The sequence below is a fragment of the Phallusia mammillata genome, chromosome 4 (genome assembly GCF_965637545.1).
Source record: "Phallusia mammillata chromosome 4, kaPhaMamm4.hap1.1, whole genome shotgun sequence".
NCBI classification, from domain to species: domain Eukaryota; kingdom Metazoa; phylum Chordata; class Ascidiacea; order Phlebobranchia; family Ascidiidae; genus Phallusia; species Phallusia mammillata.
In genome coordinates this window covers 9,274,734-9,407,607 of record NC_137255.1, presented here as the reverse complement: position 1 = coordinate 9,407,607, position 132,874 = coordinate 9,274,734, and the positions used below count along the sequence as shown (strand labels likewise).

The 132,874-nt window shown below is 36.4% G+C and overlaps 10 protein-coding genes and 1 pseudogene across 14 annotated transcripts; 5 read left to right on the top strand and 6 right to left on the bottom strand.

Annotated features, from left to right (window-relative positions):
* Positions 1 to 2,131: 2,131 nt before the first annotated feature.
* LOC145223424 (scavenger receptor cysteine-rich domain-containing protein DMBT1-like) lies at positions 2,132 to 3,652 on the bottom strand. The gene has a single exon (XM_080089851.1). It carries the CDS (start codon positions 3,650 to 3,652, stop codon positions 2,132 to 2,134), a length of 1,521 nt encoding a protein of 506 aa, XP_079945977.1.
* An 11,151-nt stretch (positions 3,653 to 14,803) lies between these two features.
* LOC145223423 (CUB domain-containing protein 2-like) lies at positions 14,804 to 15,985 on the bottom strand. Its single transcript, XM_080089850.1, has one exon. It carries the CDS (start codon positions 15,983 to 15,985, stop codon positions 14,804 to 14,806), a length of 1,182 nt encoding a protein of 393 aa, XP_079945976.1.
* A 16,872-nt stretch (positions 15,986 to 32,857) lies between these two features.
* LOC145224228 (protein unc-93 homolog A-like) lies at positions 32,858 to 37,920 on the top strand. The gene is made up of 9 exons (XM_080090679.1): positions 32,858 to 33,084; positions 33,268 to 33,417; positions 34,586 to 34,767; positions 34,871 to 35,177; positions 35,955 to 36,127; positions 36,353 to 36,517; positions 36,692 to 36,926; positions 37,313 to 37,480; positions 37,729 to 37,920. Exons 1-9 carry the CDS (start codon positions 32,925 to 32,927, stop codon positions 37,800 to 37,802), a joined length of 1,614 nt encoding a protein of 537 aa, XP_079946805.1. The 5' UTR covers positions 32,858 to 32,924; the 3' UTR covers positions 37,803 to 37,920.
* Positions 37,921 to 43,517: 5,597 nt separating this feature from the next.
* Positions 43,518 to 46,195, bottom strand: LOC145223422 (scavenger receptor cysteine-rich domain-containing protein DMBT1-like; annotated as a pseudogene).
* A 2,075-nt stretch (positions 46,196 to 48,270) lies between these two features.
* On the bottom strand, positions 48,271 to 57,121 carry LOC145223841 (CUB and zona pellucida-like domain-containing protein 1). 2 transcript variants are annotated; one of them, XM_080090239.1, is made up of 14 exons: positions 56,950 to 57,121; positions 56,168 to 56,343; positions 53,237 to 53,393; positions 52,056 to 52,240; positions 51,785 to 51,968; positions 51,688 to 51,727; positions 51,048 to 51,213; positions 50,811 to 50,974; positions 49,796 to 49,967; positions 49,657 to 49,724; positions 49,407 to 49,590; positions 49,210 to 49,341; positions 49,037 to 49,142; positions 48,271 to 48,532 (listed from the first exon to the last, which is right to left on the bottom strand). In XM_080090239.1, exons 1-14 carry the CDS (start codon positions 57,008 to 57,010, stop codon positions 48,417 to 48,419), a joined length of 1,911 nt encoding a protein of 636 aa, XP_079946365.1. In that variant the 5' UTR covers positions 57,011 to 57,121; the 3' UTR covers positions 48,271 to 48,416. The 2 variants fall into 2 exon arrangements, with proteins under 2 accessions (XP_079946365.1, XP_079946366.1); XM_080090240.1 differs by lacking the exon at positions 56,950 to 57,121 and adding an exon at positions 56,833 to 56,943.
* A 1,838-nt stretch (positions 57,122 to 58,959) lies between these two features.
* LOC145223351 (phosphatidylinositol 4-kinase type 2-alpha-like) lies at positions 58,960 to 73,904 on the top strand. The gene is made up of 13 exons (XM_080089765.1): positions 58,960 to 59,033; positions 59,496 to 59,615; positions 61,066 to 61,151; positions 61,989 to 62,051; positions 62,354 to 62,575; positions 62,978 to 63,168; positions 66,754 to 66,907; positions 67,227 to 67,427; positions 67,721 to 67,852; positions 68,959 to 69,112; positions 69,748 to 69,918; positions 70,741 to 70,874; positions 72,197 to 73,904. The coding sequence occupies exons 2-13, from the start codon at positions 59,549 to 59,551 to the stop codon at positions 72,431 to 72,433; spliced, it is 1,812 nt and encodes a 603-aa protein (XP_079945891.1). The 5' UTR covers positions 58,960 to 59,033; positions 59,496 to 59,548; the 3' UTR covers positions 72,434 to 73,904.
* Positions 73,905 to 74,457: 553 nt separating this feature from the next.
* On the bottom strand, positions 74,458 to 81,094 carry LOC145224658 (phospholipase DDHD1-like). Its single transcript, XM_080091198.1, has 12 exons — positions 80,775 to 81,094; positions 80,273 to 80,440; positions 79,829 to 80,035; positions 79,371 to 79,517; positions 79,019 to 79,140; positions 78,687 to 78,840; positions 78,235 to 78,390; positions 78,064 to 78,168; positions 77,835 to 77,980; positions 77,309 to 77,402; positions 76,835 to 76,998; positions 74,458 to 76,384 (listed from the first exon to the last, which is right to left on the bottom strand). The coding sequence occupies exons 1-12, from the start codon at positions 80,943 to 80,945 to the stop codon at positions 76,087 to 76,089; spliced, it is 1,932 nt and encodes a 643-aa protein (XP_079947324.1). The 5' UTR covers positions 80,946 to 81,094; the 3' UTR covers positions 74,458 to 76,086.
* Positions 81,095 to 81,941: 847 nt separating this feature from the next.
* On the top strand, positions 81,942 to 84,634 carry LOC145222213 (beta-galactosidase-1-like protein 2). Its single transcript, XM_080088280.1, has one exon. It carries the CDS (start codon positions 81,995 to 81,997, stop codon positions 83,966 to 83,968), a length of 1,974 nt encoding a protein of 657 aa, XP_079944406.1. The 5' UTR covers positions 81,942 to 81,994; the 3' UTR covers positions 83,969 to 84,634.
* A 24-nt stretch (positions 84,635 to 84,658) lies between these two features.
* LOC145222215 (protein-lysine N-trimethyltransferase SMYD5-like) lies at positions 84,659 to 91,210 on the top strand. Of its 2 annotated transcripts, XM_080088282.1 has the most exons (10): positions 84,659 to 84,723; positions 84,815 to 84,922; positions 85,162 to 85,302; positions 85,840 to 85,893; positions 86,144 to 86,278; positions 86,547 to 86,652; positions 87,027 to 87,266; positions 87,514 to 87,625; positions 88,370 to 88,480; positions 90,976 to 91,210. In XM_080088282.1, exons 1-10 carry the CDS (start codon positions 84,676 to 84,678, stop codon positions 91,079 to 91,081), a joined length of 1,161 nt encoding a protein of 386 aa, XP_079944408.1. In that variant the 5' UTR covers positions 84,659 to 84,675; the 3' UTR covers positions 91,082 to 91,210. The 2 variants fall into 2 exon arrangements, with proteins under 2 accessions (XP_079944408.1, XP_079944409.1); XM_080088283.1 differs by lacking the exons at positions 88,370 to 88,480; positions 90,976 to 91,210 and adding an exon at positions 88,121 to 88,335.
* A 325-nt stretch (positions 91,211 to 91,535) lies between these two features.
* LOC145222214 (bystin-like) lies at positions 91,536 to 97,869 on the top strand. Its single transcript, XM_080088281.1, has 10 exons — positions 91,536 to 91,789; positions 93,254 to 93,388; positions 94,508 to 94,688; positions 94,768 to 94,910; positions 95,252 to 95,332; positions 96,054 to 96,179; positions 96,266 to 96,411; positions 96,469 to 96,580; positions 96,896 to 96,984; positions 97,705 to 97,869. Exons 1-10 carry the CDS (start codon positions 91,637 to 91,639, stop codon positions 97,850 to 97,852), a joined length of 1,314 nt encoding a protein of 437 aa, XP_079944407.1. The 5' UTR covers positions 91,536 to 91,636; the 3' UTR covers positions 97,853 to 97,869.
* Positions 97,870 to 98,344: 475 nt separating this feature from the next.
* Positions 98,345 to 127,001, bottom strand: LOC145222211 (orphan steroid hormone receptor 2-like). 3 transcript variants are annotated; one of them, XM_080088279.1, is made up of 17 exons: positions 126,864 to 127,001; positions 116,423 to 116,513; positions 115,619 to 115,724; positions 115,291 to 115,412; positions 113,317 to 113,437; positions 111,860 to 112,068; positions 108,991 to 109,183; positions 106,024 to 106,203; positions 105,454 to 105,580; positions 104,308 to 104,341; positions 103,830 to 103,969; positions 103,158 to 103,260; positions 102,409 to 102,566; positions 101,601 to 101,740; positions 100,934 to 101,071; positions 100,569 to 100,674; positions 98,345 to 100,031 (listed from the first exon to the last, which is right to left on the bottom strand). In XM_080088279.1, exons 2-17 carry the CDS (start codon positions 116,510 to 116,512, stop codon positions 99,662 to 99,664), a joined length of 2,337 nt encoding a protein of 778 aa, XP_079944405.1. In that variant the 5' UTR covers position 116,513; positions 126,864 to 127,001; the 3' UTR covers positions 98,345 to 99,661. The 3 variants fall into 3 exon arrangements, with proteins under 3 accessions (XP_079944405.1, XP_079944404.1, XP_079944403.1); XM_080088278.1 differs by lacking the exon at positions 126,864 to 127,001 and adding an exon at positions 117,779 to 117,925; XM_080088277.1 differs by lacking the exon at positions 126,864 to 127,001 and adding an exon at positions 117,650 to 117,770.
* Positions 127,002 to 132,874: the final 5,873 nt, after the last annotated feature.

Below are 132,874 nucleotides of genomic sequence, written 5' to 3'. Positions count from 1 at the left end.
ACCTTTAATTCTCAGGACATTTTTTGTCATAAAGGTTTTTAGGCACGAATGTAGACAGACAAAAAATGCACCTCCAGGTAGTCAATGTGACCCAAAACCGCCTTTTTGATTTACGGTTCGGGTCGGATGATGTGAAATTCGCAGTTTTGTTTGCTAAAGGTAGCGGTGTGGTGAAAAGTTATAATTAAGTTTACTTGATGTAAGTTCCGACAATAAGTTTACTTGATTAATTTAATCAATCATTGACGTGTTGAACGATTCAGATACCTTTGAAGACGATTTTAGGTCTTAAGACAGGGGGTCCAAAGTGCGGCCCGTGGCGGCATTTCTCGTGGCCCGCGGTTGTTGGTCCAAATTGTTTAGCGTATGATGGCCCGCCGTAGTTTGGATTAAGTTTTTGGGTTGTGGCGACTTGCGACTTTACGCAAAAGCTTTCTATAAAACGTTATTTGTCCGCAAAAAAAGTATACATGCTGTTAACACAACAAAATTCATAAATTTCCGTAAATTTTTTTGTGTTTCAATTCATCGGGTAAAAACTTCGCAAAAACAACGTTGGCCCGTCTTCACCTGATGAAAATTGGTCCCCATTAAAAAAAAGTTCGGACACCCCTGTCTTAAGACGAAAACCCGATTTTAAGTGATTTATAACCTTTTTGTAGTTAAAATTAGCTAATCATTTTAGGACACTAAACATTACTTGCGGAAGAAAGAAACAAAACGATTTTTACCGCCCCCTAAACACCATGTAAAATTAGTGTTTCTTCTGACCCGCACCCTTTTTGCACCATATGAAAAAGTATAATATGTTGATGATAATTAAGCTAATTAAATTTATGAATCGCGATGTGACTTCATTGAACATGTTTGTAATCGGTGCCTTTCGTGGGACAAACAAACGCGTTTGTGTTGGGTATTGCAATGTATAGTATATTAATGGATAAATGATTTTGCGATGACAAAGCAGGCTCATTAAAAGCGAAACAAAATTGTGTATCGACCCTCAATGTGATAAATTGTCGTAAAAAGCAAAACTTTGATGTCTCTTAGCGGGCAAAACTTTCTTTTTGTACCCCATGGTCGATGCTTTGGTTGCAAAATATTTGCCACCTTGTACGACATTGTTTTGCAGAAGTCGTTGTTTGCAGAAAGTTCATGCGGGTCGTGTTTGTCAAGACATCGTTAAGTCGTGCAGAGTCAACACAGAGCCGTATCTACTGCGACCCTTTCTCGTAAAAATATCGGCTGTTCCGGTAATAAATTTGGCGCCAAAATATTTTCCAAGCATGGGATTGATCATGTACACGTGCAGAAATCGTATCGAACGACGCATCCTTCATACCGTTTGTAAACACGCTGTATGCGAATTCCTTTCGAGCATTTGTAAACCCAGTTAATGAATTTATAGATGCGTGAACAAAGGCGCTATTTCAGCGTAGTTTGCAACATCTTACTCAGGAACATAACTTTGCAGATAAATCAGCTTAAACTTTATTGTCGCGATGTAGCCGTCTTACAAATACTAACACTACACATCACCTTCTCACGGTGTTTTATCAGTAAAGAGCCTCAGCAAACAAGGCGGTGAGATTAATCGACTTTTTATTATCGATGCAGTGATTTTGTCGATAGCGATAATCACATAACAACAGTAAAAAAATTCAACCATTTCTGTTTCGGCAGCTTGTTAAAGGGAAAAAAAGTTTACAACGTTTTGTTGATAAAACCATCGCGCAAAACAAAGTTTTTGGTTAGTGAGCTTTTCAACAGTATGGTTTAACGGGCACGTGTGACATTGTGACAACAATGTAAATCAAATGGGGTAAATCGAATTTATTCTCCCAAATAAATGTGAATCTTTCACTTATCGATGTTTACATTAAAACAATTTAAATTTACCCTTTTTGGTTAAATTTGAAACTGAATAAAACCGCTAAGAGAAATGATCAAAACATCTCAAATAAATTTCGATTACACATCGTAATTACACACTTTATGTAAAGAAAAGTGGCAACAAAAATTCTCAACGAAACACAGACTACAACAATATGGCAGTGATGCTTACGCTACAATTAAAACAAACATTTTATACAGGAAATTAACTCACACATTATTGTTTGTTTAGCCGAATTTATGTCAACAAAATGTAGTTTGTCTCAAAGCCTTTTTTGTTAGAAGCCTGGCTATCGGTGGTGAACTGAAACCACAAGTTGTACCCATAGTACGTATATGAGTAACCAGAATTCGCATTACCGAAAAAGACTTGAACTACTTCCTTGCTGTTATAAAGTTTCAAACTATCCGAATAATAATCGGTGTCAAAATCATTAAATTTAAGATTCATTGCACTATACGTTTGATCAAAAATCCAGCATTCAATCATGTTGTTGGGGTAATAGTCAGGATAATTATTGGAAGTGATTGTGCCATTGACACTGGAAAGGTAATGTGTCAGAGTACAGTTGTTTTGCAATTCGGATTCCACAATGATACGGTTGCTTGTCGCTGAATACTCAAGTTCAAAACCAATACCGGTTTTCCATGCGTTAAACAAGACCAACATTTTAGGACCACTAGAATAAATCGGAGACTCATATATAGTTTCCTGAAAACTTGCGATCCTCGGATATCTCAAAGACGGTCCATCATAGATATTAAGGTTGGCATTTTTCAAGTTAAAGTAAATTATATTGAGCATAATGTATTGGTCGTCGGGGCTTTGTATTATCCAACTGCACTCCATATTACTGTAGTAAGGGTAGGGGTAGTTGGGTGAAGTAAGAATAGCTGATCCAGAATGTATGTCAAGAGTTTCGCCAAAGGGACAGGCCGGCAGTTGTGGAACGGCTTTCACAAGAAACAAAAATCCTCTTTCTACGAGAGTTTTATCTGTGATAAACTTCACTTTTGCTTGTCCCGAGCGAAGAAATACTTTGCCATAAAAGGGGCTATGACCATCAATATAGTTCCAAAAGTAGGTTGCATTCCAGCCGTCGTAAAAACTGACGCTATCATAGTTGTTAAAATGTGCATCGTTAATTTGTATCTCAATACCATATCCAGCATATTTCGTGTCAATATACCATGTGCAGGTTGAATTGTTGTTATACAGGCTTGGATAGTTAGGCGAGGTTATATAACTGTATGTATATGGGTCGACAGAGAGATATAGTCCTGAAGTGCATGTAATATCGGGGTTGTTCGCAGATGGGTCGTTATAACTGGGAGAAGTCTGGTTTGAACTTTGTACAGCCCTGTATACAATTCGAAATCCTCTGGAAGTCATGTAATAATCAGTAACAAACGTAACAAACATATTTGGTGTTGTTGAGTAAATAAAGGAACCGGATTCGTGTTTGTAGTCAATTTGAGCAAAATATTGGGAAGGACCATCATAGAAAACTAAAAAGTCAAAGGTTGGCTCAACGCCAAAATCAGCAATGTAAATTTCCACCACAGAACCCGGATAAACTGAAGTAATGCTCCAGGTGCAATAAAGGGCGTCGTAGTAGTTCTCTGGATAGTTCATCGATGTAATACTTTGATAGTTTGAATCAGCATCCAAATATTGAGTCCCGTTGCATCTGGCATTTCCCAACGTTGCAAGAGTTGTCAGTAGAATAAGTACAGTAACAACTTTGACACAAGCCATCGTCAATTGATAGCAAAAAGCAGTTTTCCGATTAAAATATTGTCTGCAAATATTCCAAACAAAACATACTGAAGTTATTTTTGTTGTTTATCTAAGTTTGCTCGAATTTAGGTAAAGATTTGCTCGGCGAAAGCAATTGGTCTCTCTTTTACTGCTTTCATTCTGGTGAGTCGTAAATTTCTCATTTTAAAAACCTATTCTTAAAAATTTTTTTGCTTTTTCGTGGAGCAAGAATTTCCCTGGAACTACATACTGTTCTCGCCGTTGAGTAGCTAATAATATTTCGTTTTTTCGACACGGATTTTGGTCCGATACAATTTTTGCGCAGTTTTTCACAACCACCAGACAATGTTTAAATGTGCTTGACGTTAGCTGTAGAATTTTATACCTGCGTTAACCCTAAATACGGTCAGTAGCTTCAAGAGAACTGGCCGACAATAATCACTTCATTATCAAACCTTGAGTAACTACTTGACAAACAGTTTTCGTCTGATGCCCAACCACGATGTGAACACACACTACTTATACACATCGGTAAACAGGTATACGTGATTATGGGCATGCTGCATTCCGTAGCACGTGTCAAGCTACCACATCCGACAACAATGGGGGACGCCGGCAAGTGAAAAACAAGTGCAAAGTCTTGCAAGATAATAACTCGCAATAACACCTTGCTTGTTACATCTTTTTGCCCTTAAATTACAACTTGTTCTGCAATCTATTGCACTGTGTGACATAACAATTGACAGCCAGTTTTTTGCGATAACGCAACATGGTTTAGTTCTTTAAGTTATTAACTTCCGTGGAGCACGGTACTACGTCGGTTAATTGTTTCAAAAGCCGTATATTATCGTGAAAACGATGGTTATTGGTGAGTCGATTTGTAAATATGTATTTACGACTCCTAAAAGTTAATTACTTAAAAAGTGGAATATAATAGATTTGGATTCAACTGCAATAACCTTAACTTTTGACCAAGCTGTTCAGGTTGCGTTTTGTTCACGCAGTGTCCGTATGTTGTATCCTGCGTAAAGCGTGACTTAATTATGCACTTTACTGTGGCGCTACTTACTTACATCAGCCGCACATTTAGCTAAATGGAGTTAGTAGATTTTTCGTATACTGTCGCCCAACATAGCTTTGGGAAAGGTAAGGACTGTGTGTTGACGTCATAATAGCGTATTGTTGTCTTATACTTCATTACACGTTCAGGTGTGTGACAGTAATTGCTTCGAGTCGAGTACCCGTGTTGTTTATTTTTTTCCGTTTACCACTCCGGTTGGTAAGATTTGTGTTGCATATTTTTATTTAGAATGGAGTATGAAACGCAATGCCTTTTTGTAGAAACCGTTTCCTTTCGTTGTACATCTGATCTGTTCCCTGATTTCGTGTCCTAATAAGTTACATAACAAAAACTTTCACAGGATCAGGTCCTTTTCATAGCGTATTGATAGCTTTCTAGACGTAAAAAATAGCCTTAATTTCACCAACTAGCCTTTAATTCATATTGATAAGTTGTTTTGCATGAATGTAGGCACAATGCATTAAAAAAACAGCACAGACAACAGTTCAAACGTAAACCTTTCAGTCGCTCAGAAAAATAATTGTGAGAACAATCGTAGATTAGAAAATTCTGGACGTTAAGAGTGTTTCTAAAAATTTATTTCGGACACAGATTTTATGCCAAAAATCTATACGTCTGGTAACCTTATGCGAGTTGAGTTTATAAATATACAGTTATTTATTTCGATTGGTCAATTTACCAGACAAATGCGAACGTGTTCACACTTAACGCCATACATGGTACACAGCATTCCCCGGTAAGTATATCTACGATATTAAGTTTAATCGTGGGCAAACAAATCAATATGCGATGTCAGCAGATTTCGCATAAGTGAAGCTACATTATGGAGAAAATACATTTTTACTGATAGAGTTTTGTATTTTGTTGTAAACTTAGCAATGCAGCAACGATAAATAAAATTTGCGCTCTAGAGTATAATTACACACACAAAACAACTGAAAGCACATTTCAGTGTTTTTTCTCATTTGAAACAAACGTTGTTTTACAACCTTTAAGGAAGGTCACATCCGATGATTACCGCTTACTGGACAAATTGCATCGTTTTTTTTGTTGTGTTGCAGCAACGCTGATTAGAGTTTCAAGAATATTAAAGTTAAAAATTAAAACCAGCAACTTATTATTGTTGCTTTAAAGCTAAAATAAATTGCAGTTAATTGGTGAAAAGAGCAGTTTGGTTTCTTTTGTGTTGGGAAAGATGTGACTATTGTTAGAAAGGGTCTTAAAAATGCTTCGCACCATTGCATTGTTTCCCTTATCAATCCCTGCTACGTTAACGTTGGCTATGCAATTAACCGTGTCATAGTTGTACTCTAGTTCCAAATCAACATTATCAAAATCAAGCCTATAAATCATCATTCTTTCTTAAGCAATATATGAAACTTTTTGTTACTGATGTATTCCTCAAAGGGAATAAGTTACCCCACAAGTCTTAATGTAGCCCTCTGGTTAAAAACCTCTGACATAAACAATGACTGACGAAAAATTCTCAAATAAATTGGGATCACAAATCGTAATTGCTCTCATTGCGAGAAGAAAGCGACAATTGTTTAAAAACAGACAAAGCTAATGAATTTGGCAGTAATGCATACAATTCAAATTAACATATTGCGCACAAAATTAACAACCTTCAAGCTTATTCGGTTGTGCTTTGGTCGAATTTATGTCAACAAAACATAGTTGATCTCAAAACCTTTGTTGTACGAAGTTTGGTTGTCAGTGGTGAATTGAAGCCACAAGTTGTACCCATAGTACGTATACGGGTAACTGGGACGCACCCAACCGAAGAAGACTTCAGTTTCTTGCTTGCTGTTGTAAAGTTTCAAGCGATCCGAATAATATTCGGTGTCAAAATCTTTAAATATAAGCTCCAATGCGTTGTGCTTTAGACCGAAAATCCAACATTCAATCATGTTGTTGGGGTAATAGTCAGGATAATTACTTGAAGTAATTGTGCCGTTGGTGTTGGAAAGGTGGTGTATCAGAGTACAGTTGTTCTGTGATTCATGTTCGTCATTTGTGCGATTATTTATCGTTGAGTACTGAAGTTTAAAACCGATTCCGGTATTCCATGATTTAAATTTAAACAACATTATAGAACCGCTAGAATAAATCGGAGTGTGATATAAAGTTTCATAGAAATTGGCGATCCATGGGTATTTAATAGTAGGCCCGTCGTATATATAAAGATAAGCCTGGTTTAAATCGAAGTAAAGTATGTTTACCATAATGTATAGATCGCTGGGGCTTTGTACTGTCCAACTACAGTCCATATTGCTGTAGTAAGGGTAAGGGTAGTTGGGTGAAGTAAGAATAGATGAACCAGAATGTATGTCCAGAGTTTCACCATATGGACAGGCAGGAAGTTGAGGAACCGCTTTCACAAGAAACAAAAATCCCTTTTCTCTGAGAGATTTATCGGAGATAAACGTCACTTTTGCTTGTCCGGAATTAATAAAAAGTTTGCCATAAAAGGAGTTATACCCATCGAAATAACCCCAGTAGTAGGGGGTGTTCCAATCGGAGTAAAAAATGACCCGATCAAATTGGTTAAAACGTGCATCGTTAACGTCTATCTCAATACTGTATCCAGCATATTTTGTCTCAATATACCATGTGCAGGTTGAGTTGTTGTCATACAAGCTTGGATAGTTAGGCGAGGTTATATAATTGTAGGTATAAGGGTCGACAGAGAGATATAGCCCTGAAGGGCATGCAATATCGGGGTTGTTGGCAGACGGATCGTTATAACTGGGAGAAGTCTGGTTTGAACTCTGTACTCCCCTATACATGATTCGAAACCCTTTATGAGTTTTACTGTAATCAGTAACAAAAGTAACAAACATATTTGATGTTGTTGAGTAAATAAATGATCCGGTTTGGTGTTTGTAGTCAATTTGTGCGTAATATTGGGAAGGACCATCATAGAATAATAAGAAGTCGTAGTTTGGCTCGATGGCATAATCAGCAATGAAAACTTCCACCACAGAATCTGAGTACACGGAAGTAATGCTCCAGGTGCAATAAAGAGCGTCGTAGTAACTTCCTGGATAGTTCAGCGATGTAATGCTTTGATAGTTTGAATCAGCATCCAAATGTTGAGTCCCGTTGCATCTTGGAAACGGAATAAGTTTGTACCGAAAATTAAAACCTCTTTTCGTCACTGATGAATCTGTATGTAAGCGGATATCAACATAGTAAGTCGCATTGATTGGTTTCTTTGAAAACTTTGAACCAGTCAAGTTGGCCATCAAACCACTTCTATTCGATATTGACACATAATCATGGCCGCTTTCTAAATCGAGATCAAGAACTTCAATTGATACAAAAAAGCGTGGGTAACTGAGATATATATACCACCAGCAAGAAATATCGTTATAATACTGGCCAGGGTAGTTTGGTGATGAAAGATAGTAGTACTTTCCTGGCAATGGGTCCAAAGATTTGCCATATTCAGAACAGTTTCCATTGTTTACTGGATAAGGAGTTGACTCATCAGTAACTACACCAGAAGTTGTTGTTGCCACATGTGGGTTTTCTGCTTTATAACCAGTTACACCCACTGAAGTTATTACCCTAAATCCAGTATTCGATTCGGAACAATCAGAAGTAAAATGCAACATCATACTACTGCTGGTGGACTGGTACGTCAACATGTTCTGATTGGCCAAAGAACCAGATAAAATAACAATTGCTGGATCGGTCATAGAGTTGCCGTCATAGATGGTGAGTCGGTCGCAGCATTCCTCGATGTCGATATCGACGATATTGAGTTGAACCACTTTATCGTAAGGCACACGAACCAACCAAGCGATGTCAGCAGAGTTCGGGTAGGGTTGAGGATACTTGGGAGAAAATATCTCACCCACCAAATTCTTAACAGTGGAACCATAAAGATCAAGAAGCACATAAGCTCTGTTCTGTATCTTCACACCGGAGTCGATCCTGTCTTTCACGGTTTCTTTGTACTCGATGTTAAAGATGACTTCTTTGTTGCCCTTGATGTGGATATTTTTTTCAGTTGGGAGTTGCAAGTCATTTAGGTCTAAAAACGCATGAAGTTACAACTCGAAAGAAGGTTATGTGGCAAAACACAATGTTTGTTTAAACTCAAATATCAACCCGGCTCGAATAAATATCAGTCCGGCTACTACCTACACCCATGGCCACCCATGTTCCTGTATGAGTATGACGCACTTTTATGTCTAGTGATAGCATCCAACCCACCCTAAAAGGTCGAAACCATTATTTCAGCTAAGCCTCAAAGAATGTTTTTTTTACCAATTTTTCTAAATTCGTTTATGATGCCCATGGTTCCTTTTAAAATAAACAGTACAAACTCAAAAAATATATTGTGCAGAAACAGGTTTTGGAAAAACAACGTATATTAATACAAGTACTTGGTCGTTGTATTTAAAAACTTAAGCACGATTCCCAATGTTCAATTTACCTGTTAAACGTTTAGGAAAAAGCATTGCACCACATGGTCGCCCTTTTTCGCTTTGTCGATTATCTCCTGCGCTTCCATGCGATCAGTTTTTCTTCCTGTGTACGCAACTCCGTCTGTGTGCATTGTAAACGACGTCATCTCTGCGTAGTCAGGAAGGTAAGTGTGAAATCCGACGTCATCAGCTATGTCACCGAAGTTTTTAATAGTGACCTTCAGATTTTGAAGGCCATTGAATGCTGGTGCGGGAATTGGCCAAGTGACATTTGCCTAGATCCAAATAAGAAACAAAATCTGTGAAAGGCCATTTCCCAAAATATTTTATTGAATTTACCTTTTCGTATACTGGTCTAGGAAGAAGTCCAACTACAAATGATTGGTCTTTATTCACAGCATATCCCAACGGTGCAAGAATTGTCAGAAAAATGAGCAAAGTATCAGTTTTGTTACAAGCCATCGTATGTCGATAGTAAAAAGCAGTTTTGCAATTAAAATTGTCTGCAAAAAATCCAAATTTCTAAGGACGAAGAACGCTCTACAGTTATTTTTTCTTACATTTTTTTTAAACTATAGTCAATACTTCTAAGTCGATAAGGCAAAGGGTCTTAAAAGTTTATCTTTGATACTGTCCTCAGTCATGTCCTTAGCCAGCATTATTCCGTTTCTTTTCACACGTTATTATTTGGTTAGCTACAAGCAAATATTTTTTTTAATATTCTTAACTTTCTCGGCAATAATATAGGCTATACCTAATTGAACTCTTTATACCTTCAACATCGTAAAAGCGAGCTAGCCGGTGATAATCACTTCCTTATCAAACTTTAAGTAACTGCTTCGCAAACAGTTTCGATCCCAACCACGATATGAACACACACTACTTATACACATGGGTAAACAGGTATACGTGATAATGGGCATGCTGCATTCTATAACACGTGGCAAGTTACCACAATGAGACAACAATTGGGGGAAATATTTTCTTCATGTTGACTTAAAAACAAGCACAGGTGGCTAGGTAATATGCCACAAAAACAACTTTAATTACGTACTTTCCAATAAATAGTAAAACGATGATTTCAGACCGCTACTTCATACAAACATTGTTGTCGTTTCTTTTAAAAATGAATCAATGTTTGAATAAAATATAAAACTCAAACAGTTTTGTAGTTTTTAAATATGTGCCACAACAATATGGCACAAAACAAAATGAAATGTTTTTTAATGAATAACATGTTGTATGATTTAACAAATTTGTCGTTCAACTGGTGTAAGGATGTCCTTTGTTATTGTGTAATTATTTTTCATCGTATCCCGCTGTTCTTGCGCTTTTTCGCTTGTTGCTCGCAGTACATCATTCATTGCTCGGATGAAGCTCTACTGATCTGGTGGGCGAAACGTTAGCAAAAATACAAGTTCTTGATAAAAACAACTAGTATTTTGTTTAGCATTACACCAGTTGAAGGACAAATGTGCTAAATATGCAACCTGGTGGACAAAAAGCTTGTTCAGTATTTTCTATGTTGTATGATATCAGCATGTTGCCGTTCACGAACACTACAGTAGTTTCTTGTGCCTTCACAGTACTTTCTTGTAAAAATAAATAAATATTTGTCAATAAGACAACACAAAACTGATTGTCGTTATTAAGAAATATGTGCACCAGTAGTCTTTAAATCAGGGGTGGGGAACCTACTTACTACTGCGGGCCGCATGAATTGCACAATTTTCGGGCGGGCCAAATATATTTTTATTTTCAAATTCCGTGTTATAATACCCTAATAAGCACACAAGTGGTTTTATATTTCATCCTCCAGATTTGATTTTTTCTTTGCTGTTACATGTTCGCAACAAACAAGGTATATATATATACAGGTTTATCACTTATTTCGACTAAAAATAAGAGTTTGTCCATTCTTTCTGGAATAACCTAGCTCCATTATACCAATCTGTCTTTTTTCCAAGAATATATTTAAAATAACAATATAAGGATCCACGCTAATAGCTCTAAACCAGGGGTTCTTAAACTTTTTCGGTCGCGCCCCACTTTACACTAATTATTTATTTATTCTCACGCCCCCCCCTAAAAAACGTTAGCACTAATGATGCTTGTCTTGTTTTTCGGAAACAACATACATGGTAGGTCCGCTTTAAGCTACTGTCAAGTTAGTTCCGAACGTTGGAAAAAGCCACTTCAACACTGATAAGTTGCGAAAAAGTAGGCTTTTGCGAACACAGAGACACGTTGCCAGTATTCTTTTAAACTACGCATATGTTGCCCAGAAATTGTTGATTCACTCAAAGTCAGGGCAATCTCTAATGCGAAATTGCGAACAAATAAAGAATGTACAGCCGACTATATAGTACAGGGGTCACCAAACTACGGCCCGCGAGGTCATTTCATCCGGCTCGCGACCCAATTTTTGGTTTGCCAAATCGTATTGATAGCTTTGTTACTGTCAAAACTTAATCTACTCCTTACGAAAGTTTACTGTTACGACATGTAAAATTAATATTACCGACTCTCAAAAGGATTGCAACGCCCAGGATTGATCCAAACCCAGTTTATTACGTCACAGACAAAACAAAAAGTGTTAATTGTGCGCAAACAATTGCCTTATTGTGTCACTTATGACGTAATATACAAGCATTCCTTGTAAGATGAGACTAACTATACAATTTAACAGATTTTAAATGGGGTTTTAAAAAGACCATATCTTGGCGCCCATATAAAAATCGCCTCATGGGCTAAGTTTGAGAAGACGGCACAAGGGCATGTAAACTATGCGGCGGCCCGCAGTGGAAAAAGTTTGGTTAATACAACTGGACATCCATGTCAGAGTATTGAAGCGTTTATACTTTAAACAATAAGTTCGAAATCAGCGCCGACATAATTCCAATGCATTAATTTACAATTGTTTGCAAGTGAAAACTTTGATGCCAGATTGTGCTGCGCCCCCCTTGCGAACCCTTCACGCCCCCCTAGGGGGGCGCGCCCCCCAGTTTAAGAACCCCTGCTCTAAACTCAATTTAAAAAAACACCACATGGCAAATGATTTGTTACTGCAAGGAGAGGCAATCGAGTGACTGTTACGTCACAAATAAGGCAAGTGGTTGAAAGTGTGGCAATTTTTATAAGTTTGGCGTCATAATGTGAATGGGGAGATTACCAGAAGTGTCGAAGTCATTTCAAGGAAATATTTGTACATAAACATTTTATTGTTTATTTTATGCTATGTTGTATACTGTACTATAACAAAATTATGACGGGGGCCGCATTAAAAAGGCAAGCGGGCCGCAGGTTCCCCACCCCTGCTTTAAATCTAAACGTGTTTATATGTGCACGGTTAGTATACCACCACCAAAAAGAGATTTATTTAGCATCTGATAACACGGCGCTATCTAGCAGTATACATGGAGTCAATTTACTGTTTAATATACGCAATATAACCATAATCATCTATTTCAGGGGCGGGCAACTTCTCCAGTCGGCGGGCCTGATATGGCAAAATGAAGTACTTGGCGGGCCGGATTCCTGAATCGATACATTAATCGTGTATTTATCCAGTGATTTAAAACGGATTTTTGACCACCTAAACCAAATACATTCAAGAACATCACAAATACAATACAGTCCAAACAATCTAACTGATATAATATAAAATTATCCACCACAGTAAATTTAATGCATACACCACAGACTTGCTGAAACACTAACTAGCTACACGGCTACATGTGTTGAAACAAAGGAAACCGTGAAAGCAGGCCACACGCATGGTTGGCAGTTATGCCGTAACAATGGACTTATGGTCCAATGGCAACAACGGCGGGAAAGTTTTTTTACTATTGGGGAGCGTTACTGTCCGTTACAACTACAATTTGACGCAGTAAGCATATAGGGGGAATTGCGGCAGACTGTGGCCGCGGGCCACATTATCATGTAAGACCTGAAACTGTCTGCGGGCCGCTCAAAATCCCGTCGCGGGCCGGATCTGCCCGCGGGCCGTTTGTTGCCCGTCCCTGATCTAATTCGTTTTGTTTAGTTTGTCAGGGAACGCAGTTTCGTTTTCTTATAAGTTAATAAACGAATCCGGTCAATTATTTTAAGCTTATCTTTCGAGATGCAAAAATCACCAAATTATCTTTCAATGTATGCTGAATAGTTGTTTTGCATGTAAGTGGCATATCGCACATCAAAACAACACAGATAACAGTTAAAACGTAAAGCTTTGAGTCCCCCAGAAACAGAATTGTGAGAACTACTTTAGTTTAGGCTACTTGACGCTAATTTCGGACATTCCCAGTGTTTGTTGTTTTCAAATTATTTCCGGACACGGATTTTACGTCAAAATTCCGGACATGTCCGGTAAATTCCGGACGTCTTATAACTAGGGCAAGTTTTTGTTGCACTAAAAACGTGAGAAAGTTGCACTTAATTTCAACAAAAGTTGCAGTAAAAAGTTGCATTTATGCACAAGTTGCTTTTATGCATACTTCTTGGAGTTAAAATGACTAGCGGGCCGCAGGTTGGACAATCCCTGCCTTAGACTGTCATCTTACCAGATATCAAGGTTATCGCTTCTTACTTGCAAAATAACGAATGCACTTTTATATAACGCTTTATGCTTGGCTGGGGTTGTTGAACTTCTAGCTTGCAAGCCAACTGTTGCGTCATAGATAACATTGAGATGCAGCTAATCCATCACATAGCTCTTTGTTATGCAAATCAAAGAGAATAGAAGCATACTAGAAATAGTTTTATAGCATGTTTTTTAAATCACTCAAATCACTCCTTTACATTTTGCGCAATACTTGATAAAAGTTGCAGTAAAAAGTTGCACGAAAAATAGAAAAAGTTGCAAAAAGTTGCAACATAAAATTCCTACAAACAGCTTATAACATCATACTACATAAATTCTGAGTATTTAGGAAGCTGCCGGAAGCTGTAAAAAAAAGTTGCAAAAGTTGCAAAAACTTGCCCTACTTATAACCTTAAGCTAACCCCAAACCCAAATAACCCTAGCCGCCAGTTTTTGTATATTATAATGGGGCATTTGGCCTCGCTGCGTACGCCACCTATCGAAAATTAGCTCAATGTGCGACTGCCGTGAGGTATGGTGTTAGAAGATTTTCCTAAATGTACAAAATAAATGACGAACATAAAGTAAATTAACGTTATACAAGTAAGTGGAGAAAATATTTAGTTTAACTTTATCGTGGCCAAACAATCCCTATGTGATGTCAGAACAGTTTCAATAGGGTTAAGTTGGCTCAGCTAGGAGAATTAATTTTGTTTCGTGAGTATGTTAAATATTCCTACCTCAGTAAGAAAGACAAGTGCAAATTGCAGTATTAAATACAGAACAACAAAATCAGAACCGTTCTTTTTTAGGAAATCAACTATTTTAGAATCAAACAAAACAGAATGCATATTTCAACGTTAATTTTATTAAATACCACTATTGTTACACCAACTTATAACCAAACGCAAAATTTTAAGTAAAGATTGACATGTTTATGGTAATTCACACACAAACCCCTAATTTAACCAACAACACCAAATAATTGCACACACTGTTAAAATAATGAAAATGGATCAATTAAAATGTTTACAAGTAAATTTATTTCATGGCTGTACACTGCGATACATTAACTGAAAGCCTTTGTGAGATACGGAATCATCGGTAAAAAATACAATAAACATGTCAGTTGATGTCGAACTAACGTACGAACTTGTTTGGGGTTGAAATTGAATTTTCGGGTAATTTGAAGTTGGGCCGTCGAAAAATTCGAGGTAGTCACAACATTTTTCAATATCAAAATCAGCAACATAAAGTTCAATTATATAACCATAAAATACAGAGTGAATGCTCCATGTGGTACATAGGGCATTTGGATAGTTGTTGGGGTAATTTATCGATGTTAGGTTGTTATAGTTTGCATAATATGAATACAAATATTCAGTTTGATTGCATACTGGGGACAAAAATACTTCATACGTAAAGTTGAAGCCTTTATTCGTTACAGAATTGTCAGTTTTGAAGTTAACACCCATGTATCCCATTGCAGAAAATTCTTTGGTTTCGAGAGTATTTCCGTAAAGGGTTGCAATACGTTCATTTTGGTTATACAGGTAAACTGAGTCATAGTACTGTAGTTCGAAATCAAGAATATGCAAAGCAATAAACTGTTGGGTTAAAGAAACTGCGTATATATGCCACCAGCAATCAATATTATTGTAATACTGGTATGGATAATTGGGAGAGGACAAAAAATAATGACTTCCCATGTCTGGATACAAATGTTCAAAATCGCACGTTTCAACTGGTCCAACTTGATAGGTGAGGTTAAATCCTCTAGCTGTCCCAGACTCGTCAGTGACAAAGTTAACAGAAATGTAACCTGTTCCAATGAATTGTTTGTTTGTTGAAACTGACCCAGACAGAGTGGTAATTTCACCAGTATCGTTATACAGTGAAACACTATCCCATTTATTTTCCGTTTCAAAATCAACAACTTGTAAAGTAATCAGTTCTTGGGGTGAAGAAGAATAAATAAACCACAAACAACTAAGATCGTTGCTATATTGCTCAGGGTAGTTTGGAGAAGTCAAGTAATAATGATGACCTTTTTGCGCTTCCAAAGTTTGATAACCACATACTTGATTGTCAGTCAAAGAAGTTGTGTCCGTAATTGGATTGGGACTGACTGATTTAACAACTAAAGCTCCGTGGTAGGGAACTGCATTTCCTAAGTTGACAATGGTCCAAAGCAAAAGCATTGAAGCAAGAATGTTGAAATGGAGCATTCTGGATTGTCGTTGATAACAGCAGATTTAAAATTTGAGTCTAAGCCGAGTAAATCATAGGTTTAAAAATATAGTTTTAGCCCAAATATACATTCGCAACATTTACGTTGTAATTTCCTTTCCTTGTGCTTGCACAGGGATTTTTTCTTTCCTTGTGCTTGCACATTAAGTTAGACATTGTCCTGCTGTACGTTATTATTTCAACCTAGTTTCTATATGTTGTTAAGGTTGAACCCCCATTGTCAATCAGTCGCTTTTCATTGTACTTTTTGCTTCGATTATTTTTTTAACAGATTGTCTTAAAGGTTTAGTGCGGTTAGTTAATTAGTCTTTTCTTTCCCATCATTTGCTAAGTGCTGACTTTGCCTCGAGGTGATAAAGATAGGCTATAGCCTACACCCAACAAGCAGACATAATGTCGTGGGAACAAGACATCTTGACGACCTGAACGTTTGTCAATTTCTCCCAATCCAACGACGGATGGTAAAACGTATTTTTAGAAATCTTTCATAATAGCGTAGATGTGACACAGAGGTTAAAAAGCTTTTAAATCGATAACTCACATTCATAAACATAAGTTCGCACAAACGATTTGGTAAGCATAAAAACAATCTCAAACACAAATGTCTTGGAATTAGCATCCTGTGCCCAGTTTCGCAAGCACAACTTGGTAGATGCAACGGACTGTCAGAATTTATGTAAAGTTAGTGGATAATAGTGAAACAAAATTGGAACCAAACGTTTTGGTCTACTAGGATTTAAGACATATGATCGATGGACACCAGCGTGTAGCTGTCGTAAGGACAGTGTATCTAAAAATAACATATTACCAACAGCATTCGCACTGTTGGAACAGGTAAGCAACTTCTTCCCCTTTTGGATGGTTGGGAGTGGTAAATATTTACCCTGTACAGAATAACATCCTGCTTCTTGACAACAGTACAGAAATACACGCTGTACTTCTCTTGAGATTAATGCAGGGTCACATATACGCTTTAGGCAAACTATATAGGGTGTAGCCTACGTGCTTAGCTTGGACATTTCAACACAAAATGAAGGAAAATTTGCTTCTTTAGTTGACATTTCCGCATTTTCACTTTTAGGTTTTAAAAAATATTTTTACTTTTGCGGACATCCAATTGGATGTTATAACGGTCCATGGAATGCTTTAAGAAGCTTCGGTAACTCCAAAAACACAAAAGATGTTTAAAATTTGAAAAAAAAATATTGAAACACAAAATTTGAAATGCAAAATTTAAATCTGATTTGTGCAAAACATGTGGCTAAATGTAAAAAAACAGCCCCTATCTTCGAAAACTTACACCCCGAAACTAGGCCATCGCTAAACTAAATATTTTTATCTCAGATGATCATGCTAAAGCACTGGTCCTTTAAGCCAAATGTTCGTTCTCACGCCATCAAAATATTTACCTTTGATAAAAACGTCAAGCGGTCTGTGCTGTATATTAGGGTTGCTTTTTAGGTCTGTTGTGGTATCCACATACGTAATTCAAGGCCGCAGACGCGCAAAGACGTTGTGACAAAATAAGAATTTTTGCTGAAACTTATAACATTGTCAAAACTATTCTTTACGTGAAGGAACAGCGACATTTGTAGCTGGTATTCGTTTATTTTCAGTTCAAGTTGGGTTTGTTACAAAAACTATTAAAATGCTACATTATATTTGTTTGTGATTTTTTTAGTGAACAAGACAACAATGTTTTGTTTAAAATATTCCTTTATAGTGCTACTGCTTTTAGTTTTATTAAAATTTGGCGATGGAGCAAACCAAGATGAAGCTTTCGTTATTGGCCTTCTTCCCTCTCCAGTGTACAAAAAGGTTGGGCAATCTATAGCCTATATTCTGTTTTTATTTCTAATTTTCGGCACGTGACTTTTTTATTCTTATAAAAAAATAACAATTTAAATGTAAATTAAAATCAACAGTATACTATAAATGCAGTTCCGTGTAGAAAATAAAAAATATAAAAACCTAGACAGGACTCTTTGAGGAATGACTGAGCATTGGGTGGTGGCATTATTAAATAGACATTTAAAACATTTCTTAATACCGCTATGAATCTAAGTTTAATTAAAGGCTTAAACTTTTTCCATCAGTAGAAGAAAATGTTCCCCAAAATAATCTAATATTGGCCTATGTCCACGTTTAACATACCTAATTTCTAAGAAATGACCTTGTTTTTTGACTTGAGTCCTTATTTTGTTTCATTTCAAACAATTACCTGTCAAATTCCTGCTACAAGTGAAAGTAAACCTAGACTTGAGGTGCTGTGAGAGGCACGGACACGGGGTATTTGTTTCAAACAAGGAGTTGCGGGAACAGATTGTTTCTGGCAAAAAATATAGCATGTGATATGTCATGGTTCGTAAAAATGCAATGATTTGTTCAAAAGCGTTTGTTTCGTTTCGTAAGAAAATTTCATCTCTTAATTGGTTGTCCTTGTTTTGGGGTCCATGTCGATGGCAACTCTGCCTATAGCGCATACACAGGTAGAGTAGCCCAGCTCTAGTATAGGGAAATATTTTTTGTAATAGAGCAAAAGCATATAAAATAGTAACGCAAGTGATTTGCATTACCAGGCGAACGTCATGTGGCCATTACCTCCTCCAAAATTCAACGACCTTCAGAATTTGAAGGTCACCATCAAAAACTTCGGCGACACTGCTGATGATGTAAGATTTCAAACCTTTCTCCCCGATTACGCTGAAATGACGTCATTTATTATGCACACGCAAGGAGTCGCGTACGAGGGAAGAAAAACCGACCACAAGGAGGCTCAAAAGGTGCTTGATAAAGCTAGAAATGGAGATCATGTGGCTGCTGTTCATTCACCAGAACCTTTGCAAGGTAAATATTACTTTCGTTTCAAGCTCAGCTCTTTAATGTAAAATTGTAATACACTCACTCGCCACCCATAATAAAAACATTCACAAGTCTAAAGTCTTTCACCATTTTATTCATGATATATATAGGCTAACTATGTTTCGCCTACATTTTTTGCACGTTCGGTATTTAGTAACAAACACCGCTTAAGAATAGTACACAACGTTAAAACTAAAGCAGTAATCAAGCTGTGTGCCGTGAGAGATTTCCAAGTATGCGCCGCAAAATACTCCCTATTTTAAATTGCAAACATACCTGGTGTTTTAGGACTTTATGAAAAAATACTGTTGCACATTACAAAGCTCATATTTTGGTTATTGGTAATGCATCTTTTGCCATCAGCATCTTTTGCCATCACAATAAAGTTGAAAAGTGCCATTTTTGAACAACTTTTGTTATGTTTACCTGCGAAGTGTGCCACGTTTTTAGTTTTTTTTAATGCGCTGCATGCTTAAAAAGTTTCAGCTTAAAAAGTTTCAGAATCACTGGCGTAAACAAACGGTTTAGAAAAAATATACGTGGTTCGAATATGTATAACTTATCATAAACAAATAGTGGATCACTTGAGACTTACCAAAGTGTCTTTTATTGTACGCAACTGTTGTCCTAAGTATATATCTGGTGACTCTTGATTAAACAATGCAGGCCTACTGCATACAGTTATACCTGTCTTTCAATTGAAGCACAAACCAAAATTTTCCCCTTTTACAAAAAAACAAAACAAAACAACCATTATCTATAATATTTTGCAGATATGTACGATTTGCATCTTCAAACTGCAAAGAACACGGCCCACATTAAAGGCAACAAAGAGGTCACCTTCAACATCGAGTACAAGGAAACCGTGCAAGACATGATCGACTCAGGTGTGAAGATACAAAACAAAGCCCAGGTGCTTTTCGATCTTTATGGTTCCACTGTTCAGAATTTGGTGGGTGAAATATTTTCTCCCAACTATCCTCAACCCTACCCGAACTCTGCTGACATCGCGTGGCTGGTTCGTGTGCCTGAAGATAAAGTGGTTCAACTCAATATCGTCGATATCGACATCGAGGAATGCTGCGACCGACTCACCATCTATGACGGTAATTCGTTTGACGGTCAAGTGATTGCCATTTTATCTGGTACATTAACCAATCAGAACAATTTGACCATGTACCAGTCCACCGGAAGTAGTATGTCTTTGCATCTGACTTCTGATTGTTCAGAATCAAAAACTGGATTTAGAGCAACTACAACAGTTGGTGTGATTGCCTCGACAACAGCAAAACCTCTACCGAGTGAAACAACTGCTGGTGTAATTGCAAGCACAACCGAATTTGTTAACGTTACTTTTAAAACCACAACCCAAAATATCGTTACAACACCTATTGTCAATTCAACTTGCAGCTACAATGAAAGAGTGACAACCGAACTGGGCACAGTTTACTATCTCACATCGCCTAATTATCCTAATGACTACTACAATAACGCAAACTGTTCGTGGAATATATGGGTGCCTGATACTCGAGTACAGTCCCTTTCCTTAAAAATTTTGGACCTAGATTTGGAAAACGGCTATGATTATATTCTATTCTACGACAATTCAGATCTCGTAGCAAACATTACGGGCAATACTTATCCTAAAGAAATTATATATTTCACTTATTTATCGATATACTTTGTTAGTGACAGTTCTGTTGCCCGACGTGGCTTTAATATCCAATACGAACCTGTTTTAAACCCGAGCTGCAACGGGACTAAATACTTGGATGCCAAAACTTTTTACAACAATATAACTTCCTTTGATTACCCTTACCACTACGTAAACAATATGTACTGCACTTGGACCATTCATTCATCATATGTTGGACAAGTAATAGAGGTATACCTTGCTGATTTCAGTGTTGACATATGCTGCGACTTCCTGGTCTTTTTCGACGGTCCTTCCTTTTATCAAAAACAAATACCTTATGCATTGGAAATTGGCTCTCATGTGTACTCCACGGGATCTGACATGCTGATACGGTTTACATCAGATTTATCACATACATATCGTGGATTCCAGCTTATATACAGAAGTGTGAACAGCACCAACCAAACTGTTCCCAGTTACGAAGACCATATTAATAACAACTCCACTGCAGCATGTACTTCTGGATTGTATCTCACAGTCGATGCTTATAACTATACCTACATATCCTCGCCTAATTATCCAAGTTTCTACGAGAATCAGATGCAATGCAATTGGTATGTGTCGACTACGTTACCAGGTTATGGCGTAGAGCTGCAAGTGAATGATGCCAGACTTGCCAAATACGATAATGTGTATTTCTATGACGGATGGGATTCGTCTGAAATCTTGGGTTTTATAGAGCGAAGTGTAAACTACCCGAGTAAATATATAAGCAGCACATCACAAATGCAACTGGAATTCCGTTCGGACTATTCTGAAGTTAGCAATGGTTTTCTGTTCCTCCTAAAAGCGGCTCCAACCCACCAAGCCTGCACTGACACTGATGGTAAAACGCTTGACATATATTCGGGTTCTGCCAATTTTACTTCGCCAAACTACCCACAGCGCTACTATAGCAATATTGTCTGCAGCTGGACCATTAACAGCCATAACGGCTACCATGTCATGCTTGTGGTACTTGACTTAGAGTTGTCAGATGATGATTACATTGACGTGTACGCAGGACCCAACAACTACTATCCTTTCCTTTCAAGATTTACCAATGACGATTATGAATCGCCACTGTACTCACGTTATTCTATGTTTATAAACTTTCACGCTCACAGTAACTTTCCCAACATAGGTTTTCAATTTCAGTATTCTGCAACTGAAGATTACCCTACGCCGCCTTACGACCATAACTGTTCACTGATCCATAACATAAACATCACTGCAAACGGCACTATTACGTCACACAATTATCCCGAAGATTATTCGAATAACTTTAACGAATGTTGGTTCTTTGATGGGGATTACAATGACATAGTGCTAGATTTTAATGACTTTTCTACTCAACAGAGTTCCGACATTTTGACTTTATATTCGGGTGACAAAGTTAAGGAAGAATTCTCTGGTACTTTTCCATCGGGTCGTTATTTTCAGCGTGTTGGTTACGACCTTTGGTTAAGATTTTCAACCAGTAGTGGTATTACTGATAAAGGTTTCAATGCGAACTATTATTTGAGTGTATCGGTGCATGGAAGTCCTTTCCCATAATAACTGCAAATGCCTATTGCAGAGGAGAGCCCGCGGGCCGCATGAGGCCCTTTCCCATTTTTTGTGCGCCCCTTCATTTACTTCCAGCTATTTTCGCCAATTAAGGCTATTTGAGTGTTCATCATGTTGGAACTTTTGCACTTTAATTTCCCTGTTTAAAGTGCGATGTAAACCATAGGGTACACCACTACACTAATGCGGATATTTCATGTCGGCTTGCAGCTTACTTGTGATTTTCTAGTAAGAGCTGAAAATTTGAATTAGTGTTTTTTTTATGTGCGGCCCTCATGTATTCATTACATTTTCCTAACTGGCCCCTGTTGAAAAGGTTGCCCACCCCTGGCCTAATGGGTTCGGGTGCTATACAATTGTACGGTGGTAATTGTAACTGTGTTTGCTAATTGTCTTGGTGCTTGGTGTCAGTTGTTTCACAGTTTTCCGGTTTGCTATTTCTCAATGACCACGTATTTTTTAACGGTGCTGCATACAAAAGGCGTCAAAAAAATAAAATAAAATAAATCCTGGTGTTTTGTTTTAATGCCTCAAAGAGCGAAAAGAGCAAGCGCAATCTAAGCAAAACATGTATCTTATGTAAGACTCTAACATGATTTTGGTAAAATTCCTGAACCATGGGTGATAAAAAGCTCACAACCACTTGAAACCGTAATTGTACACTATTAACACCTTGTACCATTGTTTAATTTTAACCGTTTGGTACCGGCGCATGAATTTGTTACACGGAACCAAAAGCTACCGAAATTTTCATAATTGTAAATGCACCCATACTAAAATATTTGTAGCAGAGTGGTAAGTGGGTCTGAAATTGGGAAACCCCTAAAAGATTTGTTCTTTGAACCGTAATCGCCTCTAATTTATGTTTTAAACGTTTAAAACCATCCTTATTTTGTATAAAACCGGTTTAATGACATGCATTTTTAGATACCTTAGATCAGTGGTTCTTAACCTGTGGGTAATTACCCCCAAAGGGGTAATTTGGCATTTTAAAAGGGGTAACATAGATTTTCTGTTATAGTTATCATTAGATTCTTGGTTATCATTATTGCAACCAGCAAACATTTTGTAATGAGGGTAAAATGTATTCAAAATAATTCAATAAAAATTCAATCTTAATAGATTTATCGGCGTCCTGCCACATTTTCAAAATAAAAAAGAAGTAACTTCTATGGCAATCGTTTCTAATAAGGGGTAATTGATATCCATCAAAACATTTTCTGGGTAACAACAGAAAAAAGGTTAAGAACCACTGCCTTAGATACAGGAGTTGTGCATCATTGACAAATAGCGAGTGAAATTTTTAAACGCTTTAAATACAAGCTGGACATAAAGTAAAGTCAACCTCATTGTGACCCATTTGTATTCATTACATTTTAGTGCTAGTCGAATCTAGGTGATAAGTAAAGTTGAAAACACAGCTTGTCACGAAACCATCAGTTACAAAGTTAATTCGCATGTAACCAATTGCTAAAAATTGTTTGTTGGTAAAATTTGATCCAGTTAGAGTGTCAATGAGATTAGTTTGGTTGTACAGATAAACTTTGTCAAAGTTGGTTTCTAAATCGAAATCAAGTACTTGCAATGTGATGAAATGATCGAACGATAAAAATATATAGTTAATTGCTGACCTAAACGTTTTTTCCGAATGCATGGCAGCAACGTGATCACCGTTGTTTTCTTGACGAGCAACTTTTGCGCCTCCTTGTGGTTGTTTTTCTTCCCTTGTGCGCAACTTCTTCGGTGTGCATTGTAAATGACGTCCTCTCTGCGTAGTCGGGAACGTCATCAGCTGTGTCACCATTGTTCATGATAGTAACTTTCAGATTTTGAACGTCATTGAATGCAGGTGGTGGAATAGGCCACGTTACATTTGCCTAAAACATAAGTAAAATATATTTGCCCCAAATGTATGGATTTCAACCGATAATCAATAAAAGACTAAATAAACCGTAATCAATTCCAAAGTGCTTTAAACCCTGAATTTTTTTCGATCATTTGAGCTCCTTAAACCAGTGGTTCTTAACCGGTGTTCGATCGAACCCCAGGGGTTCGGCAACGCCGAAACAGGGGTTCGACGAAGGTCTTTTTGAAGTAAAATACAAATACTCGTTTTCGTCAAACTTTAGGGTCTATAGTCGCTAAAAAATGGCATTTCTATTTGCCGAATATCAAAACGCTGGAAGGTTGCACTAACACAGGGGTGCACAATAACGTGCGGCCGTACGGTCGCAACCCGCGCAGTGTCGAGTTTGTGCGGCCGTGAACATGTTTATTAAAATATATATGTACTGGCGGCAGTGACGTAAATAAAACTTTTTTGCTAAATAAAGTTTTTTAAACTGCTCTAAATAGTTTTTGTGGTGCTAAAAAGAGTATTACCAGCCTAATAATCATATGCTTCATACTTCAGGCCTATTGTGTGCAAACAATACGAACAAAACAGATACCACAAGCATAACAATATAGATTATGACATCATAAACACATACGACTGATCTCCACGCTCAATCTGTGCACCGAGCTAAAAATTAATCTGGGCTTTTCGGGCGCTATTAGATGGTATATATATGATATAAACCAAGTATTTCAAAACGAAAAAGCAGGTACATGTCGGTCGTTGGTGAAACAAGAATCTGGGAATTCCTGCACTAATGTTTTATTTTCTTTTTATGCGAAAACTTATTACTTCATCTTTTTCATGTTTGTGTCCAGATGCTAAAATGCAATTCTTTATTTTGGTAAAAACTAAAAATTCCTGGAATTAAAGCAATCCTGAAACAAGTTGCTTGTATTATTATGTCAAATTCAACAAAATAACTAACGAGCTGTTGGCACTACATTTGAACAAAAACTAATTACGACCCACCAAACAATTAAAACCTAGGATGTAACTTTGGGGTTCGACCAAAGGCCGAAGAATATCGTAGGGGTTCGGCTGTTATAAAAAGGTTAAGAACCACTGCCTTAAACGGTCCTTAACGCGCTTTTTTCACGGGGTTCGACCCAGGACAATCCAGAGGACGAATCCCAATCAGGGTTTTTATGTCTGTATATAGGTGAGTCGCGCCGGACCATTCGGCTTTACTTTGTGCTCAAACTCCAAGGAACCAAGAGCGAAAATGACTCTTTTATTGAGAGAATATAGACAGATGGTGGCGCTCGAGGTACGGCAGCAAGATGAGGACAAAGCGGTCTCTGCAAACATGAACTAATTTAGTAAAGACAAGAAAATATTCAGCAACTTTGACTCTTCCATTGTTTATCGAATATAGAATACTGACGTTTCTATGTGCAGTTTATGCAACAGGTGGTGGCGTTGATGAGCTTTAAAAGATCGTCCTAAGTTTGTCAAGCATTCTGATGTTAACTACACGGAGATGTCACTTGTATCCTGACAGAGGTCTTCTCTTATACACTTGCACCACCAAGATCGATTTAGATACACAAGAGCTTCTTCATACTTTTCCAGGCCAGTTAAACAAGAACCTATTCCAAGACATGCAAAACTGATCAATCAACGTGAAGGCTTCGTCTGGCTTTCAATAGATCATCAGGTACTCTTTTTCCTTCAATAAACTTTCTTACACGACAAAAACTTAGACCATAATGTATCATTAACTCATAATACTCATCACCAACTGCATCGTTTTAAGAATTACCTTTGACTTCATTGTAAGCCAGTTTCATATATTTCAAGGCTCTCTTATGGCGCCATAGTTTTTTTTATAACAGTCGCCAATACCGATGTTAATCTGCAGTTTTGTAACAGAATTTGCAAGTTAAAAAAAACTGATAAAAATCCACTGCTTTGTGATATTTCAGGGTTTTTTTCCTTGAATCCACCAAACAACATTAGTATGTTTCGTTAATTTATTTTTTTATTTTAAAGTGATAACCGTTTTAAAGATTCTGAGCCTGGTTGATAAGTTCGGTGATCCAAAGTTTTTTCTCTGTCATTGTTTGTCTTCCTTAAGGATTCTTACTAGCTTGAGGAGCAAGCCCATCGGGAGATACTCCACATGGAGTCTAGGGATCATAAAATCAATCTTCTTCTGGTACCAATAGATTGTTAAGGCATGGAATAGCTAAAAATCGTAATATTGTCTCCTCTAACCTGAAAAGATTATTTGATTTTAAAGTAGGTTATTACTTGTTGGAAGTTCCAATGCCTTCTTAAAAGACAATGCTTTCAAAGTCAGAATATGTTCTTTCTTTTTTGGCTAATGAGCCCATTCCTACTATAGCAAACCTGCAAGGTGGTTTTCCTAAATATCAATTGTATTCTTTGCAATGTGTTGCATAATTTTGGTATACGTTTTACTAATGTAATCCTGCATTTTCCTGATATGTCAGACCAGGGGTGGGGAAGATTTATCGACACTCGTTTAGGCCGCACAGACTATTGGCCAGGCCAAAGACAGTGTGTTCAAACTTTTTGACTTACAGACTGGTCGATGTGCTATTGAACTAACGGTCCAAGCTAAATAAAATTCTTCACTACATTTCCACCCTCACTACAACATTCGGGATTTTATTAATGTAGAAACTCGCTTGTTTACCAATATTAATCTATACGAGCAGCTTGTGACATCACAGACGAGTTTAAGACATTCGATTATACGCAAACAATTGTTCTTTGCGACACATGTAAGATTGTAGAACCTGGGTCTCTTGGCAGACCTACGGAAATCGCTTTGTGTACCAGTACGCAACCTTTGTGTACCAGTACGCAAAAAACAGCTGCCCTAGAACCAATCAAATAGTAATGTGGAATAAAGGTAAAAAAATACGTTTCTGTCTAGTTTTTTGTGCCTGGTGCAGTGTGTATTATAAACATCCTAAATTGTATTTTGACATCGAAGGCCGCACCTACTGAACTAAAAGGCCGCATGCGGCCTCTAGGCCGCAGGTTCCCCACCCCTGTGTTGGACTTTTCTTATTCTTGTCAATTTTGGTCCCTTAAGATTATCGTTAATTGGCTTTAACTTTACGATTTTACATTGCGTTGTTTTATCTTGTTTAAAGGCGTTTGCGAGATTTAAAAGTGCAGACACAGTGGGTCAAGATATTTTCTAATGTCAATGACATTGTCGGGTAGACGAAATGCAGTGAATGTCATTAAAGCAACACTTTGAATGAGACTTATCTTGTCTGGACTCTTTTCTTTGTACACTAGTCCCAGCTGCTGCAACGCTGATTCCTTGGGATCGATTTCTATTTCATTGGTGTTTGTTTCTTTAGCTCGTTTACTAAAACCGTTTCATCAAGTATTTGTTGTAAACTAAAATCTGTTACGCAACCAAGATTTTAGATATTTACTAATAAAACTGCTGTAAATTTTCTTGGAGATTGTATACTGTTTGTTTTCCTCAAAGTCAAAGTAAAAATGTTTAGCAATTAAAAGCTGTTATCGTCTCATTTCACTGACTGTTCTTTTTTAGCTGTGCCGCTGTATATAAGCTTATACAGCTATAGCATCAAAGCCTTTCCATACAATGTCTGCTTAAATCTCCTTGCCCAGTAATAATTGAACTTCAGCAAAACTGTTATTGTAACCATTAGTGCAAAAACAATGTGCAAAACAAGGCTAATTCACCTTGTCAAAACTACCCACTGGATGCTTGGTTTGTTTGGTTTCAACGAACTGACAGAAGCAGCAGCTGCAGCTGTTGAACCACACTATTTATTTGCTATCGCTGCGACAAAACATATTGTGTATTTGACAATCCTCAAGTCTAACAAGTTCGACTCATAAAAATAGTAATTATATTTCACTTTGTTGTGTTTTATTTTCTGTATCTTTCATTGTTGTTTTGTTTTGTGATTTTTATAGAAACTAAAATGCCATTTAGGCAAAATGTATATATATGTTCCAGGATATGGAATATTTTCCTTCTTAAATATGGAAATGTTCATTTGGGTAAAACTTTACAAACCATACACACCTTCAAGCTAGATTCTGATTCATACTTGACATTATAATTTCTAAAATTGTGCACTATGTCAAGTGTCAACATTACTTTGCAGTGGAAAACATTTAGGACATAAACAAAACTGCAAACACAGTTTTATAAGCAACCAAAATGCGCTAAAGGAATTTGACGTTGAACCATTCACACAGAACAAACAAATCCCTTTAAATAGGCACTGTACGGAAAAATGGGTTGCTTAAATCCTTGTTGTAGCAAGTTTGAATAGTTAAAGTTTGAATAGTAAGGGTAGTGTATGCATATTCGTCATATAACAACTTTACATCGATAAACTACCCTGTAGCAAGTTTGAATAGTAAATTCGCTACTTTCGATGAAGCCAGAAGCAGATTTCAGTCCGAAACTCGAGGTAACCGTCAGCATAAACGGCAAAGCTTGTCTGTTAGAGATTGACACAGCAACAAGCGGAAATTTTATTTCTGTAAATTTATGGAAGAAAATTGGGAAACCGAGTTTGAAGGAAACCAATCAGCGTTTCAACTCTGCAACGGAACATCTTGTGCCGATACTGGGCGCATTCGAAGTCAAATACAGGATAACCACATGTAGTCTTACGATGTTTGTCTTCGAAATGCCGCATTTAAACCTACTTGGTCGATGCGGAATCGAGGCGTTGTGCATATCGTTGGACAAGTTACTTTATCGTACCGACGATAGAGTAAACGTAGTATCTAACGCCAGCAACCAAGCAGACGCACCATTACAACATGCTTGCAAACCAATTGGTGAGGAGGATGAATTCGACAGGGAGGAAAGGGCACATGACACCGACACTGTTTGTGCAATTAGCAACCCACCGATTCGGCGTTACTCCGAAAGGAAAGTGGAAAAGATCCAACCTTATCCAAAGTCATGCGTTTTACGAGAGAAGGTTGGCCATCTACTATTGCATACAACGATCCAGTTGCAAAGTTTTGCAAGGTTGTGGATTCGTTGAGTACCAGTTATGGGTGTCTACTGTATGGTTCACGGTTGGTTATACCAGAATCACTTCGTTCTGCTGTTCTCCAGATCCTTCATCAAGGACATTTTGGGATTCAACGAATGAAGAAACTGGCAAGAACTGCAGTCTATTGGCCAAATGTCGATGACGACATTACTGTTCTTTGCCACAAGTGCCAGACTTGTGCTGAACATCAAAACGCTCCACCAAAGGCACCTGTACATCCGTGGATGATGCCGGAAAAGCCATGGAGTCGCTTACACATCGATCACGCAGTTAACTTTCTGGGAAGTAACTGGCTTGTGATCATAGATGCTCACTCAAAATACCCCTGTATACATCAAACGCAATCTATGTCATCGAGAACAACTATGGAGTTGTTGGAACAAGATTTTGCCCATTTCGGTTACCCTCATACTATTGTTTCCGATAATGCGCAAGCTTTTTATGTCTGCCGAATTTCAAGACTTCTGTAAACAAAGGGGCATCGTTCATCTGACCGGAGGTCCCTACCTTTCCTGCTACAAATGGCGCTGCAGAACGATTAGTGCAAACTTTCAAAAAGGCACTTAAGAAGTCTTCTAAACCTCCTAAAGAAGCGTTACAAGAGTTTCTACTGCAATACAGGCGTATTCCAAACGCCAGTGGATTTTCCCCAAGTGAACTACTTAACGGCAGACAAATTCGGGCGAAAATAGATACTCTGTTGCCTTCGCCAGCACACCTGATGCAACGTAAGCAGGTACAAGGAACACGAAAACCCGTGAACATCACTAACTTCTTTCAACATTGAAGACCCATGTTACGCTTTGTATCTTGGTCTAAGACGTACCGAGGATGCTCGCTGGGTTCCTGCCACCATTATCAAACGGTGTGGCAGTCGTACCTTTCATGTTAAAGTTCTTCCACGTGGTCCAATTTGGAGACGCCATATCGACCACCTACGCGTTCGATACGCGTCCGACGAGGATTTGGAACCTGGAGCGGAAGAAAGTATTCCGCAGGCTCCTACTGCTATTGCAGATTCAGACATGCCACTGAATCGTAGCTCTCCTTCATTCGGCCCCGACAATCCACGACGAACGAAGGGATCGCGTAAACCTCCCGAGCGATTTCACTTCTAATCAGTGCCGGATTAACCATTAGGCAAAGTAGGCACGTGCCTACAGCCCAGTCAAAAATCCAGGCCACTTCAAAATCTGTAGAAACTTAATCATGTTTTCACAATAATTACTTGTTAAACTAATATGTATTTACTATAATAGTTTTTTCCAGATGAATTAAACGTTGCAAAAATCGTTAAAAAAATACGAATTGAAACATGTTGCCACCTTTTTGATGTTTTTAAAAATTCGCATTTCTGTTGAGTGACGCAACGAAACAAATCAATCTAAACATGGATGATTTTGTTAACTGGGTATGACTTAGAGCAGGGGCGGGCAACATACGGCCCGCAGACAGTTTCAGGTCTTATATGATAATGTGGCCCGCGGCCACAGTCTGCCGCAAGACCCCATTACTTGCTTACTGCGTCAAATTATAGTTATAAATAACGGACAGTGACGCTCCCCAATAGCAAAAAACTTTCCCGCCGTTGTTGCCATTGCACCATACGTCCTCTGTTACGACATAACTGCCAACCATGTATGGCCTGCTTTCACGGTTTCCTTTGTTTCCACACGTGTAGCCTAGTTAGTGTTTCAGCAGTATCTAAGTCTGTGGTGTATGCATTAAATTTGCTGTGGTGAATATTTTTATGTTATATCAGTCTAATTTTTTAGTTGGCAACCCTGATTTTCGGGCCACTTACAAAATGTGCCTACAGGCCAGCAGACCCTTAATCCGGCACTGATTATGAATCGCAAAAAGTTTGGGTATAGCAATCGATATCTTTTGGGTTACTTGTTTCTGCAGAAAGAAAAGATGTTGCATTTTTTGAAATCTTATTATATTTTGGATGCAATTACCCCTAAAATAGAAATCTTATCCATCTGTTTGCAATGTTTCAAAAATTAAATTTTCGTATTATTGCAACGCTTAGAAAAAAAGTTAGCTAATGTAATGGCAACCTAAGTGTGTGCCACTTGTTTTAAAGACTGATAATTTCATAATTCGCAGTCCAAACCACAGCCTTTTAAAAGTTGTGCCGAACCGATGTTACATTCGCTAATGAGTCTCGTTTATGCTGGCAGACTAAACCAGAGGTGCACAACCTGCGGCCGCAGGGACGTGTTTATGCGGCCGTTAACATGTATGCTACAACATATTTCCCGGCGGCCGTGACTAATCGCTAATTCAGCTCAATCTGTGCATTAAGTTAGAATTTAATTTTGGCGTTTTAGACGCCATGGGGTAATATATCTACGAGATAAACCCATTTTTACTTCAGTGTTTTTTGTAAACAAAAACAAGAAGACACTTGGCTGCCGTTGGTGAAAAAAATATCTACGATGCAGCCGTCATAACGCAAAGCTTGTACACCCCTGGACTACACCAATCCGAGTCAGAAAATATTTGCACAGGTGTCTTGTCATTTTAGTTCGTTTATCTGTTCTCTCTTAAGTAAGTGAGCAACCGAAACGGAATGTAAGAATGACTTCTGGTAACACAACGAATGTGTGTTTTGTACAGACTGCAAAATATTAGGCGTTATAACTGTTGCAGACTTGGACAACTAGATTTTTTTTCGTTTGTTTTTAAATTAGATTAGAATTAAAGTTAGAACCACACAGTTTTAACAAATTAGATAAGAATTAGAATAACCATTTTCTCAAAAGCTAGAAATTTAACTAGAATTAGATTAAAGCAAGCTATAAGCAACCAACTTTATTTCAAATTTGAACTCCGAGCTTTGCAATTCGACATCGCTAAAACGCGTTATACATACGGACCTGATGTGGTTGTCGGGGAGCAATCGTACTCACCTTTCGCCATTTACACAGCTAGTATACTTTCGTTTTTCGCATCTCTGTATTTTCATAGAATACTGGTTTACATAATTCAATGATACTAAGTTAGTATTTCCTTTTACAACCAGACTGGAAAATGGGGCAACAGCCCACGAGGCAGTGCTTAACAGCTGTTTGTCACTGTGCCAAATATATTTGAAAAACATTTATCAGTGATGCGTTTGGTCTTGGGCGCATGGTTTGTGCGCTCTGGATACGAACGCATATTAGTATCACATGCCCAAAAATGCTCTTGGTCAGACTAGGGTTTTAGGTAAAACTGTAAATTAGATTAGAATTAGCATTACCGCCATCTAATTTGCCGAATTACAGTCAACTAGAATTATTTAGTTTTCCACGTCTGAACTGTTGCTCATTATTGTGATTGATTCATGTATCAGTCGCTCGAAAAGCAGTTAACCAATCAACATATTGTACGATAACGGCAAGCATAAAGTTCAAAGAGCGACATTGTATCTGATTTGAAAGGAAATACTGTATGTACCAGAGCCCGCTCAATAATTAAACATACTTGTGACTTTTTGGCAAAGTTGTTTAGTTAGTTTGGCTTGGGTTGCGTTGCAAAAACGGTGGATATTATACTAAGTAGATTAGAAAATAATATATATATATATATATATCTAGTTTCAAAAGTCGCGCGCGCACATTATGTTGTTTTTGTCCAGTCGATTGTTTAGTGCTGTGCTTTTTAATCTTATTTGATACCGTGCCTCACAAAACTGGTAAAAGGTGACCATGCATCCCACTGGAATCGCGACCGCATGCTTTAAATTGATCTGAATATTTTATACATAGAGCACGCGCAATATTTTTCAACTCGGACGAATATAACTTATTTTTATCTCTTCCTGTTTGCAGCGGAACGAATTGTTTTTTTAGTTACAATCTTACACTGTAACCCACGACATGCAAAAGACAGACGTCATCGCAAAGAAGAAATCTAGGCTGGAGAAAAGACGCATCAAGAGAACTTACTTGTTGTTATGTTTTGGAGTTGTGTTGGTATTTAGCGGTTACAGTGCAATGCTTATGCTGCAGTCCAGTTTGAATATTGTTGGTGGATTGGGTAAGTATCCCAAGGCAATTGCTTTGAATGTTTATTAAGGTGCAGTTCACTCCAGTCAATCTTATTCAAACAAATGAATTTTATGTTTTTTGGTAAATAACTATTATTAATGAATGCTTTTCATTATTAATAAGTTATGCAATATAATCTTCTACAACAAAACAATCGCTTTTTCCATTTCAGGATCAAAAATTACAGCTGTAAGTTATGGATTTTCGATCTTCTTCAGCTTGTTTGCCGTCCCAATTTGCATTCGACTTCTTGGGCCCAAGAAATCCCTTATTACAAGCGAAGCTGCTTATGTCTTCTATGTTCTTTTGAACATGTACCCAAGTTGGTATTTTTTGTGCACATTGGTATTTGTGTTAAGAAGTAATTAGGTATAAAATAAAACTTTGATTTTGATCTAAAAATCGTTATTATGCAGTACAAATCTTGCAAAAATATTTTCCCTTTCTTATAACTATAAAACTACGATATTGGGCTAATGTTTGTTTGGGAGTATAGGCCTTGCTTTTTTAGCTTGATAAAACATAACAGTAAAGAAAGAAATGACAACGAATGGTTAACATTTAAAACATATTTGACAATTTCTTATTTGTTCAAACTTAAAACGTAAAAGTGCAGCTTTTAGAAAACGTTTAATAATTATCAACAATTGGATGTAAAACACGTTATTTCGCTAACGTGTAACGCAAAGCATTCGGTCTGTGCAATGTGCTAAACAAGGTACCGCAGTATAAAGAACATAAACACCATTTTGAAAGGTCTAGGACAGTGGTTCCCAACCAGGGGGGCCACGAGCTGTGTTCCAGGGGGCCACGGACGTATATTCACAAGAAACACCCACTAAAAGTCATTTTCACTTTAACTTTATTCCCGAATTTAATCGACTATTTCACATACTATTTGTTTATAGTGAGGTTTATCACTCTCATTTACTATATTAGGCCTGTTTAAGGCCATAAACAATACCGCATTCCAACGCGATATTGTTATCTACATTTTAAGGGGGCCACAGGTCCTACATGGTAACTTGAAGGGGGCCACGAGGCCAAAAAGTTACTTTGAGGGGGCCATGGTCCACGAAAGGTTGGGAACCACTGGTCTAGGAAGTTTAACCCTTTACGCTTAAATACAGGATGTAGCGCATGCTGGAATAATATATCCCATTCATAGACAAAGAATAAGTACGTCCTGGTGGCAAGGGAAGTGGGCACCACAAAAGCTTTTCATAGTCAAAAGTTCAGTGATGTTTTATGCAGTATATACGACAAATGTTTCCATCCATTTTATACTGCATCGCCTTATTTAAATTCAAAAATGCAAAAAAAAAAACAATTTTCAGTTTAACACTTGCTTTCTTCGCTCAAAGTCTTGTGGGCCTGAAAGCAGCTGCATGATGCGTGACTCATTGTTGTTGTTGTAAAATAACGTAAAATAAATTTAACTGAAATGCAAGTGCCTAAAGTTGGATGCAATATCATTGCTTTTCTTGCAGAGGAATGGAGCCTTATGATTGCTGCGGTTGTAGTCGCTTGGGCAGAGGCAACTTTTTGGGTTGCGCTGGGCCTGCTTTTTATCTACTACGGACAAAAGTATCAAAAGTATTCTAAGAAAAGCGTGGAAACCTGTGTTCGTGAGTTCAGTGGAACACTGTTTGGACTTCACATTTTAAACCAGGTATTAAATGATAAAGTTGTTTAAAAACTTCGTCATAAACGTAAATAAACGGCTACTTTTAAGTGGTTTGCAGTTAAACAAATTGTAAAGTTATTATTTTTAGGTCTTTGGAAACATTTTAGGTTTTATCATTCTTCACTTTTTCAAATTCCCTATGGGAGACGCTCCTCCTAACAATTTACCAGCAAATATGACCACAATGTCAGTAGCAGGCGCTACAACCTCTGTGGAGATGACCACTGTTATGGTACCTTTCACACATGAAATAACAGTAAAGTCTTACGGACACTGCGGAGCTAATGACTGTCAAGATGCCGCGACGACCCTTGATAACATTGAACAATATGTTCCATCAACCTTTATTGCTGTGTATGTGATGTTGGCAACGTTTGCAGTGATTATGATATCAGGTAAAACAGGAGTTAAAGACTACGGTTATTAAATATAGCGTATATGTCGCCATTGTGCGTCCCGACCAGGCCCCGTGCACGAGAGAGGGTGCAGCTCGTGCCCATAACAGTTGACCATAACAGTTCGAAACAACACATGTACATACTGATGCTTAGTATATAGGGCTTAGCTTCTCTGTATCAGTGCAAATAGGAGATAGGTCGGGAAAGGGGCATCTAGACATTGCTAAAGGCTTGAAAGAGGCCCGGGGAATGTCTCGCACCAGCATATTGCTTTTCTCTCCAGGGCCCGGGTCCCAACGACGTATATTTGCAGATACGAAATTTGCGTTAGTTTGCAAATAGACATGCACATAAACAACAGGTATTAGTGTTTACAAAAATATTTTGTTGTTGGTCAGAAGTCTTGTGAACTTTTATATACACGATTATCTCAGACAACATGTTGTTATCAGACATTTACATAGGCCCCATTAAAACCTGCACATGCATTAGTAGGCCTACCTTACGTCCACCTTTTCAGCCAAATACATCTTCAGCTTATTATTTAACGAATACAGGTTTTACATTTTTGAAAATGCAAGCTTATTTTAGTGTTCTGATGTGATAAACGTTGAACTTTATCCTAACTATCGACTAATTTCTGAAGCTTCTATTTTTGGCGGGGCTTAAAGTATTTTTTCATGTTCTTTTAAACAACGTGTCATCCTTTTTGGGAATGGAAATATGGTAGGCCTGCACACTAGTATTATTATTTTATTGTGCATATTTTTATAGGTATGACGATTCATATTTGTTTTTTTCCTGAATTCTCACTGCATGAAAATTCTAAGACGAAGAAAATTGATGAAAATTTGGATGTCGAGGATATATTACACAGTCATGAAAATTCGAGGAATAATGATAAAAACACAGATTGTGATGAAACAGTCACAAAACCAAATCTCAATGTAGGCTATATCACAAATAACACACACACACAGTAAAAGCACCAATATGTATTGCTTCTAGCAGTATGAAGTGTAAAAATACCGTGTTTTTTACACTTTGCCTTCATGATGACAAGAGTGATTTATAAAACAAATATTCTCTGCACACAAGCTCACTTAAACATTTGATTTTGATCCAGCTACATTTCAAGTCCCTCCAGTGTTTCTTATATATTTACGTTTTAGATTTGTACTGACACAGCAATCGCTCTAAAGGATATTTTAAAGCAAGCAAAGGATTGGAGGCAAATTCTGATGTATCCAGCCAATCTTTACAACGGTTTTATTATTGGATTTTTATACTCTGAGGCAACAAGGGCTTATGCTTCTTGTGTAAAGGGTGTGAGCCAGGTTTGATAATGTTCTATTTACTTTGTTCTCTCTAGAGTAGACAAAGTCTAAACAAGCAATCGGTATCACACAACTTACAATATCTTGATTATTTACTATGTAATTCTCATGCAACCATTCTAGTGAACAACGGCATAAAACCACCCAATTTCGACCCCATTGATTTGTATATAGGTCGGAATTTGTGCCATAATCGCAGCACTTAACAGCTCTATAGGGAATTTTGTTGGGAGTCGAGTAATGGGCAAGTACGGTATGAGACCTGTGTTGTGTTTCGCTGTCCTACTTGACCTTCTCATGTATGTACTGTGTCTATTGTGGATTCCAACCAAAGAAACCTCTTGGATTGTGCATTTGATTTTTGTGTGGCTTGGTTTGGACCAAGCACTTTGGAACCTACTAGTTACAAGTAAGTTATAAATGTTTCAAAACAATTATCTTATTATTTAATCAAAAACGGAGTTGTGTCAATTATTATTCAAAAACAACTGAGTCATCTTTTTATTCAAACGTTTCGAACAAAACTAGTGACATCATCAGTAAAATATTCCACATGACAAGCCGCACAAAGCGTTTTAAGACATATAAAGGAGACAATATAAGTAAAAGGCCAATGAACTACATCGCTAAAAAAATCTTTTTTACTTTACACCCCTTTATTTATTTTTGTTCTCTGTGACGTAGCTCTAGGCCGTGTGAACCCAATTGTGTTAATCATATGTATAATTTGCTGCTTTACAAATAGAATTTAGCGAGTAGAATACATCCTTTCAATTAAGAATGTTAAAATTGCAGACTTTTACGCCGAGTCGTTTGCTGACAAACATGAACTCTGCTTCACCATGTTGTGCTGTTGGTTTTCAGCTGGTTTTGCGATTCAGTATGGATGGAGCACTGCACTGTGCGTGCGTGAAAAAATCTACATACAGATTCCAATCTTGATACTTGGGGCTGTGTGCCTTTGTAAGTTAGTTTTTTCAACTTTACGAAGTCTGCAGAATACACAGGCTGTTTTCAATTTGATTGTTATTTTTTGAAATAAATAGTAAGAAAAACTGCAAAATAAACGTTTAGGAATTTTACTTTTAGCTATATAACTGCGTTGGCAGATGTAAAAGTTAGCTGCGGACACATTATTAAAAACAATTTCAATTAACACCTTTTTAAAAGAAAAACCTTTCTGAAATTAACTCTTTACTATGTTTTAACAGTTATCCTCCGATACAAATTGAAACAAAGAAAAAAAAATCAACGACATGAAACTGGGTCCAATTTGATGTGTTGATGCAGTCCAGTTTAGTAAATGGCACCCAGGCTGTTTTGGCAGTAATCAACCTCAATTCATTGCACATCATTTTTGTTCTGCTTTTTTAAGCTTTTGCAATAAATTTGCTGCTGCTGTATAAAATAGAAGACAGAAAATGAGTACAAAAAAGGCAAATAAAGGACCCACGTCCAAATTATAGCTCACTAAAGTAAATTAAATTTGGATATGCGGATGCCTGAGTGATGTTTACACCACACGTTGTATACTCACGGATATCCCAATATATGGACAATGGTTTGGCTACTTGACAACAGACACTGCTGTGCATTAAATGAACGCTTGAGCAGAGGTGCACAAATGGCGTTTGCGGATATTAATTTATGCGTAAATGCGGATTGTATGTGAAAATGAATCAATTGACGTCAGTAAATTGAGTAAACATATCTTTAATACAGATTTAAAGGTTTTTATGGGGGTTGCCTAAATGTTTATTATATTCCCAGTAAATATATGCGTCCGGCTGTTAGACGTTTTGTGTGCTCAATATGTGGCAAACTATATAACTTATCCAACAATGTAGATGCTGCTGTCATAAACACTTAAGAACAATCGACAAGAATTCCAGTTGAGCTTGTGAATACACTTGGACATTAATCTGTACTTTCGTCACAAGGAGATAAAATACAACCGGGTTTTCAAACTGCTAATTTTGAAACAATCGAGTGCAAGTGGCTGTTAGAGAAAACCTTCAAAATGGTTGTGATGACAACTATATACTGGCGTCATTTAATTAACAATTACCTTCACTCTAATGCACGATGTTGTGTTGTCGACGATACACGGTTAATTGTGTATGATTAGGACACTAGGTTGTGCTAGTGGTCCCGCAAAAATCTGGGTGGTTTGAATCGCGTACCGATCAACAAAAATTCATAAATCAAGCCCACAAATGATAAGCTGTAGGCGTGCACACTGTTTCGACGTACAAGGTTTCAAAATTAGGTAAATTTATGACAGAAAGACGAACAAGTGTAAAGTCAGGTCAGAGACTACCAAGCAGAGACTGCACACTGTGATTTTTATTAAGATCCGTTCCGCTTGAACGCGACCAGTAAGATTGCGGCGTTTACAATGCAAAAAGGATAGGAAAAAGTTGTGTTGTCTTCTGTTTTTTCGTGTTTACGTGAAGCGTAGGCTTTTGAAATAAATTTTATTGATTGGTACATCAACTTGACTACTTCTGAAAACATATTGAAGAAAGAAACTTTCCGAAGGCGGAAAAAAAACGACACAGGTGGCGATTGAATGTACGAAATTTGCTAACAAATTATTGGATGTGCATGTATGACAAAAAATGAACCATTGCCAACATCTATAGATTATATTTGCGAAAAGAGATGTAATACGAATTGCTGGGAGTTACAAATGTTCTCAAAAGAATGTAACTAAATTTTTAAATCTGTCATGTATAAATAAAGACTATGCTATGCCCAACACATTTAAACTGCAATTAATTTTATCACATCGCCTTTTGTTCAGTTACTTTTTTTTAAATATCAATTCAAGCAGCTCAAACTAACCAACCTCATAGGTGTTGATTCCAGATATATTATTTTGATGATTCAGGATGAAACTGGAAACAGCATATGTTCTCAAAGTAATGGCACAAAATTTTAAAATCAGTCATCATCAAATAAAGACTTAGTCTCTGGTCAGGCCCAAATCAAAAGTGTTTCAAATTGAGTTGAGTTGAGTTTATTTCGCTTGTTGGCACAACAGCACTAAAACAATTACCAAGCCGGAAATAGCTGCGCAACTATAAAACGGTATAGAGCGCAAAACAGTTAAGAGGTACAATTGGTGGATATGATGGCTAAACGCACTACAGCTACACCTTATTTAAAGCAAAACCCGGACCCGGCTCGAACCCGAACAAAACCCGAGCCAGAACCCAGCCAAAAAGATCGAAACAACTTATTTTCCACACGACGAACATTTTGTGCGTTATACCAGCAAATAAAAATTCTTACCTCGTCCATTTAAAGTCAAAAACATGAAATGTGCACATTTTTGAGCAGCTCTCATATTTAGATGCTCATGCCTGAAAAAAATTAATGGCACAAAAAATACTGCGAGCAAGTTTTTTCTGCTGCACAGTTCGGCGGGACACACGGTTTCCGAATGATGTGCACATTCTCTTATAATTATAAGACGCAACTGCTGACAATTTTCCGATCAACATTAATTGTGCTACAAAGTAAGTGTAAAGATGTAGAAACGGTTTTTTTTAAATAACATTATTTTAGAACACATCTTTTTTGGTTAACACAAAAGCATAAACATTATTACCTTGCAGTAGTCGTTTTCAGCTAACCCACCGGAAATAAATTCAGCAAAAACACCAGTTGCAATTGGTTTGTTGTAAATGATGTTCCACTGCCATGTGTCACAATAGTGGTTTATAAGGACTAAGTTATTCAGGTCATTTTGGCGAAAGGGCTCAAGATATGACGATGCCGACAAACCTGCAAAAAAACATACGTTTATCCTTTTCGACAAGAAGAAGAAGACGGTCAAAAGTTTTGTATTTTGAAAACAGTATAGATATTTGAATCGATTTATTTTGACTTGTTTTTTTGTACACGCATAGTCCCTTAGAATTACTAAACTTTAGACAATTTTTCCCATTTTTCGTTCCGGTACTTCAGCCGAAAAATAGTTTTATTTCGTTTCGGTATAACAAGGCGTTCCGTTAAACGACACTGTCCATTTTTACGACAAACACATCGTTACTTTGGAGCACTATATACGGATCTGTTCATAAGTTTAATGGTGAAAATAACGGCCCAAATAGACGTAGATTGTGAAAAGAGGTACCAAACTGTACTGCAAAACATGAGCAAAGGTTGCGAACTAGAACAAAAACATATCGTTTTTTGGTAATAAATTAAAACGCCAATAAATTGAATTTATAGCGACCCCAGAGAAAGTTTAGGCGACCCCACTTGGGGTCGCGACCCACAGGTTGAAGACCACTGCAGTAAAGTGTACGCAACCGGGAATTTAGGCTAACCTGAGATTCTCTCTTGTCTATGTTGACTGATTCTGTGTCTAGTAAGTATGTTTTCTAACACAGTGTTTATGCAAAAACAACTATTGCTCTCTGAAACAAACAAAGAATAATATTGGTGACTGTTACAGTGATAATTTGCTTGTATGTGCTTCCTTTCCTTGTATTTGGTTGACGCCAGTGATCTAACTTAATTTACTGTGACGTAACAAGGCGCCTGCCGTGACGAGTGGGGAAATCTTTATCGTAACAATGCTTATGATCATTGGTAATGAAATCTTCACTGCGGACCACGTTTTACAGTTTGTTTCTGTGCTGGGAGCAGAATGTTTTGTAGTTGGGATTTGTGGTTGAAATAATTTAGTTTGGAAATATTTATGTGCTAACATTACAGTGTATTATGTGCAGCTAATATAGCATTAATGCTAAAAGAAACTTTTAAAGTGATGAAACGTCTTAGTTTTTCAAAGTGTCTGTAATTTAGACCTGGACTTCTAACAAATTGGCGCATAATTTGTTTGTTTTTTATTCTATAAGATTAATGTCGGGTTTGTGTGTGAATTAAGGGATAATGACTTGTTACTGTCACGTGTGTCTTTGCGCGAGTTGACCGGCCATTTTGTGTGTATATTACCAGCCGATTGTGACGCTTTTGTTTTCTCTTTTGCAGTGAACCAATGCTGTTGTACAGAACGGAGGAATGGACTCGTCAGGTAAACAGTACTGAGTTTAAATCAAATTAGGTAACCCTAGTAGTGTAATGGTCGGTGCAAATTCGGACTGTATAAATTTTAAAATAAATTACCTTTCAGACGTTGTTTACTGAACAAACCCATACCAAATTCCCAAGATTTTTATTTATTTTACGCCACATGGTTTTAATACAAAACACAAAATCGATATGGAACAATAAACAAGGGTGGTCGTCGCACCCCCAGCGCACAATATGATAGACATGTACACGTCAATAAACAAGGGTTACAGTCATAGGCGCCGAGTGGGCGGTGGCGGGGTGGCGCCGCCACCTTCGGTTTGAAAAGCACGGTGGCGGCCACCGTGGATATTTAGATTTGTTTGTAGCGGTATCGTACGAAAAATCATAAAATCTGGAAACATTTTTGCTTTTAAACAAGCGTTCTAGCGAAAAAGCAACAAAACGTGCCGAAACTGCAACCTGTTTCGGTTAGTGTCTTGTTTATACGACAAACACACAATTGTTGGCATTGAATGTATGGCCATTATTGTGGACAGTTCGATTGTACTGTAATAAATAGTTATTTTGGTGATACGAGAGCAACAACTTGACGAAACGTTTCCTAAACGTTGCTAAACCAATAATAACGCTAAAGCAAAGTATTTCAAATGAATTTTATTTAAAAAAAATTTGACGAACGTTGCATTCTATTTTCTAGTTGGAGCTCGTGTGGTTGTACGCATTGGTGACGTCATAATTTACGTCCGCCACCTTGCATTTTTGTAAAACTCGGCGCCTATGGTTACAGTGATCAAAAAGGTAGTTTTCGCTTCACGTAAGGCACAACACACTTTAATTAAATGACTTGGAGACACATGCTGACAATAGTTTTTAAATTTCACAAAATATATCAGTTATATGTGCCCTAACAAATGCGTTTAATGGACCTGTATAGAGACATTCGCACATTGATATACCGTAAGCTTAAACCGGATTATTGACATTTCTTGATTTGATAAAGGTTGTAGCTTGGATGAAGTATTTTCTGTGTGATCGACAGGCAAGTTCACGGACAAACACGTCATCACAAGAGGTGCTACTTAGCAGTGTTGAGCAATAGATGTAAGTCCCGCGAATCTTAGATTATATTCCTATTTTTTTCCCTTTTGGACCGAATTAGGACAAGTAAAATCCGTACTTGGCCTCAATTTGGGTTGAAAATAGATACACCAATTAAAACAGTGACTGCAACATGTTTTTGTTTAGTTTATCTTTTTTAATATTTATTTAATTGTTTATGATATGACATACCAGAAATATTCCTTCTACTAATTTAAGAAAAAACAAATAATAGAAACAACTCATAGTTGCGCTTCGTTTATTTGGCAAACAAGCAAAGTTAAAACCATTTTTTATTATTTATTCATTCCATACAAATCTTATAAATCACCAAAAACCAACACACAGTAACAACAACCACAAAATTACCAGTCGATACTTTCTACTGATGTTTTTCACTTAGTTCTTTCGTGTAGGGCAGGGGTCACCAAACTTTTTTCACTGCGGGCCGGATGAGTGCTAATAATGATTCGCGCGGGCCGCATAGTTTACATGCCCTAGCGCCGTCTTTCCAAACTTAGCTCGCGAGGCGTTTTTAGGTGCGCCAAGATATGGTCTTTCTACAATCCCATTCAAAAAGTAGTCATGCGACTGTTAAACTGTATAATTAGTCTCATCTTACGAGCAATGCTTGTATATAACGCCACAAGTGACAAAAGAAGGCACTTATTTGCGCACAATTAATACTTGTAGTCTTGTCTGTGACGTAACAAAGTGGCTTTGGATCAATCCTGGGTGTTATAATCCTATGAAACTCGGTAACATCAATTCTGAATATCCCCACAGAAAAAAAATTGTAAGAAGTAGATTAAATTTTAATGTTACAAAGTTATTAATACAATTTGGCAACCTAAAAAATGTGGTCGCGGGCCGGACGAAATGACCTCGCGGGCCGGAGTTTGGTGACCCCTGGAGGGTAATACACGCTTCTATACGACATTTGAAACCCTGTAGTAGTTACGGATGAATCTGTTGTAAACACGATAAACATGTTAGTTGACAAAAAATAAACATAAGAGCCTGTCTTGTGGTCATACGAAATTTGTGGATAACTCAAAGACGAACCGTCAAAAACCATCAAATGGTCGCAACACACTTCTATATCCATATCAGCAACGCACAGTTCAATAATATGTTCATAAGGAGAATGAATGCTCCAAGTGGAACAAAGATTATTTGAATAACTGTAAGGGTAGTTTATCGATGTAAAGTTTTCATATGACGAAAACGCACTGAGGTATTGAGTGTCGTTACAATCTGGCGGGAGAGTAAGTTGGTAGCCAAAATTAAAGCCCCTCCTTGTTTCTATTGAATCAGTCACTAAATTAATTTGTATGCGTTGAGAAACAATAGGATCTGTAGATTAGCTACTTCCAGTAAAGTTAAGTACACCGCTATCCGTCAATATGGTAACATAATCATAGTTGTACTCTAAATCAGGGGTCGGCAACCTTTTTTGAACTGCGGACCGGTTTTGAAAGTAAAATTTTATCGCGGACCAGTCTTCAAAAAATTACAAATATTTAGCAAGGAAAACGCCTAAATTAGTTTACCATCCCCGGGATACATGGGCAAAATGCTTTATAGCATTTATCCTGGAAAATTATGCGGCCCGGTAACGAACTCCTCGCGGACCGGCGGTTGCCGACCACTGCTCTAAATCGAGATCGACAATTTCCAGTGAAATGAAAAATTTGTAATAATTGTTATCAGGATAAATATACCACAAGCAATAAATATTGTTATAATACTGCACAGGATAGTTTGGAGATGACAAGGAATAGTATTGACCCGCTTGTGGATAAAACCACTCCGAACTACAAGTTTCATTGTTGGTCGACTGGAGATTATATGTAAAGTTAAAACCCTTTCGCGTTACGGAACCGTCACTTTCAAAGTGAATCAACATGTACCCCGATGCAAAAAATTGCCCATTTGTGACATCTGACCCAGTTAAAGTTGCAATAAGGTCGCTTTGGTTGTATAGATAAACGTTATCAAACTCGTGTTCTATATCAAAATCAATAATTTCCAATGTGATTACTTGATCGGAAGAATAAGAATAGATATACCACCAACAGTCAACATTATCATAGTACTGGTCGGGGTAGTTTGGTGAAGCCAAGTAATAAGCGTTACCCATTTGTGGATACAAATATTCATTATTACACACTTCAGTGCTAGTCGAATCTAGGTGATATGTAAAGTTAAAACCACGGCTTGTCACGGAACCATCAGTTACAAAGTTAATTTGCATGTAACCAATTGCATAAAATTGTTCGTTGTTATGATTTGATCTAGTTAGTGTTTCAAGGAGATTAGTTTTGTTGTACAGATAAACATTGTCATGGTTGGCTTCCAAATCGAAATCAAGTACTTGCAATGTGATCAAATGATCAAACGACTGATCGGCAGGATATATATACCACCAACAATATATGTTGTTGTAATACATGTTAGGATAGTTTGGTGAGGATAAGTGATAGTAGTCACCTATTTGTGAATACAAAGCTTCATAGCCTCAGGTTTCAATATCTCCAGAACCGGTTGTATCAGTAATAACCCCAGCATTTGTTGTTACAACGGGAATAGTTTCGGTTGTCGAGCTAATTACACCAACCGAACTACTTACACTTGCCCTAAAACCAGTTTTTGATTCAGAACAATCAAAAGTCAAATGCAACGACATGCTACTACCGGTGGACTGGTACATGGTCAAATTGTTTTGATTGGTTAATGTACCAGATAAAATGGCAATAACTGGACCGTGTAAGGAGTTACCGTCGTAGATGGTGAGTCGATCGCAGCATTCCTCGATGTCGATATCGACCAAATTGAGTAGAACAACATTATTGTCTGACACACGAACCAACCACGCGGTGTCAGCAGAGTTCGGGTAAGGTTGAGGGTAGTTGGGAGAAAATATTTCACTCACCAAATTCTCAACAGTGGATCCGTAAAGATCGAAAAGCACCTGAGCTCTGTTTTGTATCTTCACATCGGAGTCGATCATGTCTTGCACGGTTTCTTTGTACTCGATGTTGAAGGTGACCTCCTTGTTGCCTTTGATGTGGACAGTGTTCTTAGCAGTTTGAATATCAACGTTAAAGTCACCTGTAAAAGTACAATGTAAGTAAACACAACGTGAGTAAACCAATTATCATGCGAGCTAGCAACAAAATCAATCAATTTTGTGCCCCACAAAAGTCTCAAAAGTTCTCAAAAACATTTAGAGTTCTCAAAAACATTTAGAGTTCTCAAAAACATTAAGTTATAGCTGACCTAAACGTTTTTCCGAATGCATGGCAGCCACGTGATCATTCCTCTTTGCTTTTTAAGCACCTCGTGAGCCTCCTTGCGGTTTGTTTTTCTTCCCTTGTACGCCACTCCCTCGGTGTGCATTGTAAATGACGTCATCTCTGCGTAGTCGGGAAGGTAAGTGTGAAATCCGACGTCATCAGCTGTGTCACCATTGTTCATGATGGTAACTTTCAGGTTTTGAACGTCATTGAATGCAGGTGGTGGAATAGGTCACGTGACATTTGCCTGAAACGTTAGAAAATGTTTGTTTTTTCTGTTTTACCAAAAGTGTTAATTAAATCCATAAACCTAATGCCACTAACTAAGCCATGTTCCGATTGAACAGTGATGTACAGCTCATACATAACCATCAGAATATGAAACGATATAAAATATCAAATGTACTACGAAATAAATTTATTACTGTTTATTGCCAGATCTGTTGGCGAACAGACTGGTACTGAGAGTGAGTCTAGATTTTAAACTCAAAGACATAAAAAACAGAAAAATATATTTCTACTTAATTTTTCGTAGATTGGTTGGGGAAAAAGTCCAATGACGAAAGCTTCGTCGTCTTTCGTGGCATCGCCCAAGCAGACCGAAGTCCCCAGAAAATATATAAAAACTAAAAGCTTATAGTGAAGCATTGTGAAAAGCCTTGCTTCTGCAAGGTAATTTTTACTTCATATTGTAATCAACGTACCCAGAAAATAACCGGAACAATAGTACTTTCTAAACACACAGACGTTCTGGCAACCATTGCTACCATGTTCGTCGTTATTGCTTTACTGGCCTTAAACATTAATATCCAAAATTTCGTCTGATATATTTTGTATATGATCCCAAATATCACACTTTTCCTGTGCTAAATCACAAACAATTTTACCATTTCAACTTACTAAGCCCACTGCAGCTAATACATTAGCAATTTCACACCTATTTCGACAATACTAGTTATTAAGGTTGTTTTACGTTTAAATAGCCAGAAACAAGTCATCGTGGGAAGCAACATCATGTAACACTTTAGAATTTGTCAGGTTCTCATCATGTAACTATTGGAAGAAAGATATTTTGGGACTTTGCTATCGATGAGCGAATTATAACTCAGGTGCTCTGTTCCCACGTTATGATGTAATCTATATGAAATGGCCAGGGCGTAAAAACATATGTCCATCGATTTGTTTACAAGGATTCTTTTTCAACCATACTAATGTGTTTTTACTTTTTTATAATTTTTTGAAATTTTGAAAATTGGCAACAAAATAAAATCAAAATTTAAAAACTAAAAAATTCTTAATGAATAAAAGATATTGTTGGGCTTTGCCACAATGAAATTGTGGGTAAAAACGCTTCTTTTTAATGCAATTTGGAATATATTGCACAAAAGTATGTATGAAATGCAAGTTGTCGTAAATCTGTTTTATTTGCGTTCATATCCCCCCATTTTGTTTTTACTTTTTTAACGACTATAAGCTAATTCCAAACACGGATCGGTTTAATGTAAATTTGAAAACAACAGTTTTACTGCGTATAAAGTTAAACCATGAGTTTATGATTATCTTGGGTACATACTTATTGTCAACTTAAGATAACTAAAATTTCTCCCCACTTCGACGCCAAACAAACTTTTCAACAGCCGTTTGTCTTGCCAGGCAATAAGTTTAAAGTTCATCAACCCTGAAACGAAATGTACTTTCCAGCCAAAAGTATTATTAGGTTTGTAAAATGTTCCCAGACTTTGGTGCCCAATTCCGAAACCATGGCCAAAATTCAAATTCGTATTGTTCACCTAATTTGACAAATGTCCTGAAATGATTGAATTGCGGTAAACATTTAAAATTGGTAATCCTTTCAACCCAAAATTTGAAGCAAAAATGTGTTAAACAAAACCAGACTTGAGAATAAACTGAGTAACAGAATCATTAACGATGTTTGGTAAACAAATAACTCAAAATGAAAAAAAATATTTCCAAGAAGCAGAACAAGACCCTGTAAAATAGTATACACTACTGGGAATTTAGGCTCAATTGAGATTCTCCCTTGTCTATGTTGAGTGATTCTGTGTCTAGTGAGTATGTTTCCTAACACAGTTGTCTTTGCAAAAACCACAAAGGCTCTTTGAAACGAACAAAGAATAATTTAGGTGACTGTTACAGCGAGAATTTGCTTGTGTGTGCTTTCTTTGCCTGTTTTGGTTGAAGCCAATGGTTGGTAAACTCAAACAAAATCTGTTGGTTTTCTAAGACAAAGCTAAACTTCGATGTTTTTTGTGCAACCAAAATTAAATGCAAATGTACATTTGTAATCACCCTTTATTAATACGAATTTTCGTTTAAAATTAGATCAATTGCTCCATTAGCAAACAAATCTGAAGAGCAGTAACAAGAACACAGCCAACAATCATGCACTGGAATTCCACACCAACAGTTTTGTTCACTTCCCAACTTCATTATCCTTTTCTGTTCACCATGACCAGCAAGACCAGAATGACGATCATCATCGTAGCCACGGTGAGATACATATTGAAAGACAACTTCCAAACATCATTTATTGTTTCCCTTATTTCTGTTAAAATACATTTATTGTTCATTGATAGGCCAGAGTTGTACGCGGGCCCCAAATCTTTAACATAACCCCAAACGATAAGTCAGAACCCCAATCGTTTTTGAAAAGCCAGATAGGCCCAAACCTGAGAATGACAAACCAATAGAAAAAGGCATAAACAAGAGAAAATTACTAACAGTGGCGAAAACAAGACGTTTAGAGCTGTTGGGCTATAGGTTACGTCACGCAACTACAGCTACTTAGTTACGTAATATTTATTTCCAACCTTACAGAAGGTGAAGTCAGACCCGAATCAAACCCGTTTGACAAAAAAAGAGGAAAATAAGCCCAAACCTTGCCCTACAACCCTAACCCAAACCGTGAATTTTTATGCACACAAAAGTCAACTTTTAACCAATATAATTCCATTTTTAATCTTAAATATATGCGATGTTTGAAAGGGTTGTGGGAAAAATATATATATCTTCTGTGATAATTTTATCAGTAGACAATATTTGTACTTACCAACACAAGTCTTTCCGTCTTTACCAACAACATATCCTCCAGGACAAACACACATTGATCTTCCATTTTCATCGATTATGCACTTGTAAGAACATCCAATTTCATTCTAAAATTTGAACGTCATTAGTCTTTGCCCCACACAAGTTTTACAAAATCATGAAATAGACAATTACTCTGTCACAGGCTTGATTGACTGCCTCCTTTTCGTATCCAACAATGTTAAAAGGTCCAAGCACAATGTTCCTGACACTTTTTTCAGCGTCATCATCAACGGATCGTTTGATAATCATATCGTTTTCACAGTCCTGAAAGTAATCATTTGTATATTAAAAAGTATTTTGTAAGAAAATGAATACAAGTATTTTTCTACAATTTTGCAGTTTTCATGTGAACTTTTCTGACAGATATTCATGTTGCATGACATCCACAACTTCTGCTCTTCATCCTGACTATGAGACCAGCTAAAACCGAGAAAGGAGATTGCAAACACTCTTGGATCTGTCAGGTTGTAGATGATATTTCCGTTTATAGTGAGAGGATCGTCTACTACACATCTGTAATTTTGAAGTGTTAAAATAACTGCCTACAGAATTTGTATTTGAATTAAACCAATTCTCTACCCGTTATCGACAACACGATAGATGAGAGCAGATTCGTTTTGCGATGGCTTGACATCGCAGGTAATACCCTAAAATAAATAATTGTTTAGACAATATGTAATGAATAAAACAATATGCAGATAATAAATAAATTTAGCACCTGCAAAACCAAATCGGTTTCGATCTCAACATGAATTTTCACACCAATGTAAACAGAAGATCCGATTGTTATTGTCCGTCCATTTTCGATTGTCATAAAAGTGTCCGATGTGTAACGAGCCATTTCCATTTCAAATGATGATAAAGATTTGCCCAAATTGACTAAAACGTGGCTATGTAAAAAATAATAATAATTTGAAGCTAAGTTTACAAAGGAAATTTTAAAGTAAAAAGACCAAACCAAGCGCTGTATTTATTGTTTCAAATATTGCTAACATATAGCATTATTCAAGAGATGGTCTTTCCGGCTGTCGGCTGTACGTTGATCGCAAACGCCTTGTTTTTGCTTCCATCCCGTGTCTACTTTGTTAATCTCACCCCCGCCTTTATTTTGTGGTTGTATCAGTGCCTTTCCTTACATTTGCATTTATTACTGATTTTATCCTATTGCTACTTTTTTGTTTTTCAGATGCTGACGAAGTTTAAATAATCGAAATGCATATATCTTGTAACACAATAAACTACAGCAGTGGTCGGCAACCGCCGGTCCGCGGCCCGGTACCGGTCCGCGAGGAGTTCGTTACCGGGCCGTACAATTTTTTGGGTTAATGCTATAAAACATTTTGCCCATGTATCCCGGGGATGATAAACTAATTTAAGCGTTTTTATTGCTAAATATTTGTAGTTTTTTGAAAAACGGTCCGCAGTGCAAGACAGGTTGCCGACCCCTGAACTACAGCATCTAATGTAATCTTTTTACTCCGTTTTTTTACTGTTTTTAGCAGTGATTTTCAAACTGCCTAACGCGGCACACTAGTGTCCCCTGCGATATTTCCAAGTGCGGCCGTGAAACATTGTTTTTGGACTTACATCGATATGCGGGCATTCATTTATGACAACAAATTTAAACAAATTTTGTTAAGCTGGCTGCAAACGTCGCATGCTTAAAAGTTTGAGAAACAGTCGTATAAAGCAACATTTTTGACAAAATTATAATTGCTGCATTTTGATCTTACCTTATCATAACTTCCAGTGGCTGGGAAAGTGACACAACTTCGGTGCGATTAAACGCACAATGAAACTCGATAATTGGTTGTTGGTCGCTGCGAGAAATCATGTATTCACTTGATGTTTCAAGAAGCAACAATTTGTAGGTCACAACAATCTCACTGTCAGTCTCCTACGTGTAGGTTTCCAATTAGCAATAAAGCACAATTTGACTACCATATTGACAAACCCAAAGATACAATTACATTAACATTTGCTGAGCATTGCTGATGTCCACCAGTGAATTCATATGTGTCAGAAACATCGTTTTTCTCAGCAAAACAATTGACCAGAGGCTGTAGACCATCACCGACCAGTTGTAGTTGATTACCCGCTTCGGGCAACAAGTTTCGGACGTAAGGTCCCGATATGCTAAAACATGAACAAGTATTGTTAAAACCGGTGCAACGCGTTCTAAACATAGAAAATTCTGAATAAGCGTTTCGTCCACCAGGTTGCATATTTTACAAATTTGGCGTTTAACTGTAAACAAAATACTGGTTGTTTTTTAAGAGCATGTAATTAAAACAACTAACTTAGTATTTTAAGTACACAATAAACAGAGTTAAAAGATCAAAACATGCCTTCAGTTGGTTTATTTCACCTGGCAATAACAACAGAAACTGTCGAAACGTTGGGTGCTTTACACGCAAATATTAGATTTAAAATTTTTGCTTAAAACTGTATCTAGTTTAGCTACGCGCTCTTTTAAATCGACAAGATTTTATAGCAGATATTATGCCTTGTAAACGTAATTTCCGCTTTAGTATTATTTGTTACAACCAAAATGATGTTCTCTGGTTTTATATGACGCAATGCATAGAGGAATTTTGACTTGTAACTTACCTTGCCCTCACACTTGCAGATGAGCAGTTAACTGTAAAATCTGAAACAAAAAAAATCCTGAATAACATGTGAATTAAAAAATGCTTGACTTGTGTACCTTCGGTGTTAGTGTTACTGTTCACGATATCACTTCCATTGATTGTGACCATGAAACCCTGGAAAACTTCGTAAGCATCAGAGGTCATAACCATTCGAAAATTTGACCCATATGTTTCAAAGTAAAACTGGTCTTTTTGTCCGGTAGATTTTATGTTTGGTGACGAGGGATCATCAGTAAACACCTTAGATCATTAAAAAAGTATAATTAATGTTTTTTGGGCGTGATTGCGTGTTTAGTTAAGAGTAAAAGTTTTTAATTACACACTTACGTAGAGGAAATCAAAGTTAACTTCCAAAACTTGATTGTGAAAATTGAACCCAAATGTTTTCGATCCGTTGGCTCTAAACTCCCAGATACAAACAGAATCCTTGTTGTAGTTTGCCGGATAGTTTGGTGACGTAATGGTAATAGGAAGACTGGTGATAGTTGTTACTCCACATAGACTGGCAATCACTGAATCGGAAAACGGCTTTTATTCATATTTGAACACATTTCGTAATAATCTGGCAAATTACGGGTGTATAATATTCCGATTTCATAAGCCGTCGCATACTCAGAGTGGTTATTTGAAAAAAAAAAGTTATATAAAACTTTTATCAAAGAAAAGCATATTGTACTCCAGTTAAGAACACAACATAGGGAACATACAGAACAAAAACTCGGAATTGATAAACTTTCATCAAAACTGACTAATGCAGCCTAAATGTGTAGCGGGAAGAGCTACTGACACAGGAACTCACACCACAGGCCTTCCAATTTTCGGTAGGTGACGCAACAAAAAAATTTTGAATGCAGTTTGTGTAAAAAAAATGCTGACGGTTAGGGCTATTAGGGTTGGTCGTTGGTTTCATAGTAATAATAACAATAAAATCATTCTGAATACCTAGTTCTTACGTTAAATTTATCCCTGTCCTATCTCACTTTTGCCATTAATTTAAATAACTGCACCGTTTACGCTATCTATCTGTATTTAGAAAACAATGTGTTGGTGTGAGTTCCAGTCTTGGTAGCTTTCACCGTGCAGAGTGGTGTTTATTCGAGTTACATCAAAATAGAATGACACAATGTACGAATACGCCGCCTAAGACGAGAGTGAAAGAAACAAGGCTATTTTTCCGGTTTGCTGCGAGAGCACGGGAAACTTAATGAGGGAGGCAGCTACAAGCACAATATTTACTTCATTGTATTTTTAGAAAAGCAATTTAAATCCATGTTTTGTAAGTTGTTTGTGGTGATAATTTCCGTGTCTTTAATAAATGAGAATAAGTTTTATAAAAAAAAAAACTTTGGACCACAGTAATCTTTGATAAAAATAATAAGAAAACAATGCTTTTTAAACCGAGTTGGTTCTGGAATAGTATAAAACTATTGACCAACAAGCATTAAAATAGATGTTACACAACCGTTGAGCCGCACAATTACATATTTAATAAGAAAATAACACTTTACCGCCATCTACTTGGAGAGTAATATTCGTAGTAGTTTCGTTGGTTTTGCAGTCGAAGAAAAGGCTTTTAGAATTGTAAGTAACAATAGGACCAGTAGAAGCCCCATCACCAATAATTTGTCCAATATATTGACCGTTTCCGTTAGTTCCTGAATATACCTGGTGGAAAAAATAAAACTATATTAAACGCAACAGCTGACAATTTTCCGACCAACAATTAATTGTGCTACAAAATAATTGTCAAAGTGTAGAAATGTTTTTTTTTTTTGGGGGGGGGGAGGTCCATCTCTAATGGGTTTAATTTAAACTGCATATTCAACTCCAATTCTTGTCTCTCTTAAAATAATTAAAATTATGTGAAATCAGATTACCTTTACCATTAGCACCGCTACCCTAAATTCATTTAATTGATTGTGATTTTTTACTTCGTTTACATATCCCCAAAAATAAATGTATGTGCAGCAATATGAGTTATTGAAGCATTGAAAATTAAAAGACCAGCTTGTTTTAGGGTTAAATGAATTAATTGCTTATACCGGGGGCAGCTTTAACTTTATAGCCTTTATGATCGACGAAAATTTTCTTTGAACGATCGACTTTTTAGTAGTAATTTAGGCGACCACTGACACAAAGCAATATTTACGTAAATGTTGTGTTTTTAAACTTTTGATTGTTACAAAATGTCAGAAGTGCTGTTTGAGAATTTGTAATTTTTAATTGGTTTTAAATTAACAAGCTTTTGATTAGTGATAAATCAAAGCCATCAACCAGTCAAAAGCAGATGATCGACTAATCCAGTGGTTCTTAACCTTTTTGTAGTCACGGACCCCTTTTATGAATTTTGTAAGTCTGCGGACCCCCAACGCAATTTACCATTAGTCTTTTTATGTTTCACGTTTCTTGCATTATACCACCCTGTCATGCTTTTGAAGCATTTAAATCCGCCTTCACAGTCCTTTAAAATCAATGACGTCTCTGTAACGTAGTGGCCAACGCATCGAATTGATAATATTTCTGGTATATATAACTTCACAAATCGTCCTGTAAAGTCTATTGTCCATTTGTGTTATGATGTCACAATAGGGCAGACAATCGCAAAAAGTAATTGTTCTTGGCATAATTAAGGTGTAATAAACAGCGCGCACTCGCATGCAAGATTGTAAAGACGGTTGAGATACTTAAAAATATTCTTCTGTTGGTTAATGCTACTTAACATATTTCCCCCCGTGGACCCCCTGAAACCATCTCACGTACCCCTTGGGGGTCCGCGAACCCCAGGTTAAGAAACACTGGACTAATCGAACCCGATCGACGTGTTGGACATAATTAAAACGCTTATACGACCACTTATAAATAATACAGTTAGCCTATATAGTATAAAGCAGTGTTTTTCAACCTTTTTTCTTGTACCGCCCCTTTTTTGTGTTTGGTATTTATAAACGCCCCCCTCAAAATTGACAAAAATAAATACGATTTTATTTCACGAACAATTTCAATGCGATAACTAGGAGCCGAATGTTTAACAAGCTATGTTTTAGCACTTATTCATAAATATTCCAATGGTTAATTCAACATGATATCACTAACTGCAGACAATGCTCATTGCTTTTAGCTTGGTACACATGACGGGCAAAAACTGCAATTGTTTTGTTTGGTCGAGCACCGAGCATTTAAGGTTAACGCTCGGTGTATTGTGACGTCAGAAACGTTTCCAATTCCATGTTTTTACTTGCCACTTTTTTAGCCAACGCCATACTTTGCTCGTGTATAGGTCCTTTCTGCATAACACGCAAAGGAAAGCAAACGCCAAGTGAAAAACCAACGTTTTTTATGTAACAAACGGCAATTAAGGGTGTTAACACTATTTGACGTTTTTGAAAACAGTCACTTTAATTCTTGGGGACCCTACTTCTGTACGTCAGCAGTAAACAAATCACACGTTCAATTGTGATGTCACAAAACCCGTTTATGACTTGCCTACATTGTTGTGTAAAGCAAGTAATCAATTCGTAGTACGGTTTTGTAGTGATTGTCTAACGCAGGGGTCACCAAACCTTTTTCACTGCGGGCCGGATAACATTAAAAATATCTTGCGAGGGCCACATATTACAAGCCCAAACGCGCGTCTTTCCGGGACCAACAAAAGTGCAATCTTTGTTAGAGTTAGATCATGCTACTGTTAAATATAAAATTGTTTTGAAAATTATAGAAACTCTTCCACAGGCAAACCTCATTTATTCTTTCACAATTAACAATATAAAACCGTTTGTTCGCGCACAATAATTAAGGCATTGATAGTTTTTGTTTGGTCTGTGATAAAACAAACAACTGTTAAATCATTTGTGCGTCCTGTAGTCCTACATGTTGTTGCAGAAATACTTTTCCAGTAACGTTTAACTCAAGCTTTAATTTTTCCAAGATATATGTAAGGACCAAACACTCTCGCAGGCCGGATGAAATGACGTCGTAGTTTGCCGTAGTTTGGTGACCCCAGTTAAAGCTCGGTTCGGCTAAGCACAAGCCAATTGCTACCTGCAAATTTTGCTATCAAAGCGCAAACAAGCCCCGACAAATGACGCATTGTGTTTTGTATAAAATGCAATGTGACATCACTATCAAAACCACGCAGCAAACAAAGTACACAATACAGTGAATACTTTGTCAAATACACTTTTACTGGTCGCAGATGGAAGAAATATGACAAAAATTACTTTGACGTTATGTTTCGTTTTACCTGATCTATCTTTTCCCAGCGCCCCCTAATCGCCCAATTTTTCTCCAGCGTCCCCTTAGTAAGAGCAAACGCCCCCAGGGGGGCGCTGGCGCCCCCGTTGAGAACTACTGGTATAAAGAATAAACATCAAAACACATGAGATCTATATAGCTCTTTTGCTGTAAGTCTTTTTTTCGAACACAAAAGCATAAACATTTACCTTGCAGTAGTCGTTTTCAGCTAACCCACCGGAAAGAAATTCAGCAAAAACGCCAGTTGTATCTGGTTTATTGGAATTCATGTTCCACTGCCATGTGTCACAATAGTGGTGTATAAGGGCGTCGTTAGACCAGTTATTTGTGCGAGAGGGCTCAAGACAATCCAGTGCCGACAAACCTGTAAAAAAACATATGTTTATCCTTTTCGGAATGCAACAAAAAGAAGAAGATAGTATTTTGAAAACAATGGATATTTCTTTCGATTTTACTTTGATTTGATCTTTTGTACACAGTTCCTTATTAGAATCACTAAAATTTTTACATTTTTTCACCATTTCAGTTTTTCATACCGAAACGAAATAACGTTGAGCGTTGTAGGCAAATTATTTTATTTCTTTTTAATAGTTTTGTTCCGGTGCCGATATTTTCATTTCGTTCCGGTCTGACAACTCTTAAGCAACACAACAATTATTGTCAGGTACTTATTATGTCGCAATGTTAAAGACAAACAGATGGCATACATTGTTGGAGGTTTTAATTTTTTTTATGGCGGAACGGCGATTTTTTATGTTAAATGCAAATTTTAGCCTAATTTTTTTATGTTAAATGTCAAGAAGAAAACACCTAAGTGAAAATTAACGGTATTTCAATGCGGTGTTATAAATACCTTTTACTCCGTATTTCGTTCCGGTACTTCAACCAAATATTTAATTTCGTTCTGGTACAACGCGCGTTACGGTAAGAAGCACTTGTCCATTTTTACAACAAACACATCGTTACTTACCCTTGAATAACAAAGTACAGGTTGTCAGAAATAAACACAATGTCCATGTATCTCGCAACATGTTGCTGATGATTGCTTACAGACTTTGAACAACAATTTTACCGTCACTAAAGTTGAGTTACAACACAGCGTTATACTATGCAACTTACAACACGCGTTGTGACAAAATGTAGGCAGGTGTAGGTTTGAAACGGAAAACTGAAACGGATGTCGTTAAGCCCCGGACGCATATATTGTTGTGTCCTAGATTGATCCGAGTGTGCAAATGAATAAGCACCTGATAAGCAATCCTGTATTATCCAATTTTACCGTATGTTTTAATGTTTGTCCATGATGGCTTTTTATTGCTTGCAAATGCTTTCTTTTTTTCTTTATGAAAAGCCTTCGCACCTGTCAGTAAAATACCAAACGACCCCTAATAAATTGGTCACGACCCACGGGTTGAAAATCACTGTTTTACATAGTATCATGATATGAGGGTTTTATATGATACTAAAAGATTTGTAAAAAACTGTTAGTACAACATTATTACTTAATTAAGCTATTACACAGTTAGTCTACAAAACGTGATAATTAAAAAACATAAATAACAATTTAATAGTGTGCATGAATCTGTTGGCAGCCAGCAAACTTTGTAAATCGAATAAAAAGAAACGTTTAACTACATAAATGAAATAAAACACAATGCAATGCAAATGAAATGTTTATTTCCTATATGAAAGTAATATAAGCATACAGATGCAGAGGAAAATAACAGAAACAAACACACTTTATTTGTCTGCAAGCTCTGCAACGTGTAACAAAAAATAACAGCATCAGGAGACAAGCTATAAACACAATCCCGAAATTTAGATGATTGCTGATTAAACAAATGGTTGTACCAATTATGTGACTATTAATGCAAATATTTTGTCCGTGTAGCGCAGGGGTCTTCAACGTTTTTGGTGAAATCTTCTTCTTTTCTGGGTACTGGCTCAAAATCCCCCCGCTATGAGATTGTTATCCCAGCAACACGAAAGCTTCAGTTAATAACAGTTAAAACCTAATTTATTGCTCATACAGCACGCAGGGTATCTTTTTTACGCAGTTCTTCTAAAGCAGGGGTACACAACCTTTTTGCTACAACAGCCGCATCGCAGATTTTTATTTCACAAACGGCCGCCATTTACCTGCTTTTTTGTTTTAAAATTACTGATATAAGGAAATTGGTTTATATCACGTATATACCGTCTAATGGCGCCCAAAAAGCCCAGATTAATTTCTAACTACGTGCACAGATTGAGCTATACAATATGAATATCCTTCCACGAAGATGGGTCTTAATGTTTATGATGTCATAATCTATATTGTGATGCTTGTGGTACCTATTTTGTTTGCAGTGTTTGCACACAATAGGCGTATAAAAAGTGTGACGCATATGGCTACTCGACTGGTAATACTCTTTTTAATACTACAAAAACTGTTTAGAGCAGTTCAGTAAAAGATTTTTATTTACGTCACGTCCGCCAGTACATATATTGTACTAAACATGTTCACGGCCGCACAAACGCGTCTCAAAGTACACCATACATGAAGTGTATCCTGTGGCAAATTAAATGCCCAACCTTGTTCTCGAGATCATAAAAAGTACAAACCATCGCCAGTAAACACTGTGGCTATGCACATGACTGATATTTGCAAGAAAAATAAAATTTGCTTGTAAGTTGAAGTTAGTCTTACAGTGCTTGTAAATAAATATAGAATAAGTAATATTGATATCGGCCCCTTTGATGCACTCCCCCCCCCCCCAACTTCAAAATTTGACATCGTCGCCCCTCGGTGGACGAAGTCGTTGAAGAACCACTAATGTAGGGGGTGTTAATGTAAATCGTCCAGTTTTGTATCAGCCTATTGTTTGCTAATAGCAAACGTCAGCATTTTGTGTGTGACATAAAAATTTTGGATTAAAATATTTATTTATTCTACGGCTACAATGTCTGTGTATGAAACAGCTGGTGCAAAGCTCGCTGGTGCATGACGAAAGGCAAAACTTCGGATGAGCCTAACGTGCAAGACATAAATTTGTCCCGTGACTTCAGATTTTGGTAAAATGTTTTGTAGTTTTACGAAAAGATTTCAAGTTGTATTGTTTGTTACTTAGTAAAGCGATATGCCAAAATAAAACTGTGATTTATTTGTGATAGACGTGTAGAAAAAAACCTAGAGAGCTTTTGCAACAAACAATGTGTCGTTTGAATTTTGGTATTTTGCCTTGAAAATATAAAATAATAAGACGTACCGCTTTTTCAAACTTTTTAGATTTAAATTTAGATTCCAGTCAATGATTGTTTGTATTTGTATAGTGTTAGAATTACATTGTTCCCATTTTTGTAAGTCTAAACTTAAATGACTGATGCTGGGCAGGATTAGAAAATATAGCTTGTCATTAATCTGACCTACTTTTGTTACACATTTCTTTTGTTACATATTTTTAAGGTTTTAACATTTAGTACAAAGCAAAAACAGCTAATACTTTGTTGAATCTTTTTATTGCCCTTCTATTACAGAAAAATAATTACTCCTTGCATTATTGTTTGCGACTGTGCATGAAACTCAATGGATGGCGTCAACTAATCCCGATAGAAATTTAATTGACTTCTACGTTGATTCAACAACACCAGAGAGTGGTAGGTTGAATAAACGCTTGTTTACATATAATTTATTACCTCAAAACCAGTCTGCAGAGTGTGGCAGCTGCACGCGCGATTATTTTTTGTAAAAAAAATTTTTGCACGCCAATTTTGGGGGGTTGCACGCGGAAATTTCGCTCCAAAGGCGTTTAATTGGCCTGTCTTGACTTCTTTTACTTGCTATGCGCCTGCTGAACTTGGCCTCGCACGCGAACTTACAGGTCGTGCACGCGGGACATGTTGGTCCTTCACGCACGAGATCTCGTCGGGAACTGCCATGTTCTGCAGACTGGCCTCTAAACCTCATCTTCAGAATATGGCAGATCCCAACAAGATTTTAGGCTTGTGACTCATGTGCATGTATGCAAAACCTCCAAGTCCTTGTACAAGAACAATAATACTGAGTTTAAACTTGAAGCAAGTGATAAACATGTTTGCTTGCGAAACAGCGATTTTAGCGTGCGTTGCCGCTAAACTTTCACCTTTCCCAGGCAGTAGTCACGCCTGGTTGCGTAAGATCTATAATAGTCGCTTCGTTTTTTGCTGGTTTGCTAGCGAATCACTACTTGCAATCGCTACTAGAAGCGAAAAAACAGACAATCGTTTTGACAATCAAATCGTTTGTTTTTGTTAGAAACTCGGCCTAAATAAAAATTTCGAGACTCTCGAGATTCTCAAGAAATGGATTTTTAATTTCTCGTTTCTCGAGAAACGAAAAAGTCGAGAAATAGAGGAACCCTAGTACTTACGCACTTCCAATCAAGAATTTTATTTTTTGTAATTTAGGGGACCCTGCTTTTTGTGGTTAATAATAGTAGGTAGGGTTTGACATATTTGCTGGATTGTGCTTTACACTTGAAACCGTCTATACCAGTCTAAGCCCTCAGGTTCATAACTATGACACTGGGCTTAAATTATGTCGTTTGGGCCAATTTTCTTTTGTTGAATAGATTCATTATAATTTAGGTGATACTAAATACATCTTACAATAAAATACTATTCTACAAAAATAAGATTTGATTTTGATATCCACAGTTGTAAAATATCTAGCATTGCCATTTGCTTTACACTTATGTGTGCAAAACTTGTTTTTCATGGTATTGCAAAATCAGCAAAATATCTTACAATAATATTCCATTTCAAATTACTTGGTATTTTGGCACATAAATGTTAATGTATACAGATGTATCTGCTTAACGTTTCCCAATCTCTGTTCAGCATATGGTATGTGTCAATATGTCTGTTTATATTCACTGGCGAAACGTGCACTCATTCAAAGCAGAAATTGTAACCAAAAGCCCATCCCAGTTGCTTCCTGTGCACTTCCCAAAATTCTTTGTTGTGATTACCCGAACCGTGTTGAAGTAAAATTTGACCAATAGCAAGTGTTAGGATAAGTTTATGGTTTCCTAAAATGTATAAATGGTTTTTGTTTATTGTTTTGCAGACACTGTCCTTTTACCTGACAACAAGATATTTTCTGGGGGACAGTTGGTTCAGATTGATCTTGTGGGCAAGCCAATTAACCCACAGGTATATGCAGGTTGAAATATAGAAGTACAGGATTGTGTAGTAAATATAACTTAGTTTTATTTGCTTACGCAATCACTTTTGTATATGAATATTGCAATCAAAGTGCTGAAAGATAAAAATTAAGGTTAAATCTTAATTGCAAGTGTAGTAAATACAACTGTATGTGTCAGTGTAAACTTGAATGTCACATGTTTTTACTTTGTGCTAAAATAGGCACTTTTTTTTTGATTTATGATTGCTGTGTTTTTGGAATTTGGGTCTTTTTTGTATTAAAAGTTTTTGCTAGTTGTGAGAATTCCCTATGGTTTGGTAATGAAGTAGCATTATCTGGCCTGTTACATTACTCTTGTTGATTTGTCATGAATTATTTAAAGGTGTATCGTCTTGCCTAAGGTTACATCTTACTGGTATTCAAGTATCAGATCTTTTAATAAATTTCTGCATGTGTTTTGCATAACCAAATGCAAGAGGTAATACCTTACTATTAAACAGAGGACACCTTTTACCCTTTACAAAGTCGTTAACGCTTAGTGCCATCTATCTGAATTCTAAAGAGGTTACAGCTTATTGCTGACAGTCATTACTGAAAAATCAATAAAAGCATCCCCTCATATGTTGTTATATGACAGTGAAGTGCAGAATCACTTTCAGTTTTTGTCTACTGTTGCATGTTGTTGAACAACCAGCAATATATATATATATATATATATATATATATATATATATATATATATATATATATATACCTAGGTTTTGTTTAGGGCCAAATATGTAAACAGCGTTTTCAAAATGTTGCTTTGTTTTTAATGATGTTTTTTTTTTTTAAATTGTTATTAGATAATGACTAAGACTGTAAATGGACTGAGTGAAACTAATGGTCTGGAAAGCAACGATTATAAGGTAGGATATTAAGTAAAACCTCAAAAAATAACTTCTACTTCAGTTAACTGTAGGCAGATATTGCTTGATTTTTCATATTAAAAAAAATACATTGCTACCCTCTTTCAAAATCAACTATATATATAACTGTATTGATTTATTGATGTTTGTTTTCAAAAATAATTTTAGGCTAGCTGCTAGCACAAATTTTACTTAAATGTACTAGTTAAAAGTAACAGGGATTGAAAAATAAGTATATACCGTATTGTAAGTATTTGTTTAATTGTTAAAGTTGCAGTTTACTGACAAGCTGTATTATTTAGGACCAGTTTGTTGATAATGCTGACCTGCTAATGCTTCAAGACAACAACTTCAACAACCCTGCAAAAACAATGGAAAACGCAAACAAAATTGTGGAAGAGTCCTTACAGACACATGCTCATGTAAATGGCAATGACCTTGATCTTGTCATTGAAGCTGATGAGTTTGGAAACAAACAAAAGACAGTTGTTGATGTCCATGTCAGTAATGGAGATCAACCAAATGTAAGTTAAAATTTGCTTGTTTTGAAATAATGATTTTTAGCCGAAATAAAGGTGGTATTGTTGATAAATATTTTGTATTTGGGTCTGTTGCTTTTGCCTGAATAACTCTTTTTCAAAAAATTTTTAGCTTTGTAAACTAATCTTTGTCCTTGAAAAGATAGGTTATGGCCACTTTCAGCCATCACTTGTGTTAATATTAGTTTTATAAGCAATATTTAAATGCAAATTACTTTTAATTTGAAATTACCACAATCGCCTAAATTTTAAACTTTTCTATTTAGTTTTTAAATTTCAGTTTTTATTTTTGTGAAATGTATGCTGAAATGGCAATGATACGACCAATTCACTTCCAACATTAACTTTTTCCACATTCATCAAACAAGGTTATTATATGTTTTGCAGAAATCACTTCCAAACCACGGCACATCACCTAGTACGCACCAGCACCTGACTAAGGAAATCAGTCCTCAAAAAGTAAAAGTATCAATACCAAAACAGCCCCCTCAAGTGGTACCACCGAGTCCACGGCCTTTTCATCCAACGACTCCACCTATTTCACCAGCTGGTGAAAATCAGCCCTTACTGAGTCGAAGGTATGTCTTTTCATTATTATATTTTTTCCACTTTTTGTGTATTAGTTTCCAAACAGTTATAAGCGCATTAACGTTGTGTGAAGGTTGTTTAGAACATCTATACAGCTATTCTGTATGTTTACTCTTGAGCAGTACTATTTTTTCTGCAACTGCAATTTAACAGTCGAATACGGGAACGTGGCCGAATGGCCTGGCGCGCCTGACCCATATACACTTGATCGGGATTCGTCCCCGGAAGTATCCTGGGTTCGAACCCCGTGAACGACGAAGGGCAAATTTCAGTTCTCGGACTGCCGCCTGATTGTTTGGAAAATACAATTAAAAAAAAAACAGTCGAATACATATGTGACAAAACTAAAGAAGTCCTTGAATCCTCTTTCCGTTTTTTCCCATGAAACTTTTTTCCGCTAAACTGATTTTGGTAAATATAGCAATATACAACAAGGAGATTGGCCAGTTTAAACCATGCTGTTATTGACTGTCACTAGTCTCTTGTCCTGAGATTGCGAATAAGCGTGAAGCAGTACCATAGCTCTTGCTGGAGATCTAGCCACAAAGTTAAAAAGTTGTTGCCAGTAAACAATGCCAGATGTTCTGTGAATTAAACCACAAAGGTTGAGCACAACCAAAAAGTGTGGTGTTTGTTTAGGCTCTTCTCAAAAGCAAACATATACATTTGATGCTTAACCAAAGTAAATGCCTTCTTCGAGAAACCAGTCCTGTTACAGTGACTCGCCTTAAACAAATTTGTTTTCCCATGACGTTATATGTACTTTTTCTTTTCAACATCAGCATGTGTAAGATTAGTCCTGTTCTTTGGCTGTAGAGCGTGTTAATGTCAGCTGTTGAGCATGTATAAAGTGCTGTATGGTAAATACTTGTGTCATGCCAGTACCGTTTGAAGCACTGAAGTGTCAAGAGGGTACTTTAGGGCTTGCACAAGTTTTAAAACCTTTTGCTGTTTGTATATTGGGAGTATTTTGTCAGTGGAATGTTAAATCAGTCAGTCATTGAAACTATTTCTGTTACATCTGTTTCACATTCAAGGTAAGTTGAATATATCTTGCAAAACATATGTTTTTATGATATTTTTGATTAATATGCAGTTAGAATTGTCAGTCACACCTGTTGTTAATACCTACTAGTTACAATAAATGGTGTTTTTTGGGTTTTATATATGTTGCAAAGCTAAGCATGGTACATATACTTCCAAGTATATCAGATTTGTTAATATCGAATGGGTTTGATTTACTCTGCATATTTAATAATGATTGGATTTTTTTGCTTTTATAATTTATCAAATACAAATTAAACAGTTTCTTGTTTATATTTGACATATATATTTACCAAATTGAAAAATCACAGGATATTTTTTTGGATAGTGGCTCTCTAAAATTGTCAAAAAACTAAATCAAATGTTTATAAATACAGCGGGGTTAAACAAATTCTAATACCCTTGTGTGCAATTTAGAAATATTTATGACCGCTGACAGCCGTGATTGATCAATGTGCCATGAAGTCATCTTTTTTACTTGCTACTAAACGATGTTGTCACCGGCAGATATTAATATGCGCTCATGTATATATCGTGTGCCAGCGCAGGATTTCCTGGCCAGAGGAAGCTATTGAGCATTGGCACAACACAAAGTACTGTAGCTAGGGACACGAGCTGAAACTGTTACACCAACTATGTATCAGTTCTGTTTAAGAATGTTAAGCATTTTTGCTAAAGATTTTGTTAAGTATCGTTTGTGTATGTGGCAAGAGAATATACTCAGAAATGAATGCTTTTTTACATTTAGTCAACTTGACTGCCACTAATGTCCTTTTAGTTAACAGTGGTGTAGACAGCTTGAGTTACTGTTTATAGCCCCAAGTATAGCTTAATGGAACAAAGCATAGCTTAGTATTTTGCCTATTTTATAATGACGAAACACGCTTAAAATTAGGATTGGGGTTTTCCAAAATGCAGTTTGTGGTTGTTAATTTTGTTTCATCAATCGATGACTGGCATATATATTGTTTATGCAGGCAGTGGCATTTAGACAAAGGCAGAAGGGACATTCAGTCACTGTCAAGCATTGTCACATTACTATGAAAAGAGTTTTTCAGTCTTGTCAGTTTTTGTCTTGTCGAATAGCCCTTTTTTAAGAATTAAGTAGTGGTAATAGTTAGGTTTTTTGGTGTTTGATTTGCCATTTTTACACCAAATATAAAAAAGGTTAAAACTGACATTGTTCATGCTTTTGTATTTGCCAAGCCTGGTAGATAAAAAAAATATAAAAAAGGGGCATTGAAATTGTGAAAAAGTGGGCTTATTGTCAACAAATTAAAAACGTCTGTCAAATTTAAATGTCTTTTCTATTTATATTCCCTGCACAAAGTTAAGTTTGTTAAGTTTGTTCAGTATGGTAGAACATAAGTAAAAATTGTACATGTGACAAATAAAAAATATAAAAAAGATACACATTTCACTAATTAAAGAACCATCAGCAATAAAATGTGAAGCAGGAAACTGTTAAAGACAGAACAGCTTACTCTTTCGACAGAATAGAGTAAAGCTATGAGCAGAATTTTTTTACACGAGACATGTTTCTATTATTGTGTCATATCCTGTTTTCAGTATAGAGCAGTTAGCAAACCCTACACTAATTCTACCGTTAATAAATATACTGCGTATTATTAGTTAGGGCTGGTCACACTGAGGAGTTGCAGATTTTATGGGTTCTTTATCTGTAAAAGACATTATTTTTAGCATAGCACAGAAACTTGAGGTGTGTTAAGTTAAAACAAATAATATTCTAACATTAGCAGTCATCATTTTAAGAGCAGGCCTCTGAGGTACTCTGCATGTAACCAGCTTAGGTTGTGTTGTTTAAAATGTGTGGGATGTTTAAGACATGTAAAGAGCTTTTGACTGCATTGAAATGTCTCAGTTCTATTTGCTGGGCAAGGTCATTGGCCTGTAATTCGTGCCTTATCTTTTTTTCTCTGGGAAACAAATTTCCAAAAATTTGAATAAATTATTGACAGACAACAATGGACATTGAGTTTGTGTTTATAAATACAAAAACCATATAATTAGCTTGTGTGATTTTAGAAAATAATCATGTCTGTTTTGGCTTTAGACAGTTTTAAAAACTATAACTATCATCGATCTATAATAATCTATGTAACATGTAAAAACAATCGTGTTTTATGAGTTCAAATGGCAGTTGCCAAAGATTTGCATTTACCAATCTCTGGTCAAATGACAGAGCCATGGTTTGACAGGTATAACTCCACACATATTGAAGGATAGTATCTGATAGTTTAAGCTACAGTACCCCTATTGCTACTGGTTCAATTTTCTGTAAATAAATATTTGTGAAGGTGTGACTTTTTATAATAGCTTAAACACATTTGTTCAAACCTCTTGGCTTGCATATACTAGTTTGTGATTCAACATTGTGAATGATTCAAATTTTGGTTTTGTGAAAAAAATATATTTAGATATCGTATTTATCCATAAACAATGCTATCTAATAAACCTTTACTGTTTAGTTTCAAAGGTTTTATTATTATTTTGCTTTTTGTGTTTTGTAGTCGCCTGGATTCAGAGTTTATCAACGAGTTTCCAGATGATCCAGCTTTCACCAACTTGGTGCGAACTGCTGAGACAGCGATTGAACATGGGGTGTACCCAGTCAGAATTGCACAGGGATCAAGTGGCAGCTACTTTGTAAAGGACTCAGAAAGGGTAACACAGTATTCATTGTTGAATGTTATTATGTACCTACGTTGCGAAAAAAATTCCCTTTGAAAGGTCAAATAAGCAGGAATTGACCAAACATGGTGCTTAAGATACATTAGGGGTATATATCATTTGTATCTGTATAAAAACACACTCAAAACGATTTTACCACTGTTATGGCATCAAAGAAGTGATATATTGAAAGCTTCATTTGAAAATGATATCTTTGGGGGAAATTGTTCACATTAAACACATGGTTTAGGACAGTTTTTTTTGTATGGCAAGTTTTATATCTGTGTAAAACATTTTATTTTAAAATTTACAGAAGAACATTGGTGTTTTCAAACCCAAAAATGAGGAACCTTACGGTCAACTTAATCCCAAGTGGACAAAATGGATGCATAAGACATGTTGTCCGTGTTGTTTTGGTCGTGACTGCCTCATTCCCAACCAGGGATATTTATCTGAAGCTGGAGCATCACTGATTGACCAAACTCTACAACTTAATGTGGTACCTAAAACCCATGTAAGTATGTGGCAAAGTTTGTTTGGTCCACTAAAATACAAACAAGCAAAATTATTGACAAAAAAATCACGGTATAAAAGAAAACTACAAAAAATAACACAGGTAGTAGTATGACATAAACATAGAAAAAGAATAACATATTGTACTGCTGCATGTGATTTGATTTTCCGGTTTTACTTTTCTGGATTTAGTTGGTATAAACATAAAAAGAAAGACTGATTGTATTGCTGTATGCAATAATGGGAAATTTGAATAGAACTGAAATATATCAAACATTTTTTTCTGCTTTTCAGGTTGTACATTTAGTTAGTGAAACATTTAACTACAATGCAATTGACCGTGCAAAGTCCAAGACAAAGAAATACACATCTGAACATTTTCCTAAATGGGGTCGAAAGTTTCATAGAATTGGACTTCCACCTAAGGTATATCACTTACGTATTTTGTGTTGTACTATTAGTTTCCTACTGTGCATATTTCAAATGGACAAGTGTTTCTAAATAACATGAGTGTGCTTTCCTTGTGTGACATTATTTGCCATTTCTGTAAATGATAGAATCATGGTAAAAGTTTTAACCAGTGGTTCTCAAACGTTTTTAATGATTTCCTAACTTAACAATTCAAAACATTTTCATTCCTCCCAAAGACTACATGGTAAATACTAAACCATACAAATCATTTAGAAGTATTAACTTCACAGGTTAAAATCCCTGACCTAAAGTGTCTATTTACAAACCACATGTACAAAATAAATTAAATTCCTCCTATGAAGTGTGGAAATTCCTGCCTGGTTGGCGACCACTGGTTTCAAGCATGTTACCAGATAAAACCTATCATTGTTTGTAATTAGGGAACTCAAAAATGGCAAAAAATCAGTAGTGGATTACTTTTGTGCTGAAAATTTGTGTTATTATCTTGTTTCCAGCATGTGTTAGGCAAAACACAATACATGTGTCCTATCTAAATAACGATGGGCTTTTTCACACCCTATCTGAAATTTTGTACTGGTTATCTCAAAATCTTGACCTCATGCACTTTCACACCAAACTGCGAAGGGTTGTCACATCATGACACTGACACAGTTACACCAAAGTGTTTGTATTGTCACTCTGGTGGCTTATATATTTGTTCAAAACCCCTTGGATAAAGTTTTTACATTATAGCACTAAGATGCTAAATTTAAGGATCTAAGGATACATTTTTTTACACATGTGAAGAAAATTACTTAAAATATTGAAGAAGGAAATATGTGTATTGATTTTTATATGTTACCCATTCTACATGTTTCATTAGTTAGAGCATTTTGAAAGTGATCCCCTTTTTTGTTTGTGATCAATTTAAACAGTTTCAATATTAATAAACATTGTATATATATTATCTCAAAGAAGGGGTGAAGTTTTATGTTTTGAAACTTCTGAATAACCTTGTAAAATCGTACTGCACAACCTTACTGCCTGTTTCATTTTATTTAATCGGCAATATGATGATGTTTAGTTCATAGCTGGAATTTTTTTACTATTATTTCTATTAGGTGGGTTCAATGCAAACTTTCGTGGAAGGTTACCGTGATGCAGAATTCTGGCTTAGAAAATTTGAATCCGAACCATTAAAGGATGACACCAAAAAGGATTATCACTTCCAGTTTGAAAAACTTGTAGTTTTGGATTACATTATAAGAAACACAGGTGGGTTAGTAAACTGCATGAATGCTTGGCTTTGTATTGATTACACATTTTATAGAAATAGACTCTGTGTATTTGCACAAAGCGCACCATGTGCCAAATGACACAAGGCTTTTTATGACAAACGACTTTCGATTTCCTGCGATAAACATGCTGATTGTTTCGTGCAAGTCATGTGCCTGCTTTGTGATCTATTTTTCACATTATATTGTTCAGACTAGTTACCTTTTGATGAACTATTTTGTAGACAACCAGTTTGTGTCAATATATTGTGACAGTGAAGGAAAGTGTTTTTTTTCTGCGTTGTGAAATTGTGGTAGCTTTAAAATATATGACCTGCTGTATTTAATTTGTAAATCAATGCATACCAATGTTTGGCCAGATAAAATATTAATCACAGCAGATCAATGATTTCTTTCAGACAACAAGTATGCTTAGCTGAACATTTTTTTCTAGAAAATGTGGTACTAAGCAATAACAAAACCAAGCACAACATGTATGTATGTTGTATGTTGCCAAATATACACATAAAAATAAGTACAAAATCCCTGTAAATATGTGTCACTGTTAACATATGTTTTGCAACCCAGTATGAATTGCAGGCCATCAATTGCAACAACTCCGTTGATTAATTTCAGATCGTGGAAATGATAACTGGTTAATCAAATATGAAAAGCCGGATATTGACGACGAAGCTGATGAAGCGACACAAAGTGAATGGTCGGTCATTAAGCAAGCAAATGTGAAGATTGCTGCCATTGACAACGGCCTCGCTTTTCCCTTCAAACATCCCGACTCGTGGCGAGCCTGTAAGTGCGACGTTTTTGTTATGTTTTTCAGCGTTTTGTTGTACGAAGCACTTTTGATCCATTATTATTTTATACACCACTCGGCATAAACAATAGTTTAGAAAAATGATATACAACATTTTGCTATGAATAGCGAGGCAAGCAAATTGACCTGATTGAAACTTCAATGTGATGTATATGTATAAAAGACACGCCAGAATTTTGACAAACAATTGATGTGACTCTACAGGTAGTATTGAGTCACAAAAGAAAAATGTACCTTTTATTAATCCGGGTAGATTTTGAATTGCGTTTTCTTCCACTTAACATCTTTTTCCACATCTACCACTTAAAATGCCCTAAATATTTGTCTGGTCACAGTTTGTTTAAAATCAACACCTCTCTGTAAGCTTTGCCAATAATATTCCAAGGGTCGCATTTTGCCTGCGAAATGATTGTTGTGCGCCACCGGTATAGAATAGCGACTTATCTTAAATTATACGTTTTTGTCAGAAACGCTGATTTGCGTTTTTTTTTACAAGTGAGGTTGTATTCGCCGTACAATGACAGCAGTGAATGTCAAATTATTTGAACTGTTCAGTAATGATAAAAACCCTTTTTCTAAGCTTACAATGCGCACATAAGCGTGTGGTAACGTTGCTTTTACGAATTCTTGCGGAATTTGCAACAACAAAACTTTGTTTTTGTTCAAAATATAGAGCACATTGTGTATCATAATTCATTACATTTATAAAAATGTTGGTGCGTTTTTTTAAACTATGGTGTTTTGTCCGTTTCGGGTTTTACTTAGTTACTTTATTTAATACACTTGTTGTGTTACAGACCCCTACCATTGGACATGGCTTCCAGAAGCACAACGACCCTTCTCAAAGGAGATTAAAGATTTAGTTTTAAACAAACTGTCAGACATGACTTTTGTCGAATCACTTGCCAACCAACTTCACGAATTGTTCTCGGTAAGCATGCGGTTGTATCAATTGTTTGTTGTGACGGAAGTGGAAATAGTCTATTTCATAGAAACGCCCCACTTCGTTACGCATTGCCGAGCATTTCGTTTAGGGTTGAAACATTTTTGCAAAACGCAGATATGTGTTCTTGTCGAAAACAGACTTGTGAGCCGAAACCCACAAAAGGTCGAATTAATGTCAAAAGTTAACTTACCAAGGTCAAATTACGACACATGTGTGGCCGAAAGTGAATTTAGGCCTGAATCGACGCGTTTTCTTTCAGACCCGAATATGACTTTAGTCCAAAGACAATTGCAGAGTTTGTCTAAATCTAGAGAGATGCTTTCAGCTACATGTGTTGTCATGCAAGAAATATGCTATGAATGGGCAATGTAGTCTTGCTATCAAAAAAATGAATTTTAATTATAAACTCGTTAAATCGTTTTAAAAAACAAAACCGCAAAACTCCCGACAAGTATGTTATAACAACAAACATCTGTGTACAGTGAACTATAAACTCTTTGACGCAGATCATTCTCCAGATCGGGTAAAATCACCCAAGCAAGTCCCCAAAATTCCCAGAATAACCGCAACGACATTTAGTAGCTGTTTCTCCGCTCAATGAGTTCGGCAATTATTGAAAAGAAACATGAAAAAATGTTCTAAAACCACACGTTAAACCCTGTTCTCTGGAGTTTTAATCTGATTAAATATTCAAATATGCAGGAGAAGATGTTTAAAGAACAAATTGTTTTGTTAAAACTTTAAACAGCCTTGGGTATTAACAGCTGTGTTAGTTACATGTTTAAAGAAAATTAGTAAGTATTCTGTCCACATAAGTTTTGTCACTAAAAGCAGTCTCCCAAGCCCATATAAGTTTTGAAGATGCAAATCAAGTTGATTGAACAACTTTTTTTGTGTAAATAACGTGCAACGTATGCTACGAATAAACAGTAGTTAGTATGCCACATTGTCAAAAAGTAACCACTGTTCTATGCCGCGGTCCCTAATTTTTTTGACGAACTCAGTGCGTGGTAAAGTGTCAAAATATACACATATTTAGTTTGCTTGTGTTTTGACGTTCAGATTAAGGGTTTTGGAGGTTTAAAGTAGGATTTTGCATTAAGCATTTTGTATGCGTTTGGTATGGCATATTCTATGACACACGTTTAATTTTTGCGAAATCTTAGCAGATTTCAATAAAAAGCCTGTAAAATGTCGGATCCGACTCGTGGGTCCAACTTTGAAGACCTCTGTTCTGTAGTATGCAAATTGGTTTCAAGAACCTATACCCAACTGCAGCATAACCCCATTTTCTCTTGTTTCCACAGCAAGACAAAGGTTTCGACAGAACCCTCTTTGAGCGTCAGATGTCAGTAATGCGAGGCCAGATCCTCAACCTTTGTCAGGCGATGCAGAAAAACCACTCACCCGAACAGCTAGTCAATATGCCTCCTGTGGTGATTGAAAAAACCCGGGAATTGTCGCTTGGTGGTCGCCTACGGACCATGACCGACCATTTCACGCAGCACTTCCACAATAGGAAGCCCTTTTTCACTTGGTGCTAATGACCCGGTTTCTTTGCGCACTTTTTCTCTCACATTCTCTCTTTTTTCTTCGTGAAGCAATTTGTTTTGACTTTGTGAAGGCCAGTTTAAAGGCGGTAACGTTTTTGAGTAAAATGTTTAATTAAGCAAACTCACAACTTTCTTAATACATTGCTGTTAAAATATAACGTCTCCTTAATGCATAACCGTTTCAAATATGCTTTCCGAAGCCCTTCCGAGATTTTGAGTTTTTTGTCATTGTACCTGTTGTTACTGTGTTCTTTGGGTATGGTACCTTACAATTAGTTTTCCTTTATTGCGTTTTTTACGGCAGTTCGCTGAAGAACTGTGCCGTAAAAAAGCGTAAAGTGGAACCTATTGTGACGTTTGTTTTTATTTTTTGCCAGCCCCCTTGAAAACAGTGTAAAACGCTCCGTTTTTGCCAATTTCTAGCGGGAATATAAAAACTTGAAGCACTGATAATGGTTTCAATGAACCTTCCACAAATTACTAAGAACACAGGATTTGGAATTTAAGGATGAAACGCCTGCCATTTCAATGAGCAACACTGTTTCACAATTAAACATGAAAATATAGCAACTTCACCCTTTTGTACATTGATTGTTACAGGTATTGTTTAAACGAACTTTTTTAATAAAAATGTGCATTTTTAACAACCCGGAATTCAAAACATCATAATCTCGACTTAAATTTCCGGATCAGCCTTTAAAATCTCCACTTAATAATATCAGTGTCATAACATTTGTCAGTTACCCGACATTTTGTTTTCATCACATTGCATTATAGAATCCGTTGTTATTTTGCACCCATCTTGCCCTTTTTGTGCTAACTTAAAAAAAACATTTTTTTTTTCATTGGGTTTCATCTATTAAAGTTTTGATTGTGATTCACTCCACTCCATACTTCATGATATGCCAAGGCCGTCTATCTGTGAACATATTGGACGAATCCGTGTGTACTTTCGGGTACTGTTTGCAAACAGATTATGCTACAAATGTCCGAATGTATTGTTAGGATTTAGATAAATTCAAATTTATACGATTTTTTAGCAATTCCCGAAGCGCTTGTTACAAAAACTTTCCAACAAATTCGTGCAAAAAAGAGAAATTATTTTCATGAAAATATGTGACATAAAAAAATTTAAATGCCTACTGCATACATTTGATCTTTTCAAACTGGTACAGTAGTAGATTTTCCATGCTACAATTAGTAGCAACGGGACACATATTTCCAAAAACGTCTAGAACTTTACCGTAACTTATTTTGTATTTTTTGCTCTGTGAACCAATTTTCTTGTACGAAGCATTCTTTCGTTCAACTATTCACTTGCGTTGTTTAGTTTTGGTGTTCACGAGCACTTGTTTTTTTGTGTTGTTGTTTCGGAACGCCGGAATTGGGCGTCGCAGAGCTCATATCGTTTCGTGCAATGTCCGGTGTAAATGTTTACCGCACCTCAACTGGTGTGTTTGAATTCATTTGTGGTTGTTTCAGCTTGTGATGTAGAAAGCTATCAGATAGGAATCGTCAACCTACAGCCGTTGCGAGACTTCGGGAAATAGCCTACATTTAAAAGCGAACAAGTAATGTGCCGAATTGTATTCTTTTGTCTCGCAGATTTTGATTTAAGATACTCAGGGTACCATTTTATGATTGTGTCAAAAATTAACTGTTTTATCTTCGATCGGTTGGCCATATCTGCTATAGAGCAGGCAACTTGCTTAGTCTTGAAGCAGTGACTTATGTTGTAATCGCGTTAGTTACAACAAAACTGAAGATTTGATTTCACTGCAGCCTCCAAACAATGCGGTGCAAAAAACGTTTTTTTTCACCTTTTGATCTAACAACCGACAGGTGGAGTGGCAGCAAACATTAAAGACTTTACTCAAAAAGGCAGTAACTTGGTCAAGTGATCCAATGCGCTTAAACTAAACACAGACATAAAAAAACTACACTCGAGGGCGTCCCGGGTTCAAATCCCACGAAAAAAAGCAAAAATAAACTTTACTTGTGTCAACAACTACCTATAGGTGACAACCTTACACGCCTTTATTGATGCACATCAACAATCCTTCAAAAAAGAAAAAGAAAACCAAAATTGCAACACATAAAATGCACACATTTTTTCCAGAGGTAAAATACAAGTTGACATTACAGGCACGAATTTCCAGATCAAAATATTATTTAAACTGAGCTTTATAAATTGCACTTGCTAGCCTGGCACAAAATAGGCCTATGTGAGAACATATTATGGTCAACTTTTACTTAACATTATCTGGAAATCAGGTCAAAACTTGGTGGTTACACTTGTGTCTAGTTTTGGTTTGGAACGCAACCAATTTTTTTACAGTCGTGCAATGTTAGTATCCATGCTAATAATGTTACCAGGTAACACAGCATATAAACAGTGTATTGCAAATCAATAAATTTTTAAACCCAAAACTTCACACAGCAATTTTGTCAGATCTGAAACGCACTACTCACATTTTTTAAGCTCAATTTGGGTAAATGGAATAAGAAAACGGGGAAAACTTCGCCACAAACAGTTTTCGAGGCCACAGTGTTAACTATAGAAGTACTAAAACACGTTTGGCAAATTGTGTGTGTGGTCAAGTACGTACTAAGTAGGCCTATTTTCCCGTAAGGTATACGGAAAAAAAATGTTTCAGCCACGGCAAAACCGACAGATTTTTTTTTATAAATTCAATAAAGCATGATCTATCTAACTTTGGTGGTAAACACGACAGAGCCATACAAGTGCTGAATCCTAAATTTTAACAACACTCTGTTTCTCAGTGTCCATAAAGCTTGTAAAAAGTTCTGGTCATAAAGCGAATTTTCGGTAAAAATAGTTTTAAATCTTCGGTGCAAAACGAATTTTGATAAATGGACGACGCAGCAGTTTTCTATATTTTTGAAATAACACCCTCCAAAAATAGATTAGAATTCTGAAACACTATATCCCGGGCAAGATCCAGGAAAAGAACTGTTTTGAGCAGTTTCCCCCGTCATTTTTACATGCCGCGCATTAACAAACTATGTTTTTATTTTGCGGCACACTTCGCAGGCCAACATAATAGAAGGTTGCTTTTTATAAGCAATGCGATAAATATAAACTTTGAATTTTTTTTAACTACGCCCGTATTTCGTCATTAAGTCCTAAAACACCAAAGAAATTTTGCACTTCAAAAAAGCGAATATTTTGCGGCACACTGAAAGTTCTCTAAGCACACAGTTTGTGAATCACTAGTGCAGCGGTCGGCCAACCTTGGCACGCAAGGTGGTTTTCATGGCACGCCAACTGATTTGCGTGTTTATATTGAAGTAACAATTTAACCTGTTACACTACTTGTTTTAGGTTTTTGTCACGTCGTTGTCTTAAAATGTAGCCTAACATGCACAAAACACTCTACTTTCTCTTTAGTATTAATATCTGCTGGCACAAACCACTATTATTTAGAAAACGTTGCTTTGCGAGGTCATTGACACATGGAAATAACAAGTAAATGACACGCGTCGGCCAAAAGGTTGCCGACCCCTGCACTAGTGTGTCGCGGGTACAGAATTAAAGCACTGTTTCAAACCACTTCGCTGATCCAGCGGGCAAGTTCCGGGCATAATTTTCTAACACGTCGGCACATAAAATAATTGCACAGTCACTCTTCGTAAAGCTTAGTCAGCAAAAACATTCCCAGGTCTTGATTGGTCCAGTACGAAGTATGCGAAGTAAACGAGGCGTAACCGAGTTTTCGTTCAGTGAAGCCTTCTGGCAATTCGTAGTCAATTCTTTCTTCAAGGTCAATTTCAGGTTCAGGTTGATTTTGCTCGTCAGCTGGCGGGGATTCCCCATCTATTTCAGCGCCGTTATTGCTGGTGACGCTGTTACCCCGAGCCTTGCTCCAAAGCCCCCGGCCGAGACGAACTGCACCCCCTGTGACCGCATTCGACATTGACCTGCAAAGTCATATATTGTTGGTTTGTTAAAATTTTAATCATAGGTGCAAAGTTTCAAATGTGTCAAGGCACACACAACTTTTGAAAGTTTTATGGTACAACGCACAAAATGCTTTTATGTGAAACTTTTAATGTGTTTTGTTTATAATGAGTCCGTAATGAAGATGCCTGTTTTAATGCAGATTAATTGAATAATTTTTTGTTTGATTTTTTGACTTGGTTACAAACCGTGGCCTCATTTTCCGGTGTTACTATTTCACAACTATTCATTACCAACATTCAAGGACCCATAAAGAGATGTTCATACAGGATTGGAATCATGTAAATATTCTTTGTACAGTCAGTAATTGTGCAGTCTTTTAATTGTTTTTCAGTTCAAACATTTTCTTTTTGAATTATGCATCATAAAGATTGACCTATTTTCTGTTTCCAAATAGTTTTTTAGGTTACCGCAAATAAGATGGTGATTTATGCATATCTTCCGAAGTTGAAGCAGTATCATCCGCACTGTTTTCATCTGACTGCACTGCTTCCATTTCCTTTCTTTCATTGGTTGGTGATCCTGTTATATTATGACCAGGGGAAGTTTTGCACAGTGAAGCATATGAACTAATCTGCAACACAAGTATAATCATCAGCACAAAGTCATAAGAGTATAAACGTGGTATGAGAAGTAACATTTAATTTCTTGCATTTTTTTATGTTTTGGAACTCCAACAAAACCCTTTTCAGACATACAGCCACAATAGTTTCAGCAAACTGAAATAAATGTGTTAAATTTTATTCCAAAACTTCCTGAAACATATTTTTAGAAGTGGGCAAATGTAATTGATCATAAATCTTAACAAAATGATGTGTTAAAAATTTACTATTTTAGTTTAATACCTATTTGGGCACAATAATGTAGAAAAAGCCAACTCTTACTTGAAAAGGTAAAAAATTGGAATAATTTTCACACAATATTGGTTCAAGTCGGTATGCAACAGGATCAGCAGGATGATAGATGTTATAAATTTTTCTGAAATAACACAAAATATTCATAATTAAACACATCTCTTCAAAACCAAAGATGCAATGGCCACAAAAACAGTGGCTATTAAACTTTACAAGCCTGTGGTACACTAACATTTTTTTAGGAATGTTACGCTGACAAAAATATGAAAAGTTGTTCACTAGAAACAAGTAGAAGTTCAACATGATGGTTAAAGCTGCTTATTGTAATAAATATATAAATTTGCATCAAGACAAAATCTTAATCGATGGATAAATCACACTTCCTGTTAAAATCACCAATAATTTGAAGCATATATATATATTAGTTCATATAACACTGACATTTAGATACAAGTTTAAAACAAAGACATTGATTCAGTGTTATTGAGCAAGTTTAGCACTATAGTGCTTCAGGATGTAAACCACTAGAAAAAAATCATTAACAGATACAACTCACCTACATATGGAAGGGTCAACTAAGTTCTGAGCATTTTCAGCAAAGTTTTTCGGATGGTATCCACGGAGACACAAAAACATACCAAGCGGGGATCCAACACAAAACAACATGTCTGGTTTAAAATCCAGTCCATGAGATAAATCACCCTGCAAGTAACAAGTATGCACATAACAAATAAGAATAAAATTGCATCAAGCAACTTTTCTGTGCACAGTCAATTAATACTTACATGCATTTCATTGGATGGGTGCGAAACCCCATGACCAAGAGGAAGATAGTTGGTAAGAATGTCAAAAAAGAGAACAGACCCCAATGAATGAGAAAATATAATAATCTGCACAAAAGTTTTGTTACAGCTTATTATTTATTTGTTCATTATATTTATTTTGTTGGTTATTACCTTTCCAGTGAAGTTTGGGTTTCGCTGCATAAACATGGCATATAGTTTGTTGATTTGAGATCGGAGGCCGTTGATTATTTCATGTCGAAACAAAGGGCTTGTGTAGTACATAATGTCCATGGCAGTGTTGTTAATAAACTTTCTCATTCCTTGGCCCTTAAAAGTAAATTCATGACCCTAAGTTATTGTGTTTGTGATAATTGAGTACTTTGTGTACACAATTGAAAATAGAAAGTTCCACTTTATGGCAAGTTTTGTTTAATAGCATACTGGTAGCCAAATACCAGCATGTGGCATATGATTAGTTATAAATATATTTTGATTGAAAGCAAACAAAATTGAGGATGATAAAAAACAGAATTGGTTTTTTTAAAGTAAATCATTTAGTAAAACAAAACACTTGCAGTTCTGATCTATCTCTAAAGTGCAAAGAAATCAGAGTAAACTTGAACCTTTTTAGGAGTGATGCTTTCCACAAGGTCTCCATCCAGTTTCAATTCCGATCTCCATTCTATTGGTAGAAATTCAGTTCGTCCCTGAAAATGTTTCATCTCAAGGCGACGACATGCTGCCCGAAAACTTCCAGTGTTCCGCACTATTTTACACCTGCCTTTCAACAACATAATAACGTAAGGCTTTTAACGTAAATACCAAAAAACAGTTTTTTTTATAAATTTCATGATTGACAGAACAGCATGTTCAGCACAAAGAATAGCTTAACACTGTTAACAGCCATAAATGAGATCAAATCCAAATTTAAAGGCAACATGTACACATAAAGGACCTGTCTGATTTGGCTCCAACTCCGTGAATAACCAACACAAGATTAGATACAGGAGGATGTGTTTCATCCACCATAGCGTCTTCTTTATAACCACGATGCAGACGGTAACCACTTGTTGTTGCCTAAAATGGGAATTAAAATTTACAAACTATTTTTATTATTGTTAAATTTAAAACACATATATATATATCACTTGCGCTATGAACAAAAGTTATTCTGGGATCTTTTGCTTCAAGGAACACTTTTGATGCAAGATACAACCAATAACAAAAAGTGTGTCTTGAATATTGAAAGTGTACATCTATATGGGTGAAACAGCCAGCTGTAAAACTTTAGCATTGACATTGCTTACCTTAGAAACACCAAACTTGGTAACAATGTTTCTCAGGGCACGGTGAGCTGTGGCATCTTTGTAAAACAAAACGTCAGTGACACTGCTCCATTCCACATGACAGCCATCTAACTGAACCGAATGCATCACTTTGTTTCCCATCAATTCCTTCAGAATAAAAAAATGATTTAGCTCTCCAGGTTTATAAGCAGTCAATTCTTTGATTGTTATGCAAAAATATTTTTAAAAGCATTTCTTGTCCAAGAGCTTGTTCAATAGCCATAAACAAGCTATTATTTACTTGTGTGGCTTTGGTATTTAAACTGTTAATGCCACAAATAGTAAACGTTGTTTGCAGTTTTTACTTTTGGCTTGTTATTACCCTGATGAAAGCAACCTGAATTGGACATTGAAACGTCGATTAAAACAATACATTTGTCAGAAGAGCATGATTTAGTTTATGTGCCTTCATTGATTACCTTTATATGGTCAATGTTGTATCCCATAAATCTGGCCAGGTGTTCTCGTTCGATTCTGGTTGCAATGGCCTCATCAAGTGGCTGCCAATTGACTTCAAAGAACCAGGTACCACGCAGAACAGATACTACATTCTTGGTGTTCGGATATATACTTTCATGCACAGGTGACCAATACACAGGATAACATTTCATCTCAATAACATCAACCTTATGAAACAAAACTTTTGTCAACATATAAGTCTAAAACATGTAAATACAATTTAAAACAGAGGTGAACATGCTTTAGCTTAGCCAAAAAACTCGCAAACACATATTGCTAATCACAAACTTTTAGAGCAATATATTTGGATTTTTTTGACAAAACATTTAAAACGTTTCTGTGTTTAAAACAGAATAAATAAATCAACAATTTTCATTTTCCTCACAACTAATAGTCACTATTACCTCAAACATCCCTCCACGCACACAGACTTTGTTGCATGCTTTTTCAAATGCACTGGACCGCCAAGCTTTTTCCAAATAAAGTGAATCTCTTCCCAAAAATGCCTTCCAGTTTTTTGTTTTGGTGCTGAGATAAAACCACCGTACCTCATCAGGTCGGAGATTGTCAACCTGTACAGTAAAAACATTCACACAAACTAAATTTAAAAACTGTTGTGACTAAAGACTGAGGTAAAACCTCTTACCGTACATTTAAAATCATTATTAGAAATTTCAATGTCCAGTTTTAATTGGTTTAAATTTTTCATTGCAATCAGTCAAGATGCATAAACTGTATAAACCCTTAAACAGTACACAATATTGCAACAAAAGCTATCACAAATGCCTAGTTGCAAACAAAACAATTTAGTAGTCCAGGAAGTGACTATTTCCCATAAACACACCATGTGCGTTTGTTTGGGACAATAAAAGCATCATTAACTTGTATATACTGTAACAAAGCAACCTTTTGTATGTCTTCTTTTAATGAGTCTTCGGAGTATGTAACAGGATGAAAGACCAGTGGATGAATGGCGTCATTTATGCTCGTGTCTGGTATGTCCTGATAAAACTCTTCAATGTCACAAAAGGCATCTTCTTCCAAAAGATCAGACTCAGTTTCTGGCTCAGAAGACATCGACAGTCATGTGACGGTAAAACTGTGTTTTACGCATACAACGGTGCGTCAAACTATAGATTATCAGATGTTTACACTTAATCTTCCAATAGCACGTAAAAAAGCATTGTCCTCCAACTTAAAAATGAAAAAACATTTTGTTGTTGTTGTTATCATGTGACTCTGACTAGCCAACCATGACGAAAGTTCATGAACACGTGAAAACGAATTAAAAATGGGATACAAATGAAAAGTAATGCCGTTGAAGATATGTTTGTGACGACCAGTAATATTACAAACAGTTTAAATACTACATACATTGTACATGCATTATGTTAAACCTTGATTCACTCTCCAATTTTTTGCGCTGCATAACGTTCAAAAGTTGCCCAGCTATACTTTTTATATCTTCTTGATAGTTATATTAATGTTACTATTCGCTTTTTTGTTTTCATTTCCCATGAAAAGTAATTTTAAATCAACTCCACCAAAGAACTCTATAGTGTTCTTTGACTCCACTTGCACTTGGAAAAGGTTAAAAAAAAGTTACGCTCGAATGATTACCGCATGCCAAACAAGTTGCAAAAACATGTGTGCAACTTTGCAAACTGCGAACAGGTAACATATGTTGGAAATTTGCTATTAGTCGCAGAGTCTGTTTGTCTTCTGCTCATAAGTTTTATTGTTGTTAATTTGATTGGTCTTTATTCTTTAACTCTTTATAATTCTATGACTTACGAAGTAAAACCTGTGTTTATTTATTTGCGTAAGCCGTAGCCCGTAATGCATATGCTACGAGCATTTTTGTTTGTGTACCTTTTCTCGTTTGCAAAGTTAGTGCCTATTTACAGATGGTCGCTATTTACTGGAAAATGTAAGTCGACAGAAAAAAGTTACTTACTTAATGACTAAGCAAGTTTTGGCTTGCACAGAGCAGACCACATTTTTAATGAAATATGAATTGGATTTTTGCTTAAAATCAACATTCAAGTATTATATTTGTACTTTATTACAGCTATTACTACAATATTTGTTAATACATGTTAACTTAAATTCTTTAAAAAAAAATCATGAGAAGAATGCTGGGTGTAAAAAGGAATCAAAAGTACATTCTCATCTTTTGCATTGCTGCTATATTGATTTGGATGACATTTGTGTGGCATAGTCAAATATCAGGATATTCTGACGAAAGAAGTTCGGGACATGCTGGCAATAGAAAACTATCGGTGCCTTTTGGTAAACGAGGTCTTAAAGCTGAAGGCAAAACCTTTAGACTGGATGGACAGGCAATCACTCTCATTAGTGGGGCAGTTCATTATTTTCGAATTCCTGAAGAGTATTGGGAAGACAGGCTACTAAAAATGAAAGCATGTGGATTAAACACCATTGAAACTTATGTACCTTGGAACCTTCATGAACCAACTCCAAATAACTTTGATTTCAGTGGAAACTTGAACTTAGTTAAGTTTTTGAAACTTGCTCAAAAGCTTGATTTCTTGGTTTTGCTTCGACCTGGACCTTACATTTGTTCAGAATGGGAGTTTGGTGGTTTGCCATCGTGGCTATTGAGGGATCCCCAGATGAAAGTAAGAACTTTGTATTCACCCTTTTTTGAAGCAGTTATTGGATATTTTGAAAAGCTCATACCTCTTGTAGCACCATTGCAGTATTCAAAAGGAGGTCCTATAGTAGCTTTTCAAATAGACAATGAATATGGTTCATACTTTAACGATAAAAACTACTTACCTGGGATTAAGTCTGCAATGGTGAAGTATGGAGTAAGAGAGTTGTTTTTTACATCAGATAATGGAGATGGTGCTAGAAAGCAAACCTTACCTGGAGTATTAAAGACCATTAATTTCAAGACTGTGAAATCACATTTTAATGATTTACTCACTATTCAACCAAATGCTCCCTTAATGGTGATGGAATTCTGGACTGGGTGGTTTGATTGGTGGGGAGCAGAGCACCATACAATGTCCCTGCAGGAATATGGGGAAACTCTCAATGAAATATTTAGTTATGAAGCATCGGTAAATTTCTATATGTTTCATGGTGGTACTAATTTCGGTTTTATGAATGGTGCATTCCAAGATGACACTGGTTACCATGCCGACATTACTAGTTATGACTATGATGCTATTATTGCTGAAAATGGTGATTTGACTCTTAAGTATCACAAAACAAAAGAAATCATTGAGCAGTATTTTCCAGAAATGAAAAAAGCAGATGTTATGTTACCATCACCGATTCTCAGAAAAGCATATGATTCAGTTGCCACAGACCAGTGTTTACCAATTTGGAACACTCTGGAGTTTATTCAAGAACTTACTATGGATTTTCCACAGTGTATGGAAATGCTGGATATTAATGATGGAGCTGGCCAGTCTTATGGCTACACTTTGTATAGGACTGAAATTGCAGGAGTCAAAAATGATAACTTCCAGGTCGGAGGGCTTGAGAATGTTCATGACAGAGGTACCTTTTTTGTTGATCAAGTTAAAAAAGCATTTGTTGCATCTGGAAAGGGTGTGTCAAATGTTATTGGACTCCCTGCACCTGGAAGTGAAAAATCTTTCCAATTGGATGTACTTGTTGAAAATGGAGGCAGAATCAATTGGGAACACTTTGATGATCAGCGTAAGGGTTTGACTGGAAAACTAACAGTTGATGGTTCAGATGTGAAGGGTTGGAAAGTCTATGCATTTGAAATGAAGCAGAAATTTATTGAGCAAATTGCAGTTGCAAATTGGGCCACTTGCACAAAAGGAAAAGAGCTGAAGTCACCTCACTTTTTTATGTACACTTTAGAAATAGATAACGCTCCCTCTGATACATATGTTGACATGTCAGAATGGGGAAAAGGTGTTGTGTTTGTAAATGGAATGAACCTTGGCAGGTACTGGGCAATTGGGCCCCAGCAGGCATTATATCTTCCTGCTCCATGGCTGGTAAAGGGAAAGAATCAGATTATTGTGTTTGAGGAAATGAAGCCTGCACATATGCTGAAGTTTTCGTCAAATCCAAAACTGACAACAAACTGAGATTTTATTATTCCAAGTTTTTAACCATTGGTGCTTTGAACGGTACATACAGTTACACCTTTCTCCTAAGTTTTCTTCAAATCTGTTGTTTTTACCTTTTAAAAGCATTCAATGGCAGCAATCTAATTTTAAAAAGATTTCTTTGCAGAATGTGTTTAATATCACACTAAAGTTGTGTAAAATCTATGAGATGTACCTGTTTGGCTATGCATCTTAACCATAACATGCAAATATAATTTTCATTGTGAAAAGAACTACTGTATTAGTTTTATTTTTTATTACTGTTGTGTAACATGTTCTATTTTATGCTTTTAGTTGTTCTAATTGTTGTGTGTGATTTTCTGGGTGGTAAAATTCAGCAATTCTTTTGTGGTTTACTAATTCACATGCCATCTAAATATGTTTCCTAAAATTGAACAAAAACTGCTGTGCCTTTCCACTGTGTTTCTTTTCTGTGTTTTTCTTTCTGATTTGTAATTTAAACTATGTTTAACAAGCAAAGTCTGTTCAAAAATAAGTTTCAACTAAAGATGCTGCTTTTTACCTTCAGCAGTTTTTCTTTTGAAGCAAATTGTAGTGATGTAGGCTTATTGCTCATAGATGACTTTCAACTGAAACTTTTTCTGTTTCTCTTGTTTTTGAACCGATATTTTTTGCTCCAATAGATTTGAACTGTTTGTAGAAGTTTGAATTTTCTATGCATATAAATGGATGAACAAAAACTACCATTTGTTGTAAGAAAAACAGAAAACAAGGTGGGTAATGGTTACCACCAATATACATTTATAGCTGTTCGGTTGACTGATAGCTTACACTGGTTTGAAATGTCATTTTATCTGTATTTAGGGTTTTGGTTTATTTGCAACCAAAGACCTTAATGCTGGTGATGAGATCTTGGTAGAAGAACCTTTAGTAAGTTGTCAATTTGCTTGGAACAAGCTCTACAAATACTTGGTGAGAGTTGGAGTTTGCCTTCAACGTTTGCAGTTTTAAGGGTTGAATGTTGTTTGTTCTGTTTTTTGTTTAATGCATGTCAAATGTATCAAAACAATTTTGTACTTATTTGTTATACTTTTTATATTTAATAGGCGGAGAATATTTAAATGTGAGCTCATTTTTAAGCTTAAAAAATAGAACACAATTATTCTGAAAGTTTTGGTCATGTTGTCAAAGACATTGTTGTCGCTTTGCAGGCTTGTGACTATTGTATGAAATCATTAGAAACTGCTGAGAGCATGTCTCAAAAGTTGACAGAAAACAGATCTTTATCTCTTCCCCACCCTGAATGCTGTGAGAGAAATGTTGCCATCACAGTACAATGTCCCCAATGTGAGGTTTGTTTCATAAGGTTTTCTTTAATCTAAAATCTTTGATTAACTTGGAAAAATATTTCTTATATGGTTAACCTTTTGTAAAACACCAATCATAAATTACACAACTTGCCAAAATGTGGCAAATCAATAGATCTGTTTCTAATCGTAGGTGATTTTAAACAATACAAAAGTGTGATTGATAAAAATTAGCAAATATTTTTGATAGAAATGACCATGAAATATTACCCAAAAATTTGTCGTCACTTTTTTAGCAATAACATGTTAAAATATTTGAGCAGCTCTGTATATTGACAAATGTACTCAGACTTGATAAAATGAAAGCTTGTACTCATCAAATAGGTATAAATAACTTTATTGTATGTAAAACAAACATAGCAATTGATTTGAATGTAGTGTGGTAGGCAACTGTAGTTAAAAAAAACTGCATTTAGTGCTGACTTGGATAGGTAGGCCAAAAAACACTGCTGTAATTAAATATTGATGTCCATTTCAATTTTCCTTTTCGTAGCTTTTAAAGTGAAGATGTTTTGTGTGCAGATAACTTATTGCTCTACATCTTGTCGGGACAAAGCCTTCACTGAATATCATCAGGTATTTGCACATGACAAAAAGTGGTTTAATATTTATGATTTCTTTGCATTTAATCTTTCATTAACACTTATTACTAATAGGTCCTTGTCTGGGCAAAGTTATGATTAAGCCTACTTGTGATTTGTACACAGCAATTTGTACACAGCAAATGTTTTTGAGTGAGTTTTAAAAAATGAATTTGTGTGTAATTTAAAAACTGTAGTTTTTGTTTTAATTCAACCCTTTATTGGACAATTTGCATTTTGAACAGATTTTGTGTCCACATTCCCAGCATTGCAGTCCTGAGGGATTAGAACAATTAGATGAAACATGGAGAAACATACATTACCCACCAGAAACGGCAACAGTGTGGTTGTTGGCCAAAATAATGGCAAGAGTTAAAATGGTGTGTATAGTGTAAAATTAATCCATGTTAACGATTATATTGAGACAAAGTGTATGCATTTCTGTATCAAATATGTCCCAATTCTGTAGAACATTTAAAACTGAATTGTTCTGTCTAGTAAATGTGTAGAAAGACTTTGTTGATCAGTCTGCTCTACATTTTGTGACAAAAGCCCTTCAATCTCAACTTGACCCTCAACTTGAGTAATTTTAACCCCTGAAGAAGTTTTAGTTTAAATTGAGTGTTATTTGTTCTCTGTCTACTTCAGGAGAAAAACAAAGCTGAGTTTATTTCATACATTGAGGAATTTTGTCATCAATGTAAAAATGAATCAGAAGAAATTGTTCACAAGCTTCTTGGAGACCAGTTTAAAGGTATTCCTTTTTTTATTCAAATTGTTTTATTCAACCATTTTTATGTGTGTTTTGGAGATGTATTTATTTTCGAAATAGCTTATAGTAAACATATGAAGTATCTAAAGAGCAGATTGTAAACAATTCACTTGACAACCATTTATCTTTGGTATCATCCACCAATTGTGTCCTTGACTGTTTTGTGCTTAAAAACGTTTCAACATTGCGCAGCTATTTCCGGGTTGGTGACTGTTTTTAGTACCATTGTGTCGCTTATTTTCTTTCACCAAGCGAAATCAACTCAACTTATCTGATACTAATATTGAGGTTTATGGTTGTATGAAGTATATTGTCTCTGCCTTAAAGTGACCCTTTCAACATGCTTTATTGTGCAGATCAATTACACATGTTGCGAGAACAGCTCAAGTCTCTTTTCTACAGCGATGATATTGCCCATTGGTTTACAGTGGAAGGTTTTGAAAAACTTTTTGCATTGCTTGGCACCAATCAGCAAGGTATAGGGAGCAGTGCCTTGAGTGTTTGGGTACACAACTGTGATAATCTGGATCTGCCTGATGGACAGCGTGATCAGCTGGACACCTTTATAGACAAACTTTATGAAGATTTAGAAAAAGGTTTGTTTTTGTTTTGTAATATGCATATAATATGTAAAACAAAAGTAACCACAGGGTTAACTGCAGTATTTTTGTTGTTGTTCTCTTACATGACTTTTAGATGTTTTGACATTTGTTATTCAAATTTTGGGGGCACTTTTGAAATCCTTATCTATAAAGACTTAAATTAGGTGGAAAGGTAACAAAGCTCTTTTCCTGAGATCTGTTTTTTTTCAATTTGTTTACAGTTGAAAATATTTTTTTACAGTTTCTGGTTCGTTTCTTAACTGTGAGGGGGCAGGTTTGTACCGTGTACAAAGCAAATGCAACCACAGTTGTGCGCCAAATGCAGAAGTCAGTTTTCTACACAATGATCACAGGTAGGTCACGTCCAGGTTGCTGAGACGCGGGGTATAAGGCTTGAGTCCGACTTCTAGTTCAGTATTGCTAGAATGCCATACCCAGCTCCGAATTTTAGGCTGTTTTACCACACTAACTCCCAGTAGTTTGCAATTGGACTTTGACTCCTTAAAGTTGTGATTTCTGTGTAGAGGGGAAGTAGGCAACCTTTTGAATAGTTACGTTTGGCGGCCAAATATAGATTTTCGAAACCAAGCAAAAAGTTTGGCGGCTAAAAATATCAGTTTTCGAACCCTGGTGCAGATGGTAAAAAGTCGACAAAAGCTTTCCATTGATTTATTTTATATCCTTCGAAATCCCCTTTGTTAATGTTTTTTAGACATTAACAAAACCTTAGTTCTTATCTCGCATTTTGGAAGTAAAGTGTTCAATTTTGCACCACGTTTGCAAGGACATTGGATATTAAAATACGGGAGTCTCAGTCCGTTAAACAAATCTGAAATTTGTATTGTTAGCAGCCCCACTTCAACTTCTAAAACCTTTCCACGCGACTACAACTCTGCAACTTTATCACATTCATTTTTCGCATTTTTTTGGAAGGAACAGATGGTATCGAAAACATTTCAAGAAAACAAATGTACCTGTCAAACTGTGTGTTAACTGGCCTGAAGTTCAGGCCTCTTCTGAAATGTAGAACAGTCTTCGAAAATACGCTGTACTGTATTTAAATTGTTAAATGACTGAGAGTTGTTCTTGTGTTACAGATTAACAGTAAAAGCTATTAACGATGTTGCTGCTGGCGAGGAAATAACTATCTCGTATTTAAGTGAATGTGAACTTAACCGAAGTCGCCATTCCAGGCAGAAGCATTTAAGGTCGGTGCTTAGGTTTTAGGTTTAGTTTTTGTAAACTTTGTTTTTCAACAAACCAGACATGGGGTCGAATACACGTGTCCTGTATTCGAATACTTTACGAATACCTGCATGACCGCATTCGAATTCATGAATACTTTAGTGATTTTTGAGTGACAGCAATTCGAATGGTATTCGAATAAAACAAGTCAAGTATTTGTATTCATGAATTGTTGACCCAAATACAACGACAGGTAATTCGAATACTATTCGAATAAACCCAAGCATGTATTCGTATTCACGAATAGTTTCGTAATGTCTAAGTGACAGCGATTCGAATTGTATTCGAATAAAACGTGTCAAGTATTTGTATTCATGAATAGTTGACCAAAAAGCAATAACGTGTAATTCGGATACTATTCAAATAAACCCCAAGCGTGCATTCGTATTCATAAATACATACGTACTTAAAAAATGTATCAATTCGAATTGTATTCGAATTAACAGTTTCAGTTATTTGTATTCACGAATTGTTTAGTTGTTTTAAGAAGCAAACAATGCGACTGCACCGAATCGTGTATTTGTAGTTGCGATTAGAGGTATTCGAACAAAATATAACATTTGGGTTGATGCATTGCAAATTTATTGGTAAAAATGTAAACCAACGAGCTTTGTTTTGCCACATTAGCTTGACTGATTTAAATATCCGTTATATGAATTTTCCCAAATTTACATGAGATGTTTGCTTCCAAAACACGCTTCACCTGTCATGTGCTGAGAACAACCTAATGTTGCAAGCTTTGTAACACAATTGCATTTATGTAACGTCACGATCAAAGTTCTATGTGTCATTGTTTCGTAACGTAAACGAAAACTTGTCAAATCAGGTCACATTCACTGCCAAATCGAATTGTTTTCAAATCTATTTGGCAAAAGTATGTGGCAACATATTCTCGACTACTCCTAGTCTGGAGGTAATCGACAATTCGAATTGTATTCGTAAAAACGTAGTCATTTATTCGATTTTGCTAATCTTACTTTTCCAAAGGCTGACAACAATTCGAATTGTATTCGTAAAAAATTACCGTGTATTCGTATTTGCAAATTCTTAGTTTGTCAAAGACCTACAACAATTCGAATTGTATTTGTATAAATATAGTCATGTATTCGATTTTACGAATTGTTACGTTGTCAAAGGCTGACAACAATTCGAATTGTATTCGTAAAAAATTATCGTGTATTCGAAATTGCGAATTCTTAACTTGGCAAAGACCAACAACAATTCAAATTGTATTCGAATTAATTTACTCAAGTTTTTGTATTCATGAATTGTTGATTTAAAAGTTAACATCAACTATTCGAATTGTATTCATGCACTATCGAACGAAAGCCCAAATCATTCGAATACAGCACGAAGGTGGTAAAACCTGTATTCGAATGCATTCGAATACGAATGACGAATACGAATTCCCCCATGTCTGCAACAAACACCGTATGTTCGTTTGCAATGTGTTTAAAGTACCGTATTTACTCGATTGTAAGCTGCCCTCGTTTATAAGCCGCCCTCGATTATAAGCCGCATGTTGAGGTGTTAAAAAAATAGTGTAAGCCGCCCTCGATTGTAAGCCGCACAATGGAATTTAGATACTATTGTTTCATAATACATCTTTGTGTTATTACATAGTGTAACTATTTGCTCATATTTGTTAGTTACGTTGATAATTGTACCCTAAAGCAGTGGATCCCAACCTTTTTTTGACGCGACCCAAATACTTATCAAAATTTTGTTTAGTGGTTTCTCGCGACCCATAAACATGCTATTTTAGTTGAATTTTTGTCTGTAAATTGGGAAAGCTTTTTAAAAATTACTCCGCAAGTGTAGCAAATCAACAACCTCATAACGAACAAATAGTGTTGTTGTTTTCGACCAAACATTTTCATTTAACCAGGACTTAGAGCTGAATCGAAGAATTATTAGCCAGACAACGCTTAACTGTGAGCTAACACATCACTTTATGACGTCACAAACAGTTTTAACCATTATCACGACAAGTTGTGATGAAATTATTGTTGGGCAACAACTTAAAGCCTTGGGAAATATATAAAAATAACGCTACAAGGCGAAATCAAAAAGTAGATGCTCATATTCGAAAACAAGCGACCTAACAGAATGTTCAGGCGACCCAACTTTGGGTCGCGACCCATAGGTTGGGAAACACTGCCCTACAGAACGTATATAGTCGTATAATCTGTACTTGTGTACAAGTTTTGAACCCAAAATACGTTAAAACGTTGAAGTGTAGAAATTCTATCGTTATAAAATTAAAGTGTAAGCATCCCTCGATTGTAAGCCGCACAAACGGCAGGTAAAAAACAATATAAGCCGCGGCTTACAATCGAGTAAATACGGTAGGCTATACGTTCAAGTAACAAGATATTGGATAATATTGGCTTGCTTCTCTGGAAACGTGCTGTGGTTCCTGCATTTGATTGACGAAAGATTGTATTTTTACCCACAGAGAAAATTATCTATTCACGTGCTGGTGTAAAAAGTGCCAAGCCCAAAATGGTGACCCCGATATTACGTCCGATGAAGACAGTGAAGATGACATGGATGATACTTGATAACAATAACGTTGTGTAAATGATGTTGTCCGGCGGTAGAAACTAGTGGGGATGGTATTTGGGACTGGGAAGCACTTCTGCTTGCAATGTTGTCTCGCGAATGGCGAAAATAAACAAAAAAGAACGAAATTTGTACGTTGAATGAATGTACAGTTTGAGACGATGTTAGTTTTCACAGCTTGTTTTGGAAACTTAACCGAGCTGAGTTTAATGCCAGGTTTCTGTGTTTGATATTTTCGTTTGCATTGTGTTGTCCAGTGGATTAGACACGAATGTCAGAGGACATGTCCCAAAGTGGAAAACATTTTTTTACTCTGTGTATGTTTTCTATGTTAATGGAAACGTAGCAATCATTGGATAATATTTAGGAAAACATGTGAATGCATTCAAGCATAACAATAATGTTACTGTTGTAGTTTTTGTTGTGAAAATAATTGATTTACTTAAATTAAGATAAACAAACGTCATCTTCCCCGTAATTATTGTACTAAAAACAAAAAATGTCAATTTGCTTCCAAAAAAATATTTATTCATCTGCTTTGTAGTGTGTAATTTATGCTGAAAATGGGAAAAATAAAAAAGGCCAGAAGTCGGGCATCAGGAGGACCAGGCTCAAATCGGCACAGATCAGATTTGGCTCAAGCAATTGAGAATACTGATGATCTGAGGGATCATCCAAATAGAAAAGGAAAAGAAAGAAAACGCCAGGTTTGATGTGCAAATGTCTGCATTTTATATGTTTTAAACTAAAAAAAAAACACTTTGAAAAGCTGCTCATTCCAAATGTAGAAGTGAAACTGCTAAATGTACTTGTAAGTTGTAATACACGGCCATAGGCAAACTAAAATGTAGGAAGTATAACATTGTGTCAAGTGCAAATCAGATCGCAGCAAACGAACCTATGTCACTTTTTATCAAAGCTAAGAAAAGGGTTGAAACTCTTCATTCTCATTATCTCCAAAAGTCGCCCAAGTCGGCTACAGTGTTTAAACCAAACATAGCATATATTTTGTTTCAGATTAGGTGAAATGGTAAAACTTTACACCTGTACTGATCAGCATCACTTAGATTTTTTGTTTAACACGTTGACTGCCAAGGGATATTCCTATGTTGTGCTCAAATTTGCCAAATATATTTTAGTGGCGTTATGAAATCAAGTCGAAATATTTTGTGTGCCATGCTAACTCATAGGTAACATGCTGGTGTAGGGCAGGGGTGTCAAACTCAAACCACTTTGAGGGCCAGAAACAGACTTCCAAGTAAGCCAAGGGGCCACACTGTCGAAACATTTTTTTACAGTGTAACAACAACAAAATTGCATGATTATAAAGTAAAAGATTCATTAATTCCATTAACTGCATTAAAAAACAGTATTTTAATAAATAACAAACAGATATACAGTGTAGCAAAGTGAAAGAATCAACTGTGCTTTTTGCTTTGTGTGAAAACAAAGGCGTACAATGACACACCAATCGCAATTGCTGATTCTAAAGATGGATTGTTTCAATTAACCTGTTAAAACGCTAATATATACCACTAATCTCGCCTGAGTAAAATACATAACTTCTAGAAGTTACTTCGGGGGCTGCACAAAAACTCTTGAAGGGCCGCATGTTTGACATCCCTGGTGTAGGGTGTCTCGGTGTTGCCACAACGCATCCACAACGTTAGTTCGAGACGCCAGCTTGTTTTAAGTGTGTTACAATCAAATAAGTCTACTACGAGTATACTCGTATCTGGCAAGCCTGGCTAGATCGGCAACTACGAGATGACTCGTGGTTGGCAGTCAACGTGTTAAAAAAATGTGCCTATAGGCATTAGAATACATTTTAACGACATCATCAGTTTCTGCCTAAAAATGCGTGTTCAACAGCGACTAAAATGCTGCAGGAGAGGTGGCAATTATCACCATACAAAAATCGTTAAATGCAGTAATAGAAGCAGGCAAAATGTGTGTTTGTGCCCACAAGAGGGTTTACTCACACATGACTGGACATGTGATGAAAAAACAGGTTATTTTTCTTGCGGGTCAAACTTGTAACTTGAACATTGATCGACACTCCTAGGTACATATATATATATATGTATATGTATATATTACTGTAGTGTAAATTATTATATCAATTGGATGCTCTAGCTGGGCAACAATAATGTAACTTTTGTACCTTTTAGGAGGAAAGTGAATTTGTTGATGATAAATTAACAAAGAAGATATTGGAAGCGGCCAGAAAACAGCAAGATGAATTTGATGGTACTCAAGTTCAACAAGCAGCCCCTGCAAAGTTTACAACCAAGCTTAGAACCAAGGTGGGACTAAAAGTAATGTAATGGAAAGTAACTTTTGCCATATAAATTAACTAACTAAAATCTGGCACTGGAGTTTATGTTGTAAAAAACAGGTTGTTTCATGCTGGGCAAACTTACAACTTAAACATTGAGCAACACTCCTTAGTATATGTGTATAACTTATGTAATTTTTAACTAATCAAAATCTGGTGCTGGTCTTTATGTTGCTTACCTGAATATGTATGTAGATTAAATACTCACCTTTTCATGGATTTAAACCCTAACTTATTCAAGCTTATGTTTTACCTGTTTGTGTTTTATCTTTAGTAAAAGTAACAATTTTTGATGGCATTTAATGTGCAGAGATTGGAGGTATGATGCCTGACTCATTGTAAAAATTCATGTAGTCTTTGACTGTTAGAATTTTTATAAAAATGTGAAAAATTTAAAGAATTTGAAAGGGGTCACGTTTAAAAAAGTTTGGGAAGCCCTGCTATATTGTGTGTTACTTACTTGCTCATTTCTATGTAGCAGCACTTTTTAAACTGGGGTCCACATATAATGATTTCTTGGGCAGCTGAGAGGAGCCCAAGCCCAAGTCTTTCCAAAATCTCATGTGAGGTCAGAATGCTAAACTGTGACGAAAAAGGTCCATGTAATAAACTGATTCTTTAATCATTGCCATACGAAGTAATCCCGCATACCAAATAAAATGTACTCTGAATTTCGTAATGCGAATGTGCTGACATAAACATCGACTTGAACAAATGTGTTTATTATATTGGAACGCGATTCTCTATACCCAAAATTGGCTAAGACATGTTGCATTTACATTACTGACAGAAGTGTCTGGACCTTGGACCATTCGACAAAACCAATTGAGTAGCCCTGGTTTAGAGGGTACAAAAATCACAGTCGGCACTCATTCTAATGCAATGTTTTTCGCCATTTACGGAGAAGTGTGTCTTGGACTCTTGGGAACCAAACTTCACAATTTAAGCATGCCGTTTTTAAATCCTGTTAAGTGCTTGCTGGGCTGGTGTTGTGTATTCCAGTATTAAGTTAACTTGACAGTTATGTTAAACTCTGTATATATATCTCTGGCTGCTATTATCTCTGGATTGGTTTTTGTACATTAAGGAAGATGACCAGAGTTCTGATGATGAAGAATGGCCAGCACTGGGTGATGAGAGTCAGCAAAGTGATTTTATTGAGGAAGTTGTTGTTGAAGAGGAAGACGAAAAACTCCTGGAAACTTTCATGAATCCAAATCCTCCTTCCAGAAGAACATTAGCTGATATTATAATGGAAAAGTTAAATGGTATGCTATTACAGCTAGTGTTGTGGTGACAAATGACTGGAATCTTAAATTATTTACGGTGTAACAATCTTTGGTGCAGAAAAACAAAGCGATGTTTCAACTTTGATGCCTGATGTTGAAAACCAGATGCCAGACATGGATCCTCGCATAATTGAAGTTTACAAAGATGTGAAAACTATTCTACAGAAGTATAGATCAGGAAAACTGCCCAAAGCCTTTAAAGTGCGGTCGGAGTTTTGTTTTCACATTGCAACTCAATTGCACTTTCTTTTCTTGTGATTTTGTTTATTTGTGCCAAATTAGTCTAATTTGAATGCAGACATAAATAGATATTTCTTGCTATTAACTTTAAATAATGCCCCAAGTTGTTGCCAGGATAAATGCTTGAAGTGAGTTTTTTTTGTTTTTGAAGTTAATTTAGCCTAAAAAAACAGTGGTCCCAAACTTCATGACCAATTCATACTAAACACAAAAGCAGTTCAAACTGTAAAATATTCCACTAGCCCGGTCACAAAAACTTCAGAGTTTTTTCTTGCTTTTAAACTTTTGTTCAATCAAATCAGGTAATTCCACATCTCCGTAACTGGGAGGAAATCCTTTATGTGACTGAACCTGACAGTTGGAGTGCTGCTGCCATGTATCAGGTACATCACATGTCGTTTGCTCGAAAATCTGCTAAATGTGACAATATTATATACAATAGTTATCTATTTTTGTTTGCACAAACTAACCTCTTTTTGTAGGGTAAAATATTTCTCAAGAGTGTAGAGCAGGTTCATGAATGTTGTTCCAAAAGAGAAAGTGTTCTTTAAACTAAAAACATGGTGCTTGATTTCTTACAGTTATAAATGTGTTGAGTTGAGTTGAGTTGAGTTTATTTCGCTTGGTGAAAGACAACATAGCAACACAATTGCACTAAAACAATCACCAAGCCGGAAATAGCTGCGCAACGTTAAGACGTTATGAAGCGCAAAAAAGTGTCGGGCACAATTGGTGGATAGTAGTTGAACGTGCTGCAGCTACACCGTATTATAAGGCGTTATGTGTCGGGTGCTCACAAGAAAGTGAGTGTGGCGCAGAGTGAGTATAACACGACTGGGGGGGAACGATGGTGGGACCAGTCGCGGGGGCCCTAGAATCTAACCACCCGTGTTAGGGAAAGAGGGTGGGGTTCGTGTGATATCAAATATGCTGGAAAATCAGTTTATCATGAATAACCTAGTGTTCCGACAAACCAAATACTTGCAGGAATGCATATTTAATGTAAAACAAAATAGAAAAAAAAGAAACAAAAAAACATATGTTGTTGTAACAAAACAGAAAATGATATGTGCTGAGCCAAATTGATGTCTCTTCTTTTTTTAGGCCACAAGAATATTTGTGTCAAACATGAATGTGCACATGACTCAGCGATTTCTTTTCCTTGTTCTTCTTCCTCGAATCCGTGATGACATTCATTATTATAAACGATTAAACTTCCATTTGTTTATGGTATGTTGTTTGCAGGATATTTGAATTTTTTAAAACCTGCTTAATTTTCAACAAAAATCATATCTTCTGTACAATTGTATTTGCAGGCTTTAAAGAAGGCTTTATTTAAGCCTGCTGCATTCTTCAAAGGGATATTGTTGCCACTTTGTGAAGAAGGCACCTGTACACTACGTGAAGCAACAATAATAGCTAGTGTAATGGCAAAGTGCTCTATACCAGTTCTCCATGCAAGGTAATTCCATACAACTCATATGTAAATGACACATTTGTCAAAGATGTTTTTCTGTAGTGCTGCAATGTTAAAGATCGCTGAGATGAACTATAGTGGAGCAAACAGCATATTTTTGCGGATCCTGATTTCAAAGAAATATGCTTTGCCCTTCCGTGTCATTGATGCTTTGGTGGGTTTTCATTTTTTCAAATTCAAATTTTATATCAATAAAATTTCTGCCAATGTTAGAAATTATTAATAACCTTGTATTTATAAATTGTTATGTTCAAAAACCTTGCATTGATTTACTCTCTCAAAAACTATTTGATTGATTCAAATTACATCTTTTCAAACTCAAATTTAGTATGTACAAAGAAAATATACAAAGTCTGTGTACAAACTGTTGTCGTTGTGGATAAATATCCTATAACAGTACTAAGTTTGAATTGAATTTGTTCAATACTTTATTTGTGCTTCTAAATATGAAATCAGTTATGGTTTACAGGTTTTTCATTTTCTAAGTTTCCGCAATGAGCAGCGTCCTCTTCCAGTTTTATGGCATCAATGCTTTCTAACATTTTCTGAGACATACAGGTATGTGTAACATCAAAGCAGAATGGTACTAGCTTCGAACTTATCTTTCAAAGTGTCGATTTTTGGTGGGTGGGGGGTCATTTATTTCTGTGGTGGAATTTACAAGACATTTTATTCAATGTTGTTTTAATGGAAATAGACTAGTTTGTTACAATATTTTGCATGCCTGTTTATATGATTAGTTGTTTCGTCATAATGTTTAGGCAAAAAAACAGAATTGTGGAGATCATATTAACAGATCACAATGGTGGCTAGTATTCTACTACAAGGTTTCTGGTTCTTAGTCTACTTTCAAACAGAATTAAGTGCAGCTGGTTTCCCTTGAACCTACAAATTTCTTCTCCAGGGAACAACAGAAAAAGTCATACAGCGAATCTGTTTAATCGCCTTATTCACTTAATTGCAAATTTGCAAACTTGTAAATTCAGAAATCCAACCCTAGCAAATTGTTTGATATGTTTAAACAGGTAAATTTTTTTAACAAAAACAAATACCAAAAAAATTAATTGTAGATTTGTAAAGAGTTTGCGAACCTAATTGTGATGGGAACCTAACTGCATGAGAAAACTTATGTTTTCAAATCAGTTACTCGAAAAATGTCTGCCAGAACCAGCACGAAACTCTTGAAAACGCGCACCAGTTTAAAAGAAATCGTTCAGAATTCCACACTAGATAACGCTGGAACGAACCTGGGTATTCTTAAACTGAATATCTTTTTAGGACCGACATCTCGAGTGAACAACGGGAAGGTTTGCTTGAACTTCTGAAACATCGAATTCATCCACTTATTACCCCTGAAATCCGCAAACAACTGCAGGGTGCTGAATGTCGAGATGTTGAAATGGACGAACCTTTACCGATTCCGTAATACAATTCAGTATAGAATTGCCTGTAGTCTTGTCATGCATCAGCAGCGTGATATAAGTCATCTGGATAGACTTTCGGCGAGGGTTCGAACCCCAACCATTGGCTAGCCAGGGGACCATGCCACAAAAAATGAAAATTTCGGTCCCATAAGTGTTTTAAACCAACCCCAACATTTTGCCCCCCTTTCGCAAAAATTTTGGGTGGCCTTTGAAATTTTGCAACGAGTTAGTACAATCCCTTACCCCAACCCTGATAGTCCTGACCGTCAGCATTTAAACACAATTCGCTTTAAATATTCACAAACCTATCGCTATTTAGCAAACCTTGTCTGGTGTGAGTTCTTACGTTTGCAGCTTTGACGTTGGGACCAGTGGCGTTTCCGATACCAACGCAGGCTAACCTAAAACGTGATCGAAGTTACACCTTAAATAGGGTTAGCGAACAGTACAATGGCCCTCAGTGCAGGAAAAATTGGACACAAACAACACGACGCTTTAATTCCTTCACTAGTTTCACTTTAATATATAGAACAACGATAAAATAACGACGCACGGAAAAATGGTTTAAAACAAAGGAGAACTGACGATAAAGGAACAGTAGCGGAGAAATACGACGCAACGCCATAGAAATGTACACGATCACATCATATAAGCAGCGTTGTGGGGTCTGGGAGAGAAGCGTGAAAAAGGCATTGTGTATTCTGCAGGACAAGAAAAAAATGAGTGACTGTACATTGGGTTCAATTTAGACGTAGTGTATGCATGTCTTGAATGTATCAGTCATAACAGAAATTTTTTGGTCAGTATTGAGTTGGATTTCAAAATCTAAAAATCAACGCAGACATTTTGAATCCAGTTGCAAAAACTGCTACTAAACTAAACACGGATAGTAGGTACGGCAGTAGGACAGGAAAATGAACAACATGTTTGTTACGTTTTTAGCACTTGTAACTAAAAAAGGCGTCTGAGCGAAGTATATATGTTCCGGCCTGCGCTCAAGTCATAAAAATAGGAAAGTTTTAATAAAAAAAATTGCTTCAAACATGACGAAGAGGCAAATGTACATAAATGACCCAGAAAATTGGGTTTCTAACTTATTTATAGGGCAGAAATTTAGGTTAATGTTTTTAACTAAGGTATGAGCCTTACACTGGGTGTTTTAACGGTTGAAATAAAATGGCATTTATCCGGTTAGAGATGTACACAGTCCTGGCAGTTGAAAGTTAAACCATGCGTGTAATAAAAATTATGTGTGAAAATGAACCAGCGAAAATTATGTGTGAAAATGAACCAGTATTTTTGCTGGTACATTTGGATCTTCAAACACTACAGGTACATACGGTACTGTAGGTACGTTTGATGCTAGGTACTATCCGTATCAGAGCCGGTTTAGAGTAGTTACATCGAATTCGTTTACCACAGTACACCACAATTGCTCCTACCACCTTCAATATAATGATGATTCAATTAACAGTTTGTTTCTGTACCAACTGGCGTTTTTACTGCATTGTGTATCAGTTTTTTTAGCGGATTGTTCAATACGCGTGTGATTACGAACAACATTCCTGCAAATAAGTAATTTAGGATAAACTGAACAAACAGTTGTGTGTGAACTTATAAAACTCCATAAAGAGCTATTGTACAGCAGTGACACGTATGCAAGGAAAAATGAATGTAGCCCTTTGCCATAAGGGCTTTGGGAACAGATATTAAACTGGATAAAAGAGCATTGCGTCGCCCGCTATTATATCGCGCTTCTGCAAATAAGCAAAAATCACAAATATCCAAAAAAACGCATCAACAATCGACCCTCACGTAGATGTTTCTATAGACTGCGGTTCCACACCTAACATATGATCATCAGCGCTATGGTCCAGTACATAACGGGAATCGTGGATCATGACATTTCCCGGGAAATCCCCACGTCCATTTCCCCCGTCGCTGTTCGTGCTCACGTCATGCGCAAACACCTCTTCGTTTTCTCCTTTGGAGCGCATTTCGGAGGAGGAGATTCCCCCCGTTGCTCCTCCATCGGCGAATTCGGAGGTTTCCATTCGGAGTATGTATGGAATGATGGAATCAATTTGAACGTTGCCGATGAGCCCGGCGAAAAATAACTCCTCCGTAAGAGCGGGGGAGAGGGAGCGAAGAGTGGGAAGAGTAAGGAGCAGGCTACAGATCCTAAAAAGATAAACGCTTTGTTCGTTTGTTTATTTTTTTGGTCCTAGGTGGGCGGACAATGCCTAAATGATTTATGCTTACAATGGAACCATTTTTTATTCGAGTTTTTTACTTATTATCAACTCCTATCAGATTCTACGGGTCTGGAGCATTGTCGCGAAAGTTTCTTGCTCAGGGAACAAGTGTGCGAGACAGAATTAGAACCCACAACCTTATGAACAAAAAATAGTCACGCCAAGCAATCAGGGATTGGAGTGGATTGGGAAAAAGCTGGGATTGGTGACAAAAGGCTGCTTAGGAAGTTCTTATAGGAACACAAAGCGTAGATTAACCATCATTAACTCTCAGTTGCCAAACTCAAACTTCTTGTTTAGGAAGTAAAAGCAACGCTACCACCCGGCCCATGTAAGTTAAAAAAGCAACTTTTGAAGAGCCTTCAATAGCGGATTCGTATCTCGCAGCATAATTGTTTAAAAGCTTATTAGGGACTTAAAATGTTTCAAAATGAGGAAAAACTTTTGGGAAATTTCCACAAACCTGTCTTGCTCTTCAGGAAAATGTTTCGAATGATGATCGCGTAATTCGGCGATCGTTCGTGATTGGAATCTTTGAACTTGGGGACGATGGGCTGCTTTCACGTGATCTGCGCACAACCACAAATTAAAACTTCTGCGCAGGTGTCGATATTATAAGTATCCTGCCGTAACCCTAAGCGACCTCATTTTTTCTGCATTAAACAAACGTTTTCATGTCCTGCTTTTTTATTGTAACGCCTGGCAAAAGAATCGTTTTTGCCATTTTTGCCATACGCCTACAATTACCAGACATTTTCGTTTCTTCTCGAAAGATAAAGTTTTGTGGGGTCAAATGTTACAGCCCCATTTAGCTTTCATTTTGTTTACCTGGACTGAAGAGTATCATCGATTTCAGGTAAGCAAATTCCCGTTGGTCGATCTCGAGTCTCTGCATTCGAGCTACTAGTTCTTGTAGTTTGTTGATGTGATCGATAACTCGCTGTACACGAGTGGCAGATATGTTACCTGAAACAGAATAAGAACCGCATACCATTAATCAAGGTAAAGCGGTGGAGGTGCGAACATGTCAACTAAAATCAAAAACGTTACCAAATTACCGATAGGTGGCGCATAGAGCGTTAAAGAATATTTAAAAGCAAAATTGCCTGAAAATTCTGACGGCTAGGGCTATTTGCGTTGGGGTGATGTTTTATAATAAATAGAAACAAAAGTAATTTTGTACCTAATCTTTAATTCAGTTTATAAACCTGAAATAATATTGCTCTTTAGATACTGTTAAAAAATTAGCAAAATTTTGTGATTTGAGTTGTGTGAGTTATGGTGTTAGGGTAATTTCTATCAATCAAAGTTATAGGTACAGTTGAGGGCGGATCTAGAAATTCTTTCTGGGGGTTAGGACCGACACAACTTCAATGACCCAACAAGGGCTATAATGAAACGACATGCATAAAAACGCGGCCTGCAGTTACACTACGAAAAGGAATCGTCCGTCACCGGGTACAGCGACAAAAAACAAAGCCATTTGTTGCGTTACCTTGCTGGAAATTGGTTCTCATATGTTTTAAAACGGTTGCAAGGACTTGGTTGAGATTCATGCTTCGCGCACATTGGGCAAGGCCGAGAGTAAATAGTTCGTGCCAGCAATCCTTCAGTAATGTTGTGTGACACTCCGATCTATTAGAAAAAATTATTAGTAGAGCCATAGTAGTCTATACTCGCCCTACCTGCAAATATTAAGGCCAACCCCATCAACAATTACATTGAAAACTGTTAAGAATGAGTAAAAATTTTAAATTCGGATGAGACCAGCACCCTTTTCTCATACATTAAACAATAAAATACTTTTGTGTATGACATGAGTTTTATTATAACATTGATATGACTATTTTAACCATTGCCTTTGTATTGAAAATTTCTTGAGACAATCTTACTCCTGTAAAAACGTCGGAACTGATAACCTGATAACCAATTCAATATTTTCGTCATGCATGTATGACGTCATAATGACCCAATAACTTTGACCCAAACACCCAGTAACAAACCATATGTGCTAGGTTCTCGGTCAAGTCTATTTTAGTTTGTTAAGCGTTTTTTGGCAAAACAAAGAGATATTTCTAATGGCGAATATAACGGCCCAAATAGACGTAAAAAGCGACATGTTATCATATTCAAACATTTCGGCAAATGCTCATGCCATCATCTGTTATCTATTTGTCATTGGACTTATGAACAGATCCGTGTGTAGTATTTGAAACATATTTTTTTTTAAACTCAAAATCCTTATGCGATTAAACGGAATATGCCATTAACCAGAATTGTCTGAGTTTAGTTTCACATCTCACCTTAGGAGTTGAAAAGCAAATATAGATCGCGCCCACTGAGCCGACAGGAAAAGTAGTCTCGACGCAGACTCGCAGATGTAGTGGACGCTTGGTATCCCGGATGTAGGAGTGGGCATGCTCAGGTCGAACTGAAAGTTGGCTTCTGTCATGAGCGGTCCCTAAGAAAAAGGAAATTTACCGACAAGAAAATGGCAATGTGTGGTTACTTGCTATTTTTCCTTGATTATACCAAGTGTCATTGAAATGTAAACAATATCATTGGCATGTCACAATGACATTTAATGAAGGAGCAGCTTGGTAGATCGAAAAGATATGTAAAAAATCAGAGTAATCGACAGACAAAAATGGTGCAAATTGTTTTTTAAAATTTTCCGGTGCAAATTTTATCCATTTTGCACATACTGAGCAGTCGACACCACATTGACATTCTATACAAACTTTTCCACAGTTTAGACAATTGTCAAATAGTTAGAGCTATTTGAGAGGTCTCATGTGGCTATTGGGTCAAACACATCAATTTGCACACCACAATGGCTTGTTCTACAACTTGTCCGATATTTTTTATCATTTTATGAGGCAAGCTGCTGTAACTAAGAAGCCTAACAAAACCAAAACTGCTCAAAATCAGGTGCAAAATCAAAATCTACATCACAATTTCAGCCCATAGAAAATGGCATCAAATTCATAGATGGTAAAAGAACAATTATTTTTTTAAAAACCAAAGAAAGACATTCTCGCATTGAATCTACCTCAAAATCCAGCACAGGAGTTTGGATTTGGCCCGATGAAGTTTCCGTCATATTGCTGTTCGTTGTACATCGCTTCAATGTTTCGTTCAGGGCATTAAGAGCTCTGAAATAAATTGGTAATTATAGAGCATGATATAACGCATTTTGTAACATTTTTCGTAGCAGATTAACCGTTGGGTCAAAGTTCACAACTTCAGATGTCTATTTATTATGAGCGTAAATTTGAGTAAGTTCAACCACTCTTTCTTAACCAAAACGTGAATAAACCAGCGCTAAACTGGTTTATCACAGTACGCCAGGCCCACCAAGGCGCCATGCCGATTTAGCCGGTCACCAGCATTCACCACAATATGGCAAGGCGTAGGCTAGAAAAATCTAGCCTGCGTTGGGATGCGAACCAAAGACAGGAGTCTTTCCGGGACTCGAGCTACGCAGGCTCAGCGGAGACTCCGCCGAAAGTTGAATCACAAACACCGTTAATTTATACATGAGTCTGCCGTGATCGCTGGTCTACACAGACGCTTCAGGACTGATTCCAATTATAAATTTATGTTCATCATAATAGACGAAAAAGAATCAAACTTTAAAAAAACACAATTTTTCTGCAAAAAACAACAACAACAGCTTGTCATGCTGGTCGCAAAAATATTTAATCTGAAATCATGTACTTACTTGGTAGCATCTTCAATCTTCTCACTGACTCCGTTCTCCTCATGTTCTGAGCGAACAGCTCGTTCGTTTTCGCCGACCCCAGAAGACTTGCTTAAGTGAGCGATCGTCGATACCACACTGGCTAACGTACTTAGACTTCCCTGTGGACAACACATATCCGCGTGACGCCATTTTCCCCCAATTTAATTTTTACCCAAACGATTTTTCATACATAATTAATGTTGCTTATGTAACCCTGTATCTATTTCTGAACATAGACTAATTAAATACACAAAATGGACAGAATAAAAACAAACATTTTAAAATGCCAATGTAACCATTGTTGTTTTGTTGTAAAATGTTTTTGACAGGAGCATACCATGCAAATATCAATATTTGAATTTCGTTTTAACCCGAGGGCACCTCACGCAAAAAATCGATTGTGCAAAACATGACCTTGATCGCGCGAGTTTGCAAACACCGAAAAACAATCACCAACCTGATTCTGTTTGTCCATTAAATCCAGGGTCGATCTAAAGACAAGAAAATATTTTGTCATAAGACGCTTGACCCATACTGATATGCAAACTGTGCTGGACTAAATAAAGGTTTTAAGGCCCCCAAAGACGTTCAAATTTAAGACAAAAAATATGTTTACCGAACTGTTTTAATGCAGTGCTCGTTGGCGAGTCAATACAACTGGTAGAGCTAATTACGCAAGAACTCGCAACAGAAAAATTTGCTCGATACCGATAGACGTAAAGAGCGCAGGTATTTAAATTGCCAGTGGGACTGGATTAGGGTTAAGAACTAAATTTTAACAATTATTACCCTAATAGCTCTAACTATAAGCATTTACACAAATTGCATTTGAAACATTTGCGAATGCTCTTTACGCCACCTGACGGTATTTAGCAAATTTTTCTGCTGAGTTCTAGTATTGGTAGATTTTTCAATGCATTCAATATTATTTTATTGTGACCTAACAATACGGCTAGATTTACTTGCGAACATTACTGATAACTGTTTACTTGATACCAGCGTGAGTTGGTATGCAAGTGAAGTCAGCTTTTAAATAAGAAACCATTTTGCCCACAAACGTATTCTATCGCATTGAATGTACTAGGTCGCATATATTGCCTAGCGAATTTTACAAAACGACCATAGGCTAACGCCACCGACCAAGTTAAAAACACCAAAATTTTAAACCAAAAATGTTTTTTTATTTGGCTTTACTATTGTTCGTAATTTTCTTAATATTTGCTTTTGATGTTTTGTTTTCAGCATGCTTGTGCGAAAACGGTTTATCTATGACACAATTTAGTATCCGCCTCATGTTTTGTCGCGCAAATCAATTTTCTGATTTTGACCTTTAAATTGCACGTTTGTATGACGTAACTGGACAGTAAGATAAATTGACACCATACATCTTGCATCAAAATTCGAACCCCCTTAAACTTCTTTACTATAATAAACGTCGTTAAACATTTTTTCTTTGGTACGTAAGAATTAGTTTGTCCTACTATAGAGATCACATACTCTTACAAAAAAAAAACTACAGAAGTACAGAAAACTGGTTGCTGTCATTAGTTGGACTATTGCCGGAAAAAACGTAAACAAAAATCTCAGATTGGTGATTACTTACCCTTCAAAAGGTACACGACTATTTCTGGCACGTTGATAAATATGCAAATCTCCACTGGCGATAGATGTGGACAATCTGTGATTTTCGTCCATATGTTTCTGTAGAGGCGACCGCTCACACTGCACAGCTAAAACAGAAGGACATAAAGTGAACTTTCACTGCCAATCCCTTTCGGAAACATAAATAATGCATTATAAACTTGGGAATAAGCCCTTTGATCAGTGTAATGCAACCACTGTACTGTGGCACAATATAGAGTACCGTAAGAGATTTTTGCCGTAAAAAATATTTTTTGCGAAAGATAAATATAATCTAGCGTTTAAGAACTGGTGGCAAAATGTAGGTGTGCACATAAATGCACTTACAAGTTCAATTTTAATCTTTGGTGTTGCCAACAGCAGTCCAATTAATGTTGCTAATCCATTGATTAACAAACTAGGGTACAATTATGGTTGCAAGACCATAATTGTAATTTTTTTTGCAAATTAATATGATTTGTGCGTCTTTAATTCCACCTTTAGCTACACACACCCCAGCAGAAAAAAATTTAGCATAAACTTGCTGACTCACAATCGGACTTCATTCCCATGACGAGGCACTTCTGCAAGCGACAGTACTGGCATCGATTGCGATGAGTTTTGTTGACCGAGCAGTCTTTGCTTCCACGACAAGTGTACATGAGTTTTTTGCGAATACTACGTTTAAAGAAGCCCTTGCATCCTTCACAGCTTTTGGCACCGTAATGACGACCTTAAGAAGCAAAAATGATATTAAACGTACTTATATTAGACAGTAAACTTTTATAAATCTAAAGTCATTCACCGTTTGTTTATGGGACATTTATAATTAATAGGCATATATAGTATCTAAAAATAACAAGCAGCGCTAAAGAATAGCACTGGCTAAAGAGAAAGGGGCAAAACAGAAAGGAAATAAAGATGTAAAAATATTATGGTTTGCGTTACGGCTGTTGCCATTTCTTTTTAATTGGGTTTCGTAATAGACGTAATTTGGTATAAAATTCCGATTTGAAACAGTGTTTCTGAAAAAATAGTGAAATAAAACAATATATTGTTTCCGATTTTGGCTCGCTTTAAATCTGCTGAAAGCAACAAAAAATGCACAACCGGAAAAAAGTGACACATACACTCAGTGAACTCAGGCGAACAAACCGCCGTGTCAATCACGTGATTTTGCAAACCAGCTTTCAGACCTGCTCGAAACGTCATGGCCTTTCGTAAAAATGCTGTGACCCTCAAACGAACCTGGATGAATTGTAAATAGCACCGCAGAAACAATCGCATTTTGAAATTTAACTGCTTCGAACAAGGACACGACCCAAACGACAAAAGATCCCATTGATTTTCGCAACGCTTTGGCTTAGGGCAAAAATCGGTAAACCTAACTATTCGAAAGTTGAACAAACATATGCAGTGAGGTCATCCAAGCAATAACTTTTGAAGCTCGCTTTTGTAAACCCAAAACATCAATTTGAACTGATCGACAAAAATGACCTCCTAAATCAGACAGCTGATTTGTTTAAAAGTAAATGTTGTTTAAAAGTAAAAGCATACATAACAGTTTACAAACCAACCTTATGCTAAAATTAGATTAAACCCATGACTTTAATGTTACTATGTTTTGTCAAATTGATATATTGTTGTATCCTCCAAATAAATCAACCATTCCACGCCAATAGTGGGATGTGGCCTACCAACGAAAACAAACAACTAAGCGAGTACACACGACGATTATAGAATTCACGCGATAGTCAAGAAAAGTTCCAGAAATCCATGTTGCTTCGACCTGTAGTTGGCTTTCTATCTCCAATTCAGTAGCCGTTTTTGGAGGAGGGGGAGTCTTTGAGTTCATCCTTTTATCAAATTCACAAGGAAACAAATTTCTAAGAACCGCAGGCGCACCTTAAATTCACCTTTTCCTGTCAACCTCCTTTTGCCCTCGATTTAAAAATCAACAAAAGCTTGCGATATCACGTGCAAGGCAGCCACGGTGGTTAATTAAGGGCGAACCACGCTGTTGCCTTTTGTTGCGGCAAACGACATTTCAGCGGGGACCCAGCTGACACCGAGTCAACCACGCGTAACCCCGGGTCAAGCGCGTACACACACCACTGCGAGGTTACCCTGGGTCAGCACAAAGCCGGGTCAATTGCAAACGCCAAAAAATGACATTTCCAAGCAAAGGGCAAGAGATCGATTTTTAAGTGGAAATTGCAGAATGGAAGTTTTCCACGAAAGAAAAATTGCCAGTGTCATTGGTGTTTTTGCTGAGAGTTTATCAAAACACTAATCCTTTTGCCATCAAATTTTTAAAATTTTATTTTTTTAAATCTTGTTGTCAAATTAAAATCATTAAAGATTTTCCAAACTGACACAAAATTGTATAGTATGAAAATAACATTTGCGTTTCTTTGTGCAGTTGTAGCGTATGTAGAATGCCTTCCTTCGTAAAAATACACGAATGGAAGGAATCATTTATTCACGCAACACAAAGTAGAGTTGGGAGTAGAACCTGAATATTTTTGAAACAAAACCTGGAATACTCGAAAATTAGTGAAATTGTTGCACAATTAAGCAAAGAGTAAATCCAAGCCCGAATCAAGCACGTATATTCAAAATTAAACTTGTTCGTTTTTTTCTTATCTCAAAAGAATCCCACCACGAGATGCACGAAAATACGGCCTGTCTTACAAATATCATAAACAATCTCCATTCCAAAACGTTTTTGTACAAACGGAAAATGCCTAAATGCAGGACAAAGTTTAAAAACCGGTTAGCGCAGTGATTCCCAACCTTTTTTGTCCTGTGCATCCTTTTAATCGATATTCAAATCTAATTCCCCCCTACAAATTTAGTTTGCTAAAATATCGTTTACGTTAACATTTTAATGCAATTCTTAGAACAGAAATTAAACTCTCGGTTATAAGCTTAAATCGATTATACGAGAACTTTCTTTTTCTCAGCTAATATATGACAAATGCAGCAATAACACATAGCACAGACAAACAGTAAGAGATTAATACTGTAACAAAAACTCACCCCTAAGAGGGAATTCCCCCTCGTTGGGAACCCCAGGTTAGCGGATTAAAAAAAATCGATTATCGGATTATGGTGTTGCATAACATTTCTGACAGACACTGTATATCTAGAAAAATACGCGACAAAGAAAATGTTTGCATCCGAGGGGATTCCCCACTAGGGCGGGAGTTTAGAGTGTTGTGAATATTTTTTACTGATTGTTTAAACAGCATAACTCAATATACAAAAAAATATCAAATAACAAAAAAAAGGTTATCGATCAAAAGTTAGTTTTTTTTAATATGTCGATAAAAACATATTAATGCAAACTTAATTTCGACAGAGGGACAGAGAGATCAAAACCAAGGTGGCATAACGCTCTTCTGTAAACATTTTGCGCCAAGCTATTTAATAAACACTGATTTCAGACCTCAGAAACGACCTACCAACATTTTACCTCAGATAAACAACCTAGCCAACTTTTTGAACATCGACTCACCAGACGCGCGGTCGCCGCAAACGACGCACAAATCCCGGACGATATCGAGCGGATCTTCCATGTGCTGTTGATGTTGTTTTGCAATGGACGAGGAGAATGCGTCGGCAGCTGCTATATGCAGAGGATGGTTTGAACCGCTCCCTCTGGCCGTGAAGATGAATGATGATGCGGTCGGCCCAGACATTGGCGAGATCTGTTGGTCACGTGAGTAAGTTTAAAGGTGGGCGGTGTAAGTTTTAAGTATTTTAAAGGAAAACCTACATTATGAAGTTCTAAGTCTTCAACAGCATTTGTATTTCAAACACTTAGGCACGTACGAAGTATAGAATAAGTTTAAATTTTTAATTTACTGGTTCCAAAATTCAAAATAAAAAAACATTTTTAATTTTATTTGTACTTTTGTGAAAATTTGTAAACGGATAATAAATGTGGATCAACAACAAAAACAAAAATATTTTTGCAAAGTTAAACTTGAAAAAAAAACTGAAGCGTAATTCTCCATGTCAAGGTCAAACCGCGAGACTCATGGCCGGGTGACGTAAAATAGCAGTGTGACGTCAGAGATGACAGTTCATTGCTTGTAAAGTACACGCTGCTTGCGGTAGCGGTTTCGACAACATCAATTTCCGAGGTTTGTTAAGGTTGAAACCAGCATTAATTTTATCTGAACCCGGCTAAAGGCCAGAAGGGCAATTTAGGGCCAAAGATTTTTTTATTGTTTGTGTTTTTTGTGAAATAATAAATAATTTAAAATTAGTGGTTATTTTTCAATGACAAATTTTAAAACATTTTATTTTGCATTTGTAAATTCTTGCACAACCTTGGAAAATGAAATTCATATTTTTAACACGATTAGTAGAAATATCGTTTAATCAATACCAAGGCCAATACGGCATAGTTCCATGCGAGGTATTTTTTCTTAGGTGTCAAATAATTGTACTAAAGAGTGTATTGCAATATATTTAAAATCTAATTTATTTTAAACCGATTAAAATAAGCAAAACAGCCTTTAAGTTGAAGTGATATAACAGACTTTTCCATGTCAACACTACAAGCATACATGAAAAACAATATAATTTCTTTGTAAAAAAGAAACTTTTTTAGTTTATTTTCTCGAAACGGCGTTTGTTAACAAAAGGAAATCGAAGAATATTTATAGTCACGGTTGAAAACGCAAAGCTGTTTACTTAACTTAACCAGCTTTTGCGCATATGAAAACGGGGTACAGGCAAATTTATTCAAAATGGCGGAAATGGTCATCAGTCCATTTGTTTTGGATTTATTCGTAATAATCGTTAATATTATCTATGCACAAAATGCGTTCAAGGCGTATAACGTAACTTATACATGGATGTATGTTTCAGAAGAAAATATGTGAATGTCGTTTAAGGGAGTAAAGCTTACTCAAGGTGGTTTTAAAGGTATAGTTGATAAAAATTTCCAAATCAATATTTCAACAACACTTTCTGTAACACGATGCTACTCGAGCAAAGAACCAAGTCTAGCGATATACATTTGTTTTTGTGGAGTGCAAACCTCTATTTCACCTGCGCATTTCTCAGATAAAAAGGGCGTGACAAAAACAGGCGAAGTCCAAATTATTATTTTTTTATTTTATGACGTTTGCACTCTCAGCTTAGATTTTACAGACTGTTTAACTGCTCTTCAGGTGCCTGTTTCATGTAAACGAAAAAATTGGGTAAACTGAGGAGGTAAAAACGAAACCCAAAAAATATTATTTAAAAACAGAAAATATGTTAACACATTCGTCTTAAAAGCTTTTGAGATAAAACGTAAAAATAAACCGTCAGATAATGGTGTTCTTGCTTTAAAGGTCTTAAAATATGTTCGATTATTATCACATTAAAACATTACAAAGGAAATATAATTTTCTCAGCCTTTTCGTAATGATATATTTACGCTCTCATTTCAATAGGCTGAAAGCTTCTGTGTTGAAATTCGAAATCGTTTGAACCCAAACATTTGCAGTTCGCAGAATTTAAATCGAAATCGTGTGGTCCGTTAACAAAATCCTTACGCGCAAACCCGAGCATCAAACTGATTCTAAAAACTTGAAGTTGTTTGCGTACAACGGCACATGACAAAAGAAGAATTGGTTTCAACAAAACCTACTTTCCTATTTCTTCCATGCAACTAAATACGAACCAATTCTGATTAATTGCAAATTCAATTAAACATCCCGCCAATAAAAAACTTCGTAATATTCATAAGCAAAAAATAAGGTATGTTTTGATATTAGGTCTAAAATTGCTTACACATTTCAACATAAATATACGATTTTGTAATATATTTTTAGCTATACGCTTAAACAGATTTTCACCAACACAAAGGCAATGTTTTTCTGTCAGCAACTTGTCCAGTGTCAAATTCACTCGTAACTTCAAAAGCATCACAAAGTAGTCTAACTACGTCAGTGGTTCCCAAACTATGCGAGATGTCATTAGGTGTGCCGCAAAAAATATTGAAACTAAAATTAATCAAGTAGAGTAGTAGTACCAGGTGCTTAGACCACTAGGCCAACATGCTCCACGTCTCTGAGATGTTCAACTAGGCTATTTAACTATGAGAGTGACCTGTATAGCGGCTTTATGACCTCATAGTTAGTGTCTTTGTCAGCTAATTTGCTGTGCCATTTTAAACTGAAATAAAAAATTCAAATATATTTTTTATTCAAATGTTCGAAGTGCGCCAAATAACTTTTGTTTTTTCTAAAATGCGCCTTATAAGAAAAAAGTTTGGGAACCACTGACCTACGTGTTCGTATGGTCGGTACTCGATAAGCAATGTACCAAATCACACATGATTTTAATATTACTGTAAATCATACACCTAAAAAATATGCATCTACCTGCAACAAGCCTTTGTTCTGCAGCTGAATCAGTTTTTCCGGGGTCAACTGATCAAGTGTTAAGACTTGTGTTGTTGCCGTCGGCGATGGGTGACTCTCTCCCATCAGTTGGGAAGTCCCCAGCGTTGGTATATGACGTTGCGGTGACGTCACCATGACGTCATTGTCTCGTTGGTTGTGCGAAACGCTTCTTGCGGAAAGCGAGTGTGCTACGTAGAGAAACAAAATATTAAAAAAACTCTAAGCACAACAGCTTTGGTTGTTGGGGCCTGAATTTTGATCTCAGAACAGGGGACATAAGGGTTAGCAGGATTTCGCCAAAACCGCCCAAAATATTAATTCAATTTCTAACGACTCGTGCAAAAGACCAATACACCATAATTTAGTAAAATCAGAATTACATTTTGATTGAAATATGTTGGAAATATTGTCGTACAAATTCTATATGGGGTAAAAAGCACGTCATAAAAAATTTAGCAAATACATTTTGCAAATAAATTGTAAACAAAGTCATTTAGCAGAAATTTTTCGACATTATAGAGCTTTCTTCGAGTTTATAAACGTTTACTTCTTTAAGAAAAAAATTCTGATGTCGTCTTTGCGTCTTATGTGTGCGTGTGTGGACCAATGTTCCATTTTCCATTAGAAGTCGTTTAATATTTAGGAGAGACTTACACCTAACAATCATGTTTGCAAGAGTTTGAGGTATATGTTAGAGATACAGTGTTAAAGTTAAAAAAAGTAACTAAGAAAAAAAAACTTGCACCCATATCACCGGCAACAAAATGGCCGCCACGCTAAAAAGAGAATGGCCAGAAAAGTGAAAGAAAAACATGTTAGGAAATAATGCAAATGTGATATCTTGTACTCGGTGATTGTTACCTAAAATTTGCAGAGCGCATTTAAAGTGTTTTTAATTGTTTTATAGCGTCATGCAACTTCTTGTATTTTCAAAAAATAACTGTTAGAAAGCATGTGATTGTTTAAATGATCGTTAATAAACTCCTTTCGAAGATTGCTGTTATTTTCTCATTTTTACCTGAAGTAGAATTATCAACCAAAAACCTAATCTTAAAAGCGAAAAATAAACGCTTGCCGATATTATGACCACAAAATTCACATTGTAAATACTTTTAATTTAAGTTCATAAAAAACATTAAATCTCCCGCCCCTAAGATTTTAAGATATATTTCGCCTATACAGCATCATCAGTATCGTATTTAAATATGATATCTTCAGTACGAATGATCAATATAAGTACATAAAGTTCATAAGGTCTTCATCAACCAAGCAACGAGCTGGGAGATTTTAGTTTTAAGTACAAGTATAGTAAATACGTTTTATTGCAGTATACACGCACCAATGGATTCTTTCCCCAGTTTTTATGCCTTGGTGACTTCACAAACACTATTCGAATATTCGCTCATTTGCTTGTACAGCGAATTATTAACACTCACCGCTATCGTGACCCTGCATCTTAACGGCAGTTAGCACAGCGCTTTCGGACCCGCTCCCTTCAGAATCAGTATGGATGAGATACATTTTGTCGTCGCAATCCAATTCGCCATTGCGGAATGCCTGAAAACATTTAAAGTTGTTGGGAAAACACAACGCCAGAGAACATCTGGGTGCAAATATTTGAGTTAAAACAAAAATAGCCGATTATAACACGAATTTCTAGTGAAAGTTATTCATTATTCAAACAAACAAACAGTAATATTCATCTGGAAAACGTAAGCCGTTGGCTGTTCGGTTAAATTTAGTGGATTGGTTAATTTATAGCAGTAATTTTCATTGTGGTAATCATATACTGCACTTTACAGCATTATTTACAGGTATTTTCATTAGCACTCGACCTAAACGAGGGTGTTAAAGCATTCGATAGTTTTTATGCGGACGTTGGCGGATTTTAAGAGCGATTCTCAATTTTTTTGAAGAAAAAAACTCGGCAAGTGCAAATATTTTTGTTTCAAAGATTTTAATTACTGATACGTCATTAAGTTTGACGTCATATAGCTTGGGATGTTTGGTGTGAGGACTAAACATATACTTGTTTCGCTATTCCTTATTAAAAACAAATACACTGAAACCGCCTCGCACAAGATTTTTCATACAACAACACCCGAACAATAGAGTTTGAAATACTCGACCTTATGCAAAACTGTAACTATATTCAAAATGGTGAACATGGCGCACGTTTTTAACCGCTCAACCCCACAGCCAGCATCATTTAAATACCGCACAGTACAACTTATGCAAACCACGTTATTTTGCATTCGGCAAATTTACATGTTCAGGCCAGTTTAAGAGGTTAGCAACTATGCAAACAGAATAACTGCCTCTTTAACCGACAATAAAACAGTTATTTCCGAGCGCTTTGCGCAATTAATATAACTTTAGACTTTGAGTCAAATTCAGGTCGCTCGATTTGCTAACAGACTCATTTGCCTTATTCGCTGTAAAAACGGTGTCTTTTGCATAACAGGCTAATATGAATTTGGCAAGAAAACAATAATCAAAAGAAAACGTATTGACAACAAATTTGAATAAGCAGTCAAGAACCGTGTACTCGGTAGCAGGCATCGCCATTTTTGATGCTTCAGGAAGTAAAACTTTTATCTTATAAATAGTATAAACTGAATTTTAATAGGTAACGAGTAATTAATAGGTAACCTCTTGTATGGCGCGAGGTCGGTGCTCAACCAAACAGAAAAATTGCACTTGCTCATCCCAGATTGGTCATTTTTTCGTTTATTTGTTAAAAAATGTGTTGAAGATTCTCTATATGCTTAACCAAATACTACATTTTTAAATATACGCCAAAACTTTTTAAAATTTTGAAGGATGCTGACCTCTCTGCATGGGTAATCACCAAACAACCAGCCATGCAAAAACAAAGCATTGTGCAGACTTGGGCATAAGGCGGGTTGCCGGATTTCGTTTTGTTGTAGATTTGCACACACGTAATTCTCGTCGTTTTTTTAAAGGCTAGTTCGAAAAAAATAATTCCTAGCTTTGCGACTGAAGTGTTCTTTGTACGTTTTACCAACGCAAGTGTTTTTTTGTGTACGCTATGTCCATCTTCTATTCTTTAATTTTCTATCGTTGAACAAACCAACATTTTTAGCAAAGCTTAAAAACGGTTGAAAATTAAAATTTGAACACAAAAGATTTTTGCAGATAAAATCATCACAAAAATTGCCGACCATTCGATTAAAAGACTGACAAAAGCATCTGATGTGTGTGTTGCTGGATGTCACGAAACGCAATGGAAAATCTTTAGTAGGATGCGGTTAACCAAATAAAATGTCTTGTGTCCACTTGCCCGGCTGAATGGAGGGTCAATAAGAAAGGTGCTGGACACCAATACGTAAAGCTTGGTAAAACCCGTAATGCTTTTTTTTCTTTTAAAGATACAACCCGCTAAATACCTGAGACGGGGATGACGCATGGTTTCTCCCGACCAGTTGTGCGCCCACTAGCGACGATATGGTGTGTTGCGTGGATGACATGATCAGTTTGTTATCACCTTGCGTCCGTTTTATCGGAGGTGCTGAAATGAAAGCAATGTTTAGTCACGTTTAATTTGACTTTTTAATACAAATCTGATCATTATAATTAATTTTTTTAGCATACAGAAGTTACTTTGCCTAAAGCGAAAGCTAATAGAAAAATGTCCTTTTCTGTTTGTTTAGTAACAAAATGTTACAGAAACATACAGAAAACGTTTGAATGATTACTTTATTGTGATCTACTTACAGGAATTTCTGGATTGCATCTTAACTGATGTTAGCACATTGTCTGTGCCTCCAGCCTCTGTGTCAGGTTGAAGCAAAAACATTTTCTCCCCACAACCTAATTCAGACTGAAATAACAAAAAGGTCAATAGGTCACACATAGTAGCAAAACACTGAACAAGTTTCACAACTTCAAATACCCTAAATTGTGCAATTACAACATCTGTTTTGGAGTTTAATAATATAACAATTGTTTGGCTTAGAAAGAAAGAAGTTTGACCTAGAAACTTGGGGTTTTGTCCAGATTTTTGTAATTTTAAAATTTTACATAGTTACTTGAATATAGTTTTGACTTGACATTTATTTTGATCAATTTACTTAAAATTGTTTTACACAAGTCACCAATTGGGATCAATTCGCTGTTTTTTAAACCTGTTGTCACGCAAAAGTGATCAAGTAGCCATTTTGTGGACCGTGACAATCTATGCTTTCAATAAAACCCATCAATGATTTCAATTAAAATGGCATCTTTAAATGTACAACTACTAAAAGCTAAGAAGCTAACCACTTTTTATGGACATATTTCTTCTAAAAAAACAGCAATAGACAAGTCATAAAAAGTTACCAAAACAATAAAATACCGAACACATCTAGTGGATTTCTTTGTGCGTAGAAGGGTTATTCAATACCAAGTAACTGACCCTGGTGTGACATAACATAAGGTATCATAATTTATGTTTATAACTTTGTTAGCTTTGAAAATGTCTATTTGAAAGGCACTTAACATTGAATACAAAGTTGGACAAAAAATTAAACATAAAGACACCTCAGTTGTCATAGTAACACGTCCTTCTTCCTCAGAATTATTATCGGATTCTGAAACACTCTGTAGATTTGAGCTTAAGATCTCTGACATTCTAAAAAACAAAAAATAGAATTTAAAAAATGCTTCTTTTTGCTAAACAGCCAACAAAAACTCATCACAATGTGGTTCAATAAGTTGTACAAAGGTACAGTATTTCTGTTTTATGCATTCATATGTTTGAACATTAAACAAAACTTTCCACTTCATACATATTGTATTTCGTTAAAAATAAAGAAAAAAGTTTTTTGTGAAAAACACAATTGTTTATTTGGTGGGTTGAATAATCAGCAGTAAGTTTTTTCACAAATAGTTGTTTTGTACTTAGGACATTAGTACTTGCTATTTTACAAATGAATCAAGGTGAAAACAAACAGCTGCTCTGAAAATACTTTTTTGAAACTATGAACTTGTGTTATTTCCTATTTTACAACACATAAACATTTATGTGGATATCCCTAGAAGCTTGACAAAAGAAAAAAAATCAACATAAACCTAAAAAGCATAAATTTGTCAAAAAACCTACCAACTACCACAGAACTATTTCGAAAAGACAACTACAGTACAAACACACAACAGCTGACAAAACTGCATTTTACAACCAGATCTATTAGCATCCTGTTTTAAACACACAAAACGATGCACAATGATGCAGAGTCATTGCTAACATCCAGCACAGTGGTTCATTAACAATTGAATTTGGCCAAGCATTATTACGTCAGCATTTGCCTTTTTCATACAATTTATCCAGACGACAGAGTTTATTTCTTGAATTTTCCCACTGATTAAGGAATTGAGAACACTTCAAACCATATACTTGTATAATTGAAATTACCAAACAAACAAAAACTTTTATGCAATTAAAAGTTTGTGTCAGAATGGGGGCTTCTGCAAAGAATTGATTTTTTTTTTAAATTTATATTTTTTTTGCAAAGAATTTATTAAAAGGAATAAAAATATTTCTGAAAACAAAATAAACAAGAATTTATTTCTGCCAAGAATTTATTAAATGGGATAAAAATATTTCCAAAAAAAATAGGCTTTGATTTAAATTTAATTAAATGAAGCTGTCAAATTTATTTAGCCATATGTGTGTAAAATTTTGCAAAACTTACACCAATAACCATCACCACACACACTTTTTTTCTTCAAAAAAACTGTCAAATCAGGGGCCAAAAATATCATACTTACAGCAGTCCAGCAAATTGCACTGCTACTGAGTTTGTACACAAATTGGTTGCAACCAAACAAAAACTTTTTTTGAAAAACAGGTTTATCATCAGGTGTAATCCATAGAAAAGTTAAAAGCTTTTAAAACACCTGTGTCTGTAGCTTAACTTGGGTTCTGTCCAGAGTCTTCTCCTTTTAAACAGCACCCCAGGCATAATAAGTCCACACACTTGCAGTAAAAATATTTCTAATGCTAGGTGTCTAGACCCTTCTTTATTTATCAAAGCAACTCTAATAGAAACCTAATGTCAAACAAAAAAGAGTTGGAAAGTTGTAACATGAATAAAACTTAGGCTTTCAAAATAGGCCTGGCGTACTATGCTTTATGTATGAGTGTTGGGTGATCGCTGGTCTGCATAAACGCTTCAGGACTGATCCCAGTTGTGGATTTATGTTCCTCTTAAGTGATACACAAAACTTCTCAATTACTAACAAAATCTTACACATTCATCATTCAACAATTTTAAAGCCAATCAAATTTAACTTTGGTGCTAACGGTAAATTAAGGGAACCTTCACTCAAAAATCGAAATAACGTTTATAAAGAAAGACGTAAAAAACTAAAAATTACCCCCAGACTGTGGGCTATTTTAAAATTAATGTATATATATATATATCAAAACAAACAATACGCGAAAACAACAAAAACCTTCGCGGGTCTAAAAATGGTCATTGCCTGACGTTGCATTAAACACTGCCTTGGATTTTAGAGCACAAACAGGTACATCAGCGTGTCACTTCAATCTTTCTATCTCTCCCTCGCTAAACGCAACGCGACCGAAACATGACCTTCCAAACATGGCAGCGGTATGTGTTTAACCCAGCTAGAAATGTGTTTAACCCAAGCAGAATCAATACAGGCGACCGTCTAACCTCTGCTAGACGAAAAAAGGCACAGGAGAGACAAGGCCTCGTCAACCTTTAGCCATACCGCATGCGAAAGGCCATGGCGGGGTCAAATCGATTTCGAAAGGCAGGCAGACAATAAAACAGGCAATTTTCGATGTCTATCAAGCGTTTGATGCGTTTGTCCGGCTCGGCGCACGACAGACTTTGAAAATAATGCCCCAATCAAAACATACGCTGGTTGTTTTTTAAATTAAGCGAGAGTTCAAAGTATTTCTTAAACTCCATGTTTGAGATGAACATGTCAACAAAATGAATGTTTTCATGCTCTCAGTGTGTATGCTTCATATTAGACAGATATTCCCGTAGTTTTAGTCAAATACTGTTTTGATAAGTGGATAAAAGACGCAACAATTGTACATATATTAAGCCTAACCTCTTCAACCGAGGTTTCATAACACCTAAATAGTGGCAAAAATTGTTGCTTGGTTTCTCGGGTGTTCTTGTAAACCAACCACAAGATCCCCTAACGCTACTTTCACCATTGCATAACACCGAAACGTAGCTCAAGTGCCAATCACGCTTAAACAGAAGGTCGGAACGCTGTTTGTCACTGCGTTGACAGCTACACAGTACAAGCTTCGGGTTGCATCCTCTCTCTGACACTAGGCCATGTACTAACGACCTCTACATCACGAGCATGTAGTGTAGTGCTTATTTTAAAACCACGCGGCGTGTTCCGATGATGACCTTTGGCAGAGTGAGCGCACAAAAACAACTTTCAATTTGCATGCCAGTTAGGTTGGTTATGCTAGAAATTGGTCACGAACACGTTGTAACACTATAATGGCGCAACTTTGGTGCTTTTAGTGGCAATGTGTTTTCGCACGGACTTTGCTCCCGCCATAGAATAGATAAAGTGTCACCTAACCCACTGTTTCAGCAGCTCGAAACACGTTTTAGCTAACGAAATGGTCACTAAAAGTTTAACATATTCTTTTCGATTCGTGGCTTGTTTTCGCACAAACTGTTTCTAAAACGTTTCTCAGAATTCAACGCAAATCTTGCAACGACTCGGTTTTCACAAACTAACCTAAATTTGTGCGTTTAAAGCTTGATCAAACCTAATTTTTGTAAAAAGATATCTAATCTATACCTGTATATCATACTGACACACACAGTCGAACTGATTCATTGATATTCAACTAACAAATCACACCCTTTAACATCATGACACAATTTCCTGTCGTAAAAACTGAGGTTATAACAACCACATCGTACACAGTAAAGTCAAACTGTCTGCTGTTTTGAAAGGAAGCGTGGTAACCCAGTGACCTGAAAGGCTTTTTCACGTTTGACCCCGAGGTCATTTCTCCCAAGGTTGTTAACAGCTCCATCCCCAGACATCACATAATGAGAATGCGTCAGCGAAAACCGCACCATCTCCGGGCCAAAGTACACGCCTCGGTCAATTGTGACGTCACTACAGGGCGATTACGTCATAGTGAAAATATGTATCGGAGTAAAAAACGGCAACGACCGGAAATAATTTTGAAGCAGGGTAGGTAAATAAACATAAAATGGGATTTTCCATGCAGGGGTCATGTTGGAGCCAAAAACTGACAGTTTTTGTTAAAAGGTCAAAAAATTATGAGGTAGTAACTGGCAACTGCTACGTTAAGCTTTATGACTGTGCGCTACGATTTCGCGTTTTAGGGGTTGCATGTCGATTAATGTCTTTGCCATCACAAATTTGTTAACAATAATGTCATTTAATTTGATTATGCTAGTTTCCGGTGGAACTAAGTTCATGAAAAATATTAGATCATTAGTCGTTAGGATTTTAAGACACTGTACATATATTTCGCCTTTACAGCATCATTAGTATCTTATTCAAATAGAATAATATATCTCTATGATAAACTTAAATCAATAGACATAAAGGTTCATTATAATCTTCGACCACCTAGCAACGAGCTGGGAGATTCTAGTTTTAAGTTTAAATTACAAGTACAAGCGTTTTTAACTTAATTAACGTCCAGTCAAAACAAAACTAAAGCCTAACCTACTGTAAGTCAACCTAATTTAAAAAAAATTAAATGCAAAATGAGTATAAAAATCCGCTAGCTTCTACGGACCAAAACACAAACAATTTTTATGTGAATTATTGTATTATAGAGCAAGGGGTTAATTTCAGGGCAATGCAACCACAGACTAACCAACTGAGAGAAGACAGGCTAAGAGCGGATAGACGGGGCATGGCTTATGGAGCCTTGAAGGATGCTTGACTGTGACCCCGGTGTCGAGAAAGTCAGAGTCGTTTGAACACAAATAAATTCAAGGGTCGGAAAGGAACAGTTAAAGTGGCCAGACAGTGTTCAAACAACTTGCTTTTATAACTGCATGACTAAGGCAAATGTAAATCCAAAATACATTATAAATTTCGGTTTAAAAAATTCTGAAAGTACAAAAAAAAATTGGTGAACATGATCCCCTTCTGTAAAAATATTTATGCTCATGTTTTTTTCCTACTTTTTTATGCCCGCGTATATTGTATTGAGGCGATATGGTCTAATTCTAACCCAACAAGGTCGCCCACCCTCTACGAATTATAGCATTCCGTATTAACAGAAGGCCTATACCTAAGTGGCCATATTGGACGATGTTAACAGTAGTTTTGTGTTCAAGCAAATCGACATTAACTTGGTATTTTGCCAACTGTTTGGGTTAAGGGTGTAATAGCTATTATTTTAAGCAAACACTAAGCCAAGGAACATATGTTTTCCATTCACGCGCCTTTTAATTTGATCAAGAAAAAGAAACAAAAAACTTTAGTCCTTCACTGTTCGTGTTTTGTACGTTATTCCAGACATTTTTAGTTTTCGTAAATACGATCTAAATAACAATGTGCACGCATGCAGTCGCTGTTGTGAAAAATATAAAGTGCATTTAACTGTTTCAGACAATTCAAAAATTCAAAAAAAAATTCAAAAAAAATCTCAAATAACGCAAAGACGGTAGAAAGTGACTTGTAATTATTCACAATCCTAGTGACAACTTTCATTTGGTCAAAGATAGACATGGTTTGGTGTTTACATTAACTCATAGTTTGTAACTTTGTGTTACGGCTTGTGCGTTTCAGTGTTGTCGCATCAGATAAACCAATGTGCTTAACTAATCCATATAAAAAACTACAGTTGGGAAGCTAAGACTATCAGTCAAAAGTTCAAATATAGTACTTGATATCGGTAACAATCAATCTGATAACTTTGAGGTGGAATGTCACTTGCGTTTGTTCGGTAAACAAAGTTTTTCACGCGTTGTGGGCCATAGGGCACTTGTTAACCTTTGCACCAAAGACCGATTCTCGCACGAGCGAAGCACAAATACGGCGGAGACGTTAACTATACGACCCTAGGCGCACCTATTTTTATGGCATTTGAAACAACAATTTACCGTTTTACCGATTGTTGGGTTAAATTTTCATTTTTTAAATTATCAACACAAAACCTAACATTGCTTTCCATCTAATACGGTGCGTCAGTTGTAAGCAACAGTCAAGGAAAAATAATACACCTGAGTCGTTTACTTTAGGAAATATAGTCGTTTGGGTGAAACGCTTGGTCAACCGGGTACAAAAATCACGCGGCACGCAACTTCATGTACCTACTTTATAACATGAGTAAATTTTGAAAATTGTTGTCTTAAAAAACGTGGGAAACTTAAACGTATGGTAGAAGATAAAAATGAAACGTAGCCTTTGGAGAAGGACCAGAAATAATGGAAAAGTCCTCTTTGAATCAAGAATTAGGCGTTATTACGTCCAAACAAAGGTTAAAATCGACACAGTTGTAGATTAAAGTTTCTAAAGGCCCACTATGTACTTTTTAAAAAAAGCCTAACCATCCAAAGGTTTTACCCATTTTAGAGAAACAAAACTGAAATTTGAATAAAAATGAGAACCATGCACAATACGAGATACAAACAAATCGAAATTGAACAAAATTTCAACAAACCAGCGTCAATCAGTACAGGCCTAAAACTTATTGACAAATTTATCTTTGATACATTGATTTTCGGTCAGAATAGGCCTCCACGGGAAGTTGAAATCAAAAATGTCAAAAATAATTTGAAAACTCAAAATTTACCTGGAAAATCTCAATGTCAGGTTATAATAACACAGTCTTCGCAACCGATCCATTGCTAATAAAATGCTACAAAACAAGGTGTGTCTTGATTAAACCTTTGAAAAAGGACAAAAAAATGTCAGCGTCCTTTTGTGCACTGGCAGACGAGCAGGTTATGTGGGTGCGTTTTAGGCGCAAAGGTTACGAGCAGTGATGTAGGTACACGATCGGCGTCATCCACGCCCGTGGCATGACATTGGCGGGAATTCGTCGAAGGCCATTTCACGCGTTCAGCACGCAGCCTGCGCTAAAGGTCAAAGGTAAATCTTGATCTGAAATACAAGAAATGCTCACTCCCTGTCTGTAATTACGAAAGTAACAAGTTTATTCTTTTGAAATCCTTGTTTGGTGATGAACGCCAAAAATCATTAAACAGTCAGTTTGATACACAATCTTGTATTGTATTATACACCCATGAGAAATGCAAAATGGGTAGTAAAAATAACAATCGTTTGTGGCTTTTCTTAATTATTGGGGTTTAAAAGATTTAAGCGATCTTAAAAGAAAACACTCTAGGCTAGGGAGTCTATGCATATTTAACAATGTACTAATCGCTTAGATGTGTGATTTGAACAATATAGTACGAAATTGGTCAATACAGTAAACCTCGGTTATACCGAATTCTGTTCATACGGATCTTCGCCTAATTCGGACAAAACTCGAGGTACAAATGATTTGTAATGTGGTAAGACTTGGACAATTTTTTAGTCCAAACGGGTCCGGATTAACTGAAATTTACTATATTATCAATATCAGATATTAGTTAGAGGAAAGACGTAATATCCACTACATTGCTGGTGCTTTCGCAAAACAGGTGTTAATTCGAGTTGGAAGTTGGCTAACAATAGGTTGGGGGCCCGGACGAGACGCTGATTGGTGCGAATTCGCCACTTGGCTGCCGACGATCGGAGGTGATTGGGGCGAAGCACGTGCCAAAAACCGAGCACTTTAACTGGCTGTCGCATTTTACAGATGTTCTCTGAACTTCAGTCCCACGGACAACGAATTTTAGGAACGTAAAAGGTAAAACCGGACGGTTGACAAAAGCAAGCACGATTTTTTTAGGAAAGCGTGCCCTTCCCAAGTCTACAAGGTCAAGCCAAAAAATGACATCATCGTGACGTCATCTTGCCAAATGCAACGTCGTCACATTAAATTGTTCGGATTGTACCAGTTAGAGTGAAAATGTCATACAATGAAAGCCATTCCCCATCATTCGTTAAGTTCGACACTAAATGTTTAACTGGTCAAGTTATCATTACCTTAAAATACTCAAAACGTGAAGGCAACTCAATTACATACATGATCTTTGTTTTGTAATCCAAAATTCGACAACTACTAGGTTGCCAAAAAAACGCGACCTAATTTATTCAAGTACAGAAATCACATTAAAGACAAAAACAGGAGCAAATTAATACCTCAGCTACTTAAACAGCAATCAGAGACGAAAATAACCTAGAACGGGGTAAATCGAGTGATTGTTTGGCACAGAGCGAACAACAAATTTACACGGTTACTACAAAGCTGCGACCCTGAGACGGCCACGTTCCTTAACTCGCCAGTTTTATTACCAAGGGGCGGAAGCGCACATGTACGCCGCGAGCGCGCCCCATTCTGACGTAACGAGTCAAGCAGAGGTCACCGTAGAAGGTCAGCGGCTTGGGCTAATTCGGGAAATCGAAGCGTTGACTCACGGGTCAACATGGCTGGTGATGTCGACAGAGGACATTTTCGTGAGGAAACCAGGGTTCTTGGAAAGCCGTTTGATGAGGGGAAGAGCCCAGGGCGGTCCATACCCCAAAATTGCAAAGCCGGCCGCGAATTGCCTTATGAATGTATTGGAACCGGAGCGCCCCCAAAGGATGTGGATTCGCGGTTGTTTTCTTTACAAAAAGATGACGGTATTTTTGCTTGTCATGTTGGCACATGAAAAATTAATGCTCGTTCGCTTCGACTGAAAGTAAACTAAACTAAACGGGAAGGTCGGTTTCAGTACAGTTTAGAAATGTGAAAAGATATTGTGCGGTGTAAACCCTTACCAGCGCGAATCATTTTTGTGCAAATTTTTCTTCGAAAATATTTTGCAAGGTACTTTGTTGAAAATAACCACGGCACGTTTGGCACGAAATGCTGCAAAACCGAGTGAAAAAAGGAAACTAATTAGAGATCTTTGACTACTCGGTGGTTGTCTGGGTGTCTGGGTGTCAAACACTCCACAGTGCAACAAAACTTCTGGTAACCCCGTCTGACCCGATTGTGCTAACTTCCAACAACAACAAGAAACTTCACGAAGCAAACAGAAAGATCGGGAATATACTTGACGCATGACGTCAACAAATGTCATGATCTTGGATAATTTTCAACCTCAATAGGCTTCAACCAGAGTCATCAATCAACTTTCAGAACATGCAGTACAAATGCACTCGTTCGACTGCAGTGTCAACAACATGGGCCTGGGTTACATGCGTGGACGATTTTGTCACGTGACCGACGGTACAACAGGCTTGAGTAACCTGATTATATTTTTTAACTTTGCAGTTTTGCACCTGCGTTGAGGCCTATTTGAATTAAAGCACGTTGCATTTTTACTGAAATATGCACTACTCGTATTTATATACTTCTTTGCCTGAGTATCTTTGAACACGACCGAGCACTGCGAGCAGTGGAGTGAATTCGCAACAGGTTAAGTTACAACGTGTTGGAATGGAGAAACGACGCGTGGTTATAGGGATTGCGTGCTAACTGGCATATCAAAGGGCTGCCCCGGTATTTATGGATTCCCTACTGAATACCGCCGCAAACGCGTGAATTTGACCGGACTGGAACTTTTGAACCGGGTCAGGGCGGCAGGAAAAGCGCAAAGGCCGAACGATCCGCTTTTTCACAGTTAATACCGACCGCTTTGGTCTGGAGTGGCAGCCCTGTTCATCAAACTATTGGCCATTGCGGTATTTTATCACGCATTTACGAAATGCGAATGACCTGATCCATGGCTGGATGAAACTGAAAAGGTCAACAGGTAGTATACAGTGCTTCAACAGCTCACTAGGAGCAGAGCAATTGTTTGTGTACCAGATTTGTCTCTTAAGCAAAAATTCAGACTGGGCAGTACAACTTTCTGACAGGACCAAGTAATTCAACTATCTTGTTTGATGAAAAAATATTATTTGGTTGCATACAATTTACACATACTCTATTACCTAATCCAAACCTATACCATTTAACAAACAAATATACACATATATACAACTTTTTCATCCATAAAGTTTAAAATTTTATGCTCCATGTGGTTCAACATTTGTATAAAACAAGTCTTTGCATTATAGACTAAATGTTTGCAAACTTTTATTTTCTAATCTGGTAAAGATTTTACAAAAATATATGTATAAAAAACATACATATATAAAAAATACACATATATATTTAGAACACATTGATAGTTGATGTGGCCTACCTAAGCAAAATTTAGCTAAAGATGTAAGTTGTAAATATGTGTGATGTTGGGTATTTAAAAATCATACAACTAAAAAAGGGCAAATTAAACAACAGTTAGTTAGACAAAAGTTTTTGTGTTAATAAATTTTACCAATATATATACTAAAAAGTAAATATATACATATAAAGACAATGTATATATACTCCTACAGTATGACATTAATTTGCCAAACACCTACTGTACCACTTGGATCACTGGATAAAAAAGCCTAATTTAAACAGCTTACACTAACTGGTAGCAACAAATACACTTTTAAAATTCCTCACTTACAACTAAAATAGAAAGACTTTGATTGATCATTTATTAATTTGTTTAGCAAATATGTATTCATTTGCAGTATATATTTAGTCTGGTTCAAGTGTGTATATCGTGTCAATTATAAACTAATCTAGTTTGCATACAACTTAAGTTTAGGTTTTAGTAGTCTGGTCATCTGCCTATGCTTCAGCATACAAACCAAATATTACCACATACACAAACATCAATTAGTAACAAAATCAATAAAGTCAACACTGGACCGTTTTTTGGCTTTACTGTTTTTTCATAAAACAAAATTTGGTGTGGGTTTTATTGTTAAATAACGGTTAACTATATGTATTAAAGAAAAAAATATTTAAACAAAATTATTAATAAAAAAAAACCTTTACCTTAAACAGCTTGTAGTTTCCAATCTAGACTGAATTACATGTAATCCTTACGTTGTTTGATCAAATCTTTTTTTGACATGAGTATTTCACAGGCAAATCAAATTCAAGATTGTAGGATTTTATCAACATAAGACCAAACTATGCAAACAAATAAAAACATGTATTTTCACTATCGCACTATTTCTTAAAATAAAGAATAAAGCTGACATGTGCCTTAAATTGTTCAAAGGTAATTTGATAATAAATTTATACTTCAACTCAATGCAAATTATCTTTATTGTCAACCCGGGATATTTAAATATGTTGTAGACTGGATCAGTGCTTCATTTGTGGTGTGTTTTGTTTTGTAGCAAACAATAACCAGCCAAATCCATTTTAATAGTGAATATTACAAAAGGATTGGGAGTTCTGCCTTTGTGTAAGAAAAACAAGTTTAACCATCTATGTTAAGTTGCTTCTACCATCTTTCACAATTTCTTTTTATTATTTTTTTCTTAATCAAAACATACAAAGTATAAGCAAATCTATCTACACCTAGGGTTTGCTGTGAGAGATATTACACAAAACAGTTTTTATACAAACAGAAACTGAGTTTGGTGTTATGCATGTAATTAGGGAATGCACAGTTTAATTGGATTACTATACTAGCATTTGTACAAATATAAATTGAATTCAGAATACCAAATCCAATTCTTTTACAAATGTCACCCCCATATGTTGTGCACAATCATTGTGGGTAGTTGGTTAAATTGTAACAAAACAAAAGCAAGTACACAACTAAATTGACAATTTATACAAACATAAAATAAGCCCACTCTTGATATCCAATATAAATGTCTTAGATTAAAATCATTTCTATTCACTATTTTAAATTGCCCATCTCTATGTTAATTAAAAAAAAAACATTCCATAGTGTCAAATCTGGCCTTACAAAGTTATACGAGCTTGTTACTACGTAAAATGGTTTCCTTATTTTTATGCGCGTTGCCTTATTTGTGCGCCTAAAAAGTCTCATAACAGTTGTCAGTTTTTTGTGAACAGAAATAACTGTATGTAAGATTTTTATATTGTTGACTAGTTGACCTCAAGCCTAGCACATCCGTTAACGGAATTTGGTACCAATTGGTATTGTCAATTTTTGCCTGTAGACTCACAACAACAGCTCAGACACCAGAGTGAAGCTAGACAGCAATCGCTATTGCGCTAAAAGTAAAAAAGATACGGCACTGAAATTTTGACAAAAATTAGACACGGCACTGAATTTAGCTCAGACCATGTTCTACATCAACTTGAATGGGCAGTTTCATGATAATGGTTTAAATCTAAAACTTATGAAAGCAATCTGGAAAATCCAATTTGTGTTATTGTTTGCAATGAATATATGTAAAAATTACTGTAGATTACAAAAAATAAGAATATGAGCAATCGCCAATCATGCACTAATTTTTGACAATATTGCCATTTAACAGAACTTATTTAACAGTAAATTAAATAATTTACAAAAGCAGTTTAACTTTGTCGTAAGGTGTTTGGTGTTCATAATTCATGATTACATACAAAATTTGTGTTCTACAAGCTTTACTACAGTACAATCAATCCCAACCCGCAAGAAAAAATTGCACCTGTATGCGGGTACTTTCCCCAAACTAGGTGACCTTAGCACTGAATTTTTTGCTGTAAGCTTGAAAACATTTTTAATCAACTGGTTAATTTTTTTTTTTAAAAGATGCAAAGTGTGTGTTTTGCTTACCTATATATTAAAATTGAGAGCAGTTTGTTTGTTTTCGAAAAAAATCTTTAAAGTTTTATTTGTGTGACTTCAAATTCTCTCGTGAATTTTAACATCAGTAGGGAATATGCACAACAAAGTAAATATTCGTATTAATTAGGATAAACGTAAATTCGTCTGTTGCATCTATCACTGCACATTAACTGTGTGTCATATAAAATTATGTTAAAATACATAAAACGCTTACGAAGCACTATTCTTTTGTTATCCGGTTAACCGACACAAAAATATCCGGATATCGGATAGCAAAAAACTCTTCGGTTAATCGGTTAACCGGTTATCCGTTAACCGTATAATTCAACCCTAATTACCACTGTAATCAAAACTGAATTGAACCTCTTTCAACAAATGTTACTATTTGATAACCTGCATTACCAAACATGTAGACCACTGGCAATGCAAAAATACTAACACTTATATCTGAAAAAAGCTTAGTTCTTCGGGGTTGCATTGGGCATTATCTGGCTATAGCAGTTCTTTTTTGGTAGCTCTACCAACATTTTTCCCCTTAAAGCTGTCATTGTGTATTTTTATTGTCCGAACCGGTGGTCAGAATGTGGTTGGGTAAGCCTTCTTATACTACTGTTTAAAATAACTTTAAAAATAACCTCATTAAAACCTTATTTACCTGTAAACATAGTAATACCCTTTTATACAACACTTGGCTGCACCACAAAAAACTAAACAGAAATAATCAGCAACATATACCTCTCTCTGGCAACGTCGCAGCGTTAACGACGATGGTATTGGACATACCATGTTTTAGAAAACGTGTTTGCGAAAAGTTGTCATATACAATTAAGGTTTGACCATGGTGGCATTTCGCCCTAGGGGGGCGTGAGCCAAAAGTTAAATAACCAAATTTATTTAACTTTAGACTCACCTCCCCTAAGATTAACTTTGCAAGTGTGTATTGTTTGCGAGCACCACGTTTTCAAAAAAGAAACGAATATTATGATGCGATACCTTATGGCGTCACACAAATTTTGAATAATGTCATACAAGGCAAAGTTTTTGGTTTGTCAGTTTAGAACAGGGTTCACCAAATTTTTTTAACTGCGGACCGGATCATTTTAATAATTACGCTCGAGAGCCGCATGGGTTACAAGCTCTGACGCAGCCTTTCCCAAACTGGCACTCGCGAGGCGATTTTGACCAGACCACAAAGGGTCTGCATGTCTCCTACGATCTTATTTGTATTTAGATTGCTGTTTAATTTTAAAATTATAAAAAATCCAAAACTGTCACATACCAACTAATACACGTTTATTCTACCACAAAGAACTAAAAAGGCAATTATTCGCACACAATTACTATTCTTTGCTTTTGTCTGTGACGTAACAAACTGATTTTGGATGATACTTATGCCTTGTAATCCTGTTAGACAAGGTAAAATTATTACTGAAATGTGTAATGAATGTTTGCACATTTAACGCCCCTGGGCAGTAATTAGGTGATCCCTGGTTTACAACATAGGCAACGGAGACTTCTTGTAGTTCCATTGCTGCATGTGTTCGAAAAAACTGTCGTTTTTTGTCTGTTTCAGGGGGGCGTGAAGTGCCCGACAAACACCTTAGGGGGGCGTGGACAAAAAAAGGTTAAGAACCGCTGATCTAGAGTCAAATGTTTGCGTACTGGTACACAAAGCGATATCCGTAGAACTGCCAAGAGACCAAGGTTCTACAATCTTACTTGTGTTGCAAAAGAACAATTGTTTGCGCGTAATCGAATGTCTTAAACTCGTCTGTGATGTCACAAGCTGCTATTAGATTGATATTGATAAACAAGTGGGTTTCTATGTTAATAAAATCCGGAATGTTGTAGTGAAGGTGGAAATGTAGTGACGAATTTTATTTAGCTTGGACAGTAAGTCCAATATAGCACATCAACCATTCTGTAAGTCAAAAGTACGCATTGCTACAAATGCCACTGTCATTGACCGGAGAAATAGTCTGTGCGGCCTGAACGAGTGTCGATAAACCGTTTGGTGGCCTTCACAAACAAAAAGGTTCCCCACCCCCGGCCTATACACTGCTATATTAGAATTTTGATAGCATGTCTGTTGACACTTGAACAAACTTTTTTATATCTTGAAAACCATGATTGACTATGCAACTCCGTTTATTAATAGCGAAAACAAATACAAGTAAATCTTGTTTCGAAAGAGGTTTCGGTTGTTCATCTAGCGGCCCTTGTCGGCAGCATCCTTGTAGTAGTAGCGGCCCTTGTCGGCAGCATCCTTGTAGTAGTAGCGGCCTTTGTCGGCAGCATCCTTGTAGTAGTAGCGACCCTTGTCAGATTTCATAATGTCACGAACACCTAAAACAAGGGTAAGCAATTTCTCTCTTTTTTTCTCATTGGATCTCTAATTTGTCGTTTTGTACGTGTATGCATCAAAACTATAAATTAGAACATGAAAATGCTTAAATCGCATGATTACGTACCGTCGCTAAGTAGGCCTGCATTAGCTGTGAACATCAGCATTGCAAACACAATCAAACTTATCAGCACTGCTCCGTTCATATTGCTTGTTTCAACTGTAACAAAACACATAATTGATAAATACAATGCAATCGTTGCAGTATAAATCTTTGCAAGTTACACTGTTTATCAAGTAAACTGTGCAACTTACTGTTTGAATCTGGTGGGGTCAACTTCTTATATAGTCATAGCCAGGAAATGAATTCCCATTTGGGCGTGTGGAAAATTATAATGTCACAAACCATTTTAATTCATATCGCCCGTTTCTGCATTGTTGCTTACAGTTGAGAACAGCTTGTCCTTACAAACATGTGTTGAAAACATTGATTGTTGATTCACACAAATTGTGCAGAATGTTTGGTTGGAAATTGTTCTATTCATTGCCGCATTTCATTCATCCTGACAGCGTGGAATATTTTACAAGTCCGTTGGACTTTGGTTTTTGCTGCATTGCAAACGTACAAATAAACTTTAACCGTTTCCAAAACATCATTACTTACAAATACTGCATTTTGAATAACTTAATTAACGAACAATATAGTTGCTCTAACTCGAGGCTGCACAGCCTGCGACATGGGTGCAGTACTTACAAAATTGATGGTGACGTCATAAACAGCAATACTTCATGGTTCACCGTATGCATATTTCCAAAATGTAATCTGTTTCGCATATGGTTTTTTAACCAATCAGAGGTATCGCTTTTACCGCGCTTTGCCAATACAAGACAATCAAGAGAACCTTGCCTTCGACCAATCACAGGACACGATGCGTGACAACCAAGCGACCAACTTTTTTGGAATTTTAAGTTCCGTTTCGCAAGTGTAGCTTGTTTTTATTATAGTGTTTCTTAGAGTTAACCATCTTAGGTGTATGTATGTAGTAATAATAGTAATAGCATTGCTTAGAGTAGCGGTTCTTAAACTGGGGTCCGCGGTCCTTTAGGGGTCCGTGAGGCAATTTTCGGGGGACCGCGAAGAGGTTGAAGTAATTCTTATAACCTAATTTGGGGAAAGTTTGTGCCACTGAATAAGTTTAATTTAAAGTAGGATTGGGAATTGACTGTCTCCATTTATAAACAATAGCCCTTATTGCATGACAACTAACAGAAATACAATTGTTCGCGCACGATAGTAACGTTTTTTGTTTTGTATGTGATGTCACAAACTGTCTTTGGATCTTTATTATGCGCAATGTCGCGTAGCTAGCTAAAATACTGCAATTAACTTTCGTTTTCTTAAACTAAAGGAATACCAGGTTAGTCGTATATATGAGTTTAGCTTTAATAGTAAGGTTTAAAGTTAATATCAGTTCAATTTATAAAACTTAACTTGAGTTGTTGTGTAGGCAAAACCATAAACGATTACAGTTGCAGCTAAAATTCAAAAATGTAAACACTATACATATCATTAAAGAACTTGGTGGTTTGCTATTAACAAATAGTAAGGAATCAGCTGAAGAATAGTCAAACTGGCTTGGATAGAGTGGACAGTCTTTCCAGTGAAATCTGCGTTACAAGCTGGAATTACTAGTTTGTAACAGCAAAAATTCATCCAAATTTGACATTCTATCGAACGATTGGTTTAGTCAACTATCTAACGACATTTTGGGCTTTGTATTATCCAATTTGGGGACAGCTATGTCAATGAAATTATCCGAAGTTTGGACCCTAATTTATACCAATTATTCTTCCAGTGTATGTGTATCAAACATTTTCTAGCCTAAAAAGATTTCAACATAAAAT

Coding starts and splice junctions, on each gene's coding strand:
- LOC145223424 (XM_080089851.1), bottom strand. CDS start 3,652: ATGGCTTGTGTCAAAGTTGTTACTGTACTTATTCTACTGACAACTCTT.
- LOC145223423 (XM_080089850.1), bottom strand. CDS start 15,985: ATGCTCCATTTCAACATTCTTGCTTCAATGCTTTTGCTTTGGACCATT.
- LOC145224228 (XM_080090679.1), top strand. CDS start 32,925: ATGCAAAAGACAGACGTCATCGCAAAGAAGAAATCTAGGCTGGAGAAA. Junction 33,085..33,267: donor GAATATTGTTGGTGGATTGG/GTAAGTATCCCA, acceptor TTTCCATTTCAG/GATCAAAAATTACAGCTGTA. Junction 37,481..37,728: donor ACTTGGGGCTGTGTGCCTTT/GTAAGTTAGTTT, acceptor ATGTTTTAACAG/TTATCCTCCGATACAAATTG.
- LOC145223841 (XM_080090239.1), bottom strand. CDS start 57,010: ATGTTGCGAGATACATGGACATTGTGTTTATTTCTGACAACCTGTACT. Junction 51,728..51,784: donor CAGTAACACTAACACCGAAG/GTACACAAGTCA, acceptor TTTTTGTTTCAG/ATTTTACAGTTAACTGCTCA. Junction 50,975..51,047: donor AATGCTCAGCAAATGTTAAT/GTAATTGTATCT, acceptor ACCTACACGTAG/GAGACTGACAGTGAGATTGT.
- LOC145223351 (XM_080089765.1), top strand. CDS start 59,549: ATGGCGTCAACTAATCCCGATAGAAATTTAATTGACTTCTACGTTGAT. Junction 67,428..67,720: donor ATGTGGTACCTAAAACCCAT/GTAAGTATGTGG, acceptor TCTGCTTTTCAG/GTTGTACATTTAGTTAGTGA. Junction 70,875..72,196: donor AACTTCACGAATTGTTCTCG/GTAAGCATGCGG, acceptor TTGTTTCCACAG/CAAGACAAAGGTTTCGACAG.
- LOC145224658 (XM_080091198.1), bottom strand. CDS start 80,945: ATGTCTTCTGAGCCAGAAACTGAGTCTGATCTTTTGGAAGAAGATGCC. Junction 77,403..77,834: donor GTTGACCCTTCCATATGTAG/GTGAGTTGTATC, acceptor GTGTTATTTCAG/AAAAATTTATAACATCTATC. Junction 76,385..76,834: donor AAATCACCATCTTATTTGCG/GTAACCTAAAAA, acceptor ATGACTTTGCAG/GTCAATGTCGAATGCGGTCA.
- LOC145222213 (XM_080088280.1), top strand. CDS start 81,995: ATGAGAAGAATGCTGGGTGTAAAAAGGAATCAAAAGTACATTCTCATC.
- LOC145222215 (XM_080088282.1), top strand. CDS start 84,676: ATGGATGAACAAAAACTACCATTTGTTGTAAGAAAAACAGAAAACAAG. Junction 85,303..85,839: donor TACAATGTCCCCAATGTGAG/GTTTGTTTCATA, acceptor TTTTGTGTGCAG/ATAACTTATTGCTCTACATC. Junction 87,626..88,369: donor TTTCTACACAATGATCACAG/GTAGGTCACGTC, acceptor CTTGTGTTACAG/ATTAACAGTAAAAGCTATTA.
- LOC145222214 (XM_080088281.1), top strand. CDS start 91,637: ATGCTGAAAATGGGAAAAATAAAAAAGGCCAGAAGTCGGGCATCAGGA. Junction 94,911..95,251: donor AACTGCCCAAAGCCTTTAAA/GTGCGGTCGGAG, acceptor CAATCAAATCAG/GTAATTCCACATCTCCGTAA. Junction 95,333..96,053: donor GTGCTGCTGCCATGTATCAG/GTACATCACATG, acceptor TTCTTTTTTTAG/GCCACAAGAATATTTGTGTC.
- LOC145222211 (XM_080088277.1), bottom strand. CDS start 117,738: ATGATAAACCTGTTTTTCAAAAAAAGTTTTTGTTTGGTTGCAACCAAT. Junction 103,261..103,829: donor AAGATTGAAGATGCTACCAA/GTAAGTACATGA, acceptor AATTTATTTCAG/AGCTCTTAATGCCCTGAACG. Junction 101,072..101,600: donor GAGAACCAATTTCCAGCAAG/GTAACGCAACAA, acceptor ATTCTGTTTCAG/GTAACATATCTGCCACTCGT.